Source organism: Populus alba, chromosome 3 (assembly GCF_005239225.2).
Source record: "Populus alba chromosome 3, ASM523922v2, whole genome shotgun sequence".
NCBI lineage: Eukaryota > Viridiplantae > Streptophyta > Magnoliopsida > Malpighiales > Salicaceae > Populus > Populus alba.
Window position 1 is genome coordinate 19558583 of NC_133286.1, and position 108524 is coordinate 19667106.

General features: G+C 33.4%; 14 protein-coding genes and 1 non-coding gene across 19 annotated transcripts; 7 read left to right on the forward strand and 8 right to left on the reverse strand.

Annotated features, from left to right (window-relative positions):
* Positions 1-4529: 4529 nt before the first annotated feature.
* On the reverse strand, positions 4530-6730 carry LOC118054634 (F-box protein At1g47056). The gene has a single exon (XM_035066274.2). The coding sequence runs from the start codon at positions 6528-6530 to the stop codon at positions 4797-4799; it is 1734 nt and encodes a 577-aa protein (XP_034922165.1). The 5' UTR covers positions 6531-6730; the 3' UTR covers positions 4530-4796.
* Positions 6731-16874: 10144 nt separating this feature from the next.
* LOC118054636 (probable receptor-like protein kinase At1g80640) lies at positions 16875-19654 on the forward strand. The gene is given in 10 exon segments (XM_035066276.2): positions 16875-16932; positions 16935-17063; positions 17193-17422; positions 17527-17659; positions 17765-17825; positions 17926-18022; positions 18143-18242; positions 18959-19077; positions 19155-19244; positions 19339-19654. Coding segments are annotated over 10 exon segments (1158 nt in total). The 5' UTR covers positions 16875-16889; the 3' UTR covers positions 19495-19654.
* A 1701-nt stretch (positions 19655-21355) lies between these two features.
* LOC118054638 (dicer-like protein 4) lies at positions 21356-22914 on the forward strand. Of its 2 annotated transcripts, none has more exons than XM_035066278.2 (4): positions 21356-21540; positions 21687-21915; positions 22062-22173; positions 22291-22914. In XM_035066278.2, the coding sequence occupies exons 2-4, from the start codon at positions 21711-21713 to the stop codon at positions 22463-22465; spliced, it is 492 nt and encodes a 163-aa protein (XP_034922169.1). In that variant the 5' UTR covers positions 21356-21540; positions 21687-21710; the 3' UTR covers positions 22466-22914. The 2 variants fall into 2 exon arrangements, 1 of the variants encoding a protein (XP_034922169.1); XR_012169470.1 differs by having other exon boundaries at positions 21360-21540; positions 22280-22413.
* A 111-nt stretch (positions 22915-23025) lies between these two features.
* On the forward strand, positions 23026-23097 carry TRNAM-CAU (transfer RNA methionine (anticodon CAU)). The gene has a single exon. It is a non-coding gene; the product is annotated as a tRNA-Met (tRNA).
* A 1207-nt stretch (positions 23098-24304) lies between these two features.
* On the reverse strand, positions 24305-29305 carry LOC118054635 (plasma membrane ATPase 4). The gene is made up of 13 exons (XM_035066275.2): positions 29222-29305; positions 29003-29140; positions 28559-28873; positions 27838-28164; positions 27614-27733; positions 27051-27173; positions 26857-26961; positions 26455-26764; positions 25583-26097; positions 25244-25417; positions 24961-25143; positions 24667-24848; positions 24305-24569 (listed from the first exon to the last, which is right to left on the reverse strand). Exons 1-13 carry the CDS (start codon positions 29288-29290, stop codon positions 24473-24475), a joined length of 2658 nt encoding a protein of 885 aa, XP_034922166.2. The 5' UTR covers positions 29291-29305; the 3' UTR covers positions 24305-24472.
* Positions 29306-36520: 7215 nt separating this feature from the next.
* Positions 36521-37648, reverse strand: LOC118054637 (ethylene-responsive transcription factor ERF003). The gene is made up of 2 exons (XM_035066277.2): positions 37479-37648; positions 36521-37253 (listed from the first exon to the last, which is right to left on the reverse strand). The coding sequence occupies exons 1-2, from the start codon at positions 37559-37561 to the stop codon at positions 36794-36796; spliced, it is 543 nt and encodes a 180-aa protein (XP_034922168.1). The 5' UTR covers positions 37562-37648; the 3' UTR covers positions 36521-36793.
* Positions 37649-41976: 4328 nt separating this feature from the next.
* Positions 41977-47968, reverse strand: LOC118054639 (protein RAE1). The gene is made up of 12 exons (XM_035066279.2): positions 47815-47968; positions 47629-47691; positions 47165-47251; positions 46430-46507; positions 46130-46323; positions 45449-45590; positions 44355-44435; positions 43410-43538; positions 42992-43069; positions 42791-42862; positions 42545-42625; positions 41977-42441 (listed from the first exon to the last, which is right to left on the reverse strand). Exons 2-12 carry the CDS (start codon positions 47683-47685, stop codon positions 42391-42393), a joined length of 1050 nt encoding a protein of 349 aa, XP_034922170.1. The 5' UTR covers positions 47686-47691; positions 47815-47968; the 3' UTR covers positions 41977-42390.
* A 3017-nt stretch (positions 47969-50985) lies between these two features.
* On the forward strand, positions 50986-56909 carry LOC118054640 (nuclear pore complex protein NUP96). The gene is made up of 6 exons (XM_035066282.2): positions 50986-51307; positions 51721-54320; positions 54970-55093; positions 55299-55447; positions 55814-55911; positions 56464-56909. The coding sequence occupies exons 1-6, from the start codon at positions 51277-51279 to the stop codon at positions 56663-56665; spliced, it is 3204 nt and encodes a 1067-aa protein (XP_034922173.1). The 5' UTR covers positions 50986-51276; the 3' UTR covers positions 56666-56909.
* A 3489-nt stretch (positions 56910-60398) lies between these two features.
* LOC118054641 (uncharacterized) lies at positions 60399-66156 on the forward strand. 2 transcript variants are annotated; one of them, XR_012169319.1, is made up of 11 exons: positions 60399-60558; positions 60698-60785; positions 62018-62102; positions 63108-63182; positions 63271-63307; positions 64125-64208; positions 64288-64348; positions 64450-64556; positions 65063-65128; positions 65489-65646; positions 65779-66156. XR_012169319.1 is itself a non-coding variant. In XM_073407833.1 (10 exons), exons 2-10 carry the CDS (start codon positions 60698-60700, stop codon positions 65582-65584), a joined length of 699 nt encoding a protein of 232 aa, XP_073263934.1. In that variant the 5' UTR covers positions 60399-60558; the 3' UTR covers positions 65585-65647. The 2 variants fall into 2 exon arrangements, 1 of the variants encoding a protein (XP_073263934.1); XM_073407833.1 differs by lacking the exon at positions 65779-66156 and having other exon boundaries at positions 65489-65647.
* Positions 66157-68462: 2306 nt separating this feature from the next.
* LOC118054642 (deSI-like protein At4g17486) lies at positions 68463-70733 on the reverse strand. The gene is made up of 3 exons (XM_035066285.2): positions 70340-70733; positions 69539-69826; positions 68463-69008 (listed from the first exon to the last, which is right to left on the reverse strand). Exons 1-3 carry the CDS (start codon positions 70470-70472, stop codon positions 68770-68772), a joined length of 660 nt encoding a protein of 219 aa, XP_034922176.1. The 5' UTR covers positions 70473-70733; the 3' UTR covers positions 68463-68769.
* Positions 70734-74624: 3891 nt separating this feature from the next.
* Positions 74625-77644, forward strand: LOC118054643 (uncharacterized). 3 transcript variants are annotated; one of them, XR_004688539.2, is made up of 5 exons: positions 74625-74975; positions 75401-75450; positions 75581-75633; positions 76419-76807; positions 77381-77644. XR_004688539.2 is itself a non-coding variant. In XM_035066286.2 (4 exons), the coding sequence occupies exons 1-4, from the start codon at positions 74749-74751 to the stop codon at positions 76737-76739; spliced, it is 651 nt and encodes a 216-aa protein (XP_034922177.1). In that variant the 5' UTR covers positions 74625-74748; the 3' UTR covers positions 76740-77084. The 3 variants fall into 3 exon arrangements, 2 of the variants coding, with proteins under 2 accessions (XP_034922177.1, XP_073263910.1); XM_035066286.2 differs by lacking the exon at positions 77381-77644 and having other exon boundaries at positions 76419-77084; XM_073407809.1 differs by lacking the exons at positions 75581-75633; positions 77381-77644 and having other exon boundaries at positions 75401-75416; positions 76419-77084.
* Positions 77645-81301: 3657 nt separating this feature from the next.
* LOC118054644 (zinc finger protein 1) lies at positions 81302-82654 on the reverse strand. The gene has a single exon (XM_035066287.2). It carries the CDS (start codon positions 82398-82400, stop codon positions 81540-81542), a length of 861 nt encoding a protein of 286 aa, XP_034922178.1. The 5' UTR covers positions 82401-82654; the 3' UTR covers positions 81302-81539.
* Positions 82655-91455: 8801 nt separating this feature from the next.
* Positions 91456-94767, reverse strand: LOC118054645 (large ribosomal subunit protein uL30z). Its single transcript, XM_035066289.2, has 6 exons — positions 94634-94767; positions 93998-94256; positions 92961-93058; positions 92739-92876; positions 91874-91976; positions 91456-91794 (listed from the first exon to the last, which is right to left on the reverse strand). Exons 2-6 carry the CDS (start codon positions 94184-94186, stop codon positions 91579-91581), a joined length of 744 nt encoding a protein of 247 aa, XP_034922180.1. The 5' UTR covers positions 94187-94256; positions 94634-94767; the 3' UTR covers positions 91456-91578.
* A 1188-nt stretch (positions 94768-95955) lies between these two features.
* On the forward strand, positions 95956-99156 carry LOC118054646 (Golgi SNAP receptor complex member 1-1). Its single transcript, XM_035066290.2, has 5 exons — positions 95956-96224; positions 96839-97078; positions 97704-97871; positions 98273-98386; positions 98797-99156. The coding sequence occupies exons 1-5, from the start codon at positions 96180-96182 to the stop codon at positions 98908-98910; spliced, it is 681 nt and encodes a 226-aa protein (XP_034922181.1). The 5' UTR covers positions 95956-96179; the 3' UTR covers positions 98911-99156.
* Positions 99157-100915: 1759 nt separating this feature from the next.
* LOC118054647 (aquaporin NIP6-1) lies at positions 100916-103883 on the reverse strand. The gene is made up of 5 exons (XM_035066291.2): positions 103551-103883; positions 103209-103433; positions 102926-103120; positions 102231-102292; positions 100916-101560 (listed from the first exon to the last, which is right to left on the reverse strand). Exons 1-5 carry the CDS (start codon positions 103779-103781, stop codon positions 101356-101358), a joined length of 918 nt encoding a protein of 305 aa, XP_034922182.1. The 5' UTR covers positions 103782-103883; the 3' UTR covers positions 100916-101355.
* Between the last annotated feature and the right edge of the window lie 4641 nt (positions 103884-108524).

The window sequence follows — 108524 nt, forward strand, 5'->3', positions numbered from 1 at the left end:
ATCAGCACTTTTTTTTTATTTGGTTCGTCGTTGTTTTTAAATGGTTTTCAATTTATTCTGTTTCATTTTCATATATCATGGGAAATTAAAATCAGGAAGGGAGCCGATTGACTATTGACTTCTCGTCTTCTACAACTTCGAAGTGAAAACTCATCAATCTTTTGCTACAGTTGAACCAACTCGATATGCATAGACAGAAAAGACTCCGAACTTGCTGTAACTTACAAAATGGTTGGCTCGGCTGCCACTCTTGAAATTAATGTCCTAAATCTGAAAGTGAATTTCAAGATTTTTGTCTGAAAAAAGAAGGGATAGATAAGTTGAAGAACGTCTGAAGTTGCTTTGTCTCCAAGTTTCATAGCCATATATATATGCCTTAGTTTCTCCCACATGGCAATTTTAGTAGTTTAATAATGCTGACCTGAAAAGGTTTTGCCCGCTAGGGTTTCCACAGTTTATAGAACCACAGAGATACACCATTATATATTCGTGTGAGATCATCCATGATGCTACGTGGAATGTGTGTGATCATTCGTGATGCCATGCAATCAAAACTTACATCTACTCCTCAAGTTCATGAAAAGGGTGTTAGAAATTACCCACATGCATGCAAGTGTTAACATCAACAATAAAAACGTTTGAGATATTTCCATGTGACTTTTCTTTTCAATTCATAGTCATTCTAATTAAATACATCATGACTTTAAACATGGTAGAGTCGCAAGTCACGTGAAACATGGTAGAGTCGCCATTCACCTTTTTATTAGTTGATGTTAACACTTGCATGTGGGTAATTTCCAACATCCTTTTCACATTAATTTTATAAAAACTTACAACAATGATACTTTATAAAAAAAAATTATGACAAGATTTAGTTGGATTATAAATTAAAATGTGTTCATTTTGAAATGATTCTTTTTAACTCCCAACTTAAATCATATGTGAATCAACTAGATTGAAGATTTATTTAGAGAAAAATAATTATTTAAATTTTAATTACAGTTATTTTTTAAAGTATTTTTTACTTGATATATATTAAAATAATATATTTTTATTTTTTAAATATTATTATTGACATCAACATAGCAAAATAATTTAAAAATTAATTTTTAAAAAATAGACTTTTAAAATAAATAAAATAAACCGAATATTGATAATTGTATATAAAAATATTAAAAATAAAGAGGGTGTTAAAAAAAATATAAAGACAAAAGCATCAAAATCAACATCAACTAACGGTAATGTGTGTTTCATGATGAGATGCTAATTTGACTTTTTTTCAAAGTACTTTTAAAAATTATATCCACACAATCTATAAAAGTAGGTGTTAAAAATTACCATGAAAAAAATATCCTGACGTTTTTTTCAAAGAAAATTATTATCATTGTTATCTGTCTCCATCATTGTTATATATATATATATATATATATATATAACCATTTCCCCTGCATGCACAATAGTCCGATTTTGTTTGTTTATATTCATAAAAAATGGCAGTTCTCTTTGTCCTTGGTGTAGATCAATATTTTTCCATAGATTTCGCTCTTCCCCTCTTTATGATCATGTTGAAATATATGTGTTTGGTATAGTTAATGTTGTTTTCTTAATATACATGTATATAGAAGTCTGGAGAACTCATTTAATAATTTAATTTCTTGGTTTGAGATAAATTTTTTTGGATAATATAAAAACCTAAATGATGATTATGAGTTTAAATTTTATTATTTATTATAAAAAAATTAAAAATTCCAGCATAATACCCAATAAGTTAAATGATGGAGAATGAAGAACAACAATATTCTCGATTATTTTTATTTATTTAGAAATTTTGATATTGTATAATTATTCTAGATTTTATTATCTTGGAATATTAGGATTTATTATTTAGTGGTTAAACTAGGATTTTATTTTTCTTATTGAATTAAGACTTGTTAGGTTTTTCTATTTTATTTGGTTTGGTGTGTCTATGTATATATATAGACATTAATTTGTATAAATCATTGAATTGTTGAATAAAATAAACACCATTTTTATTATATAGAAATATTACAATTTATTTTTTAGTACTTAAATTAGAATTTTATTTTTAATTGTTCTCTATCACAGTTGATGCAAGCATTGAAGAGGTTTAAGGAAAATGTTGATAATATTGACTTTGTAAATCCACACAATTACCCATCAACTAGCATGAGTGAGTGTGGTTGCAAGCCCCCCCCCCCCCTCCCCCCCCGGAAGCTGAACTTGAAAAGAAAAAATAAAATAAATTATTTAAAAAAAACAGATAAAAACAATCACAATTACCCATCAATGACTAGCATGAGTGGGTGGTTGCAAGGTCACTTTTATTGAAAATACTTGCTCCGAGCTTTTCACGATGTTGAAAATAATACTAGCGCCACCCCCCTTCTAGGTGGTCATATCAGAAAGAGAGCTTAAAACACATTTATTTCCTTATTATGAACACTATATATATATATATGAATTTTCTACGCAACCTATGGCTAAAACATCGATGCTAATGTGAGAACATAAACATACTAGCCAATCCCATTGTTAAAATCACATGCTGCAACACTATTTTAATGATTTTGATACTTGATATATTGACTCCATCTTAGGTCTCATTTGTTTTTGCGTATGAAAAATAATTTTAAATTATTTTTGTAAAATAATTATTATTTATTTTATTTAAAATAATTTATAAAATTATAATTATTGCTATTTTAATTTCATCATCTTTTATTTTTTTTATTTGTTAGATTTGATCTTTATTATTTTAATTATTATTTATTTTATATGAAATAATTAATGAAATTAGATTTTTTTTTTTCAATTTCATTATCATTTAACTTTTTTAATTTGTAAAATTTATTCCTCATTATTTTAATAAACTTGAAAAAAAAATTAAATATTAATAAGTTATTTTTCAACTTATTTTTTATAATATAACCAAATACTAGAAAGTGTTTTTCAATTTATTTTTTATGACACTATCAAACATTAGAAAATACTGTATTTTTCATAAATCTATTTTTAAAAAAAATTATTTTCCAGTAAATAAATAGACCTTAATTGAATTTTATTTTTTTTATCATAAGATCATGATTTAACGAGTTGGTTAGGCTTTTTACAACCATGTTTGGCAACTAATCTCTTCCTCCATAGTTAATTCTTCCGCCAAAGTATTGCTTGGTGTATATGAAGGAGTTCAGCCTTGCAGCTGGCCAAAACTTGCAAAACATGGTGGCGTATGAAACTATGGTTTAAATGAACGATTTTGTTTTATTTTTTTTCAATGCAATTTTTTTATCTAACACTTTTATTTAAATAAAATAATATTACTTATTAGATCAGTAATGTAATTCTGCATATTTATACCTACTAATGAAACCTAGATCCCCTTGATTGTTGATATATATGTCAATAAATTTTGTAGTGGTCATCCTATAATTACAAGAGATAGACATAAAAGGAATAATAAAAAAAAAACATGAAAGAAAAAAAATAAAAATAAAATATTGCATATAAATGAAGAATATTGTAGTTAATTTTATTTTTTAAAATAATATATTTTCAAATAAGAATAATTTAAAATATCTTACACCGTAAAACCGATCTAGCCTTTCATCTGAAATCCCAAATTGACATATTATTTGAAACTTTGAAATATTTGGCGCTCCAAAATCAACGACATCTGATGTCTCGTAGATCTTGACTTAAACATGTTTGATTGTGTGTGTGTGGTTGTAAATTTGGATTTGATATCTTTGTCCCTATCACAGCTGTGGACCGGCGGCTTCCTATCCCTTCAGCACTTCATGCATCATAAGGATCGGTGTCTCTCTTCATTTTTATCTCTAATTATTATATCAATTAATTAATCCTCAAGTTATAAATTTTAAGTTTTAAATCTATTCATACGGTCTTGAATAAATTTATAATAACAAGAGCTTCTGTTCTCTTTCTCAATGAGTTAACTAGGCTTTTGAAGTAAGAAAGGAAAATGACAGTTTTATTAAACATGCCTTCACCATTGTAAGCATTTCTTTTCTTTGTTTTAGTAAAGGATACAGGCCAGCAAGCAATAGTGTATCGATAGTTATAGATAAAGTAAAGCTGATGCATATCAACCAAAATGGGATGATGCTGATATAATATACTAACAAGCAGATGATGTTCTATGATGGTTTAAAATGCAGAGTTTACACCCAGAGGAAAGAACATAAAGAGTAACGAACATTTAGAATTACATGGAAGATGGAACAGTCCTTAAAGAAAGGAGAGCTGCATGGGCTGTTTGTTAAATAGATCCATTGTACAGGGTGATGATTCCAAGAAAAATCAGTAACAATCTCTAAACCTAACAAAAAACAACGGCATAAAAATGACCAGCAACTCCTGGTTATGCAATCAACTTGCCCAAGAATCAGAGAGATCCAACATTAGAAAAAGAAATTATCACAGTTAGAAGAAAAGTGAGCAAAACCCCGCTCAAGATCACACAAACACATATGCAAGGCTAGTTCAAGTACAGCGCTCAATTTACAACCAATAAACACCTGGCATGTAAAAAGATTTATTGCAAGCCTTACAAATATTACAAGTCTCAGTTCTATCAAGTATCGACTAAGGCTTCGAAGAAAAACGGAAAGAAAAGAAAAGAAAATGTTACTTAGCAACGTGATTGCTTACACACATATACAATCCCACTAACAAATTTCTCACGGTAGTAACTAAAATGAAAACTATAATACTCAATCAAATTGGAAGAGAGCAAAGCCAAGAACTCCAGAAAACTAGCCTTTGCAAACTAAACATCCATGACGCAGAAAAAATTTGTTCTGCTTATCAGTAGGAATAAATCTACATGGGGGGATAATTTTCCTCAGGGATGGCCTTGAAAACACCATTCTTGGTATGATATCAACTTTCACATTATCACACCACTTCAAATTTATCTCCCTCAATTTCATACAGCTTTGCACCACTCCATTTACCCCTTTTATCGTCACATTCAGGCAACCTTCCAGGTCCAACTGCAACAATCCATGGCATCTCTTTGCAATCATCATCAATGCTTCATCATCCAGTACTGGTCCTTCTGCTTGCACAACCTCCAACTTGGGAAGTTCAAAGTCTATATCCAGACACTTTATCCCTGAACAATGATTCATCTCCAAATGTCTTATTTCACCACAACTCCTTAAAACTTCTCTAATCCCTTCTTCTGTAATAGTAGGACAATGGCTGATCTTGAGCTCTTGCAAATTGGGGCAACAAAATGCAATCTTTTTTATGCATTCATCACTCAAACTCTCATTCCTGGCCAAGTTTAGAGACATGACACAGGGGTTGATTCCATAATCCACCAGAAACTCTTCCACCCCTAAATTTGTTCTCTCCATTTTGACATCTTTCAACAAGGAACAGTTACTTACAAGCATAAAGAAGGTCAAACTCGTCAGCTTAGAACATAAACTAAGGTTTATAAAGGTCAGCTTCCGAAGAAACTCACACAAATCAATCATGGACTCATCGGTCAAAAAATTTGCTCCTTCAAGATCCAAGTATTCAAGAAACTGATACTTATACAACAAATAAGAAACTCCAACAAATGTGAAATCATAGCAATGACAGATAGTCAGTTTCTTTAATGGAAGACAAGCGTCTGCAATCGAAGAAAGCAATTCGTCGGAGATAAACGAATGTGAGAGATTAACTTCAGATAAATTTTTCGCAAACACAAATGATTCTTGAAAATACAGTTCAATAGAAGGCATTCCAATTCCATCCACCGAAATATAATTCAAATTAACGCATCTACGCATAACCGAACCAATTCCATTCTGGGTTATAAAATCACACTCACGAATCACTATTTCCCTTAACAACAAACAATTCTCCGATAAAAACTGAAGTGATTTATCAGAAATGAATTGGTTACCAGAAAGATCAATCTTAAGCAAACTCTTGAGCTTCATTGACAAGTGAATGATCCCTTCATCAGTTACAATCCCTGAAAAACGCTGCAGATCCAAGGACCCAATTGGATCAAAACGTGAATTATATTGCGGAAAGCTAATATTAAGATCTTCAAGCAATGGAAAAGAATTCCCAATTTCAAAAAGATGAGTATCTTGTAAACAATTCATTTCCGAGCAACTCAATTTCCTCAATTTTCTCATTCTCATCCCCAACTCCTTCAAACCCATCAAGGGAAAGTGGTCTTGGCTAGAGAGAGTGAGGGATTCAAGGTCCAACCCTGAATTGGAGATTTGATGGAGAAGGAAATTGAGGTCTCCATCGAACTCACGGATTTCAATTCCTTTGAGATTTGGGAATCTTTGGAAAAGATTTGGAAGGAAAGGGGATGTTTGGGAGGAGATTATTACGGAACGACGGAGGTGATTGGTGATAGAGAGGAATTGGGTGGAGACTAGAGAGAGGGATTCGAAGTGACGGTGGTGGTCAAGGAAATTGAAAATCAATTCCCAGCATTCTGGTGGTAATTCAGTGGATCGATCTCTCATTTTGCTTGTGTGGATTTGAGAGTTGGAAATTGGGATGAGAGAAGAAGAAAACGAGAGACAGTGACTTGAAAGGAAAGTTGTTGGAGGAGAGAATCAGTGAATTTCCCTCTTCATAATATATAATTGAGCTTCAAGAACGATTAACCCCTTTTTTTCAAATTCGAAAAGGTCCTTCAGCCCTCCGCTTCTTTTCTCTCTCTCTCTCTCTCTCTAATTATTTTGTATTTTAACCACCTTAACACTTTCTTTTTATGTTTTTAAAAACTTTATTTTAAATTCTATTTTTATATAATTATTTTACTTTACATAATAACATAATAAGTAAGATATTTACAAACTCAATAAAAAAATAAAAATATTATAAGTTCGCTATTATAATTATCTTAACATTCAAAAAAAATTTATAAATAAAATATTATAAGTTGACACCATTATTTTATTTTCCTTAAAAAAAAAAAAAGACAAGCTATCTCTCTATATTCATTGGTTCTTTTAATCTTGTAATTTTGTTTTTTTGTTTGAGGATTTTTGAGAATATAATAGTCGTTATTTTTTAAAATATTTTTATTTAAAATTATATTAAAATAATTTTTTTATTTTTTAAAATAATTTTTAACATCAACATATTAGAATGATTTAAAAAATACGTAAATAATTTAATTTCAAGTAAAAATAATTTAAAAAATATGATTTCAATACTTTTCAAATAACTTCTTAATATATTTGGTAATTATTTGTTTTTACGGTAGGAACTGCTTTAATATGGGTTTTCAAGATATATTTAATTTGAATAAATATTAAATTGTTATTTTTTTTAATAATTTTAATGTACTAATATAAAAATTAAAAAAATATTTTAATATATTTTAAAAAAACATATATATTTTTTTTAAAAATACATTTTGTATTAATATATCACACAGATAATTGCTTAAATGCTAAAATTTGATCAGGCCACCAAGTACGCTCACTTTTGTAGAAAAGGCCATCAACGAATCAATAAGCGTATTGCAGCCAATCATGAAGATACGACCTCCGCTACTGCGGGCGCTAGAAAACCAAGCAAATATCGGAGCACAAGTAACATCATCCAAACATACTCTGCTGCTTCAGCAATTCATTGGAAATCCTTTTTTAAAAACACATATTTCCCAGTGACCACCACCCTCCGCCGCAATAACACCTTCAATTCGTAGACAAAACCGGTGAGCACCATCTCTACAATCATTTGCAACTAAAACCAACAAGAAGGGTAACTTAATTACTTAAGTTTTGGGTTTGCTTTTCAATAATTATAAGTTTGAATTCTTTTAAAGTTATTGAAAATTTATATAATTATTAACTTTAAAATTTATAAAATTAATTAAAATATATATACATATAACATAACATCTAGAGGTTTTTTTTTTTTAACGATGGAGTTAGGAAAAGAGATACCCTTTTTGTTGTTCTATTACTACACATACCAGCACTCCTTTACTCGGCATCTGTACCAAGACCAGCACCACCGCTTACCTCGTGCCAGGGATTTTGTGCTTTTAGCACATAAAATCTAAAATATTAGCGAAATAATATACTACAAATCCTTAAAGTGAAATAACATAATTGTTATTTATCATGGTTTTAAAATATAATATGGAAAAATTCACCATTTAAAAATATAATATTAAATAATTGTTGTATTTTGAAACTGCAATAATTATCAAAATACTAGCAAAAAAGATTTAATTTTGCTACATGTTGGGATTTTTATATTTGAGAACCGTGATATTCATGAATATTATGATGGAGAAATGCAACAAGTTGTAACAGTGTTATTTTATCTTTTTAAAATTATGTTATTCAGCCAGTATTTTTAATTTACCATACTGATTTTTAAAAAAAAAAAAATGCCTTATGCCATCTCCAATAAATTAAATCAAAGCCCTAGATTAAGTAGTGAAATTAATAAATTGGGCATCTTAATTTTAAATTAGGGTTCGTAGTTTAATATAAACACAAGAAGTAATCTGCTAAAATGGTATAAACACGAGGACTGCTACGAGGGTTTTTTTTTTCTATTTCATTTTAATTGGTCAATGAAGAGTATTTGTATCGTAGATCAGGTTGCCTGTTAAACAAAACTATATCTTCTATCGGTCGATTTCAAGGATGCACGTCATGTCTTGAAGATATTATTTAGATAATTTTCTAAATAAAAACTTTGAAAAATAATATACCAAACATCCTCTTAATCAAGCTGGCAAGTCAACTTCAGTCATGCGGCCTAACATGTTTAAACGGAACGGGAATAACCATACTAAGATCTTGGATAGACTTGTAATTTAGTCAACTAAATCAAATCTTGTTATTTTTTTTAAAATAAAATAACATTATTTAAGGCAATGTTTAAAAAAAACTAATTGATCAATGATCATGTCACGAGCCCTGCCATGGTCTATGGTTATAGCCGGGTCGGATTTGCATTGAGGCCACAAATTAATTGGTTTGTAGAAAATTCCGAATTCTAATATTACCTCTCCTGATAATAATAATAAATAAATAAATAAAAAATGCAATCATGGACGTGGAAGTGCAGATTCTTGAGAACATGTGATCTCATTGATTTTTTTCAAACACTCGATGACTCGAATTTAGAAGACAAACTTTCTCTAATTTTTCATCATCAGTACTAACTATTTTAACGGATCAATTCTAGTATAAAGAAAAAGAAGAAGCATTATTCAGCTCTTCAATGGAAGAGCATTTGGCGGTTGTAGATGCTAAACTGGGTGCAGATTTTATGCAGCATCTGGTGCTGGCGGCACGTAATTAGAAAACGGCAGTGGCTCCTGTGGATTATCTGGTATTTCAGGCACTAAAGGTGGTGGGAAATAAAGGTCAGGTGCATTTGGGGTGGTTGATTCTATAGGTGGAGTGAATGTAGATGGTTCTTTTGGTGGCAGTAAAGGAAATTGTGGAGGCTGATCGTGAGGTACTGGTGGAGAAAACATGGGGACTAAAGGAGTTGGTGTAAACACATCAGTTGGTGGTGATCCTATAATTGGTAGAAATGGTGGCAAATCTTCTTCTGGTGGTGGTGGAGATAGTATTGGTAGAAAAGGTGCTGGTGTAAACTCATCAGCGGGTGGTGAATCTTGCTCTGGTGGTGGATTAAATGAGGGCAATGGTGGTGGTTGTGCAAATTCATCCGGTGGAAAATTTGGTTGGTCGGTACTTGGTGGGGAAATTATTGGGATTAATGGTGGTGGTGGTGTAAACTCATCATCTGGTGATGGCATATCTGGTTCTGTTGGTGGGTCAAATATTGGAACTAATGGCGGTGCTGGTGTAAACTCATCTGGCGGGACATCTGGCTCTGTTGGTGGATCAAATATAGGAACTAGTGGTGGTGGAGGTAATAGCCATGGATTTAATGGTGATGGTGTCACTTCAGGTGGTGGTGGTGGTGAAGGGACTAGCGGAGGTGGTGGGAATACTAATGGTGGTGGAGGAGAAGGTATTGGTGGTGGTGGAGGGGATGGTGGAGGTGGAGAAGGTGGTGACGCTGGTGGCTGTGAAGAAGGTGGTGGGGATGTAGCAACAGGAGGCGGGGATGGGACTTCGAGAGGTGGTGATGGTACTACGGGAGGTTGAGGTGGTGGGGACGTAGCAACGGGTGGTGGGGATGGGACTACGAGAGGTGGTGATGGTACTATGGGAGGTTGCACTGTTGGTGGTGGAGACGGGACAAGCGGGAGTGGAGGAGTGGAAGGCACTAGAGGAGTCGATGGTGGAGCTCTCCTCCTAGGAGGGGAGGGCCTTGGTGAGGACTGAAATGGATTGTTTGGTGAGGGGGAAGTCGGGAAAGGCCATTGGCCACAGGTTCCAAATAGGTACTGAAATAATGGGTCACAGTTGGATGATCCCCTTGAACTTCTTCCACCACTTCTGCTCTGTCTACCACCTCCTCTGCCACTGCTTCCATTGCTGCTTCTCTTCTCTTCTCTATCTTTGCCTCTGGTAATTTCTTGGTGTTTGAGGCGAGGCACGGCTTCCGAGAGCGATTGGGTTATCAAGAGAAGTGCTAAAACAATCAGAATCACTCTATTTACTTTCATTTTTGCTGCTTTCACGTCATTTTGCTTCTCTCATTCCTCTCTGTTCCTCTCTGTTCGCCTGAAAATGGTTTACCGGTATATATATATATATATAAAGACTCTGAAATGTGGGTCGAGGAGGAGCTTGAATGAGGTAGCATCAATGCTCGTTGTGCCTAGAGCCATTTATTGATCTTAACCTAGTTTTTTGATCCCTTTTACTCATTACTCGCCTGATTCAACTCAGTGGACTATAAAGATGCCATGCCCTGTTGGTGATAACGCCACCAGCCTTGAATCTTGTGCAGTTTGTATCAGGAGCCTTTACAAGGCCGAAAAACGCAGGATGAAGTTGTTCGATGCTTAATTAAATGTGACGGAATCCATTAATGTGCAAGAGATGAGAGCTAGTTTTACGAACGAGTTCCAAGAGGAATGGATAAGGGGCGAGGCCTTGCAGAGTCCAGGCTCTGGACACTGGACAATTGATAGGTGGGTGAAATGGGATGCTCTTCGGTGGAAGGGATGCCTAGTTATATGTGCCCTTTTGACGAGAAGACCTTTATTGCAACTGCCAGACCATATGCCTCTGTTGAATGCTGGTGGTCCTTGAAAAGTGATTTTCAAAAGCTTTTTTAACAAAAACAATATTATACATACACATATATATATTTGACATCATTAAATTAAAATAATTATAAAAACATAAAAAATTTGACAGCTTACAGTCCAAAACAATGTAGTTGTTTCAATGTAATTAACATATTCGATTTTGCATATCCAAAAAAAAATAATCCAAATAACTGATATAAATATAATTTAACAAAAATGATGAAGACAATATTTTTTATTTTAATAATAAGACGATAATATATTAGATCTACTTGGATTCACTTGAATCAACTCATGTTAATTTATGAAATCTTCAACCTAGGTAAGAGACCTTGATAACACTGTAAAAAGCAAAATAAAAAATAATTAAATTAAATTTTCAATCAATCTAATATTAAATTATGAAAATAAAAACAAAAATACCACTCGAGACAACCTCAATTAATCGAATAAACCTGTATATTCAATTACAAAAATGAGTCGAATTAACACAGGATAATCATATATAAAGAAAATTGCAATGAATTATGAAGCTTAATTCTCAATTAATTCAATATTAAAGAATAAAATTTTTTAAAAAAAAGATACAAAAATACCACTCGAGACAACCTAAGTTAATCGAATAAACCCGTAACCCGAGTCATGAGGTTTGGACAACCTCATAGAAATCAAACTAAATATAAAATATGAAATCTAATAATAAAAGATAAAATTGAAAGAAATATAAATAAATAAAGGACAAAAAAACCCGACAAAACTAGGCTAACCTGCGACCTGGGTCATAAAACCATGATAAACCTATAGAAAAAAAAAATAAAAAAAAACATGAAACACAATTCTTAATCAATTTAATGTTGAAAGATTTAATTAAAAAACAAGAAAAACATCTCAAATCAACTTAGGTTAATTTGTCAAATCCGTATCATGAGACCAAAAATAAATTTATAAAAAAAAATAAAAATAATAATTATGAAATTAAATGATCAATCAATCCAATATTATAGGACAAGATTAGAAAAAATCAATTAGAAAAAACTCCAAAAAAACTCTAAGTCACCCTCCATATAAAATAAATTAAAACAAATAAAATTATGAATCTGAATATCTATTAAACCTAACATTAAAAAATAAAGTTATAAAAATACTTTAAAGATCAAGATATAAAATACCAAAAATATATCATTGTTAATTACTACAGTGAAATCTCAAATACCCTTTTTTGTATATGTTAATTTGTTGTTGGTTTTTTTTTTTTTTTTTTTTTGTGTAAGGTGTACTTTCATTTCTCCTATTGCTTCTTTTTTTTTATTTTTTTTCTCTTTTAAATAAGATTGGCTTCTTAAGGTTATTTCCTACTCAAATTATACAGTAGATTAATTAAAAAATCGAAAATAATATTTGACATTTGAAAAATCTTTATGACCATGATCTAACACTAATTTAATATTGTAGCTGAAAATATGTTTTTATTTAATAATATATTTAAATAGTTTTTTTATTTTAATATCTGCACATTATATATAAAAAATAATATTTATTTAATTTTTCAATGTAAAAAATATTTTAAAAACCCATCTAAAAATAAAAATAAAAATAAAAACTACTAGAGATTGCTTAACTGGTTAAACTTTAAATCTATTTTTTAATGATCATAAGTTTAAGTTCTCTTAGAATCATTACAGATTTATATAATCATTAACTATAAAATCTATAAAATTAATTAAAATATAAAAAAACTAGTTTGAACATTTATAATAATATAAAATAATACACAAGCACACACCCAAACTGATGTCTACATCATCCATTTAGATTTTGGATTCATGTTTTTTTAATTGGCTAATTCAAATTGATCCAATCACAGCCTAGCACATGGTTCTCTTAAATAAACATTAAAACCCATAACAACAAAAACGAAAACGCGCGCGCGCGCACAAGGAAGTGCCTTCAACTCAAGGAAGTTTCTTTAAGCCCACCCACCCGCACCGGGTGGTCGGCCGGTAAGGAATGGCAGGGCGAACATTGACGGCAAGGAGAGCTAGTCGGGGTCTGTTGTTTATGAGTGAAGAAGATAAATGAAAGGGAGAAGAGAACATGCAGTGGTTAAATTGAAAAATTATCACCAGCCGTCTATCTCTCATTGATAATGATCCGGTGGTAATCTCGAATTACAAGTAATTTACCCACCGCAATAGTATGAACGACAGAGAGCGGTGGCAGTCACTTTGTCTATCACCACCAACAAGTACGCCCTCGCTTGTAGATTGAAAATGTATAAGATAGGATTCGAATGAGCTGGAACGTTCACATACCCTGGAAATCTCCTTACCGGCCACCACTTGACTAGCAGTGCATATCTGGAAAACTTAAAACATAGAACAAAATGAGTACTCATCAAATCATGGTAGCCAGAATCTGTGTTTATACAACCCTCCTCTAGCTCATTACTCTGGTATTTTTCATTACTTGTTGGCGGAGGGGATATCAAGTGGTTGAGTGGGATCGGCGAATGAAAAGGCTAGCAGAGCTGGCGGTGGGGTTTTTCAGTGAAGGATTGGGATTGAAATTTGAACGTGGGGCATTGAATTAAAGAGATGTAATTGGAAGTTAATTTGGGTGGATTGCTAACACAAGGCATTGAAAGAGATGAACCTAACAGTGTGCCGTTACCGTCCTTATTCTTCCGGTCCGGACTAGCATATATACACCATAATTAATTTCCAAACTTATCAAACACCTTGCAAGCCTATAAACATCACTCAACAGACATATACAGAAAAAATAAAATCCAGATGCAGAGAAAAGAAACAAGTACTTCACCCGCTAAGCCACGACATCAATTGCATTCAAGGATATCTCCTGATTCTCCTTGAAATGGTTAGAAGGAGGCCCATATGGTGGTGAATTACGTCCCCTCTGCATTTGTAGAGCAGCATTTAAATCTTTGTTGTAACCCTCATTCACAAGAACAGAAATCGTAGATGTGCTTCGTTTTTTCGAGTTTCAACATTGATGATAGAAACAAAACTCACATGCGAGTTGTGGTTGATGTCAGAGAGCTAGGTTTTATACCTTATCTTCTTCAATATCACGAACTCGCCGACAGGTTCCTAAGATTTTTCTTCTTCTTCCTGTTGTTCAATTAACCTTGGTGGTTTTGGGGAAGTGGCAGAGAGTAGAGCTGCCTTAATGGGAGTCACACAGGCACAGGTCATCGCCAGCTATCTCTCTCTCTCTCTTAAACCTCTTGAATTGATGAGGTCATGGCCAGCTTCATAGTCAATAACTGCTACGTGTCGTTCAACTAACCACGACGGATGAATACTGCGATAGCGTGTGGTATCATAGCCATGATTGTTTAAAATATATTTAGTTTGAAAATTAATTAAAATAAAATTTATTTGTTTGTTTTTTTAAATTTAATTTTAATATTAGCATATTAAAATAATTTAAAATTTAAAAATAATGATATAAAAGCCTTGGTGCATCCGCATTGTGGTTCAAACTCAACACTACAATCGTCTCTTTACTACATATTTGGAAGTATATTCTAGTTAAAATTATAATTAATCTCAACTACAATCTTAATATTACTTACTGTTTCTTTGAAAATATTATTTTTTAAAGTATTTTTTATTCAAAATATATTAAAATAATTATATATTTTTATTTTTTAAAAATTATTTTTTATATCAACGCAAAATGATTTGAAAACATTAAAAAATATATAAATTTGAAACAAATCAAAAAAATAAAATAAATTTAATTTTTTTCAAAAAAAAATTTAAAACAAATAATTAAAACCTTAATTAATTAATATACATCACAATTTTAATCTATTTTCTAAATTGGAACTACAAAAGCAATATAAGATACCCAATACATTTATTAAAAAATGAGATTGGAGCACATATGATCCTTACCTTGTAAATGACAAAAGTAGAGAAACTTCATGTATATCTTAATACATAAAAACTTATATAAAATAATAAACTACTTTTATATTATATAAAAATATGCATTTCAATTTAACCTGTAAGTTTGCTATACAATTTTTTTTTTCAAAAACCTATTTATTTTTATATTTAAAAAAAATTAAAAAAATATATTATATCTAAAATAAATACTTTAAAAAATAATTATGAATACAAACACAGTCTAAATGTATATACCATTAAAGCCACAACTACGACTATAACTTCAATTACCGCTGCTACAAGACAAAAACATATGCATTTATAATTTGTAAGATATTCTTGCACATGTTCTTTGTATACGAAGACATAATTATTTGTGCTCCTATTTATAAATCGAAGGGCTACTGAGCCTTCAGGCGTGGATTGTAAAAAACTCCACATCCCTCTACCTCTTGTCTGTTTAGAGAACAAGACCTGTCTTTCTTGCTTGGCACCAGACCTGAGCAAGCTCTTTTCTCCACTTCTGGCTCTCTTCTTGCTAGCAAAGACAATCCCATTTCTGTTTTCTCTTCAAAAATGGAAGCCAAATCTCCAAGTACGTTAACAATGCTCGTTTTCTTTTCTTGAAGTTTGTGTTTTTATCCTCATCTTGGTTCTTTATATGTATGTCTCTGTACTTTTCAAAATTCAAACCCTTAGTGCAATAACGTGATCCTGTTATAGATTTGTTCTGCTATACGTGTTCTTTGGTCTCTTGTGAAATGTTGGGGAAAGAACCCAGAAATCGGATATGAACCTTGAAAGAAATTAATACTACTGCACCAAACTCGTTCTTATTTTGAGAAAAAGAAGCACGCAGAAAAATGTGATGTGACATATGTGATCTTTCTCGTGATTCTCTCGTTCAAATGTGATTTTTCTTTTCATAATTGATTTGCATTTTTCTCTCCAGAACTTGTTATATCAGCTCCTCCTGTTTCGTTTAATATGTTTTTGTTTTATGGATAGCAATTATGTCCGACTAGGCTTTTCTCTATACTGTAGTCGGTTCATTTGGAACCGGTGCGAACCGCGTTATTTCAGATTTTAAAAATTTTAATTTTAATTTTTTTATTATTATTTTTATTTTCATATTCTTTTAATTTATTGATTTTAAAAAATAATTTTTTAAAAATAAAAATTATTATTTTAATATATTTTTAAATAAAAAATAAAACATTCCAAAATAGATCTTTCTTAAACCATCTCCAACCGACTTTGCCAAATAAAGAATTAAATTTGAAAACATGTATTTTTAACTTTTATTTTTACAACTCTAATGCAGAAGGGAAAAAAAATAACCAAAATAACTATTTTTATAGCTTATCAATAATATTTAAAAAAAAAAAACAGAAAGGAAAAAAACTTGATTTTTTAAAATTTTATATTGTGCCCTTATCTTAAATTATATATTTTAACTTCTATATTATTTTATTAATTTTATATAATTTTTATAAATTACTCATATTAATTATATAATTAATAACATCATAATTATATTATATATAAACTATCTAAATTAATTATATAATTACATTAAAATTAATTTAACATAAAATATATTAAAATATAATTAATTTTTCTAAATATTTTTTTACTATTAAAATACACAAAATAATAAAAAATATTTATACTATTTAAAAAATCATTTTATCAATTTGGCTCTTCAATTTATCATTTTGCATCGAAGTTGCTCTTACAGTTTATCAGGGATGCCTCTGGTTCCTGTAGTTGAAGAAGCGCACCACCAAGATTTGATAAGAGAACCCTAACAGCACTAACTGTTGCTTCCACTCTCCTTGTTGGAATAGTGTGGTTTCTCTCATGTTGCTGGATCTGTAGACTGAAAAAATCAAGGACACGCAGTGCCAAAAGTAAAGGCAATGGTATCTTCTTTTCCAAGAATTGAATTTGCTTTTGCTGCTAAAATTTTTCTTTTGAGGCATGTTACACACAATTGTGCTTTTTATGCAGACTCATTATTTATGCTTTTTTTGTTTGAATTTAATATTTAGATGTTCCGATTGTGGATAAATTAAATTCCTTGAGGATGGCTGGGAAGAAGGGTTCAGTTGCTGTTGTGGAATATCATTTGTTGCAAGCTGCAACAAAAAATTTCCAGGAAGTTCATGTTCTGGGTGAAGGTGGTCGTGGATGTTTGTATAAAGCTTGTTTCAGTGAAAAACTCCTTGCAGCAGTGAGGAGATATGAAGGTGAAGAACAGGACATTGAAAGAGAATTTGAGGTAGCGTCTTACATGAAATTGATTTGATTATCAATTGTTTTGAATCATTATGGATTCTTTATTTTTTTTTTTCCTTTCCATTTAAATTTTGTTTGTGAATGCAGAACGAGTTGAACTGGTTAACGAAAACTCATCATCAAAACATAATTTCTCTTCTGGGTTACTGCATTCATGGTGAAACAAGGTTTCTCGTGTATGAAATGATGCAAAATGGGTCTTTGGAAAGTCAATTGCATGGTAAACTTCATATCTTTCCGACTTTTAAAATTCAAAAATAAGCATTAGAAGACTCCAATTTGTGCCTTTTTTCTTATACTATTTATGCTATTGATGAACATGCAGGGCCACATGGATCAGCATTAACTTGGAATCTGCGAATGAAAATTGCTGTTGATGTTGCAAGGTAACTCAAACTTCTATTTTTGTGGTTTGCGCTTTGCCTCTTTTTCTTTGTCCTTTTCTTACGCTTGCTACTTGCTCCCACCAAAACTGATATTGACCAGGGGACTAGAGCATCTTCATGAGCATTGCAATCCTCCTGTTGTCCATAGAGATCTGAAGTCATCTAATATTCTTCTGGATTCCAACTTCAATGCAAAGGTAAAAGCCATGCATGTATGGCAACCTCATGAGTACTGCACTCCTCATAGGTGCATGTTCTTAGCACCGGTCCGTGATTCTAACTAGGATGTTTCGTTTGACGAGCGTTTACTTATTCAGCTTTCGGGCTTTGGCCTTGCTGTAGCTTCTGGTATCCAAAACAAGAACATAAAGCTTTCAGGAACTTTAGGTTATGTGGCACCAGAGTACCTTTTGGATGGTATGTCAAATTACTTCCAGAGAAGTCATATGCTGCTGAGTGCTGACCATTGTTGTTTGATCTCTTATTTTTCATACTTCTGCTAATTACAAATTACATTGTTGCTTTCTTCTATGATTTCTTAGTTTATTTGTCAATCATATTTTTAGCAATTAAATATCTTGTTCTTGCATTCTTTGATGAACTTTTCATAGTTCTAACTTCTGTCACATGAAATGTGATGATTTTCCAGCAAGAATCACTGTTTCAGCTCTGTATCTGAGAAATAGAACTAAAAATGCTTACTGTTGAGGAGAGATTCTGATTGTGGATGCTCAAACAGAATATTTTATAAAAGGTTTTCATATTTTTAAAATCATGCGGTGTCTTTTAGCGCTTCATCCCTGAGTTAACAAGGCTGAACATATTCTGTGAGAAGAATGTCAGGTGTTGAATGAGGCGGGTTTTGCTATAGCCTCTTAATCCAACTCTGATGTGTGCTTGTTGATGATGAATTATGGTAACAGGAGATCCATGGAAATCTTTTCTATTTCATTTTCAAGAACTATAAAACTCTACCAGAGAGTATCTTTTTCTTTCTTCTGTGCTACATAGTGAAGGTTTTTAAACAACATTTCCTGCATTTAGTCTTTCTTTGATACAGAATGAAGCCCGATTGTTTATTCAGCCAATCTCTTGGAAAGAGAAGTATGATCGCTTCCATTTTTCCTTTCCAGGCAAACTAACTGATAAAAGCGATGTCTATGCTTTTGGAGTTCTCCTTCTGGAACTCCTGATAGGAAGAAAACCAGTGGAAAAGATGTCTCCGGATCATTTTCAGTTCATAGTCTCATGGGTAATTTTCCTTCAACTTTTTTTAGCAGCCATGCCTCGAGGAGTCAACTTAATTGTACCATCATTTTTTACATGTAGGCCATGCCTCGGCTCGCTGACAGATCAAAGCTTCCCAACGTTGTGGATCCTGTTATCAAAGACACTATGAATTTAAAACACTTATACCAGGTATATTGAATAAGAAACCAAATATTTGTGTGCTCGTTACCTTTTTGTTCTTGCTTTTAGCGTACAAATTTAATCACATATTACCCTTGAGTAGGTAGCTGCAGTGGCAGTACTATGCGTGCAACAAGAACCAAGTTACAGACCATTGATAACAGATGTCCTGCACTCTCTCATCCCTCTTGTACCTCTTGAGCTTGGAGGGGCACTGAGAATTACAGGACCTGTTCCTCTTGCCCTGCCTTCTCTCTGATGATGAGTACATCTCAGACTGACCATTTCTTTTGTATATTTAGATGTGTGAAAATCATTAGAGTTTTTTTTTTTTTTTCATTGTTTCATTTGTTAATTGAATTTTTTTTTAGATGATTTCCCCTTAAACTGCTTCAATATTTGGATCTTCAGCAACACAATTTTCCGAGGTTTTAGTAAGATGTCCTGGTATCAGATAAAAAGGAGGGTGGTAGTTGCTGAAGGACATGGAACTAACGTAGAGGTGGCGAGATTCTATTTTTTCTCAGATAAGCTTGTTTCATCCAGTCAACTTAATCGATCAAAAAACTTGATTTTAAATATGGAAATAAAGTTGGAATAAACCAGCCAGGCTCGGGCTGCCTGCTTTGCATATTTACTTCAACTAAAATTATAAGAGCTGCTGAACAAAGTTATTTCTGCTTTCTGATGAAGCAGGAGAGAGCATAGATCGGCTATGGCAATACAAAACTCTAGTAATTTTAGAGAATTTGGATGCATCATCCGGATATGGAAATGCGATATCCATATGATACAAGATAATTGTCTCATGTTGAATTTGTTCGGATTTGATCCAAACCAATTGAAAATGGAAAACACCATTCCTTTTGTCGTTACTTTCCCTAAAATTCAAAACTAAAATTAAAAGAAAAAAATTACCTATTCATTTTATAGCTTCGTGTTTTAAAAATTATAATTTACATCTTAAATTTTTTTAGTTTAATATATTTTACATCAATAGTATAAACTATAATATTAAAAATCATGAAGGGTAAATGTAAAAGAAAATTAAACTATAAAATAATCAGCTTAATTTTTTAATTAAAATCTACCAAATTGAGTTGGTTAATTTTGAATATTGATATTACCCTTAGTTTTAATTAAGACCTCGCTTAATTTGATAGGTTATCTCCATGATTCAAAGCCTAGTTTGGATCAAACCATTGAAAAAAATAATTCAATATCATTGTTTTAGATTTTTTTTAAAAATGTAAATTCTTTTATCAGCTTATTTTTGTTGTCAAAGCCTTGGAACATGTGATACTAAATATAATATTTATGTTTGTTTTTATGATTCAACTGTATTTCCGAAAAATTTATGAAATTTTTTAGCATGTTTGGATAATTTTAAAATATTAATATCAAAAATAAATTTTAAAATTTTTAAAAAATATTATTCTAATATATTTTTTTTAAAAAAACTCTTCACGACAACATCAAACCTATCTTCCCGTAAAACAAGGTCAAATGTCAATGGCCAAGGCCGCAAGAAAGATAACACTGGTTAATATTTTTACTTGTCATCTGGTCCTCTATTTAATTGTGAAATGAGGATCCCACGGCACCTAACTTATTAAAGTTAAATTAATGGTGAATTTTGGTAGCCATATTCTCAATTTTCTCTTATTTTGATCATTTTATTCTTATTTATTCTAATATCATCCTTAATCTTCTTATTTTTGTAATATTTTTCCCTTTCATCAGCCATGGTTAGAAACCATCACTACTTTCAATAACCGATCATTATATAAATACATAATAAAAATTAAGAGATGACACAAGTATATATGTTTGGAAATGTAGTTTTTTAATTAAAAATATATTAAAATAATATTTTTTTTATTTTTACCAAAAATACATAAAAATCATTTAAAAACACTTAAAAATCATTAATTTAATATCTTTTTCAAACAAAAATAATTTAAAGAAAATTTTTGTGACTTAAAGTAGAGAAAGGACAGATAGATAGTTTAACATCATTACTAATTATGGTTTAACCATGAATACTTCAAAAAAAAAAAAAAAAGGTTTAATGGATGATAATCAGGACAAAAACATATATGGACCTATCTAAAACAAATTAAGAGTAGAGTGAGCAAATACACCAATAATCCCACAAAACTGTATCCTTGCAGGAAGATGAACTTATCTAGTTTTACCCCTGCCATGGAAATGAAAAGGAATAAATGCACGCAACCAAAACAGCTCCACATCAATCTCAAACGCCTTCCTCCTGTAGATCCAGCCACCACCAACCCCTTCCCAGGTACAAACAACCAAAAACTTCCCTCGATTCTTCTATCTATGAGCAATCTCTTTGTTTATGGAATCTTTATTTATCTGCCTGGTTAAATGTAACTCCATACTTAAATCTTTTTCTTTCTTTTTTCTGCGTGTCATGTTGTTTTCTAGATTATCAAGAAAGACAAGCCAGCCATGAAGTATGTTGTAGAAGGTGCTAGGGCAGGACCCAAAGAGGGGCTGAAACAATTTGATGATGAGGCAAACACAACAGCAGATTTATTAGCAGATAATAACCCATCACAAATCATCAAGACTGGAGATGACTCCAGCACCATAAAGAACACAACCAAGGGGGGTGAAATGAGCAAGGATGATAAAAACTCTCATAACGACTCAGGTAATTTCATTGATTAGTGACTGGTAGTGAGTTCACCAGAAGTGTCTTGAATTCTTTGATAAAGTTTGCTTTAAAGCTCAAATTTGGGATTTTCAGGATTGAAATCTGCCACCAAAATGTTACCACCTAACATCTTGTTCTTTCAGGTGGGCCAAAGATATCTGCCAAATCACAATTGCTGGAGACTTTAGCTGCAAACAAGTGGAAACCCCCTTTATTTGAATGCTTCAAGGAAGAAGGACCTTGCCACAAGAAATTGTAAGCACACAATATGGAGTAAACAATCTTGGTGTTTTTTTACCTCTGGGTTCATTTCTTTCTCATTCTCTAATTTTCAAAGTTTTTAAGCTATGAGTATTTCAAGATCCATTGCAGGTTCACCTACAAGGTTGTAATTGGGATAGAAGGAGAAGCATCGACTGTATTGGAGTGTTTTGGTTATCCTAAATCAACAAAGAAAACAGCAGCTGAACATGCAGCTGAAGGGGCATTGTGGTACTTGAAGCATTTGGGTTATTTTCCAATCAAGAAGGTAAAGAGGAAAAAATAATTATTTATAGTTAGAAATTATTTACATTTAGACTAATTAGGTCACATTCTGTATATTCTAACATGAAGTAGTAGTTGTAAAATTAAGGTTTACCATCTGTACTCATGTATATTTAGAAATCGTACATTTTTCTCGGTTGTCGTGTAGAGTTAGACTAGATCCTTGAATTGAACAAGCTTTTCCTGATTTAAAAAAACTATATAAAGACGTTAGAATTGGATGAAATATTCTTACAAGAAAAAATATTGAGATGAAAAACCAATCTTCCCTGGATTACCTTGGGAACTGCCGGCAACATCCAATTTCACGAATCCCACCTGGGTCTGTACCATGAAAAAGACCCAAGTTCTGAAAATAATCACAAATCCATAGATAAAATCCAAATATTAATGGAGAAATCACGGTTTGTGGTTATGCGATCCAATGCCCTGCCTTTCCGTCTTACTGGTTTACCAAACAAACCAAAGTCTGTCTAATTCATCCACTCCAAGGTCAGCAGTATGAAGGAATTGTTCGGAAAATATATGTTAAGTAATATTAACTTGGAGACTACTTCAACAATCAGAGTGGCGCAGCGGAAGCGTGGTGGGCCCATAACCCACAGGTCCCTGGATCGAAACCAGGCTCTGATAGCCAGAGTGGCTTCCCTCTGTTCCCTTTTTGTCCCTGATCTCCTAAAGCTTCTCTGCTGTTGGAATTTGATGTCTTTTAATCATAGAAAAAGCTGCCCCTGCTCCTTCCATCTCTACTAGAATTCAATAATCTCGTGTCCTTTCACTCCAAATTTGTGCAACTCCATGCATAATTCGATTTCCACACGTTTTACCCACAACTTAGCTATTAAGATGTTATCAGCTCGTGAAATCAAATTCCTTCAGCTGTTAACACAACTGCTACCATTGCTTCGAGTGTACCAAAATCACTCTAAATTAGAGTGTGTTTATATAAAAAATGTTTTTTAATTGAAAATATATTTAAATAATAATTTTATTGTGTTTTTTCAATAGTGTTTGTTTAGAGATTGCATATGTATGTATTTTGTTTAAAATACAGATGCTGTTTGGTAATTAAAAAACTTTAAGAGTTGCTTCTTGTGTGGAAAAATGTTAAACCATGCTCCATTATTCAATAAATAGTGGAGCATGACTCCACTGTTCCAGCTAGAACAAGTCTGATTCAAAGCTTAAAATGTGTTAAACCGGGTCCGACTCAGTAAGATAAAAAAATATTTTTTATTTCTTAATTGACACTATATAAATTAGACGGAGAGCGCTTGAACACGTAGTATTTGTAGGATTTGATCGCAATCTCAAATTATAGATGGTTTAATGGAACAATAAAAAATATTTTATATAAAATATTATTTATTTCATGATGTAATAGCAATAGTTAAATCTACAATATTTAAATTAAAAACCATTAATATATATATATGTATATATGTATGTATATTTTAAATTATTTTATAATTTAATTTTAAAAGCATTATTAACTAAATACATTAAACTATTTTTTGTTCAATTTTAATTTCAACCACATGTTTTAACCAAATATATATAAAATATCAAAACAATCTTAACTAAAAATATTTTTTATAAAATATTTTTTTTAAAAAATATAATCACAAGAACTAACACAATACCGAACATTATATTAGTTTCATTAAATGACGAACGCACATAGAACCTGTTTGTTTGTTTTTTTTACGAGCTATAATTTTCTTCAAAAAAGCAAGAAGAGGAGCCCACATCATTGGATCAAAACTATGAAGTTAAGTTATTCGAGAAGCAGAAATGAAAGCTGACATGCAAGAGGCGAAAATGTTATGTGATAGTGAAATTCAATGTTGGGTTGATTATTCCCAAATCTTGCATTTCTTACAAACTAATAATCAAGATTGTCAGAAGAACAATTAAATAGATTAATACCCTAATCGCTCTAACCTAGGACTCTCTCCCCTCTCCAGAGAGAGAGAGAGAGAGACACTATAAACTCGTTGTTTCTCATTCAAACAGTGTAGTGTTGTTGAATGGTCTCAATGTCAAGTCCCTTGAGTTTCACCACTGACTCCACATGACCCTTGAGTGTGTGAAGCTCCCTCAGCCTGGAACAAAAGAGATCATGAGTGGAATTAAGATATATAGGCATAGATAGGGAAGAAATTGCTATTAGTGAAAATCAAAAGCTTCGGAGATCATTACCGAGCGACCTCAGCGCGCCTCTTGGCATGTTCAGCGATGTCTTGTAATTCTCTGTAGTTGCTCTTATCATTGAAAAGTTCTGAGCCTTCGGGAGGATGCAATCCATTAATGGTGCGTTGATCAGCAGCCCATGACGCCATCGTCTCTCGTTTTCCATAATCCTTCTTTGAGGTGAAAGCTGTCTGCATAATCGAAGGGTAACATCGGTAAATATTAAACTTAGGGGAGAAGGTTTCGAGATGAAACTTGACATATCAAAAGATTCATTAGTAAAAAACAAATGATCACACTGACCTTATTTTGGAGGAGATTATCCCAGGATTTGCTACTTAGAGCATAGCGGATTATGAATTTGAGGAAATCAAGAGGGATGTAGAAGATGATGCTGTAAAGCCAGATAACACCTGCCCATCCCCATCCAATTCCATGGATACTCGCAAATTCCCAATTGGCATACACAGCGATGATTGTCGCAATCTTAATGGTAAACCAGAAACATTGATCATTAGGTTGTCCTTTTATAATATGCACAAAAAAAAAAAAAAAAAACTGGAACCAAAAGTTCTAAACAACTCACCAGTTGTGCCAGGACAAAGGCAATCAAAAGGTAACTACCAGGGCGTTCGACAAAAGACCAGCTTCGGGACCTAGTAACGAAAATGAGTGCCTGGCTAACGATACTCACTTGAAGGTATACAGCTGATGTTAGCTCGTAATGGTTGCTCCGGATGGACCTAACACCAAATTTATCCTGCAAATATTGACAGTGTGCTATCATTATTAGTACTACAGAAGACTATATAGCAGTGACAAACTGGCAGAAGGAACAAACATTACAAGTTCTTATATGCTTTACAGAAATTTAAACAGCATGATAAAACCATGTGCTAGTTTTAAGGTTTGTAGTAATTCTTACAGAGAAGAAGTCAGAACTGTGAACAATCCAGAAGAAGACGACAGTCATTAAAGCTAAGTAGGTGCCTAGAATGACACCAGTAGCAAAGATCTCCTTCAGCTTCCAGGAATCAGGAAGTGGAGATGGTTTCACTCTGTCTTTGGAAATAGTCATGATTGTCCCATCATTAAGTATGGCAATTATCAAAACCATGAAAGGAGAAAAATCAAATTTCCAAATCAGAGCAAGGAGAAGAAAACCCAGCACAATACGGATGGTTATAGTCACTGCATAGATGGTGTAGTTCTTCATTCTCTGGAAGATGGCTCTGCTTGTTAACACAGCACTCACTATCACGCTCAATCCTGGCTCTGTCAGGACAATGTCAGATGCACCGCGGGCTGCATCAGTTGCATCGGCCACTGCAATTCCGATGTCTGCCTTCTTCAGAGCAGGCGCGTCATTTACACCATCTCCAGTCATCCCGCAAACATGCTTCCTAGCTTGCAGCCTCTTCACAATCTCATACTTATGCTCTGAATATTTGATCATTAATTAAATTAATCGATATGTTTTTTATGCATAAAATGAAAAAATTAATATTATTTTCTTCTTCATGCAGAAAAGGCAAGATGAAAAACTCCACCTCTCTCGATATATTGTCTTACAAAATCGTTTCATGTCTCACCAGCTAGTTCCAAAATGTTGAATAAATCCATGTAATGGATGCTCATAAAGGATTTAATTTCTAAGAGGATCTAGTTTTTTGTTTATTAAAAGAAAATAAACTTAGATGCTGCGATAACGAGGGAAGCATCGAACAACGTGGGAAGCATCAAGATCCATGTAAACAACATTAATCATATTGAAACAGTAGAATTTAGTCCAATTACCAGGGAAGACACCAGCAAAGCCATCAGCCTTTTCAATGAGCTCATCAACAGCAAGGGCTGCAGTTGACTCATCCGGGTGCTGCCCAAGGAGGGCAGAAGAGGGATACATGTTGGTTCCCATTCCAAGCCTCCGACCAGTCTCCTTGCCAATTGCCAGCTGATCACCAGTGATCATCTTAACATTGACACCGAGGTTGAGGGCACGAGTAATGGTCTCTGCACTGTCATGTCTAGGAGGATCAAAGAGAGGCAACAGGCCCACAAATTCCCATGGTCCTCCAGGGCTTTCCTTGGTTTTCTCTGGGACAATCTGCAAAGACAAGATGTCTAAATCAGATAGAGTTCCATGTATAAGTAATTACTTCAAAACACAATTCTGAGGAAACGAGAACATGAGCTCACTTGTCTACAAACAGCCAGAGAGCGGAGGCCTCGTTCAGCATACTTATCAATGATGGCATGAGCTTTTCTTGCTACATCTTCCCCGAGGTTGCACAGTGCAATGATCTGTCAGGAGAATTTAAATGCATTTGACGATATAGTGTAGTAAGAGGGTGGGAAGAAGAAGGAATACGAGGCAATAGATGTTCTATAACCTGCTCGGGGGCGCCTTTGCTAACTCGGTGCCAGTTGCCATCAGGGTCGATATATGTTATAGCTGTACGCTTTTCCACTGGATTAAATGGCAAGAAATGTACTTCAGTGATGCTTGCTCTGGCCTGCAGAGTGAAATAAAGTCATAGTCAGGCATTCAGTTATATTCAAAGGTCCTAATAACCCAACACTTGACATTGTCGGTGAGGTAAACAGTCAGTCGGAGAGTAATGCTTTCTTGACAAGTTACAAGCTCGGGAAAATAAGCTTCATTGCCACTAAAGTAAGACGAAAGTGCAGCAAGTTAGCTCCAGTTAAATAAAAAATACACACCGAGGATCAAAATGTGATTTAAAGTCTGATCCTACTTCTCTCTTCTCTACTATGATGCTGCTAGTCATCACCTCATCCATTTTTCTCCATTCATCGAGAATATTTAGAAGATTGTGTTGCTAATACTGTGCAGCACCTTAATAAAGTGTTCACAATACTAATCCTTTTCTTTTTTATCGGCCCAGTTTTTTAAGAAAATCAAAATATTTGCATATCTCAACTGTAACATTACCTCCTTGGGATCCGCCAACATCCCAACAATACAAGCATCGATAGCATCCTGATTCTCAATCCTGGAGGCCCTAGCGCCCAGTAAAATCACATTGTCTTGGTCAACATCGTTAGCAAATACCTGAAAAATAAACAAAAACATCAATAACCAGTGAGCCCAAAAGAACAAAATATTGGGAGGGGTGACGCCCTGGACTTTCACTTATAAATTTTTTGTGTGCTAACCTCGACCAAGCTCTTGTCTACTGTAAGTTTATTAAGAGTGAGGGTGCCGGTCTTGTCACTGCATAATACATCCATTCCAGCCATTTCTTCGATAGCTGTCATCCTCTTTGTGATAGCACCTTGCTGTGAAAGCCGGTGGGATCCAATGGCCATTGTCACTGACAACACGGTTGGCATGGCTATAGGGATTCCTCCGATAAGGAGCACCAAAATATTGTCAATACCATCCCGGTACTTGCGGCCCTGAATTGGCCACATTACGATTGCCTCTATGACTATTCCCACTACAATGGAGACTATGCAGAAGTTTCCAATGGATGTCAACACCTGATCAAACCATATCACCACCAAGCATCCATTAGAAAGAAAAGATGAAAGGTAGAAGATACTTGAAAGTGCACAAATGGAACTTTAGAACCTGCAATGGTGATGTTTGTGATTTGCTACTAGAAATTCTAATAATTCGAATTTTGTTCCTTCAAAAAACAAAACATCTGCTAACACCTTAGAATAATACATAATCTATAATAGTTAACGATTTAACACTTAGTAGATTAATTGATAATTTCTGGAGCTGATTTCAAATTATGGAACAGTTTTGACAATAATAGCATGCTCTTTCTCATCTTTTTTTATCAAGTACTAACTTCCTTCTGTTGTTTCTTTATCCCCAGAGTCGACTACAAGTTTTTTTTCCGAGTTAGCCCTCCAGACTCAGTACCTTTTGGAAATGCCCCACTTGATTGGTGCTGTCTACGAGATGAGCAGCTTTACCAAAAAAGGTGTGCACCCCAGTGGCAATCACTACAGCTTCAATCTCACCATGCTTGCAAGTAGATCCGGAGAAGATTTCATCACCTGGTTTCTTTGTAACCGGCAAAGACTCACCGGTGAGAGCAGACTGATCAATTTTAAGAGGGTCACCCTCCAGCAGACGAGCATCTGCTGGTATAATGTCCCCCAGCTTTACGCTGATTACATCTCCCGGAACCAAGACAGCAGCCTCATGCTCGATCCACCTCCCATCTCTCAAAACCTGTAAACAAAATTATTAACATTATTAAAAAAAAATGTAGAGAATAAATGTCATTAGTTTTTGTACTTGAGTGCCTACAGACTTCCGAATTAAGCGAGAGAGTCGGATGTTGGTATGCATATATTATACCTTGGTTTTCAGGGCGAGACCTGCCATAAGAGCTGCTGCAGCGTTGCCTGCACTATTTTCTTCTACGAAACTTATAGTTGAGTTGATAAGAAGCAACACCACAATACCCACAAAGTCTTGCCAGTCTGGTGGCTTGCCCTGCATTTATATTAATTCACACGGACAAATAAAAATTAAACGTTCGTGAACAAATACAGAGACAGAGAAATGCAAACTAACCTGTCCGTTTGCAAGAACAATGGCCACGACAGCAGCACCCTCCATGACCCATGAAAGCGGGTTCCACATAAAACCCAAGAATTTCAAAACCTTGCTCTCCTGTTCCAAACAATCCAGCTTATCAGTTCCATCTTAGAGCTTAAAAATTAACAGCAAAATAAATAAATAAAAGATTAAATTATCGTTTTTTTTTGTTTGCCTTTCTCTCTTCTAGCTTGTTTGGACCAAAAATTTCAAGCCTCTTCTGGCCTTCCTCTGTAGACAAACCTTCTTTCGTGCATTGCAATCGTTGAAATACTTCCTCAACTGGAATACGCTCCTGTAGTTAAATTCCAAAACCAATAAGCAACCACCGTTAATAAATAAAAATCACCTAAAACCTCAAAACAAAAACTCAAAATTTCAAAAGAAGTTTATTAACGCATAAGCAGAACTCTGATGTCTTGGAAACCAAACAACAAAACACTCCAAGTCATTAATAGCAATCAAGCGAAGTTTATCAGTATCGATCTCTGTGTGTGTGTGTGTGTGTGTGTGTGTGTGTGTCGTAAACATATCTTGAAAGCAGAGGCAGCAAGCTTACGTACGTAACAAACATAAACAACAACAACAATATAAACCTTCGAAAAAATGGCGTAGCCAAAACCAAACAAGACGATTTATATCATGAAAGCAGAGACTCGTAATCAGCACGTTATCTGCTACGATCTACAAGTAATATGCTATCATCATCAACTATACGTACATAAAGAAAATAGAATAAAAGAAAAATAGGAGGAGGAGTCTCACTAGGTCGACGTTCTCGTTTATGATTTCCTGCAAGCTGAGGCCATTGCCATTGGCGGTGATGGCGGCTGTGCCGTAGGCAGACATATCTTCGATCGCCAACCTCGCAATCCTTCAGCAAAACCTAGCGCTACGTACAGCACATTGCACGCACAGAAAAGATTTAAGATTAAGAGAAAAGAAAAGGAGAAAGTCTCTGCGTCACTCTTTGTGATTTATAAGCAGAGTTGAAAATCAGTTTAAGTTTTTGAGGAGTCTATTTGGTGACGTTTTAGAAAAGCACACTCTCACCAGTATTAGGACTTCTCTTACGTAATCTTTCTTCTTTTTGAATCCATCCCAAATTGGAAGTGAACGTGGACTCTTGTGGGTCCCTCTTATTCTCGGTCTTTTATTTATTTCTTAAATATTATATTCCTTTTCTATTCTGTATTCTCACATCTTCTTGCTAGTTAATTTCCTGATTTTATAACCCGGCCCGGTTGACCGATGAATCCAGTGATATGCCAACTCAAAGCTTGGTGAGGACTTGATTTTGTTTTTAATTAATTTTCTTTATTTAATTATATTATTTTATGAATTTTTAAATAACAATTTATTTTTTAAAATAATAATATAAATTCATCGATTCATTCATGAGTCAACTGGTATAATTCACAAACTAAACCTTGACTCAAGCTAATTTTGAGTTGAGTTGTAACTATATTTAATATTATTATGATTGTCTACTGATATCAAGATTTTCGGTCGCTTACGTGGAGAAATATTTCACATCTGTGATAAAAGTATAAACAGTTTGCTTATGTGGCATTGAGTGACTGGGTGTTCCGAGGTTTCACCATGGGGGTGTGAGTGAGATGCTAACAACGTAATTCATTGATTAATAAATTAAAATTGAAGTTGAAATTAAAAAATAAGGATAAAACTAGAATTAGAGGAACAATTGAACTGAATATTACCAAGTTAAGCTTTTTTTTTTTTTCTTGAAACTATAGAGTAAATTGATTTCATTTTTTAAAACAATTAATCTCGTTAAAAAATAAAATAATCACTTATTAATTAAGTGTTGCTAGAGGTCGTGAAATGTAACAAATTTTGAGGTATTTAACAGCGTAATAACGATTAATTTTTAAATAGTTCAAAATAATATTTTTTTTATTTTATAAAAATTATTTAACATTAATATATTAAAATAATCTCAAAACACTGAAAAAAAATATAAATTTCAAAATAAAATTTTAAAAAAATATATTTTTACAAAACAAAATTGTAATAATAGATCAAAACATGATGTTTGTATTTATTGATTATATTCTCAGCTATAAATAGTTTTCAGAATGATAGTTAGGAATTACAACGCTGAACCATGAGGCCCATCAAGAGGCACTGGCCCTTTCCTTGAAGACACAGAGAGATGTTGGTCTTCCAATCACTTCGGCCTTGTTTTTACAGGCCCAAAGAATGCACACATTGAAATGGGCTTGAGTTACAGGCTTATCCTCTCTTTTTTTTCCTTTCTTAGGATTCCGGATTCTTGGTAGATGTTAGGGATTATATTGATTTCTCATAATAATATGCTCACTTAACATACATAGGAGAAAAATAAAAAGGAGTTTTATGGTGAAATTTAAATTTTATATAGTGAATGTGTGCTGTTATATAATAATATAAATCATATTTTAGAATATCATCTAATAGTGAGTTAAAATAGTTTTTTTGACATAGTATCAGAGTTTTAAAACCAAGTGGTCACAAATTAAAATCTCACCACCCCATTTATTTGATAAAAATCAAGTACAATGTAATATGGGTATCTACAAGTTTTTACACTCAAAAAGCTTTTACTTGAGGGGGGTGTTACAGAATAATATAAATTATATCTTGAGACCTTACATAACAATTTAAACTACTGGGTTGAGATGGCTTTTTGATATAAAATATAAAATATAAAATGTGGAGAGATGAGGTGAGTGGATCAGGGAATCAAATATAAAATGGTTATAAACTTAAGAATTAAAAATCCAGCAAGGAAGAATCAATCTTCCTGTCTCTATCAAGGATTCTAAATAACTTTAAACTTGCATTGATAAGAAAATCGTTCTGCAGAAGCATTTGCTTTGCCCATTCTCAACATAAACATATAATCTAAAAATTCACACCATATTTTACATGCAAGGTTAGGCCATAACATGGCAATGAATTGAGTGCATTAATTTAGGTTAATACAGTCAATTAAAACAACAAAAATTCTCTAAAAAAAATAAAAAAAAAATGATCGGGTTGATCAATCAGGTCAATCAAGTCGAATTAAATTGATTTTTTTTCCTGATCGTTACACTCTATTTCTGGTTGCTTTTCTATTCATCAAGTTCTATTCTGAATTAGAGAATGGGGATATGGAGAGTGCTTCGGCATTTCTAGGAGTACTTGGCCACCAACCTTGAGAAAATAGCTGGCGGATCTATGTATTGCCCACTCAATTCCAAGTATCCAATTCCAATGATAAAAAAGATCCAAAGTTGAGCATGGGATTGAAATGGTTCACTGAGCTAAAGTCCCACATGATTAATTGTCTCCCCCATGATTTGGACATGCGATTCCATGCACTATGATCCCTGTCCCTGATCACAGGCAGCTTCTTCTTTCTAGCATTTTTTAGGGCAAAAAAGACCACCTTTGTATTTTATGTACGTAGTTATTTTGCCATTAATTCTATCAGAGGCATGAAGAAAAGATGAACAGGTGATGTGTATTGTTTGATAGGGAAAAATGGATCAAATACAGGCCGTGCGTAAAATTCGAGGGGAATTTGCATTATTAAACATCATGGGGAATTAGGAATGCATAATCATGCTTGGAACCTTAGTTGTGAATGTTTGTGGGGGACAAAATCAATTCCCAAATAGATGATGATTAATCATGAAGCATGAGGTTTGATTAGAGGAAATGGATCCCACCATTATTAATTTCGAGGATTAAGATGGAAAAAACTTGGTATTCCTTCGGCTATGGTAAGTTCTTTCCTGTTTCTAATCAATTACAGATTACAATAAATAAAATAAAATAAAATAAAAAAGCTCAACTTTTATTGTCCACTCATTCACATTTCACTTTAATTTGTATGGTGATAAAATTATTATTTTATCCTTTCCAATAAAAACCTTATAACATGGTGTGATTGTAAAACGATCTTTTCACAAGATTAAATTGTTATTACAAATATCACAAGGGCATCTAAGTCTTTTTACTTTTAAGATGTATAATAAAATTACTAGCATGCTCTTAAAAGTTAAATTAAATGAACTCAAAGATAAAAAGCTTTTTAGACACTTCAATTTTTTGAACGGTAAAATCTTCAAATTGCCCCTAAACTTAATTTTTCTTAATGTCACTATCAAGAGTGTTTTTGTAATCTTATATACTATTTTCTGTAATTGACAAGTTGTTTTATAGGTATCTAGGTTTTTTAATAAACTAAAATATTATTTAAAATAAAAAATTATTGATGCGTTGCTAAGAGACGTCTATGCTCTTCAAACAACACGTGAGGCACCTCATGGTAGGCAAGCAATGCCTTAAAAGGTAGAGTTCAATGCATCTCACAACCTCTTTTATGGTGGAGCTCTGATTATGTTTTTTCCCCTCCCTATTTTTTCTCTTTCCTCAACGTTGAAAAACATGTTGGCCTTAAAAATTTCAAAAATGGGTGGTCATTTATTGATTGTATAATATTTAATCATTTGTATCAAATATGATTTTTTTTTCAATTTCCTTGGCATTTAATTTTTAGATCAAATCTAATACTTATTTTTTTTTATTGTTATTTATTTTTTTCCTTATATTTTTTTTATTGAAATTATTTTTTTTTATTTCATCTCTCAACATTTGATTTTATTTACTTTTTAAATCAATTTTTGTCTTCATTCTTGTTAATTATTTTTTTTCTTTTTTGTGTCAATTTTACCTTTTATTATTTGTTTTCTCCTCTCTCATCTTTTCTCTCTCCTTATCTCGAAAAATGTATTGGCCTTGGAAAAATTAAGAAAAAGGTGGTCATTTGTTGATTTTATATTATTTGATCTTCAGTGCTTTTATTATATCAAATTTAATTTGTTTATTTTTAATTTTATTTATTAATATTTTATTTTTATATCAAATTTCATACTTATTTTTTTTTAATGTTATTTTTTTTCTTACACTTTTCTTGATTGAAATTGTTTTTTTTTTTCAATTTTATTCCTCAATATTTTTTTTTTAATTTTAGTCTTCATTCATTTCAATTATCAATCTAACTTTATATCTCGTGTCACAGGTATAAGAGATTATACCGGGTTGGATTCTGCCTTTTTTAAATTAGGTTTTTTTTCAACATTGTGTTTGTTGGAATTTATATTCATTATTTTTTTCACCTTTTTTTCTATGGGTTTATCTTAATCTCATGTCTGGGTCATGGGTTTGTTTGGCATTGTTTTTTTTTTAGAAGTTTTATTTGTTTACAAGGTGTCTCCTTTAACACTTTGTTCGTTTTATAATTAAGCTTTGTGATTTTATTCAATTTCTTCTTCGTGGAATTATCCTTGTCTCACGACTTGGTCATAGATTTGGCTTACTGACTCAAATAGACTTGGGTTAATTTTTTTTTCTTTAATTTTTTCCTTTAATATTTTATTTGCTAAACATTAATTTTTTTTTTATTTTACTTTCCATGCAATTATCTTATTCTCGTTTAAGTTTTTCTTTGTTAACAAATAAAATCATATGAACCTTTTAAAAATATTAAAAAGATATATTTTCATGATATTGATAAGCATTTTTCTTTTGCATTAAATCACTGCTAATTTTTTTCCTTTTTATTTATTGTTATTGTCTTTTTTTATAATTATATTATTAAATTAATCAAGCTAATTGAATCCAATTAAATTAATTACTCGAATCTCATATTTTCTTGGTTTTTGAAGGCAAATGTTACCTTAACAACTCTTTTAATATTAAAGAAAAATTAACTCGGCCTGCAATGTAAAAGAAGCCACCTACCTATCTATCTAATAAGAACCAGAATCATATTTAACCTAGAATATATAAAGCGACAAGAAACTATTATAAATAAATTATGCTAATTTTGATTTTTCAATATACTAATTCTATGTCCAAATGATTCATGAAAAACTCATATATAAGCTAAAAATACCTTCACACGGAAGTCATGTATTATTGTATTGTGTATTGACTAGTCTACGTGAGGACTAAGAGCACATATTAGCTTTTGTACACAAAAATTCAAGGCCAGTGGAGGGACTAAAATTGATCTATGTGAATGTGTGATTTTCACCGCAGAAGTACGATGGCTCAGTGAAGTGACTTGTAGGTCCATAGCTTTGAAAATTGCAAGACCGTGACTAAAAGCATGAATTGATATAAAAATAAAATGGAAATGGATTTTAATCGAGTTGTTTGAGTTTGATAAATTTAATTTTTAATTTTCACCTGATTTTTTTAAAATTCAAACAGGCTTTTTCATACTATGTTAAAATATTCAACACAAAAAATACAATTGATTTGTAAAAATTAATTTTAGGATTTTTAATTGTTAATTTATTAAACAATAATTTTTAAATTATTTTGAAGTGCTAACATTAAAAATAATTTTTAAAAATAATAAATTTATTTTAATATATTTATAATAAAAATACACTTTAAAAAACAACTATAAATTACATGAAAGCTACTGGCTAGACTTAATGAGAGCCTACATGTATAGTTTAGATTAGATGAAGAGGAGTCTAATTAAAGATCTCTAATTAATATTTAATAAAACAAGATGTTGATCGTTAGACAAAAGCATGTTCTTTAAGAAAAATACTGAGCAAATGAGAATGCTTGTATGGGTCAAAAAGTGATGCTTTAGCAGAAATCAAAGGATCTAAGCTAGCTAGAAGGATGGCAAAGCAGCTATTCAAGTCTCTTTTCATCTTACAAAAAGCAAGAAAAAATAAAGAATTTGTTTTTTGAGTGACAAGTCTTTTTATTCCAGCATATGTTCACACATTAATTCCTTGGACGCACAATTGAATACCATAGAAAGTACAAGAAAATGGCGTCTGAAAGGATCCTTGATTAATTTGAAATTTGTTTGTTTCTGAAAGCATCATCCTTCCCACATTAGTCTCCGTTAATTAGGTCATTTTTTAATTAGTTTGATGTGGTAGTGTTAAAAAATATTAATTTAATTTATTTTAAAATAAAAATTACTTTAAAAAACAACGTTTTCACACTAATTTATAGGTTAGATAGCATCAAAACTTACCCGTTCATCTTTTTCTACACATGGGGTCTTGCATGAAAGCAAAATGCACTTCCAGATCCCAAGGTTTCAAAAAACTACGATAATGGAGTGGTAATAAAGTGAAAGTGTTTCGAAACTTCTAATCTCTCACTTTTGGAACCTTTGAGATTTGGATTCTTTACCTGATCAGACGAAACTCATAAAAGGGAAAGGGAGAAGGAATCGATATCTTTCGTATGATCATGCCAAATATTCATGTCATCATATGTGCAGTATCTCTCTCTCTTCTTTTGCTGTGCTGTGCACATATGGCATAATTAGCTCATGCCTTGGATCATAGACAACGTGGAAGGATGATATTCGTTTCCACTCACACTACTTTAGATTATGTATATGATTAGATTGTGAAAAATAATCAAGACGGTGATTGATTAAGTAGAATTAGCAAATAGAAACTGCTGCTGCTGCTGCATTTTGATGTTTCTTTAATTTCAGCAGAACTCTCATGTTGAATCTACATAACAGAACTCCATGGATCCTCTATCTAGCAACTCCTCTATCATTTGCTCTATATGGTGATCTTCGAGTGACTTGAAATGTTCTTGATGGTCATCGTTCCCCGCTTGACTTCCCCCCCCGACCCAATTCCCCTCCTGCCATTTCGAGTCGTTCTCGACAGTTTTTCCGGCAATGCCATGGCTAGTGCCAAAACTGGTGCATTGTGCATCATGTGACTGTTTTGTTACGTTTTTCTTGGTTGCTTGTAGAGAAGTCATGTGACATTTATGTAGCTTGGCTGCCAAGGTAGCTGAGAGAAGCTTTGACGATGATGATTGGGGTTCGTTGGGGTTGTGAGGGAAATTTGTACGTGCTTTTGGCCCGCACATTAGCCTCGCTGCCTCGTCGTATGCCCGTGCCGCGTCCTCCGCCGTTTCGAATGTGCCTAACCATATTCTAGTCTTCCTGCAGCCCAAAAGAAACACGAAACGTTTCATCTTAGTACAAGAATTAAAACAGTTCGAAGCTCGCTCAAGACTGTCATTAGTGCAGAAAAACAACATAAAAGATCTGGGATTCGTGTGTGTTCCTGTAAGAAAAACGTTTCTTGAAGTTTTCTTTTGAACATGTAAAGAAACCTTTCTTTTGATGAAAGAAAGAGCTAGAAACGTCTCAAGAAAGTGGAATTACAGGAGAGGATGGCGAATTTCTGAAACCCAAGAGCCCCAGTGCCTTTGACGGACGCCACGATATCGCTGTTGTGGTCTAGTCATGGTGCTTGAGATAAGAAACGTTTCAAGTGATTTAGAAGTCTGGTAAGTGTGAAATGTTCTAAAAGAAGCTTGTAAGAGCGTGTGTGGAGAGGGATAGGGAGTGGCAGAGTCATGGAGGTTTATATAAGGGCCTTTTGCGGCCATAAATTAGCTGGTGGGCCCATGAGGGTCACTGCCACCCTTTCGGTCTTTCCTTCTCTTCTGGTTAAAATCAGGTTCCATAACATTTTCACACCTGAATCATTGAGGTTGTGGTAAGATAAGACTTCATTTACTAATTTGGTCTATTTTTTCCTCATATTATCATCTATTAAGTAAATTAAGGACTGTTATTTTACAGATAAAAATATAGAAAAAAAAACATTGAATGATGCATCATATTAGAGCAGACAATACCGGATAACTAATTGTTGTTATGTATTTGATGTGTTTTGAATTGAACTGAATAATTTATTTTATTTTGTGTTTATTAAATATTAGAAGAATGATTGATCTGACCTGACTCATTTAAATACTCGGGTCAACTTGAGACCTAATCGTCTTGAGATAAACCACGGGTAAAAAATTCATTGAATATTTTTTATGTTTTCCTAGTCAAAAGGAGGTTGCTTTAATTTTCTTTTTAATTTGGGTTAACTCAGATTGACCCTTCTAAGCCGTGACTCAGGCTTTACTCTCAATCGACTCCCGAGTAAGATTTTAAAACTATTATAATAACCATTTTTATCCTTACATTGACTATGTTTAATGGTCAACTCGGCCTATGACCTGAGTTTGGTCCCGGGTCGATCCCTGAATCAGGTTTTAAAACTATAATAACATCTATTTTTATCCTTATGTTGACTCAAGTTAATGGTCAGCCTGACCCATGACCCGATCCTAGCTCTGGTTGACTCCAAGTCGAGTTTTAAAATTATAACAATAACCAGTTTTATCCTTGTGTTGACCTATGTTAATGATCAAACTTAATCCAATAATTATTGTTATGCTTATATTGACTCAGATCAATGGTCAACCCGACCCGCGACTCGCGCCTAACCTCAATTGAACTCACAAGTCAGGTTCTAAAACTATGGTAATAACTTTTCTTATTCTTATATTGATCCTGGTCAATAGTCAACCTAGATCGTGACCAGAGTCTCACTCCGGGTCAGCTCCTAATTGAATTTTAAAACTATAATAACAATTATTTTTATCCTTGTGTTGACCTGGATCAACTAGATTAACCTTTATGCAGAGAATTTGACAAGCTTCTCTTACCCCTTTTAGCAATAACACTACTTTAATATTATTTAGAGAGACAACATTGATTTAAAAAATTTCTGTTGTTATATATGTTTGAGTTATCAAAACAACAACACTGAATGATGTATCACTTATTTTTTTCTAATTATTTTTTATTTATATAATAATCAATTTTTTCCCCTAAATGACATGTACACTACAATATTTAAGCTATCCGTCAAATTCAAGAATACACTGGAAATGTTCGAGGATACAATACACTAAATCGATAGTGCATGTCTTGTTCTTTCACAGTCTCAATAATTTAGGGGTCAAATAAATGTAATTAAACCCTTAAAAAATCATCATCCCATGGGTAAAAAGAGTTTTTGCCAGCCCTTTTTGGTAGCTTTCCAGGTGAATTTCAGAACCCACAAAATCATACAGCAAACAGGAGCCCATAATGAGCACGAGCCTGGAATTATGTTATTCTATCGTGCACATTGCTAGAACCTGTATGAATATGTGCTTTCAATGACAGATTAATTATGTGGGCACGGACCTTCACATTGAACAATAATAACAATACGGCTTGTTTTTTTTAGCTTAGTAAATTAATAGCATCTATTTTGATACTTCTAGACCTCCCAAGGCATCAATTTCACGAGCATAATTCAGGTGACTGTATCTTCCATTAAAGAGGTGAGTGGAGCTATAGTATACGTGCCCTACTCCCAGGTCTCTTAACAATTAGCATATTTTATTTTTAAATAAAATACACTTACCAGTTACCACCACGATGACTATAACTCAACCACCCAAGATCTGCCATACATTAGTTAGGTGAAGACAGAAACCATGTCTGATGTATTTTTCAAGCCCATGTCCTGTCTCCCTCTCTCTCTCTCAGGCTTGTAGGCTAGCAGCTGCTATTTTTGACCGTAATGATTTTGCTGCATTAGGCAATCCCAGTGATGCGAAAACATATAAGATCGATTTAGACGTCAATCGTTTGCCCATCTGCATGCTTCACTCACGATGTGTTGCTAGGTCACACCCACATGCAGATGCTGTTTTTGTTGTGCAACTACCACTTAAATTGCCCAGAGGAAAAGGAGCTTCTGCGTTGGAGATCAAATGCATGTTGAATGAATATGGAGCTGAGATGATACCTTACATCATATTTCTTGGAACTTTTCACAAGATGATGGACGATTTTGCATAGATTCGGGGGAAATGATTTGCTACTACGTGCGTAGTGTCTATCGATCGATTCATATATTTTGAATTTATTTATTATGTATTGAGTCGAAAAGGCCAAAAGTGGATTCCATAAGCCAATTAATTCCCACATAAATATTGTAATATAGAAGGGAGTACTATACGCTTGGTTCAAGAAGTCCCTGTGATTTTGATTTATGTCACGTTGACCGCCATGATCTTAGAAAATGTAATTGGATCCTTGAGTTTTTTAATTCAAGATTAAGCCAATCCCCCTTTCTATTCTCATATTAGAGATTTTGTTTGTCCAAGAATTGATTCAATTCAAAAGCTTAGGTTGTTAGATAAGATTTCAAGATATAATTTATATCATTTTCTAACGTACTCCTTCAAGTAAAAGCCTTTTAGACTTGAAATTTATATAAACTCACACTATCTTATGATTAATTTTTATCAAATAAATGAAAATGGTAAAATTCAAATTCATAACCGTTTAGTTATCAAAACATTGATACTATGTCAAAAAACTATATTAATTCAAAAGTTTAAATTGTTAGGTGAGATACCGGGATATAATTTATATTTTTTTTAACATTGAAGACAAAATTCTGATCATATATAATAGCATAGGCATTGATTGGTTGAAAAGTTTGATCATTGACCATTATCTGGAAGTCATGAATCATGGATGCTAGCTAGCAAGGTGTGATAGTCAAATATCCATGTATACATACAAGGCCTGGTGTGTAAAGTATTCTAAACTAAAAACCGCGCGCGTGGCTTCATTGAAGATGTTGAAGAGAAGCCCTTACTGGACACAATATATATAGAGGGTTCTCACAAAGCATAATAAAAAAACGACGTGTTAAACACATAGCTAGGCCTCCAGATCTTCATGATCTGGAATGTCTGTATGTATGCGAGCTGGTAAAGCACATATAAATCAACAACAATGGAGAAATCCCATGAAGAAAACTGTTTCCAACCACTCTCTGAAGGGCGATTGGCGTACGTGATCAAGGTGATCTCCTTTTGTTGCGAGCTTTTTGAACAAGAATTAAACATTCCAACATGCAAATCTACAAAAGAAAGAGACGGAACAAGTATGGTAAGAATTTCAACATCTATAGCAGAACATGTCCACCTAAAGACTTGGGATTTTACGAGGCAACAAGCTTGAAAAGGAGCCCCGTTCGCGACTTGGAGAAAAAGCAAAAAAGATAACGCGTGCTGTGATAATCATACACAAGTCCAAAAAACAGGAGGAAAAAAAAGAAAAAAAAAGGTGATATTTTCTATGAAGGGAACAGCTCTGTCTTTTGTATGCATGGCATTATAATTTATATGTTCCTTACTTGACATTTACTCAAGCAATGAATAATAAGACTGCTGTCATGCACTTGAATTGTAATCTTCCATGCAATTCCAAGCCTTCACAGAAAGCTTGATCGATGATCAGTGGGCCCATCCCCTCTGCAACATTACACTCCAACATTGAGCTTGTTTTGCCCACTCATGACATTGTTTTTGTTGTTATTAACTCTCCTTTAGTGTCTAAACTTTCACAAATTCAAATCTCACTGGCACGGCTTGCTTTTGTGTTTCTTCAACAACACTTGTTTTTTTTATATATATTTAAGCAAAGTCATTTGATAAGCATGGATGTTAGAATCCACCGCTTATCGCTTGTCTTGACTGCTCGCATGAAATCTTATCATAATAATTTATTTGCATGCGTATCAATTTGCATGAAATCATTGTCCCTGATGTTCATATCAATTTGTCCTATTATTCCCATGAAATTAATTGTTATATTTAATGTAAAAAGAAATTCAAGCCTCGATATAGCAACAAAATTAGCTATGCTCCTCATCTTCAAAAATCTCAGTCCAGTATCGCTGTCGGGATCCAGAGACTTTTGTAGCCTGCAATTCAGCACTTCAAATTTGACCATCGTGAAGCTCCAGTCAGTCATACAAGACTTTACTATATTTCTGTTTACTGTTTAACAGGACAGATTGCAAACTCAAAGGACCCTGTCGATACCAGATCACGAAAGATTTGATGTTGATTTTCTCCTCATGAGGAAATGTAAGAAGATTTCCATCATAAACCTTCCGTCAAAGACTATAAACTATAAAGATTTATCTATAACATTGGTTAAATACCAAAACAAAACTACCCATCAAAAAAAAAAAAAAAAGTCAACAAACATGGCATGCACTACTATATAACAGGGCCGCTAAATGGGACATAAAGCTAGGAAAATCATTCATCTACATGAACTCTTTTCACTAATCCAAACTCTATTGACAACTCGTGTCTCGGTTAATAATAATAAAAAAAAGGGCTATTTTTTCTCTGCCCGGCCTTTCTGAAACACTTCACCTTCTAGTCGTTCCTCCAGCCCTTGGCTTTCCTTTGACTTCAGATTCCTGTAGTTTAAAAAACACCATTGCATTGCATGATGCCCGTTCACTATGGGAATACTCAAGTAAAAGTAATATAAGACTCGAACTCAAATTAATTCACTTGTACCTGTGGTAAATGCAGATAGATGTAGGTCTTAGCTGTTGCTGGGTTGTGATTTTCAGCACCCTTGCTCCAATCATAACACACCTGCAGAAAGTTGAATGAAGAATCAGTGTTATTAAGCGTAATGCTTAGAGAATCTATTCAATGCAGTTGATAAGACCTCTAGTAATTATTGTCTCTCCTCAAAGAGACAGTGATCATTGGAAGGAATATAATCACAGGTTATAGAAACCAGAAAACGGTGCATACCGAGTATGCAAAAATCGAGCCGTCGTTATTGAATGCACTGCTGGGTATTGGTAGAGGGCATCTTAACATGGCCTGAAATTCAGATAAAGTGTATTATACAACCGAATGCCTAGACTTGTAAAGATAAACATGAAAGCCAATGTTATAAAACTAATCTACAGAAAAAAGAAAAATAGTTGAAATGAAAGATCTGGAGATGACCTTGAGTCTCTGCTTGCTATCTTTGTCCCAAAAATTAAAAGAACCATCAGATCCAGCAGTTGCAAAAGTGTGATGCACCTAAAAAAAGAAAGATGCATACATGTTATGAAGCGGGCATGACCTAAAAAGCTTATATTTTAAGGGTCACTAAACCAGTTTAAAAATATTAGGTATGCAAGAAAGAGATTATATGTTCAAAAGTAATACATGCACTGATCAGAGATATCTCCTAACATCCAGCAATTGGATGAGTATAGCTTTAGTTCAAATGATCACTTTTCGCGTTACAGATTTCTCTGACAATAAAACTATAGTTCTATAAAACTAATGCTGCTGATATCAAGATTTTCTCTAAAAATAACATGCTACCACGTACATCCAGTGACAGCAAAGTGATATTAGTAATAATAAAACTTACAGGGTGAAAGTTCAAGGAGTTGACTGAGTATATCTCATTGTTATCTCTGTGGCATTTGAAGGTGAAGTTTTTGCTTTGTTGAGCTTCATCCAGATGATGTACACCAACCCTTCCCTCAATTGAACCGACCTATACATAAACACAGAACACAATCTAGATAACTAACTACTATCATCAAAGAAATAATATTTTCAATATGAAACAAGAAACAAACTAGTTCCTGCCAAGAAGTATTAAGAGTCCGTAGATGACTAAGGATTGTTAGAACAGGATAACATATTTGAAGAGGAAAATGAGATGAGAAGGAAATACTAATTCTAACCCTACATACCGATAGCATGGAATACCAATCAAAATGCTCTTAAAAGGTACCACAAGTCCAACAAGGAAAACCAAATTTCAAACTACAAATTGAACTTGGAAACTAAGAGAACTATAAGCACAAAGAACAAAAGAAAAATGACAAGAATTCTAAGTCAGAAGCAGCTCCATTTAACAGTTCACAAAACAAACACGTAGTCTACTATTTTTGTCTATCCTTGCTGCAATTTATTATTTCACTGATCACTTGAGTCGTGAGAATTGAAGAAACTTTTAGACTTAAACAGCCAATAATTTATTTATTTGTGCACATATACTAGTGCCCTTGTGTGTAAATCGCAGAAGTTTGGTTGCCTTGGGGGAAATACAAAAGCCAATATAAGTGAGCACATGCCAAGAAGCCTACGTCTACTGTTTCTCTATCCTTGCAGAAATTTATTATTCTCTTGATCACATGATTCATGATAGATAGCAAAAGTTGGGACTAAAAACAACAAAAGAACAGATTGAGAATTTTCAGTTTCCGCAAATATGAGTGTGCTCTTGTGTGTACATTGCACAACGATTAATTCTAGTCACTTGAAACAGAAGAGGATAAAAAAGTCATTATAAGTGAGCACGTACCAAGAAGCCTTGTTGATCAGGAAAGGCTGCAACACATCTTGTCTGATATTTCAAGGGTGAAGCGATTTTCTTGAACTCAGTCTGTAAGCATTTAAACATTTATCAGAACAGAACTCTCTCAAACTATAAAAAAAAACAATTACTGTAGAACAATAAAAAGCAGAGGGTTGGAACCTGAACCAGCAATTACTAAAACTAAAAAATTGTTCCTTGTAATGATTTTCTCCAACTTTTCTGGATAGGATATACAATAATATGGGAAACATCATCTCATCCTAAATGGGTGGAGAACCCAAACATCCTTGAATTCTTTAATCCCCAAAAGTCTAATTTCTGTTGTGCCAGTAAAATGTAAAAAAAGAGAAGTTATAGATAAGACAGGAATTTGAAAAGAAAAAACAAAACAAAAAAACAACCCAAATCCCAGCCTAAAAGGCATCAGGTGTCAGACATAATTTATCAAGTTTTTCTGCATGATCTCATCTCAACCAAAAAGGGAAATGACAAGTAAAAGGACACTTTCAAATACAATTATAGAAACAGGACACAGCCTCACATTAAAAAATGATACTCACACAAACAAACAGTTTACTTGGAAAATAATAGAAATGAAAAATGAAGAACAACTAATAATCTAATTTTTTGAAATGCATCTTAGGGCCACCATGGTATTTGATACCAAGGTCAGTGTGGTAACATAATTTCTTAATCATGGAACAAACAGAAATTAATAAATTTGTTGAACCCACTGTTCTACTCCACTTTATGCGCTATTATATAAAACCAACTTTGTACTCAGGTGTCTGCTACTCTGGAGCTATTCTAAAGCAGCACCATCTTAGATCTAAGGCATTTTGAGAAAGAACTGGAAAATACCTTGACAAGCATCTGATAAGTTCAAGCTCACATGCTAAATCATGTCATTTCAATGCTTGTAACTTAATCTACTGTTGTTATAATCACTATTCTAAAATGCTAATGTTGAATATATTTTTTTTTTTGGCAGAAAATTAAAAGCAATATAAAATTATGGGGCGGTGAAACAGCACTTCAGTAAAACCAATTAGAAACTCAGGAGCATGAGAAACCATTACCTGAGGACTTTGCAGGTTATAAACTATCATGTTTCTGTCTGCGGTGCCAACAACCATCAAAGGATACCGCACCGTCATTGCATAACAGCGCTCACCAAGTTGCTGAGTGTGCACTGGATTTGCCTGCCTTAAATCCCAGTACCTAAACTCAGCCAAAAAAATATGAAAAAGTAGCCAGTGTAATTTTGTTTCAAGAGGTGCATGTAAAAGATAAAGAGCACAAGCTGAACTGAATATAGCAGTATAAATATTACAAGAAAGTCCAAAATTTTGGATCATCTCCTAAACCAGTCCTCAAACCCTATGGCCAGTCATGATCACACATGCAATTAGGAACACCTTCAAACTAAGCAAACAAATAATATGAACCCAATGAGAAAAGAAGAGATCATTAAATATTGCATGTTTATGGTTATTTTTTCTTTTTTCCATGAAGTAACATAACTAACAAAATACTTGGATGCATAATAATGGATTTTCAAAAAACAGAGTATGAAAAAAATGCTAATTTTGAATTCAGCTAATCTAAAAGCCAAAAAAAAAAAAAAAAGGAGCCAAACAATTGCTAAGAGAGCAGAATTAGCAGTTTACCACTGATCAGAACACCTACTGAGGTATTTAGCTATCATGCAGAGAAACTGTTAAATTAAATGGGCAGTGACATGAAGGAAGGAATCTTACTTCAAGGTTTTGTCCCAACTTCCTGTGGCTAAGCAGTTCATCTCTGGAATCCATGCAATCTCTTTGATAGGGGCGTCATGCATCGCAACAGTTACTGGTTGACCACCAGAGAGCAAAGGCCACATCTTAACTTGCTTGTCACACCCTCCAGAAAAGACAGTCGTTCCATCATCCTTCCAAGTTGAGCACAACACCTTCAATATCAATATAAAAAAGGTATAAACAGAGTTAGAATCACAGGGATTTAAGAATATCAGTATAAATAAAAGACATTGTAAACAAAAAAAACTTGATAATTACTGGTTGGTCATGGGATATTGAAGCCTTGGCAACACTGCCTACATTGGTCCCATTCCTTGTAATTTCCCAACATCGTACCTACAAAATTTTTCAAACAGCTCATGTATGAATTCTAAATTTTGAGAACAATTGAAATAAATAGCAAACAAACTAACAGAAGGAAAGTAATGAAAAGTTGGAAAAGAAGGGTTGTGTTTACTTGTTTTCAGTTTTCCAAAAAAAAATGTTTGCTAACTGAATATGAAATTTGTTTTTTGTTTAGAAAACACGTTTTCTAATTCTCCAATTTTATAGAAAATCAGAAAACACCAAATAATTGTTTTCCATATTCTCCACTATAAAAATAAGAACTTTGTTTGGTTCATTTAATGTTTTAAGGTCATTCCATGAATAATTTGTCATTTAAGCCAATCAAGTCTCTTGTTTTTTTATTTTGAAAAATTTGTATTTAAAACATTTTTCCTAAGCTTTCCATGAAAATATCTTTTTAGAATAAACAAGAAAAAAACAACAAAACTAGAGATGGACATAAAAAAATTAAAAAAACTATTTTCTATAAATAAAAACAACCAGATGTCTACGAAAACTAAAACTAACATCAAAAATTAAAATATCAAAATAATTATGTTAACTGAATCGCTCGCTTTTAACAAATATCAATTCATCAATCAACTCTCTTAGCAAATTTTAAAGAACATAAAAACGAGATAGTGAAACCTAATACATTATACAAACCTGATTGTCCCAAGAAGTTGCAACTAAAAAATTGGCTTTGGGACTGAAAGAGAGACTCGAAACTGAGTCACTGGGAGGATGCGAAACCTGTAATCAAATTAGGCATGAGAGAGAGAGAGAGAATAGTAGCTAAATTCCAAAACCAATTACACATAAGATACCAACATTTCAATGAAATAGTACTTGGACTTGATCACTAAACATAAATAAATAAGACTGAATAAAAAATAAATCAAAGCGTCAAAACAGCTAAATTATGTGTGAAATCCAATTTTTGCTACTATATTTACATTATTACCACAGATCTTCGATTGAACTAAATACATAATCAAGCTAGGCGAAAAAAGAAAAAACGCTTAAAAATTCATCCTAAAAAATCATTATAAGCAAGCAAAACACACAGATTAGGACGTGAATTAAGTACTAAAAACAATAATGGAAAACATTTGGTGAAAAGGAACTACCTCGATGGATTTATTAGGGTTTGTATTAGCAGTCGCGGCAGCACCAAAAGCAGACATTGCTACCTGCAATAAATAAATAAATATAAAAAAGAATTCTCTCAGAAGCTGAAAGAAAAGGTGAAAAGTAGAGATTCAAATAATCTGTAATGAGCAGAGGAGGAGGAGATGCAGGTAGTGTAGAATTACAAGAGAGTGTGGAATACAGGAGGAGATGCAGGCAGGAGGAGGTTTAAAAGTAGAGGGGGGAAGAAAGGTGATGCAATTGTAGGGTGACTTGTCGCTCTGTGTGCCTGCTAATATATGAGCTTGAAAGGGAGAAGGACGAGCTGCGTTGTACGGACGCTGGGCGGTGACCACTGACCCCTGGACGGTTAGTCCACAGCTAGGATTGGGCCTATGGGCCTTGGTTTAAGCCTTGTGGAAGTGATAGAGAAGGCTTGGAGCCCCCCAATTGGGGGGTGTCGTACTTTATTAGTTTTAGAATCACACACTTGGATCCCATCCAGATGAGTATCAATAATACGTCCTCCTTTTTTTCTTTTAGGGGCGAAATTGATATTGTATACAAAGTTTAAGGACCTCGAATTTACTTTATCTCGTATGTTCATGTGGAAAAACTACTTTGAGAAGACAGACTCATTAACACAACACAGATACTGAATTTCTTAGTGGCCGAAATGCGGCCATTCAAGGATTTTTCCTTTTTGTGAAAAAAATAAAGTTTTATCTGAGTCATTAAAATAATAGAAACCAGATTATAGGATGTTACTAAAATTTTGAATATGTAGCCGTAATGGAGCGTGGGAAATGAAACAAACATATATTATAAATAAACACTGTGCTTGGTTCATATTTGATGTATCTTTGGGCTGCCTACATGTTTAGCATCAATCTATTTTCACATGTTCTTTTGCTTCACCAGCATTACTGAGAAAGCCAATCCAATAGATTAATTTAAAATATTGCATTGACATACAAATCCGAGGTATTTATATAATTTTTAGGTTAAGATGGTCGTCCGGTATGGTATTAGAATTTTAATAGGCAAACGGTCACAAATTTAAATTTTATTATTTTTATTTATTTGATAAAAATTAAATACAAAATAATATAGGCATGTAAAAGTTTTGAGTTCAAATAACTTTCATTTAAAAAATATTTTATAAAATAATATAGGTCATGTTTTAAAATTTTACCTAATAATTTAATCTTGAAGAATTAATACCAACCCATAAATAACGAAGTTAAGGAAATAAGATTGATTTTTATTCATTTTGTGCTTTTTAAAAAAAAAAAATAATTATCTAGACATGTATTAGAGCTCCCGAAGGAGCGGAGCTCATTATTCATTTACTTATTGAGCAACATTTGCTAATTATTCATTTGCTTATTCATTATACTAAATTAATATATTTTTAGTATTTTTTACAGTTTTAATAAGCTAATATTAAAAATAAAAAAATTAATATATTTTCAAATAAAAATCTATTTTAAAAAACATCAATTTCAAATACACAGAAACCATGAAGATATTCTTTCGGAGGATTGGTGTCTTTGTTTTGGGGTTTCAACTGCAAACGGATGGCCTTTATATTGATTTCTATTTCTACTCTTGGTGGAAATATTACCGGGAAGCAAACTTACTAGTTAAACTATGAATAAAATTGATTATATACTTATAAAAATCATATGAAATATTTAGAGATGAATTACCTCTGGAAATTCTCCTACATCATTTATGGTAAATTCAATGATCTTCACTTTAAGATCACATAGGCTTTTTCTTGAGCAAATCTTTGTCTCTCGAGTAATATACAACTCCTTATAAGATAAAATAGCTGCACAAAATCCCCTTGAAAATGTTGATGGAAGCCCTTCAAAGATCAAGTTAGTATTATAAATATTTGTATAAAAAACAACATTAATGGAGATATTAAAAAGCTTTTATGAAGGTATATAAAAGTTGGAGAAGAGGGTCTAAGGTTGAGGATAAGAGAACTAAGTTCTTTTCTTTCTCCTTTTCCATTATTTTATATCATCTGATTTTTCTTGCTTCATGTAATATATGAGGGGTAGAAAAGTAATTTTGTATGATTAAAATAATATTATCTTATTATTTATATTATCACATCTAATTAATGTAAATATAGACAATTTATTCGTATTTAACGTAATTATGATAGGCATTATAATTGTTAATCTAGGCTTAATGTAGAATGACACTTTAATTATGCACCAAAACAGGTCTAGCTCATGTGTGTATTCAAGAATGATTAGGAACTGTCGCATCCCGTCCAACGTGAGGTTGGGTGTGGTTACATTCAAATCCAACATAGAGTTGAACGCTGTTGCGCATAGATGTGATGCTGGATCCCTTCATGGTTGTCCTAATTAAATTTCTTGCTTATTCAGTTCATTATCAATCAACCCCTGTCATAATGTTAGAATAATATGTAAGGTCATTCTTTCAATCAAATTTGACTCGAAAATTGGGCTTACAATTTCTTCTTCCTTTTCTTACAAGATTTCAATTTCATTTGGGGTTTACAAAATACTCTCATAGTTTCTTTGATGAGTTTTCAATGGGAGAAAAAAAAAATAAATTCAAATTATATATATATAAAATTAATTAGAAGAGTGATAGTATTTCAAGAAAAAAATTATGTTGCACAGATGGTAACTTATCTATTTTTCTAAATTCATTATTTTAAAAAAATAAATATAATTAGAAGAGAAAAATTTTAGGTGAAGATATTTTTATTACTTTTTAAAAATATAAATTTCATCTTCTTTTTCTTTTTTGTGTTTATTTTTTTTAAGGATGAATACAAATAATAATTAATAAAAATATCACTGATTACTTATTGAGCATCATAAAATTTTCCGCCTCACTGTCCTATATGAATATAAAGAACAATAATCTAATTATTTGTAAATAGTTTCATAAAAGAATTCTTTGTACATGGTGTTCAAACTTCAAATAACATAAATGACTATTTTATTATTTAATTTAACGTGAAGCAGCATATAAAAATAATTTATTTTATACTATAATGTTTAGTTTTTATTTTTTTCATAAATAAAATTATTTTTTTATTAAAATATTTGTTTTATTTAATTGAGCATAATATGCAATTTTTTTGTGTGTGGTTAACTTCTCTATTGGACAAATGCATTCCAATGAGTGTTTAACATTGAGATTTAACCCTTTTTTTGTTGTTAACATTTATTTATTTATTTTTATTTTAAATTAATAATTTTTAATGTTTTTATATCTGATATTATATGTTAAAAATAAATTTTAAAAATTATTTTAATATATTTTAAAATAAAAAATATTTTAAAAGCAACTCATTCCGCAATCTCAAATATACGAAGAAGCAGAACACATGAAGAAGCAAGGACCTGCAATCTCGTTTTTTACTGAATGAAAACAGTGTCGTTTCTGTTGGCTACCTCTCTAGTTCCTCGCAGTTTCTTTTCCCTCCCTTTGTTTCCTTTTACTCTGCATCCACTGTGCAGCTTCCATTAGCCCGAGTAGATCCCTTCTTTTAAGCCACCCTAGACCGGAACTTCCGGTTAACCTCCGCTCCCATACCAAAAAACCGAAAGCCTTTACTCTGCTAATTTACTCTCTCTGCTCCTATCATGGCGTCTCCTTCTCTCCTTCCGGTTTCCGGTAACTCTCTAATCCCTCATGAAAATCTCTCTTGCTTTGAATCTATCGCTCTCAGTATCCGGTACTCTGTTTTGATTATATGTGCTGCTCTTTGAGAGTAGCAAAGTAGCTAAATATTGGGAAAAGATGAACTCGTTTTGCTTGTGTAAGGTGTTAATTGGTGTTTTGCGGGTGATAAAAGTGAAAAGTAGAGTATTTGGTTTCATTTTATCCATTTTATTTCAATTTGAATCTACTGGGATTTGTTTGACATTGCATATAACATGTTCGATCATATGCCTCCATGGGTTTTGTATTTTTTTCCTTTTAATCTAAGAATGTGTTTTATTATTTAGCTTCCCTATTTTGTGGAAATTGACTAATATTTGGCACCTTCTTCAATAATGAAAATGTGTTTTGTATTATTTTATCAGGGAGTTCAAATGAGATTCCAAGTATAAGAAGCAATCTTTCTTTTGGCACTTCATGTGAACTGGATTATGAAGTAGAAACTTTAAATTCAGAGGGTCAATACAAGAAAAGAAGAACGTGTCTAAAAAGTGAGCCACGGTGCGAGGATTTCAGAATGGTCGAAGCTTTGTTGCCCACATTGCGTTCAGTAGATTATTATATGGAACCTTGTTTGATGGACCTGGCTGCTCGGGAAGTTATGGATCCTGGATATTGCAGTCGGGTCCTGGATTTCACTGTTGGAAGGTTTGGTTATGGACGTGTTAAGTTTCTCGGGAAGACTGATGTTAGGAGGTTAAATTTAGATCACATTGTGAAGTTTAATAGGCATGAAGTAATTGTATATGAAGATGAAAATGCTAAGCCTATGGTTGGTCAGGGCCTTAATAAGCCCGCTGAAGTTTCTTTGACTTTAAAACTAAAATTGTTGGATTTTAACAAGGGACGAATCAATGATGTTGTAGAGAAATTGAGGGAGAGTATGGAGAGACAGGGAGCTGAATTTATTTCATTTGATCCTGTAATTGGGGAATGGAAGTTCTTGGTTTGCCATTTTAGCAGATTTGGATTAAGTGGCGATGATGAAGAAGATATCACAATGGATGATGCGGCAGAAGTTCAAGATCCTGCTGAGATGAAAGGTGGTGAGATTGTTGATATGGATGAAGAAACCCCAGAAGAAGCAGAAGCTAATGAACCAGTTCTTTATCATTCTCTTCCTGCTCATCTTGGTCTTGACCCAGTAAGAATGAACGAAATGAGGACATGGATGTTTCCTGACGACGAAGAAGAAGTTGTTGAGGATTTGATTGGTCTACGTCAGAAATTTCCTTACAATAAAGAAAACATTGGGTCTCCTCTACAGAATTCCACTCAGAGGATGAGCCATAGAGCTAGTTCGCCTGCCATGAGGAAAACACCTTTAGCACTGCTTGAGTACAAACCTGGCAGTTTTGATTCCAGCTCCCCCGGAACCATTCTGTTGGCCCAACAACATAAGGGCCTGACTTCAAAGATGATGAAGGGAGTAGGCTTTACGCTGAACCTGGAGCATGAAACACCAATAAATGGAAGCCATTCTTGCAACATTGTTGATGCAGGTTTATTCATGGGCCGTTCCTTTCGTGTTGGTTGGGGCCCAAATGGAGTCCTTGTTCATTCTGGTGCTCCAGTTGGAGGTAATAATTCTCAGAGGTTTCTATCTTCTATTATCCATGTAGAGAAGGTCGCGCTTGACAAAGTGGTCAGAGATGAAAATAATAAATCCAGAAAGGAACTAGTTGACTTTTCTTTTGACTCACCTTTGAATCTCCACAAGGCAATAAACCGTGAAACAAAAGAAGTTGAGATGGGTTCATTTAAACTGAAGCTTCAAAAAGTTGTTTCTAATCGCTTAATGCTTTCAGAAATTTGTCGAAGTTATATAGACATTGTTGAAAGGCAGCTGGAGGTTCCATGGCTTTCATCCTCTGCACGATTGGTTTTGATGCACCAAGTAATGATCTGGGAGTTGATAAAAGTACTTTTTTCTGAAAGGGAAAATAGTGGACAGTCAAAATCTGTGGGTGCTGACAATGAGGAAGATATGATGCAGGATTTGAAAGAAAGTTCTCTGGAAGTTGACCAAGAAGCACTTCCTCTAATACGGAGAGCAGAGTTCAGTTGTTGGCTGCAAGAAAGTGTTTGCCATCGTGTCCAAGATGAAGTGAGCTCCTTGAATGAATCCAGTTATCTAGAACACATTTTCTTACTTCTGACCGGAAGACAACTGGATGCAGCTGTGGAAATGGCTGCTTCTAGAGGGGATGTAAGACTGGCATGTTTGTTGAGTCAGGCTGGTGGATTGAATCATGCTGACATTTCACAGCAGCTTGATCTTTGGAGGTCAAATGGCCTGGACTTCAATTTCATTGAGAAGGAGAGAGTAAGACTTTATGAGTTGCTTTCTGGCAATATTCTTGGTGCTTTGCATGATTTTAAAATTGATTGGAAGAGGTTCTTAGGGTTACTGATGTGGTATCAAATGCCACCTGACATGCCTTTACCCATCATTTTTCAAACCTACCAGCACCTTTTTGTCAATGGTAAGGCTCCATATCCTCTCCCAATTTATATTGATGAAGGGCCAGTAGATGCAGATGTGCATTTTTCAGAGAAACACTTTGATCTCTCATACTATCTCATGCTTCTTCATGCTAATGGCGAGGGTGAATTTAGCTCTTTGAAGACCATGCTTAGTGCCTTCTCATCAACACATGATCCACTTGATTATCATATGATCTGGCATCAGCGAGCGGTGTTAGAAGCAGTTGGCATTTTCACTTCTAAGGATCTACAAGTTCTAGACATGGGACTTGTTTCTCAGCTTCTGTGTATTGGGCAGTGCCATTGGGCCATATATGTGGTCCTTCACATGCCTCAGTGTGATGATTATCCATATCTCCATGCTACTGTTATCCGAGAAATTTTGTTTCAATACTGTGAAACATGGTGTTCTGATGAATCACAACAGCGATTTATTGAGAACCTTGACATTCCATTATCATGGTTGCACGAAGCTATGGTATGCTTTTGATTTTTTGACAGTTCTATTACTGTTTTCATTGCATATCTCAAACCTTTCAGTTTGCTCTTTATATTGCACTCTTGGGTTACTGCATTTGATGTTACAACTGGTTTCATATATGGACACACTTACTGCACTGGTAACAATTCATTAAAAACCTCACAAGGAGGTTGCCCTTTATGAAGTCAGTTCTGATTTCCATATTTCATTCCCACAAAAGTACTTGTATTTCTCTCTCTGTCTCTTTCCACACACCATGTCAAACATCAACCAGTATCTCTAATAGCAGCAAAATTTGTCCTCTACGGCTCCACCCACTGACTTAATAAGCATCAAAATTCATATGGGTTCAGCTGAATTAAATTTTTTGTTATGTCGCGATATGATACAAATTTTCTGCTGTTTTTCTGTTTTAGCATGTATGACATTGACGGATATAAACTTTCTGCATTACCCGTGCTGAGGATTAGTATAGGTTGACTAATTTTCAACTTGAATTTTTTTTTTTGGAACTATTAGCAAATTTGATATCTGCCAACTGATTTTCTGATTCCATTTCAGTGAGGAATAGCAAAGTGAATTTCTTATCCCTTATAAAACATCTCTTTATTGTCCTGGTTGACACATTACATCACATGCAATGCAGGCGGTTTATTTCAGTTACCATGGGGATCTGTCAAAGGCCCTTGAGCACTATCTTGAATGTGCAAATTGGCAAAAGGCTCATTCTGTTTTTGTAACTTCAGTTGCTCATAAATTATTTTTGTCAGGTATAAGCCTTTCTTTATAATACTAATTAGCACATGCTGTATTTATCAATCATTTGGAAGCCCCTTGTAGAAGGGTTAAAAAACTTCTGTTTTTTTTTGGGCTATATGTAATATGTTCATGATTCAGATTTCTATGGTCTAAAACGAAGAAATTACATAATATTTGGGCTACATGTAATTTCTTCTCACATTCAATTTGATGCAGCTGACCACTCAGAGATTTGGAGGCTTGCAATTGCAATGGAGGATCATAAATCTGAAATTGCAAATTGGGACTTGGGAGCTGGAATTTACATATCATTCTATTCGATAAAAAATTCATTTCAGGATGACACCAATACCATGAGTGAACTGGTAAGGAAACTTGGCTCATACATAAATTCTGTGGATCTTAGCATGCATTCTGTACTTCATTATCAGCATGCAAAGTGGTCATTGCTTAATGAATTGTACTCACCACAACATTTTATTCCTTAAGCTGTGCTGATGCCATCAGTTGTAAATGAGAACTGCCTTTATTGTTGTGTCAAAGCAAACCCTCCCCCACCCATCCACCCAACAAAACTGGTGTTGATCTGAGTTTTTTGGTTAATGGAAACTAATGGCTTGTTCACTTTGAGTTGGTATTCTATTGCCCGTTTTTTGGCTTGCTGTCCCAAATCAAGACGCCTTGTTTTCCTCTATAATTGAGCACTATTGAATGCTTGCTATCTTGCGCAGGATTCTATTGAGAGCAAAAATTCTGCCTGCAGAGACTTCCTTGATCATCTTAAGTGCTCTTTAGATGTTTTGCGGGACCAATTACCAATGGATGCAAGGTATCTTTTATTTTTAGTTTAATTTCTTGGAAACAAATGTGTTTTGACTAATAATTGTCAGCCTCATTTTAGTCATCTTTCACAGAGATCATCCATGTTACCTTGTAGAAAACAAATTATCTTTACCGTTGTTTATGGTAAAAAGCGTTTTTACCCTTTGCTATTTTGGTAGCATGTGTTTTACTTGGATTTTTTTGAATCGTTTCAATCAGCACTTGTTTCATCTAGATTTTTGCATGTACTTCAAAAATTCCTTCTCCCTTAAAAAATGTCTTGTTGATACATGTAAGCTATGATGTTTTGAAATGCGGTCTCCTTGGGAATCTCGTAGTTCTAGAAGCATTATGCATTATTTGTATGCAACAGTTATGTGCTTTCTCCTCTCAAAAGTGAAGGCTAGAGGTTCAAATAGTTGCAGATCAACAAAAATCGGGATTATCTGTTGCTAGTGGGGAGGGTCAAAAAGACCATAAATTTGGGGATGATAGCTTCCAAGTGTTCTTGGCTCTCTCCTATTTTCCCTACCAACATGGCTTAATGTTTTTTGCGCAGGGTAGCGTATTCAAAGATGGCAGAGGAGATCTCAGAATTGCTTCTATCTGATCCTGATATAAGAGAGGGGTCAACACGAGATGCTCAGTTAAGCTGCTTCGACACTGTTTTGAGAGCGCCAATTCCCGAAGACCTCCGCTCAAATCATTTGCAGGATGCCGTCTCTCTCTTTACATGTTATCTTTCAGAGATGGCTGCCTAGTCTTGATGCTTCCATGTTCAGCTTGCTAGTTTACGATTCGAGCATGTAGAAGTAGTGTTTCACTGTAAGCTTGCACTCACTTCCAGTCTTCTCATAATTATAATAGACACACATCAAGTTGCACATGAAGTTCCATGCAAGATATTCTGTCAACCAGCGCTTCCTCGTTGGATGTAAGCTACAACGGCAGTAATGTGAGACACAGGTCAGTGGTCTATGGAAGGTTTTATATGGAGTTTATTTATATGGCTTTAACCAAATGTTGCAGTTTGAGATTATCTTCCGTTTTTCTTGGTCCAAGGCACTTGGGCGATTTTTATGAAGTAGTGCCTGGGCCAAATTCAAAAACCATATAAATTAAAGGAAAATGCAATTCATTTTAGGATTTTACTACCCGTCCCTTCGTGGGTTTGCACTGTTTTTCTAGTAAATTATTTAAGCGTTGCAAGCGCATTTGAAAACAAAAAAAATCTAATAATTCAGGTTGTAATTCTAATCCTAATCAAATAAATAAACTGGTTTAATTTAAATAGGCTGGTTTAATTTGAATCCGATAGTAGAGAAAAAAGGGTTTATATATATACTGAAATAGCCTAAATTCACAACTCTTTTAATTTAGGCTGGTTTAATCAACTAAATAGACTGGTTTAAACTTTAAATGGCCAAAACATTTTTTATTTTTTAAAATAGAGGTGAGAACAAACCAAACCCATAAAACAAGAACCGAACTTTCACAAACAACACTGATTTCTCAATGGATTCAATATCTATCTGTCTGCAACAAATTCAAGAAACACAAATGAAGAACAAAAGAAAAATGGATCTGATAAAAACACCTTATATAAAAACACAACTGAGGGATCGTTGATCTTGTGGAGGTTGATTTGTGGGTTATAAGCGTTTCTTCGAATGCCAGGTGGAATTAGACTATATTTTAGTCAGCCACTCCAGTTCACGTACTTCTGGGTTTTTTTTTTCTTTCTTTTCTTTTGTTACCTTGTGCAAAAATCTTTTGTTAATTATTATACATTATATCATACAGTAAACCTGAAAGGAAGAATATTGTTTTTTTTTTTTTTTTTGTACTGCGCTTTGCCTCTGTGGATCTATTCAGGTAACTCAACTTTTTAATTTTATCATTCTATGTAATGTTTGTGATATTTTATTTGTTGGTATTTTATTCTCTTTATATGTTCTTGAAAATTTAAAGTTTTTATAAAATTTTATAATTTAATTAAAGGTCACTTTGATTAAATAAGATTTAAATTTGTACTATTAAAAATAATTCGAAAAAGAATGACCAAAATAAAAATGAAAAACATTATAGAGCTTTGTTTTATTTTCACGCGAAAAGCATAATTTTCATCCTAAAAGTCTTAATTGATGTATCTTTGGTTCTTTTAATTTTAGACTTCTATTTTTTAATTCTAAATTTTATTTTTATTTTAGTTCCTAAGCTTTAAGAGGAGAGAAAATCATTAAAAAATAAGGGAAAAAAATTAAAAATTATTTGACTACATTCTGACAATAAATCTTAATGATAATATATATATATATAATGAGTTCTATTGAAGTGTTTTTTGAATTTTTTCAAGGCTTAAAAAAATTATTTGATTTGGTTTATTTTGGAATCTCTAAAGATATAAGGGTTTTTCAAGGTTGAAAATGAGTATATTTAGGAGTTTAGGGTATTTTTATGGGTTTTTGAAAAGAAATATTAGAAAAATGAATTTTTAAGTTTAAAAACTTGAACTCAGGTTTTTTGTGACCCGATGCATGGTTTTTTGTTCTTTAATTTCTTTGAAAAATGTCCCCCCCCCCCCCTAATATCAACGAGAGGGAAGCACCTTATAAATTACATACGAATAAACCGAGAAGTTGTCACCCACGAGTGTCAGATAATCACAAGACCATCTGGAAAATTATGAACACCCAGCTCAAGAGGATGTGCAATTGTGCATAATTAGCTAACCAATCCGCACTTCTGAGAAAACGAACCCGCCAAGGCCAGTGCAAGAGAAAGATAATGGAATGAATTAACTGACCAGTTGGCTCCTTGTCGGCGCCATTGATCATGTCCACTGCAATCTTAGAGTCCCTCACACCAGCATCATCTCGGATAAGCTCACCAACACCGTAGCCAAACCAGTAGCATAAATTAATAACACCTCTAGCCGGAAAACACCACGATATCAACAGCACCTGTTTCTTGGGCAACTGGAGCTAGCTAGCTCCAAGTTAATCAAAGAAGACGTGCACCTCACAATATTAGCAGCCATATATAGAGTTGAGAACCACCAAAGGATTAGATGCAGGAGGCGGAAAGGAGGGATCAAACACAGCTGCATTTCGCCAATTCCAGAGTTGCCGACGTGTGCTAACAATTCAAATACCCAAGAAACTTCCCCAGAGATCACAGCCCGGGGCAACAGGTTGTAGACAATCCGGCCGCCTGTAAACCGAGAGAGAAGAAAAGCTGGTAAAACATGAAGAGGTTGAAAGCTACTGCAAAACCTGCTGAGCGAGAAAAATCATCACGCAAAACATGAAGGATGGATTCACACTCCCCTGATCTCCTGACGTTCAACAGAAAGTAGGGCCTCATCACAAGAGAAGTGGGAAAGATCTTTTCTTCTTCTTCTTTTGAGCATGAAACAGTTCTCTAATGAAGGGAAATGTTTTGATTAATTTACATGCAACAAAGCAACAGCCCTCCGAGGAAGATACTTATTAACTCAATCTGCCTCGGCGAGAATAAGTAGAATTTCGACGACAGAATCGATCACGCTTCTCCCATTCCGTCGACAGCCAAATGGATGGGACTCGGGATTCAAATAAAGGCCAAGCATTATATTTTTTAAAACTATTGATGTTTTTATTTACAATTTTTGTTATTGATATTTACTCCGAGGGATATTTTTGTTCTTTTTATATATAATTTTATGAATAATTGAATTAGTCTATTATTCTTGCCAATTAGTCTATTATTCTTGCCATTCAATTTTTTTTAATCTTGGTAGTTGTAATTTTATAAGAGAATTTTTTTATCATTATTGCTTAGTCATTGGATCATTTTCAGTTTTCTGCGCATAAAAAAGATTTGTCTTCAAGTGCACGATATATATGTGGTTTATAGTATTACAGTGATTGAAATCAAGCTTTCGACTTTGTAATTTTTCAGATATGTTAAAAATTAATTTGAAATTATATATATTTTTATAATAAATATGATATTTTATTATATATAAACTTTGATTTTATAATTCACAATTATATTTTTTACATGATGTAAAAAAAATAAATTAATAATACTTATATATTAATTATTTTGTGTTAGAAAAAATAATTATTCAATCTACAGCTAAATAGGTTGAATTGACGTATTAACACTTTAATTTTTATATTTATTAACGCAAATATTTCTCATAAAAATTTTTGATTTATAATTAAATTTATTTTAAAAAATAAATTTGAAAAACTTACAAATTTATTTATTTGCTAAATTGTTTTATTGAAACCGCGGTGACGTGCGGGTGACATGACTAGTATAAATCTTACAAATGTAAGAAAGTAATTCACGTAAGTGTCACACGTGAAAAACATCCATTCATCGATTCAGTCAGGTGGGGTAAGTAAAGCAGAGCACTCACAGTCTGTCCTACTCATGCTGTCATCCTGTGATACCTTAAAACACCAAAACTGAAATAACCAATCAAATTTAATTAGCCTTAAAAAAACATTTTTTTTTTATATATAATTACATATAATTAATTCTCCCTCTCTATCTCTCTCATTGTAAACTCTCTTCCTTTGTCTGGAAAGTGGAGCTTGGCATCAGCAGCTTTTAGAGAGAAAAAGCCACTGAAGAAGCTTCCTTTCACTGCCTCCCTCAGGTTTCTCCCTCTCCTTTTTATTATTCTTATTCTTGTAGGAGAGAAGAGTAGATCTTTCTACCCCCCCTCTCTCTCTAGAATTATCCTTTTCTCTCTCTAAAAAATAATATTTAATATTTTTGGTTTAAATTAATTGAAGATGCGTCGGTCTGCATCGAAGAAGACGGGTCAATCCAATTCTACCACTGCTTCAATTACCTCTTCGGCTACGGATCTTTTTCGCTCCTGTATCTCCTCTCTGTTTTTCTTTTAATTTTCATTTTTTACTCAGTTTTGATTTCTTATTTATTTTTCTAATATTTTTCAATTGATTTTTTATGTGTTGAATTGGTTTAATTCTGATTTTTTTGGTGCGGAAACAAACTCTTTTTTCTGGAAAATTTATTGGCTTTTTTTGAATGGGTTTGTTTGGATTAGATTGGAAAAAAATATAATGGAGAGCTTATTAGTGTGTGCAGTTAATTAATTAATTATGATTTTATTGTTGCAATTAAGTAAATAAAGTTGATCAAGAGGTGAAATTTAAATAAATAAGTAAGACATATTGGTTGGTTAGCCCAAAGATTAGCTGTAATGGACTGGTGTTTGTATGAAGTAAAAACCTTTAATCGTAAGACTTAACTACTACTACACGATCAAGCTAATTATTGCTTCCTTCGTAGGGAAAGATATATTGGATTGGATGCTTGTCAATCAATGTTCAGACCGTAAATGTTTGGTTATTGCAATAAACTGAATTCTGTTTGTTCTTGTTTGGTTTTGCCATTCTCAATGGGAAAAATAGTTGCCGTCTCTATTTCACACATTCATAGTAAATTGTCTGAAATCAAGTGTCTTAGTGGCTTCTTCTGATCATGGATTCATTATAAATAAATAAGGGAACTGTTGGAAAGGTGAGAGATGTTGTATGTTGATGAAAGTTCGTAAACAAAAATTTGGGACATCCTAAAATCAACGGAGGGTAAAAGTTTTGAGACAAAAAGGGCAATATTATGCTGAAGGTTCAAAATCTTCGGCTTCCACATGAAGAAAATCTCAATATTGTTCTGCTTATAGCATCTTGTGAAAAAAAAAAATCGAGCATTTATAGGTAGAATGAACATTTACTATTTGTAGATGCTTGGAAAAATAAGAGCATTTATATTACAACTTTTTAAAAGGGTTCTACTACTGAGATTATTTTGAAATTCTGTGTACATTAAAGACCATATGAGTAGCAATGAAATGTGAACAGGAACGAGGAACAACTATTTGTAAGAGTATGACACTGAAAAGAAGTTGTGCACTTTTTAGCTATGGAATTCTTGGACTAAATGAAAACTAGGAATACAATGTAATAACATGTTTGTGGTTGCTTTTACAGAATGTTAGCATTATTCTTTTTCTGAGTTTATCTCAGTGCTATTTTAGGGTTAACATTTCATTAAGGTTGTAACTGGATAAACTTTTGTCCTTTTAGCCTCAGGTAAAGCATCTTCAAAAGAAATGGAGCGAATTGATAACCTATTTTACTCATATGCAAACAGGTCTTCTGGTATGATTGAGTAAGTTTTCTCCATTGAAATACAGCATTCGATTGTTGAAGTGTTTATTAGCTTTTCATCATTGAAATAATTGAAAATGTCAGTTGTGTTAATTTAAATTGCTGCTGACTGGTGATTTTCAAGTTAAGGAGATGATATGTTTGTAAGCTACTTAATTACCTATTAATGAACTTCCTGTGATGATGATTTTTGCATGCAACACTTCGCCTTCATATTTCAAACTTCGATTTTCTGTGTCTCTGAGCTTCAATGTCATTTGGTAGGAAAAATTCCATATTTCTTAGAAATCTTTTCAAAAAATTCTTAGGGAACGTTTTTTGATTAGGTAATGCATTGTTGATATTGGAAATGTAGTCAACATGTCTTTCCCGAAAACTTAGCTTCTTCCTGACAGGGGTTTGGTGAACCTTGATTCCAACATTAAAAGTGAGAATCCAATGAGAAAAATGGAAAAGTGTGGAAAAAATCTGTTAAAAAATATTGCAGGCATAAATCAGAATCAAACTCAAGATATGGAAGGAAGTCCTGTGTGGAACTTCTGCAGAATGAATGGAAAGCCAAGGGAAACTAAATGTGGACGATCCATATGTATTCAAAGTAGTCTTGATGAACTCTTGTAATTTTGTTATCCTACAGGAGGCTAGATTTTTAGTTAATACCATCTCGAGATGGTAGGTTAAAAAGTACTAGGGGTAGATTCTGTCCACTAGTGAATTCAAGTGATAAATGATAATAAGTTGGACTGCCATCACAACATTGAGGGAAGCTTCTTTCCTTAGCAAGAACATGAGGGTTTACCAATAATTGGAAGTTTATAAGAACTTGCATGCAAAAGATGAATTGTAACAGGAATGCTAAATTATGATAATTCAGTGTGTATTCTCGCTTTCATAAAGTAGAGTACATGTTTCTGCTTAAGTTGCTATATCAAAGAATGATTTAAGGTGTATCATTTTAAGATTTGTCACTGCATTTCTAATGTTAAAAATTATGTCATTTGAACAGCCCAGAAGGAATTGAAACTCTATGTTCAGATATGGAGGTGGATCATACTGATGTTAGAATCTTGATGCTAGCTTGGTAAGTTAGACCGGAAGGTATTAGAGACCGTGCTTGACTTTTGACCTTAAGATTATGTGTTGAAACTGATGGACTATATACATACCAGGAAAATGAGAGCTGAAAAACAGGGATACTTTACCCTGGTAAGGAACAGCTGTCTTCTAAACCCATCAATTTCTACTAAATCAGTCACTTTGATTCTTGTTTCTATTTTGATGTTATTTGACAAATATGTTATCTACTTTTTATCTTTGATTTTTAATTTTGACTTGCCATTTTTTTCCACCATCCAATAATAAAATGTATTAGTTGTTATTAGCAGCCTTTTAATTGATTTTAGCTTTCAAGGAGATGCTTGGATAGTTTTCTGACTTGTTTTTCTATGAAGCGAGAGTTTCTTCAGAATTTGATTTTGTTTGCAACAGTGTTTACTCAAAACGTATAAAGATTTCATGGTGCTAATATTCAATACTTACTATACATGCTTTTATACACGCACAGACATAAATAGATACCAACGCTGTTCACTCATTAAAATTACCTGGTCCTGTTGTATTCTCTATCTCCGTGGATGCTTATCTGTGCTTTGTGGCTTGTCGTTTTCCATTTGTGCATGCATGATTTTTGTTGTACGATCTAGAAGTTATACATACAAATATGCTTTGGGATATATCTTAAGCTCTTAAGTATTTGTTTTCGTCTCGTTGTTCCTTCTTCATGTTGATCACCATATACCCAAAACTGTCATCACTCTCTTATACATACAAATACGTGCTGGGATATATCTTAAGCTCTTGAGTATTTGTATCCATCTCCTTGTTCCTTCTTCATGTTGATCACCATATACCCAAAACAGCCATCACTCTCTCTCTCTCTCCCTCTCTTAATATTACATAATTAGTAATATCACTCGCTTTTCCCATTCTTCTCGCTCTCACTAGAATGTCTTGTTATTCATAGGAGGAGTGGCGACAGGGCCTCAAATCACTGAGGGCTGATACTCTAAATAAATTAAAAAAGGCCCTCCCGGATCTAGAGAAAGAGGTATGACCTTTACTTGATGAAAGGAACTGATCTAAAGAAGGTTGGGAATCTACTGATCTTTTATTCTCATATCTAAAAGGTTAAGAGGCCATCAAACTTTGTGGATTTCTATAACTATGCATTCCGGTATTGCCTAACAGGTATTATGAGTTCACAGTGGAGTGTTCTCTCATGCGGAAACATTATCTTTCTCAGTTTCTCTCCTTATTTATGCTGCTCTCACCCTTTTTTTCTGGTTCAGAGGAGAAACAAAAGAGTATAGACATAGAGAGCATCTGCCAATTGTTGGATCTTGTTTTAGGATCCCATTTCCAAGCCCAGGTTGATTACTTCATTGAGTATCTAAAGGTCAGTGGCCGCATTTTTCATTTGTGTTTTCTGAAATTTGCCAATGTTTGTATTCTAGTTCTTGATTGACAATGTCAAGGGTCATTTTTTATTCTGGTGCTGCTAGATTCACTAACAATTTTGTTATTCCAGCTAATTGATTTTCAAAATAACTAATGTACCCTCCTCTTTAATTTATCATGTTCCAACTTACCTTCACTAATGTTGATATGAAGAGGTTGCAAGTTACAACGGTCATTTTAAAAAGTAAGTATTGGGAATAACAAATCTTGTAGTGAATTTGGCAGCACCCTTTTCATTTATGTTGTGTTTGATCTACAAATTTATGCTTCTCTCTGGTCTATTGGCTTGCTTCTTCTTTTTTTGAAGTTTGATGTGCTAGGTGATCTAGGCAACTTCATTAGCTGACTTTGAGAGGAAATGCCCTCTTGTTTTATGTTCATGTATTTTTTTTCTTTGGTAGTTGTTGCTGCCCCTGATGAACTGTGCTTTCACTGTGAGTGCAGATTCAGAGTGATTATAAGGTCATAAACATGGATCAGTGGATGGGCTTTTACCGTTTTTGCAACGAGGTACTTCCTGTTCTTCACCAGATAACTCAAAATCTCTCGATTTCCTTATATTTATTTGACTAGTTATAGACCTAGTGGTGTGCTCCATGCACCTTCCATCCTTTTCATGGTATTTTGTATTTTGGTAGTGCATATCCATGCATGTTTAGGCACCTTAACAGTACAGTTCCCTTCACAAGGTAAAGCAGAAGAAAAACTGAAGAGAGAGTAAAATTTATTTCGGCATTGGCTTAAACTATCTGGTGATCCTTCATTATACGATACCGATGTCTCCGCGCTTGCTTAGTTGCCATTGTCCTGTAGATGTTTCGGCTTGTTATCATGTTCCCACTCCATTGACAGTTTCAAATCTTTTAACAGATAAGTTTTCCAGACTTCAGTAATTATGATCCGGAGCTTGCATGGCCCCTGATCCTGGACAATTTTGTAGAATGGATGCGAGCCAAAAGGACCTAAAACCCAATGCTTTTGGTTACTTGGTTCTCAGCTGTAAACCATTGTTGTTGTTATTTGAGCAGGTAGTGGTGAAATCCATTTTCTTTTCCCCGCCATTTGGGAAATGTATTATTTTTCTTCCCATGCCTGTTCTCTATTTTCTCCCTCTCTTTCTCTTTGCTGTTTAATAAGATGTGTGATTGATTTGTTTGCAGGATTATTGAAACTACACCAATTGAACTCCCCTGTATTTGTAACTTCCCTTGTTACTTGGTTTATTTTAATCCTGCTCTCCACCAAACCTCTATTTTACGCTCAAATTTCTCAGGGTGTGTTTAGGATAGAGGTGTGGTTAGGTTTTTTTTTTTTTTTTTGGAGGGATCCATAAAAAAGCAATAAAAAGCATGTAGTTTTTGCTTTTAGTGAGATGTGATTTGTGCTTTTAAAAAGGTTGTACCTCCAAAAATCTTATCTCATCACATCTCTACCCCAAACACACTAAGAAAGTGATGTTTACTTGTCGTTGTCCATGCAAGTTCTGCTTGTTGCTGGGATAGATACCGTTCAAGAAAATTCTCCATTGAGTTTGAGTAGATTTTCTGTGGTTGAGTTGGCTACATATGTATTTAGTATTGTGATGTATGATATTTTTTAAAAGTAATTTTTATTTGAAAGTATATTAAAATAATTTTTTTTAGATTTTTTAGATTAACACATCAAAACCATAAAAAAAAAAAAAAAACATAAAAAAATATATTAATTTACCATTTTTTCATGATAAATATATTTTTAAAACATATTCAAATTAAGATGAAAATGCCATCTCATTCGGGCATTACATGTGATGTTGAATAGCATTCAAAGTCGGCTGCTTTCTTAGTTTTATTATGTTGATTCGTTGCAATAGCTCAGCACATGAATCAATTATGAGTGCCAACAGCCAGGCAACCATCCCAATGTATATAGCTTGTAAATGGTTTTTTTTTTTTTTAAGAAAAAAAAAAATCATAGTAATTAAAGAATTTTGGTAGAATAAAAAATTTGAAAAAAAAATTAGTATATTTCTAGGAAAACATAGCTTTTATTAAATATTATTATTTTTAAATACAACAAAATAATTATAATGTGATTGTGTCCAAGAACTCTTCCAAATCCTTCTCGCTAACACCTTCATAGACTATTCTGTGGCCATCACTATGGTAATTGCCCACTTTCACAGCTCCAGCTGCAATGAAAATTCGCAAAGCCTCCCTCAAGCCCATCTTAAGATTCTCCTTGTCTATCTCGTCTAGATGATGCCTGGACTGAACCTCCCCCTTCACTTCTCCTGAACCTCGATCTCTGACCATTGCAAAGATGCGGGCATTTCTTGAATACCTTACCGTCCTCCCTCGTATACCTTTCTTTTCAGACAAGATATCTCCTCTGGAAAGTATCCCCAGACCATTAAGATTGGGTGGAGATTTCTATGAAGGGACATGGACGAAGAATTTTCAAGAAGGGCGAGGGAGGTATGTGTGGAAAAATAGGAATGAGCATGGTGGCGAGTGGAAACTTGAATAACAATAATACCAAGGATAAAAAGGGATAACAATTACAGTTTAATTGATATTGTCTTCCTAACCATGATATCAATAATTAATTATCATGTCTTAGAAGTATAATATTTAATAAATATCGTGTTTCTGAAAAAAGGTGTTGTTTTGCTAAATGTGAAGGTTAACAGTGTTGTATTCTTCAACACGATTGAATACAGTGCTCAAGGAAACAGGCCGGTGCTTTTATCTTCCTCCTTTTCTTTCCCCCTTTTCTTTCGGAAAACGGGAACCCTGCCGTGAACTTTGAAGTTAGTACGAAACTAAAGTTAGGTCATTCAAGTTGTGGTTAATGCAAGAGTTGGATATATTTGTCATTCCATCAGTCAGATTGAAGAAGACTACTAAGTTGATCTAACACTTTCGTATTGTTTTAAAAAATGAAAAATTGGAGATGACTGTTAAGACCTTGCCACCCCGCAGAAGTGTGGAGTTTGAGATTCGAAGTATTTAGTTGCGAAGCTGACCAAACAATTTCCTCAAGTTCGTCTGTGATAAAGAAATCTGCAATCCTGGCTCTTGAGTTTCCATATGAATGGACACAAGCAAAAATGTTCAGACAGAACGGTTTTTTTTCATGTTGCGAAAAAGGATTGAGCAGCCTTTGCAGGAAGAAGGAACACTTCGAGCTACACAGTTGATAGCCATAGCCCTCGATTGAGCTACACAGTTGATAGCCATTCTGTCTAAACAATTTCCTCAAGTTCGTCTGTGATAAAGAAATCTGGAACTGCAAGATTTTTTTATGTCAGAAGAAGGAACATTTTGAGCTACACAGTTGATAGCCATAGCCCTCGATTGGAAAACGACATCGGATACCCTTCTTTATGTCATGGAATCAGAAGAGGTCTCACCAAACTGAATAGTGCAGGATGGCATCCCGCATTGTATTCCATGGGAAGCAAGAGCAAGGAATAAAGCAAATGGACGATGCATTCAACTTTTCTTAATTTTCAACGCTCGAAAGTCCAAGATTCACTGTCCTGCATGTTGAATTTCACTTTGACAAAGCAAGTATTCGTGCCTCTCATTTCAAGGCCCTTTACCAATCAAGAACTGCAAGGTTTCACGAGATGCTTTAACATTGGCACAAGATATGACTTTTGCTTTCTCACTCTGGACATCTTTCAGTCTTTTCACCGAATGGAATCATATCTTTGTCCACATGCTTTCCAAAGATGACCAGTTGCTCAGTTATGTTTTCAGCTAAAAGAAGCCCTAGCCACAGTGTTTTCTCAGAAACTTGCATGTTCAATATAGTTCACTAGTTATATGAAAAAATGAGTCCAGGTGAGACACAAGAATTACCAAAATGAACATGTGCACCAAGCAAAATCTTTTCATTAATTTCATATCTCAGGCGACACTACAGGTTGATTTGGGCAATAGTGCAGAGACATAACATCACTTGCCAAAAAAGTTGAAAGCATACACATTTACATTTATGCGCTGCATGCCTGCATAATCCCTTCAACAATATGTTAGCACCACAAAAAAAATCAAGAAAAGAATGATGAAAAAGAGAAAATAAAACTATAATTTAAGGATTTTGCTTCCCCTCGTTTTCTTTGAACAATTTCAAGATATCAAAAATTCAGTTCTTTAAGATCATCAAGGAGATGAAGAACGGAGAATCAAGGGTGAAGATGGTGGAAGAGCACGCCTGCTTCTACTTCTACCGCGAACTACGGGCGATGATGACGAAGATGATGAAGAATTAGAAGGTGTGAATCTGTTGGACTCACTTGTCAATTTTTTCTTCTCTCCTTCACAAGCCTTATCTTCAATTTTGTGATGCTGAACTCTAGTTGAATTTAGATTTGCAGGAAGAACACAATTGCATAGAAAGCCTGCAAAAGATCAGGAATAAGAACCATTGCAAGTTAAATACTAGACAACAGCACTAGCCAGGCATAGCACGACTTGACAAATATCTAATGCTTTATTGCTACAGCAAATGCAGAATTTCACTCCACATAGAGAACTGCTTAAAAACTGACTGCTTTTTTCATCCTGGATTGGATTTTGACTAGTTTTTACCTGTGTACAATTCAATAGGGTTTGAATTAGAGGAGATTATCGGATTTGTTATGAAAAAGGAACCAAATATTATCACGAACTTTAATGCATTTTTGAGAATTCATTCACAATTCTTCATTATTTTGAAGAAACTGAGTTTTGTGGTGGGCTCACATTTATCTACTTTTCACCTACTAAAATGGCCATTATAGCCTCGTATCAACATAATCACTTCATCTGTTCATTCAAGAACCAAATCATCCATGTAAATTGTTGAAAGTCAGCACTCTACTTCACAGTTTATAACTCTAATACTCAATTGAACAACTCATAAACAGAATTGATGAGGTTTAATTCTTACCAATTCGAGCAAGCCGATTAACCCAGCTCGGGATGGGATTGCCAGTAAGTCTTAGACAAGCATCGTTGCAGAAATGGTTGCAGTTCTTGGTTATCAAATTATAAGCATTCCCTCTATATACCTCTGCTAGCTCCTCCATCATTGCTCTCACTTCTTCAGGACCCAAATCTGTTTTTCCAATCAAAATTGTCTTTCTAAACGTAAACCCATCACACTGTTTTGGTTCTGCTTCAAAAATTCCAGTTGTCGGATACTCATGAGCCCCAAAAGCATACTCAATACCATGAACTGCAGCATAATATATTCCCCGTTTTAATCTTACTAATATTGTTCTTTTCATATAAACAGATTGAAAACATTAAAGGGAAAAAAATTAAGAACAGTGAAAAAAGTATTCGCTATTCAGCCTTTGATAAGAGCCGTGGAGATGAAAGAAGGAATCTTTAAACATTTCCTAAAGAAAAGAACCTCACTGTGCCTAAACTTTACCAAGTGTCTTGTTTCCATGAATCTCAGAAAAGAAAACCCAAATTTCTAAATTCAAAAATTCTTGCAGATTCTCATTAACCAAACAACCTGTTCTAAAGCTAAAAATTAACACTCAAAGGTTGAACTTCAAAGAACACCGCTTTTCCTTGAAGATTCAACGCACCAACACTGTAAACGATCTAAATTAAAACATAACAACAGATCCAACTAGCAATGTGTCATATTCAATAATAGAAAAGCTTGAAAGGTATGCAACTTGACAAAGATTCAAAAGAAGATGCCAACACTAGTACTCTTCCGTATAGCACTAACCTTGAACCCCAGAATGATAAACTCCGAGTCCAAGCCAATAAGCATATCCATTAATTGGTGTCAGATCATAAACATTAAGGTACACAGGCACAGATCCTGTATCCTTGCAACTCAAATTTTTTCTACACAACATTTTCTCGTTCCTTTCCCTCTCTTCTCATTAGCCACTACTCTTACCACCAAATGAACCCATGACAACATTAAATGGGTGGGACGTGATATATAGCCATGTCTTTTTCAACATCTACTATCTGTTTCAATATAATTGAACTCACTCACTCACTATCCAACAAAATCTTGAGAGAGATTGGTGGAAGTTTAAAAATATGTTATTTTTTTTCCTTTTTGTGTTTTGAAAGCTGGTAAAGAGAAGAATGAGAATCTTCTATTTTATGGTCACCTACAGTGCGGCACTAATGTAGTGCCGCACTGTGTTCTATTTAATTTTTTTTTTCTTTTTTCTTACAAAAGAATTTTTATGTGCAGATGATTAGGCTTACTTTGTGTTTTAAATACGCACAAACTGTTTCTTGCTGTCATGAAATATAAAAAACGAGCATAATTGAACAAAGGACATGCCTTTTATATATTATTTAAAAAAAAAAAAAATTCATTTCAAAAGTGTTTTTTATCTCGTTTTGTATTAAAAAAATTTCATTTCGTCGAAGACACTAACCAAATACAGATACAATTTTAATGTCTGTGGGGGCATGGGTGGTTATATTTTTATGTCATTGTTTTAGGTTTGAATTCAAGAAGAAATGTTGAAAAAAAGGCATTTATATATGAATGTATAGATTCAAAAATAAATGATTTATTTGAAGTTTGAAAATCAATTCAGAAAAACCTCAACTTTAATACCTAAAAACATAATAAATGTCAAGGAAATAAATAAAAAAAGAAATGTGTCTTGGTGGTTGCAAAATTGTGAGCTGTGTTGAGGGATTTGAGATTGTTTTGGGAGAAAGTAACGTTTGCTCATTATGGTACTTAGTGGGGGGGATCATGTCATATTATATTAAATTATGATATGGGAATAGTATAGTCATGATTAATGACTAGATGACCGCATGGATAGAGGTAGTTAATTTATACAATATGCTTCCAATTTACATGGTTTCCTTCAAGTCAACACACTCTAGTTAGGATGTAAGAGAAGTTCAAAGATCATCATGCACTAGGAAGCAATGTTGTCTATGAGTCTATAACCTAGTTTGATGATCCACATACTCAATCATGAATAGGTCAAGAAGAAAAAAATAAAATTCAATGGCATGTTTAATTTAATCACTTGGAATAAAATATCAATAATCTAGTAGCTTTTAGTTCATCCAAGTAACACTTACTCTCAAAAACCAGTCATGGAAATTTTTCTTTAATTAATTTATTGATTTTTTTTTTTAATTAACACAAGAAATATTCAATAAAATAGCACAACATAACATAAAAGACATTCTAAAAAATAACATAGTTTTTAGATTGAACGGTTAAAAATAGCATAACATCAAAAATTAGTAACTTTTGTAATTTTGTTTTTGAATTACATTAATAACAAAATAATTTATATAAATTGTGTTATTTTATTAATGCAATCCAATAACTATAATATTTTTTGAGTTAGGCTAACTTTTGAAAAAAAAATTGACTTGTTATTTTTTAATAAAAATAAACTCTTAACTTATTATGCATCATATAAGACAAGCTTTTTAAAAGGAAGTTTGAGAATATGATAAAGATTGTTTTTCAAAATATTTTTCACTTGAAAATAGATTAAAATAATATATTTTATATTTTTTTAAAATTATTTTTTATATTAATACTTCAAAATAATCTGAAAAATATAAAAAATATTAATTTTAAAAAAAATATTTTTGAAACGAAAAACCAGATACTCGGGCAACAATTAAGGCTTGACTAGGTTATCTGTGATGAGGAAGAGGATCAATTTTCTATAGCTACAGCATTGCTATGGCATTCCAGCCATGGAAAAGTAGCTTGGACTTCCAAAATTTTGATGGAACAAGAATGGTAATTTGATTTTCTTGTTTTCCAAAAGAGAAATGTTTGGAGATTCACTAGCTGGATGGTACTGTTCATGATGGAACTTTACATGATTAAGGAAACTCTACCTCTCCTGCGCTGGTCCTCGAGAAAGGAAAAATGGCTTTAGATCGATGAGTTTGCCCTTTGGAAGGGCAAGGATGCCATGGATGGCAAGAACACAGTTTCAGAGGTTGTCCAATTTTATCCCAAAAGGGGCATCAGAATTGAAATAGCTCAGGCTAGCCACCACCACACTTGCAATAAAGCCTCCCATCTGGGTTGGTGAACTAACTTTGGGACCCCAACTTCTCAGATGCTTGACCTGTTTCAGGTTATATATATATATATATAGGTGTTCCTTGATTCGCCGTGAGATGATCTGATTTTATTTTATTTTTTAATGTAGGAGAATAATGTTGAAGTGCTATTAGTGTGTGTTTTTTTTATAAAAAAAAAAATTCAAGACGCAGATACTAGATCTTAATGGGTCCATTACGATGATTGTATTTAATTATATAATAAAAAATTAATGACAATAAATGAACGGAGGTTTTTTTTTAAAAAGTGATCACAATGATACGTAAAAAGAATACTAGATAAAAAAAATAATAACAAAACTCAATTCAAAACAATCCACTTCTAAAAGATAGAGTTGAAAAAATAATAAAAAAATAATCTAATTTAGCATAACAAACCCATTAACCGAGTCATGAGGCTTAAATAATCTCATAAAAAATAAATTAAAAAAAAAACGATGTCTAGTTCCTAACATTTTAAATGTAAAAGGAAAAAAATAAAAAAATAATCAACAAAAAGAACCCCAAAAATTAGAGCACCTACAAACTTGGATAAGACCATTAAACCTCGTGAGTCAAATCATGCGAACAAGATAACCTTATAGAAAAAAAATAAAAAAAAAAATCATGATATTCAATTCTCAAATAAATCAAATGTTGAAGTACGAAATTAAAAAAATATTCAATTAAAAAATATATATATATAAAAAAAAAATTCAAGTTAACTTGGGCTAACTTGCTATACCTGTGACATAAGTCATAGGATTGAGAAAATTTAATAAAAAGAAAAGCAAAGAAAATTATGAAGCTCGATTTTCAACAAAGTCAATGAAAAATGAAATTGGAAATAATATTGATGTTCAAAAAAGATCTAAAAGAAAAAGCGATATTAATCCGAGTTAACATTTTAAACCCATGATTTTGATCATAAAACTGAGATCACTGCATAAAAAAAAATTATGAAGCAAATTCTCAACAAATTTAATGCTGAAGGATAAAATTAAAAAAATAATAATCAATTTTAAAAGGGTAAATTACTATAAGCATCATATGATTATTGTTTTTTTTTTTTCACTTTGCAACCAAGTTTTTGAATATTACATTTTGTAACCTTGGTAAAAAAAAAAAAACATAAAAAACAATGAAAAAAGTAATAATACTCTCATGTACAATAAAATATGAAAGGTAATCATTACCACACAACTCATTATCTCTTTTCATGTTAATCTTCTCTCGTATCTCATGTTCTTCATATAGAAAAAAAAATCCAAACACAAATCTACTAGATGAGACCATAAGAATTGTTTAAAGCTAGATGAGTTATGGGTTTAAGGTCTTGAGAAAAATAAGAATTGAATAATTACATCATGCAATTATTGTTAAAATATTTAATATTTAGGTACTAAAATCACATTTCTCTATGCCTTTCTCTTAAGAAAAAAAACAAAGTCACGGATCCGAACTCTACATTTTCCACCATGGTTAGGAAAAAAAAAATTCTAATATTATGTCAAATTCTTGGCTAATGCATCAATTTGATTGTAGATTATTTATTTAATTTACTCTAAAAAAGAACCTATATAAAAAACCTAATATGAAAAACCTAAAATTACTTTTTATATAGTTAATAGATCAGTCCAAAATTAGAGTTAATTCTAAAATGATTATATTTTATTTTTTAAAATAAAATAATATTAATTAATTTTTTTAAAAAGGAAATCTTTAAAATTATCCTAGTCAAACTTTATTGAATGGATTAACCCAAATTTAAACGACACAAATTTCAAACTAGTTTCAAAATCGAGATTAATAACCACGTGTTTTTTAGAATTAAAAAAAACCCTTTTATTAACTTCCTCTTTCTTTCTTTCTTTCTTTCTTTCTTTTTTCCCCGGCCCATACTCCGTTTACATATCTCAGGCCCAAAAGAAAGTTCCCTTTGCATTCACTAAAGAGTAAAAACCCAAGCTCTGTGATCGCTCGACAAATCTTTGGCTGGGATGAAAGTGAAAGCGAAAACTTGTGCCACCCAACATCGCAGAATCCCATGATGTTTTAGACAAGAAAACAATGTTTCGCGCCAGACAAACTTTGGCCCGAATCAAACTCACTCTGCAGAGCAAGCAATTTTGCAGCAGCACTACCAAACCCAACAACAACAATAACAAAAGCATCAGTGAAAAAACAGATTCAAAAGTGAGCAAATACGAGGAGGCGAGCAGGCAACTAGATAATCTTGACTTCATGAAAGCTGCTAAGATCCTCTTCAGTGACCCTCCAAAGAAAAAGAAATTTGGGTATTGCAAATTTTCTTTCCTTTTGTGCTGTTTTATTTTATTCGGGTCATTGGTATGTGAATTGGATCGTGGGGTTTGATTGCTGTTACTTATTGAGTTTCTTATAGGCATTTTGTCGAACATGTGCTAAGCATTGGTTCCTCCTATGGGGTGCTAATCTTGAGACTTTAGTGTTATGCACGAGAGGAAATCAGACTGATATCAGTCTCTGGTCCTGGGACACCCATCAGGGAGAATTGCATTTCAAAGGGCTTTTGTTTTTCTTTCTTTGAAATGCCTTTTGATGGGTTGATTATGATAATTTGAGTTGGAGTGTTTGAAATTATTTCTGTAATGTAATGCATAGACTGATCAGCAATATTTCTCACGTCGTATCTCCTGACATCTTCAATATGTTTACTTACATTCGTGTCTTTTATGTTCAGGATTGATTTCCATCTGGTACAACTCTTCTTCACCTGCTTGCCTTCACTGGGTATCTCAGTTCACATTTTTGGCATATTGTCATATTCATATTAAGATGTGTCCTTCTCCTGGTTATGTTGTTGCTATCTAAAAGAATGCATATTCATTTTGTTTCCTCCTTTTTTTTTCCTCTTTAACAGCTGTATATTTGGTGGCTCAATACGCTCGACATGAAATGAAAAAAATGGATGCGGTAACGTTATTGTCTTGTCAGTGGTGATAAATTGCGCTTTCAGTCCTATATCATTCTGCGTTTTTATTCCCTGACTATTTTCCCTTTTCCTCTCTTCTAGTTGTCTCAGAATCATATGTTTGCATGCCAATCATTGTGTAGTTGGATCCTCACAAGGAACTCTTTAGATGAAAAACTTCAGATGCCGAAGCATTAAATTGGTGTCTCCTACAAATCATAGTTTCTAGTTGTTGATCAGAAAATTATACATCCGTTTCACTATTGCTTATAGGTCGGCATGCTAAACATTTGAAGGTCAACGTGCATTCAACGTTATCAATATCTGCTCTTGGCTGACAAATTTTAATACCTTTTCTGCATATGGACAAATTTAATTGATATTGTTGAACAGTTAATGATGTAGTTAAGTAGTATAGTGATGTAAAAATCGCCAATAAAGTTTGAAGCTTCATCTCAATTCAGTTTTATTCTGTTGTTTTGTTTAAAATGTGTTCTTTGAAGTTCTTAAAATGTTTCTTTATTATGTGGTTTTTCACCAAACTTGCTGCTCTATTATGACACCAACTTTTGTAATGGCTCTTGTTAGTGGTTTCATTAGCCTCTCCGAGGGAAAATTGATGCCTTAAATGCAACAGAAATTGCTTTTAAACAGTTCATTTCTGTGTATACAATCACTCTAGTTATCTATTAGCATCGCTAAAGTTATCCACATTTTCTCTTGCATCGGTCTGAAGTCATTGTTTTGTATTCGGGCTCGTAGTTTGATGATTCTCTGACCATCCCAGGAACTAGAGAAGAAAAAGAAAGAAGAAGAGGAGAAAGCAAAAGAGGAGGAACTAAAAGCTATTGAAGAAAAAGCTCAGTCTGAGTCTGAGCTTCTAGAAGTGAAGGAGAGACTAGGTAAACTAGAGGAGGTCGTTAAGGAAATTGCGGTTGAATCTAAGAAACAATCAGGTGGCAGTGTAACAAAAACCCAGGTCCAGGAAGACAGTAGCGAGACAGTAAAACAGAAGTCTCTGGGACCAGCATCAATTCCTGATTCTTCCCCGCAGGATCAGAAGGGCGAGACCCAAAATGAAGGAACTTCTCCAGATGCTAAGAGATAGAAACCTTGTTGCTAAGTTCTGTGGAAGGTGGAAGAGCTCATTTTTTGACAAAGCATGCGCCTGACACAGTAAGCCCACTTTTGCCTGACAATCGATCGGTGTTTGACCTTTCCAGGCTACTTTAGGTTAGATAGTTGTGCTATCTAACAGTTTGAAATCCCTTCTAGTTAGAAGTATTCATTCAAATGTTTGCAAAGGAACATGTGTATTCACAACAGAATCATTTCTTTTCTTGTTGGTTTTCAATTTTTGCTTGCCACATGTATACAGTTTTGTAGCAGAAAAACTGGATGGTTTAAAATCATCACAGCGGATCAATTGAAGATTTTACGTTTCATACCTTCACTTCCAAGTGATTTCTTGCTTTCCCATTTTCTTCTAACAATACACTTTGTACATGGTTCGTCATAAAAGAAAAAAAGATTATTCAGATCTCGTCGGAGTCCAAACGAAGTTAATGATTTTCTTGGAAGTGGCAAGCTTTCGGTCATCATTTTCTAGCTTCATAGATTAAAATTAGGCCCAGGGGACTGGTTTAGGTAGCAAGGAGAACATTAGGTCGAGTCTTGCTGCTGCTACTTGGATGTTGTATCTACGTTCAAGTGAAGTTAGCTTTAAGCTTTGATCCCATTTTGGTGCAGCTGGTCCTAATGATCCTGATGATGACAGTTCATCTCCCTCGTCGGCTATTCGGTACCATGTGAAATGCTCAATCTGGGGGAGGATGAAATCCGCCCGGACTTGACTAGGGTCAGATGCGGAGGAGAGCAAGGAGTTCACCTAGCCCAGGTCTCATTCATTTCTTCAACCTTCTTGTATTTTATTTTTGTGGAGTTGGAATTTTATTTTTCAACATGATGTATGATTTTTTATCATATTATTTATGATGGATTTTTTTGGTTTTATGTATGGATTTATAGTTTGTTTTTTTAATTTAGATTAAAAAAAAACATTTAAGAAATTGATAAAAAAGAGTCGAATCTGGTAATCAATGGATATCTATTAAATGGACATGCAAACAATTTATCTATACATCTGTTTTAGAACCAAAAATAAATTGAAATTAGCGTAACTATGTTAATTAAGTTTGAATTGGACTCCATTTTCACTTCAAATCCGAACTCAAACTCAAATTATTTTCGGCCTATTTTCTTTTCACCAAACAAAACAAGATTAAACCCAAATCCCATTCCACTATAAATATTTTTTTATTTTTTATTTTTTCATTTATAGTGGATTTGGAACCAGATTTTTAATTAAATTTATTTTCGAAAATAAATTCAACAAAAAACTGAATCAGTTCCTTTTTCTTGCTTTTATTTTTCTTAATGTCTCTTATTAACTGTTGTGATTTAAATTAATTTGAAGAAGATAAATTTTCTTTTTTAAGAACAATAATATCACCCATGGATGAAAGAGTTCTGGATCGTTGACAATGCAAACTGTGTTTTTTTTTAAAATTTAATTTTTTTTTTTTAAAATTTAATTTTTTATGTTTTGAATCGTTTTGATGTGCTGATTTTAAAAATAATTTTTAAAAAATAAAAAAAATATTATTTTAATGTATTTCAGTATAAAAAATATTTTAAAAAACAATTACAACTATACTTTCAAATAAAATGGCAAAGAAATGGAGATTTTTACGGAAAGTAATTTAAATTTTATTACGGTATAAAATCTGACTTGTTTTATTACATAAAGTCATCGTTTTTATTCATGATTAATTATGAAACCACTATGACATGCTTTATTCATTAAAAAAAAAATAGTTAAAAGATCCAAATCCCTCCTCTCATGTCCAATCATGTCTATTTAATCTATGTTATTAAATTTAAAATGAATAAACATGATTTTAGCATATGTTTAAATATCTATTTCTTTCCTTCACCAATCCTAGATTAATTATCGAATTCAGAATTAATGGTAAGAGATTAGGTATATAACTAGTCATGTTTCTTTCTAAACATGAGATGATCCCAGTTATTGTTGGATCGAAAAACATAGTTGTATTCTGTTCGTTTTTCTTCTTTTTTCTCCAAGTGATAAGAATATCAAGCTTATTAACTACTACATCAAAGAGTTGGGATGTCAACTTTGCTGATTCACTTTTCATATAAATAATAAATCATGTAACCCCCACTCTTTTTTTTTCTTTTTTTTTTAATTTTTTTTTCTTTTCAATTGGATTTTTCTATGATCTAATTAGCTGAGATTAGTTTTGAAATTATAATAAAATTACTAAATTACTTTTATGCCAAAAGAAGTGAGAATCAGTAAGGAGCTTCCACTGTTCAATATTCATATATAAATAATGAAGCTGCTCTTTTTTTTTTCTCCAACTAAACCTCCTATTTTTTATTTTATTTTCTCTCTTTTATTTTTTTTTTAATTTCATCTTTTATCAAGTTTTTTTTTTCTTTTTTAACTATGGGTATCTCCAAGCCTATTGGTTCTAAGACTATTTTTCTTTGAGGCTAGAAATGAAAACTTATTAGACTTGAAACTATTTTTCTATTAGGCCGGCAGTGGAAAGGTAAAGCCCTTCTAACAAGTACACTTTCAGGGGCTATTTTAGGGCAACTAAGATAAATGGATTACATCAAGATAATTATTATATAATTTAATGTTAGACATGAATTACCCGAGTTAAGCAAGAAGTCAAGTTGAGAGTTTTTTTATATCAATTTCATCATTTTTTTCCTCAGTTTTATCATTATATTCCTTTAACTGATTGACTAGATTGTTTTTGGACTAATCAAATTGATTGAATCATATTAAAATAATTTTTATATAATTTAATTTTAAACTCGATTTAGATCAAAAATTGGACTAAAAGATTTATATATTGAATATGTCAAGTTGACTAATTCATATCAAACAACTCTTATATAATTTAATTTTAAATTTAGACTAGATCAAAAATTAGATCAAAAATTTCAAGTTTACCTAGTTGAATCACATAATAAAATCATCAAATAGATGCTTATGAACTGAATATTTTTTGTTATGTTTTAAAAAACCCTGATATGATCTGTCCGTGCAGCTCGAATCTGTTTTTTTTTAAAATGTACCGAATTCCCTTCTCGCGAGGGCTCCTGATTGAAAGGTTATTGATAAAGCAAGCCAGCTCCTGCAGGAGCTTTGATCAGTGTAAGATCTTATAAATATAGAAACTAGTTCTTGCATTATTTTTTTCACCAACCGTGAGGAGCAGCAGCACATGTATAGAATGGTAGCTCAACATTTTTATGTGTGTGTATTATATCATTACAATGCACTAAGAAATAGAAACGACAGGTAGTGGATTTGACTGTGTGCATGAAGAAAAGACAATGGTTTAAGATCACAAAAGATCCAGCCTTAATTTTTAAACATAAATGTGGACAAAACAAGCTTACTTTATATATAATTATAAGATCTCAAGAGAGAGGACCAGTTCTTGCTTCATTTTTGCACCTAAACTGAGCTCATAAAAAATGATGGCAACCCATTTTGTCCTGCATCCGTTCCCAGCCATGTTTTGAAGTGTTTCTTAAATGAGAGGCAAAATCATAGGTGGGAATTCTTTTAATTGGAAAAACGGGAGGGGGATAATAGCAGCCTAACACAGGAAATAGACAGCCGAACTGAACTGATACACGTGTTGAAACCCTACCAAATTTCATGGTCCGTAGCCTAAGGACTTTGTGTGATACAAACTGTCATCCTATGATCCTATCTATCTCACTAATCCGAGATTTCTGTGGTAATTAACTATCATAGCAGTGAGGTTTCCGTCACTTTACCTTTTGATTCTAGGAAGATTAAGTTGGGGATATGATTAGCATGGTGTTAATCGCATACATCAAGTTGATTTGGACCCACTAATCCGTAGACCCCATTTGTGAGATCTCTTAGGTAAGAAATCAAGGTTATCAAAGATTAAAAACAATATAATATAGGACAATGATGAAGATAGCATAGCTGAGGGTCATTATTATGTGACTTTATCTTCACATGCTAGCTATACCAACCAACCTTCTCTCTCTTTTTTTTTCTTTCTTTTTTTCTTTTTTATCTAACATTTGTACTAGTAGAGATGGTCCATTTCTTCAACCGCTGGTGGGTCAAATACGAATTCCCTTACACAGTCACAGCCATCCAGTTTGTGTAAGAAAAAAAAAAGTTGTGTAAATATGATGTAGACCACACTGTATCCATTGCCAAGTGTTATGGAATCTGATAATAGCTTGCTGCCATGATTTAAATTTGAGATTTGAATTGGTTTATAAGAGAATTAATGAAGGATTTGTATGGGATTTAATGTTGAGGCATTCAAACCCTTAGTTGAACCGATTCCATCTACGCGGAAGCAATAGTTCCAATGGTTAAAATTTAACTTTAATTGAGAAATTCCCACCAAAGCCATGGAAGATGACCACAAGCTTCCTTTTTAAATTGTAAAAGAGTAGTAACTTGTTAGCTAAGAACTATCTTATTTGAACAAAATGACTTGGTAGAACAAATTAAGCAACTTCCAGGTTCAATAACATCGATCTTCTTTTTTTCTTTTTGACATAAAGACTATGTATAGAATTTAGCAAACTTCGAATTCAATAATTGGGAAAGAACACAAACTCTCTAACGTTCTTCTATGGGAAAAAAAAGAAAAAAAGGAATTTACAAGAGATCCAACTAAAAATACTAGAATAGATGAAAAATATCTTTAGTAAGCAAGCAGGTAAAAAAATAGAAAGAAATAGTAAGGAAGAACATAAGAGATTGAACTAAGAACACAAAAAGAAATCAAGAAAGAGCTGCTTAGAGCTTCAGTGACAAGTCAAGCTTTTGCAGATCATCTTGTTTTGCCTTCAAATGGTTAACACCAACCTCCCACCAAAACCCACCAATTCCTTCAGTAATCACCGGAGAAAATCTTCGAGCACTTTCAAATCTTGCAACCCCATTAATAGATGATGATCCACTGATGTTTTTTCCCGTCAGAAACTTCTCTGATTCAAGCCTCCCGATTTCAGGTTGTCGATCAATAGGTTTTCTAGACCATCCATTTTTCCCGTAAATATTTGAAGAAGGACTAGTGCTGGATGGCTTATTGATCATAGAGTGCACCTGAATTCCAAGTGATCTGTTGAAGGAGCCATGCAAAGGAAGAGAAGCCAAGCTAGTGTATCGATTTTGGTGTGAATAATTAGGTCGAAGAAGAGAAAAAGAAGCTTCACTAATTCTCTGTCCACGTTTGGCAAGTGTTCTTTCTCTCTTATGTGCATTTTGGTGACCCCCAAGTGCTTGAGAGCTATAGAATTTTCTTTGGCAATAGTTGCATGAAAACACTCGAGGCTCGGTTTCATTACCTTGAGGAGCATCGGAGGACTTACTTGATGGATTCGTATCAAAAGAATCAATGAGATTGAGTTCTGGCTTTGATGACTCCTGGTTGGAATCCTTGTTGGAGAGGCTTAGATCCAAAACCAGATCATGATTGGTGCCTCCCCCTTCTCGGTGCTCTTGTTCTTCTGCTTCTCGATCTTCTTCAAGTTGCTTTCTTCCCTCCTTCTGGCTCTCCATTATTAATGAGGGTTTTAGACACGAGGGAGCATTTGAAACTGAAATCAAGCTTGAAGTTTCAGAGAGGCATGCCTCTGATCTAGCAGGAGGCTCCATGTGGAAAACAAGAAGAGAGAATTTCCTTTTTTTGAAGGGAGGCAGAGTGGGTTTAATAGCAAGCAAGGTGAAATGTTAATTGATATAGTCATAAATGCACTGCCCTCTGTATGGAAGGATGTTCTACTATTATTTTACAGTTACAAGGTCTTAATATAGTAAGACTAGGAGAATAATACTTTTTGTGTAGAGAGATTCATGTGTCATCAACGTTTTCATTGGAACTCATGAGAGTACCTCTTGTTTCCTTGCACATACCCATTGGATGTTTCTCTCTACCTTTCTCTTGTCTTTTTATATTTCTTGTCTTCTGTGGGTCTATGCTCCTGTTCTTGGCTATATATATGATCTGGGCGTGTGCGTGTGGACATCTGACATATAAAATCCAACATAAAATAAATATCATTGTTCTTTTTGGATTCTTGAATTGGGTAGATACATGTAGAATGGACCTATCCTAGAAAAGTCGTGGTTTTGTAAAGTTTTAAAACACAAATGGAGGATTTGCAGAATCTTCACAGAAAGACTTCTGTCCTTGTCTTAATTTGCACTACACTTGGGCCATCAGAGGAAGCGTTCATAGCCTGTCAGGACTCAAAATCACCCCCTAAATCCACATGATACTCTTAATTATTCTGTGTCATTTTCCTTTTTGTTCTTGGGGTATTTGGCAATCTCACCAACTTGTGTATCACAGCAAGAACCTGCTAGGTCTTCCATTGGATGTCAAGATTATGTGCATGCATAATGAGGACGTACAGTAATGAATCAGAAGGTTAAGATGTTGATTGAAAGATTATGAACACTTAACAGGATGGTCGTCTAATTCAGAATGTTGACAAACTTATTTGGCATTAATCATTAATTTTATTGACTTAGGGGTTGCATCCTTAGTCAAGTTAATCAGCAAAATATATTCTTGTGCACGCAATCATGCACTAAGGGCCATTTGAGTGACATGCAAAGGTCATTTTCATCATTACAATTCATTAAACAAAGTCTAATCGTACATTGCAGAATCAATTTGGCCACATGAATTATGGCTTATAACTTACAAATTAGTGCTATGATGATGAAAATAGCGAAATAATATTTTCCGTGAATAATTGCTGATGGAATGGTTTAAAAAAAAATTAATAAAAATTTTATTGATAATTTTATCAGTAATTTAACACATCAATAATGGTGAAAATTATATCAATAAATTTAAATAAATTCAAAACATGTGAGTTATCCCTGCCACCCTTTTTTTTTTCTTTTTTCTCTCTCTGTCAAAACACAACCCATATCTCCTAATTAATTAGCAAATTCAGCCACGCTCTTTGCAAATTCAGTCACCAAACCCGCTGGCGTTGACCTCTATTTATCTATTTTGTAATATCAACTTCCCTCTTTTAATTCTATTTCTTGTTAACCTTCATTACAACAAGAAGCAAGTCTATTTTTTTTAACTCATTTATATTTTGTAGTATTTTTTAGATAATTTAATTGTGTTAATACATAATTTGTATGTTACAGTTTGTTTTAGGATTCGGAGGAAATTGATTTTATTTATTAGTTGATGAAATTAAGTTTGATTTTGTAATTTATATGTGTTATAATTAAAGAAATAATTGATAATTTAATTATAATTTGAAGAAATGATGTGTAACAATTATATTTTGTTAATTTTATTATTAAGTTGGAGATTTGAAGAAAATTGATTTTTGTAGAGTTGATCATTATTAAAATATATTAATTTATGTTGAATAAGTTTGAATTTAGGTATTAATAGTTTTAGTGTTGAACATTAAGTAATTTATCAAAAAAGATTGTTTATGTCTAATCGGTTTTAGTTACAAACATTGTTTTGTTTTTTATTAGGGAATTATCATACCATTAGCCATTAGAATCGTGACTTGTAAGGTTCAATAACCATTTACTACATTAACATGTTTTTTTGTCATATATTTTTCAATAATTAATAAATTTTGACTAGATGAAATAATCCACCTTTTTCCTTGTAGATGCCACAAGAGCCAATTTCTTGGGCACTTCAAGAGCGAACACTTTTTTTTAGTGACCTTAGATGTTTGAGCTAGCTTACACATATCTTAACTAATCCCTCAAGACTTTAAAATTAATAATCAAGAAGTGAATTTTTGTTTGAATGACAAGGAAACTAGTATGTGCAACATCAAAAGGTTAGACTTTCATGATGTTTTTGGTTGGCTAATGGTTGTAATTGCAAATATATCATTTTTAGGTCAATTTATCTTTTGAAATCGCTTGTTAGTATAAATTTTGTTTTGTATTAATCGCTTATCTCTTCTTTTTTATTTATTTTACTTTTCATAGTTTTTCTTGGCCAATATATATCCCAGGATTTAGGTCAAGTCAGAACTACTAGAAAGAATGTAGAAAAAAAAATTCAACCCTTAAGGTTGAAATTATTGTTCTTTATTTGTGGTGAGAGTTAACATGTTGAATTTGTTTTTCTTCCATTAGTTATCTCTAATTTTTTGCTATTGTGTCCACTAGATTTTCAATAGGAGTTAAAGTTATTCGTATTTACATTAATCAACTACATGATATCTTGTAACCTTTACTATTGGCTATGAGAAGTTAAAAATATCAATGTTTACATTGACTTGATTTAGATGTGATGTTTAATTGTATAATAAAACTGAAATTATATAAAATATTTGTTAGTGTTTTATAATGTATTATATTTGTATTTGTTGGATAATATTTATGTTGTTTTAGAGATGAGTTCATTATTTCGTGTGGTGTGGTGTGCTGTGTTGTTATTGTTATTGTATATTTAATTAGGTTGGTTACAAGATTATTACAATTAAACAAAAAAGAAATTGAAAACGCTATGGAAAGGCCTATTCAGACAGGAATTTCACATCCATTTCATCGGGAAATTACAGAAGGTTTGAGAATTTTTAATGGAATTAAGGATTGAAAATTTCATAAAAAATTAATTTCTAGCGGTTTCGCTAATGAAAATTAAGTGATAAAATCTGAATTTTTTGCGTGAAAAATCCATTAACAGCTCCATCGGCATTTGAATTGTCAACAAAAATGTTGACTGAGGAACCTGCCAATGACAGGTTTTCATTCAAAATTCCGTTGGCTATTAAAATACCAAAGAAATTAATTTTTTCCAAAACATTGACATAATATTCTGTCATTATTTTTAAATTTTCTAATAGTGATACCAACGAGGGTGTGATTCATCTAGCTAGTGCAATCACCTCTATAAATTAGACAAGATTTAGGATTAGATGTCATGATTACTACGTTCATGTCTTAATTATGCCCTTACCAATATCACCGAAATAATTTATTTTTTCAAATCCGTAATTTTCATTATTTAGCATTGGTCACAACTAGAGAAAAGAAAAGGGCTTCTAGACTCCATTTCAAATTAATTCTACAAACAATCGTAATTTAAATATATAGTATAGTTATTTCTCAGATACACATAACAGAAGTTTATTTAAATTTAATGTGCATTAATCTTGATACAATTTGCATTTCAAACTCGCTTGATCTCAGCATCACTTTGACTTTTGAATTTCGAAATTAACATAATATAGTCATTAATTAAAGGATTCTTCTTCTTTTTTTGAGATAATATATATTGATTGCAGATATCCTTTAAGAGCTTGACAGGTCTCAACTATCAATTTTATGCGTTATACTGTGATGTTAACTGGCCATGACCCAGCTGTAGATTCTGGAAGGACCTCACGAAGCATTCTATGTGGGGATTTGGCTGCTCATCATTTGATTAAACAGGATTAAATATAAAAGATTTAATCTAATTCCATTGCTCCTGGCTAACTCAACATTGATATTAACATGACTTCCTGCTAGCTTTTTTGCTATGATCACCGAACGGCTTAACGAAATCTACCAACATATATGCCTTTCATTTTTATTTTTATTTTATTTATGTGAAGTGTTCGAGCTAGTTTGTACGCATCTCGACTAATTCACATGAACTCTTCAATTAACGACCAGATAAGTCTTTAATAGCCATTAATATTGACAATCACAGGGCTCGGACCTGAGACTATAAAAGGAGCAAACCCCTTGATCTCAAGCTCTTATCACTAGAACACCTACATGGATTATAAATTTTAAAATGTTCAAAATGGGAGAGGTGCTTAATTTCTACTTCAAAGAGGGCCAACTGAAATTGATGTAATAACCAAGGGAAGATCAGTTTTGAAGGATTTTTTATAGCATAACGTAAATAGGGTTCCGATTTCTTATCCCAAAATAAAAAGTTCTAAAGTAAAGTGGAGTATGTAACCAGAATATATTAGACACATAATGGGATGTATATAATATAGTAATATATAGCATAAAAGAATAGCGATGACCATTATTATAAACCTTTAATCATTCACATTATTATCTCATTGGTCTGGTGACTTTTAGGGTCGTTGTTTTTTTCTTATTATTCTTTTCAAAGAAAAATTCAAATGCATTGTTGTTTACATATGTTGATCAGCATGTCGATTCATAATAATTTAATCAGTCTTTAGCTATTTATGAAATCCAGTCATACTTTCTAATCGCTGTCAATTTTATGTTGTAAATTGGTAATTAATTAAGAGTAATATACAATTGTTCACTAAGCTTTATTTAATAATTTAAATTTTAAATTAAAATTATTTTTTATAAAATAATATCATAGTTTTAATAACCAAACAATCAAAAATTTAAGTTTCACTACTCTAATTTTTTTAATTAAATTTATCATCAATCCTTATAAGTTTTAAATTTGAAATTCTTTTACAATAGGTATTAATTAAAAAGTAATATATAATCATTTATTAGGATTCAATTTATATAATTTTGTTAATTTAAGACTACAATTACCAAGGAAGATCGCTAGCTAGCTCCCAAGATCGCCATTGGGGATAGGCTTGGTTGATTTAGTTCACGCATAATTGAAGTCATTGTAGATGTTAGGTAAGCTTCCACCTTTAAAATAAATAGCCAATGAAGCCTCCGATCATGCAATCAAATCTTTATACGCCTCGGAATCTAATCCTATATTAGACTATATATATATATATAGTCTAATCTCCAATCATCAATATAATATTAATTAGCACAAATCATTGTTCTTTTTAATTAATTAGGGATTATATATTAATCCCATGATCCCCTTTTCATCTCACATTTCCTTAGGAAATAATTCTTTGACATTTGATGGACAACAGAGTCCTATCTCTTAAAGATTCTACCAATCCCTTTCGCTTGTTTCTTCTGGCTGGCTTCTTTTCCCTGGCATCATGGGATTGGAGAGGGACGAGTAAACCCTAACCTGTGTCGGCAGTACTGTAGGGTTTGGAAATTAAATATATTTCATGAATTAATGATCATTTATTTATTTTCCCATGGTGTTTAAATTGTGTTGAATCCCTCGGAAAATCCCGTTGTTCTCTTCACAGGGTAATTATAACCCAGGCAAAGTCTTGAAATGTGTAACAATGAAAATTGAAAAACAAAAAATTGCAATGTACTCTTGAAATGAATAGAAGTGATCAATTTAATTCAAAGTTTATAAATATATTAGAATAATGAGTAAAAATATTTAGTTTATTATAATAATATATAGCATAAAAAAAGATTATTTTAAAAAAGCCTAGAATACATACATGTCTAAATCTATAAACATGTAAAAATAAAATTTAAGACAAGTATACTTAATTTCAACATAAATATAATAAAAATAATACTAGTATGTATACCAAACATATATCCAAGCTTACAATTCATATAAAATCAAATTCAAGTATGCATACTAATAATAATAAAAAAAATAACTATACTTGAATAAAACAAATAAGGATATTTATGGTTAAAATTAATGTTTTTTGTTTTCAATTGTGTTCATGGTGCTTTTGTTTAGTTCTTTGTCTTTAATCTATATTGAATTTTAGTTTTCATGTCGAGCTAACTTTATTTCCAAAATTCTTGAAAAATAGATTAATTATGTGCGTGAGTTATTCCGAGTTCAAAACTACCTGGATTGCATGGATGTTAAGTATATTTTTCTTTATGTAAAAATTAGTCAATCCTAAATTTTCTAATGTCACAGCTTTGATTTAAAACATAAAAACTAGGGTTCATACAAGGTTTCGATTTCTGTTTTCATATTTGAATAAGTAAAATATTATTTTATTGAAAACATAATTTTCAAACTTTCTATTTGATTATTTTAATTTTTTAATTTTCAAACTTTCTATCTGCTGGTCATATTTTGCTTGCATTTTTCTTCACTTTTTTTTGTCATTTTCATGTGCTTTGTTATTTATAATACTTTTACCAGATATTCTTAAGAGAATATATATAAAGTTATACATGTGTTTCTATCATGCGCACCTCTTGCTTGAATTGCATGCATATATACAATATGATTAAATAAAAATTCATAAAGAATGGTGGTCGATGATGATATTTTATATGAGTTTGTTTCATGATTTTATTTAAAAATTATGGTTTTTTTAAACCTATCTTAAAAATCACTTCCTTTTTCACCAAAAAAAAAATTCACCTCCTAGTTGAGCATGGGTGGTCGATCTTAGCAAGCATGAACAAGCGAAATAAAAGTTAAGCTAGAGCTATTTTTTATATTTTTTTATTGTTTTAATATATTAATTTAAAAATTAATTTTTAAAAAATAAAAAAAATATATATTATTTTAATATACTTTTAAATAAAAAATATTTTAAAAACAGTGAAACAACTCCTTTAAATTAAATCAAACAGTCTTAGGATCAACAAAATAAGGTTTTATCTTGAGGCAGCTAGCTTCAGGCTATGTTGGGTGAGATGGAAAGAACTGTAGATTGCGGAAGCTTTTTTGTTCGAAAACAATCATACACAGTTTCATTTTTATTTTTTTTTTCAAATTGGTCCGGTGGAATCGATCAAAACGAGATGCAAGCCACGTAGCTGATTAACGAACCTCATCAATCAATCAATTTCCAGGTATTTGACTCTTTTAACAGATTCAGGTTAGGATTTCTGTGTTCTCATATTAACACAAGCCAAAGCTAGGAAGGCAACCTAACTTCGAGAAGTGAATATCCTTATTAGCATGCAAAAGGGTTTTGCTCAAAAAAAGAAAAAAAGAAAGCAAGGAAGGAAGGAGGACGAATATTACTCGTTAACCTCATGTGTTGGTTTATTTTGCTGTATTGATGCTTCATATCTATTTAAACATTATATATATATTATATATACTCATATACCACCGAATTGATGATGATGATGATGACTAATTAAGAGACTAAGAGATAGCATAATAATGGCACTCATGGTTAGATATTTGATGTGAGAATTACGCTACAATGTCTGGTTGTCTCACATGCCAGCCATGAACAATTGCAGCACTGCGCTCTGTTATCTTCCTTATGGCATTATTGAGACCACTCGGGCTTGGTTAGATGTTGGTTCAAAGAGGAGTATCCATCAAAAGTACATTTCCTTGTCTTGTTCTACTTTATTACAAGTCTTCAGCTAAAGTCATTTTGGATAACGAGCTGGTCGAGTTTGACGAGGCTTGATCACACAGGATGCGGTGAGATATTATGCATGCCATGGATGTATCTTCATATATTCCTTCCACTCAATTATCTTCTTCTTTTTCCATTTTCATGGCATGTTAAAGCTTCACTGTAAATATAATAACAGCCAGCTAAAACATCTTTTCGAGCAATGTTTCGATTACTACTATTCACTTGTTAATTAAAACCTAATTATAAAAAAGAGTCTTGCAAGCTCAACAACCTTGTCTGGATTTGACCCCACAAACTAGCTCTTGATTGTGGATAAAAACCCTAAGCACATATTTCTTCCTTGTAGCTGGGGAAGTGAAGGGGGAGCCCTGAAGTACGTTATCTATCACTCAAAAAGACCTTTGTTCATGCTGTGGGACACTAGAAATGGAGGCGAGTCCAAATAAGAAGTCCCATTTGCGCACTCGGACTCAACATGAAACCCAATGGGACAGCCCCGCATGTCAACAGAAGATGCAGTTTGTCGTCATCTGGTGGCGAAATGGGTGGTGAAAACGACAAGTGGCCGACAATTAGATTGAGAAGTTGATGTGGAGAGCCCCTAGTGTGGTTTCCTATGCTAAATAACTTTATGAATTATTATCAGGTATGCCATGTCACATCTCTAAAGGAAGCCCCTTCAGATAAGTTTCAAAGGTGACATTAGTTAACGAAACAGAGAGAGAGAGAGGAGGGAGAGAAAGAAAGATAACAAGGCATTTGATGGATGGAGAAGAAAAGGGATGGACTTTGTTATGAGTGCAATTAGCTTTTGAATTCACTTGCTTGTCTATGGCAAATGGGAAAGCAATTATGATTCTTGTGTTGGGTTTCGCTTGCTTGGTCTTAATCAAAATTGGGACCCCAAAATCTTTCTTGTAGATTTTTCTGTCTCTCTTTTTATTAAGTTAGTGTTTTGTAAGTAGTTTGAAGAGAAAGTTATGGGACATATAGCCATCCCCTTAGAAATACATATCAAAGGATATGAATTTCCTGCTTGAAGATTACCTCTCCACTTCAAAAAGCCATACTTAATTCCATCTCATCTCCCTTTCTCCACCAGTAGAATTATAACTCGAGAGGAAAAAAACAAACAAAACAGAATCGGTCTCCTCGTGGATTTATCTATATAATTTGGCAAACATCAAATCCAATCAAGATTCCTTTGATCAGTGAAACTCCTCCAAATCTAATACTAATCACTACCTTTAAAGTATTTTTCTAGGTTTTTTTTACAGCAAGTCAAACATTGACTATTGGGAGGCATTTGCTTTACATGAAGTATTTTTCTAGTTTTTTTGTATAAAATATTTTATACACTGAAAGAAAAATATTTTTCATGCCCTTTAATTCACGTCTTTCCTGCAGATATCGTCAATACCAAGAGTACAGAACAGAAAAGGATACAAACACATATTCCACCCCTCGTTAACAGACTTTAATGTTGCAAGAAGAGATATTGCTTCCAAATAGATTAAAGAAAATAGAAAAATCAGAAGAGCTGAAATGATTTTTGAACGTTTCAAAATCCATAAGAACTGTGATACACGGCTCAGAAGGGCAAACGTTAGGTGAATTACACTTCATCATGGGACCTGTTTTATATGTTAATTCATCTTATCAATTAAATCATTAATCTGATTCTCACGATTCCCGGTGTCTCCCCCATCTTTGAATAATGCCCTTTTCCCTTGCAATCCTTCTTTTGGCTTGTTAAGTGAAAATGACCCCAAAAAATTAAGGATCTCCCTGAAGTGTGGACCAGCATTGGCAACTTCATGTACAATGTCTTCTAGACATAGAATGCCATACTTCCCTAATGCCTGCCAAAACGAAGAAATGTGAGGAAATCCCAGAGGGCACTACAAAACTTGACACAACCGTGAAAGATTTATCCAATACCTGTTCGATAATGTTATTATCAATTAGTGGAACTCTTTTGTTGTCAATCTTTCCATAACCCTTCTTGTAAATCAGATCACTCACATTCTTAACATTTGGATATCTTCAATTAAAAAAAAAAAAGAAGAGCTTGTTAGGATAAATTAATATGAAATAGTTAGAATCATACAGCAACCAACTGTCCCAGCATCATTAGGATAATCATCTCTAAACTAGCATTTCAATCGGTTGAACCCTATCCCTAAAACCATGTCTGCATGAGTTCAACTGGTCTCTTTAAATTTATTAAGAAATTGCTCGAGAGGGCCATATGTGCATTCAGGTGTTCATTTAAGGCAGAAATCAAAGCCCATATGTGTTCATGGACAATCTTCAACTTGACCTGACGTATGTCAATATTGTAATTTAGGCTCCAAGCACAATATAGAGACGATGTCTTAAAGAGCTTAGCTCTATATCCAGCAGATATACTCAAAATAACGATCAGGTAGAATTCATGATGTCTATTGAAACTAAAAAAGAATGCTGCTAGATATTTATTATACAGATATCTAAAATCTTATCTAGTCACTGGTTCACATAGCAGATAATTCAGAGAAACAGCGAGAAGGTTGGTTTGTAAGCTAAGAATTCACAGAAACAGGGAGCAGGTTGGTTTGAAAGCTAGGGGAAGCCAAGCTGGAACTTACTTGGCATTAGATCTAACATGCTGGACTAATCTATTTGGCATACTCACGGTAACTTTACTGGATCTCACAATAAATCACTCAACAGAGCTATAATTAATTAACATGAAACCATTTTTCTGCCTATATTTAAGATTACACTCTGCCAAAATAAATTAATGTGAGTTTCAGAATCCTACCCATATGTAACATATGGCTCCACCTTTTGTAGCAATTCTAATACCCCTGGGCTGGCCTTCAAGAAGACACCATGAAAGATTCTTGTCAATCTCAGGTTGTACAAGATCTTCCTGGTTTTTGGATGCATGTCATTTTTGCTGAAAACAAATCAACGTGTCAGAACTGGAAGAATAGATTGCAGAGATATTGAATGGAACCATTGCAAAGCACTAGTAACCTACCCATGTAGACGAATGACAAATAGAAGCTTTGAATTTGGTGTGGACAATGCTGATTTTGCCCCCTTAGTTCTCTGTTTCATTCGGATGAGGTCCAATTCCTAGATGGAAAGCATCAGGTTTATAATTATTACAGAATCATGCAATCAGGTTTCGTGTAAACTAGTGTATATTCTGTGAAATGCACAGAAGAGAAGGGGTCGCCTTATAGTATTTTCAGCAACATTAGCTAAAGAAGATTTACAATTTAATAATCAAGGATTCTTACAAGATTGACAAGCCAGAATACTCACTGAATTCACATGCTAGTTTTCAAAGACTTTACATGAAATCTTTAGATGGCAAACTATGATATACAGTTATATGTATGCCCCAAAACATAAAATAGTTCTGCCAACACACAGGATAGTAATTTCACAAAACATACACATACCACAATAAGCATGCCACTCAGTCCTCTGGTCAAATGGATAAGGGTAAGGTAGTTGCAACAAGTCTTGGTCCTAACTTCTGAGTTACCAGAAAATTACGCATACACGATAAAAGATCTAGACAAAGACAGCACTTAACAAGCTGTCAAAACACATTTGCTTATGATAATCCAAGAATCACTGACATCAGATTTCAGTCTCTAGTGCAAAACAAGAAAATCATCATCCAGAGCATGAGAATGAACTTTCGTCATCTGATAGTTTCCCTAGCAATCTTACTAATTTCAAGATGGCAATGCTTGAATATAAGAAATAAAAAAAAAAAAATGGAATCAACAGGCATATTTGCACGTACAGTAAGTAAATGGAAACCAGCAGAAAGCAAAAGTTTCATATGAAAATAACTAGAGCATAAACCAATTGACCTAAAGTTAAACCATTTCATGCTGGGATAAAATAATAGAATCAAATTCATCAAAATGTTTCAGCATTTCAAATTTTACTTATATTACCATGCATTACACGGAAAGGTACAGAAAAATGCAACAAACATTAAAGAAAAAGAAAATTTTGAAAGAGCACCAATTCACAGCAAGTAGAATATTTTACCCTGTCCCTAAACTCCCTGACAAACTGTTCAGGCCTTTTAATATCCTCCACTTTCCTCTTCTTCCCACCATGTTGCCCCAACTCCAACTGGGTTTTCCTCGTAAGTGCAATCGATTCTTCCTTGTGCTTCCTTTTCTTCAATATCACCTCTGATATATATGCCATCTCCAGTGGTTCCGCTTCTGCCATTACTACTATTTCTATCCTCTACCCACCTTATCCAATAGAAAAAAGAAAGAAAATGAAACCTCCGCTCCACCTAAAATCACATAAAACAATAAAGTTAGCATCCCCTCCCTTTCTGAGGTGAAGCAAGCACGAAACGGAATTTCAAACAACAGAAACTGCAACTCCGACTACTGATACATATGCAGATAACTGTATTTCTTAGCGAACAAACAGAAACCCAGATAGCAAATCAATACTTTAATGTTTCAAGATGGAAATACTTGATAGTAACGGTGATACACCAATCTTAACTATCACCATTACTTAGCCTCTCTTTGGTTCCAGAGGGAGAAGAAAGAGTAAGGAAAAGAAAAAGAAAAGCCGGAGATATGTAACGGTGTAGTGGCAAAGAAACAAACGGGTAAACTGAAGATGAAAAGGGATTCGTAGAGACTGCTGGATTATTACCTGAGAACTGAAAGAGAGGTGAGTTGGGGAAGAAACTGAGTTGAGACGGCTGACTTTTAGGGCTTATTAGGATGTTGGCTTCACAGCAGAAAACCTCTCGCGACCATGTAGACAAGTAAAAGCCTTTCTATCTCTTTCGGTCCCTTTTTAAGAAAATTTCAGATTAGTCCTTTTATTACAGCGGTGGTATTGATTGTGTTGTTAAGGAAGATTAATTTACAATTAAGTCCTAATAGTTTCTTGAAGGTTTCAGTTGAGAGTGTATTTACTCCTGCTGTATTCTAGAATTGAAGTGGCTTTCAGCTTAGTTTTTTTGAAGTAAATATAGTCAAATATTTTTTTAAAAATAGAAAATATTTTTTTTAGAGAAGATAGATGTATTTTTTTTAAGTCCTAATTGCCCTCCAATTTTCTCTCTTATAGAGCTCTATAAAAGCTTCATAACATCAATACTCACCTACATTGCATAAAAGAAAGTTTTGATTTTAATGTACAATAGTTTTAAAATCCGGGTAATTAACTAGGTTCAAGTCTCATATTCTAGATTTTAATTAGATTTTTTGAATCATTTTAGGTTAATTTTATTTTTTATTAAAAAAATAATCAATGACTTACGACTACGTTTTATCAAGTCAACTTCATATATTGATTAAATCACTCAGGTTTTTTCCATCGTTATTTTTTAAAAAAACTTGATTTTATTTTGATTCTAGATTGTTCGAACCCCGGATTGACCCCGTAATCTAATTTTATAATTATGCTCTATTCACATCTTTTATCATTGGATAAATCTTATTGGAGGTTCACATAATTAAATGACACATGTTAATTAAATAAATATTTTATATTTTAAACAAAAATCATCAAAGTAACTCTAGAAAAAGAAACACTCACAAAATTATCCTAGATGTGTAATAAAATTATAATATATAAAATAATTTATTTAGGTAAAAATATTTTATATTCATCTCTACATTTTAACAAGTTGCTATCTTTATGTATCTTCATCTTCATTTATATAAACACAAAATTAAATTTTATCAATTAATTTATGGAATATTATCAATTAGTTTAGACATTAATTAAGATTAAATCTTTTCGATTATCTATGAACATTATCTAACCATCAGGAAAAAATTAAGAGTTTTGAAAGAAAAAAACACAAAGAAAGAAAGTTTCATCCTTTATTTTTGTTTTAATAGAAAAACTAAATGGGTAAAAAACACTGGTCAAAACAAATAAAAAAAAGTGCTAAAATGAGAACACACGCAGAGTAACATGGACACCAAAATGAATTGGGGATTAAAGCAAATAGGAGCACCGTCTCCCCCTCATAATTCGCCGTCGAGAGCGAAGGAGCGAGCGGTAGACGGCCAGTCTCTGCCTCCGTCTCCATCTCCAACTCCGAACAAACCCACCCCAGTTTCATTTTTTTCTCGTCGATCAATCTCTAATTCAACAAATTTCTTTCTCAAAATTCAATTTTGTGATCATCATTAATTAACAGAGAAGAGAATTGAAACGAATTTTGATAGAGAGATCTGCAATGGAAGTGACTACTTCTTCTTCATGGGACGCTTTACGCAAACAGGTTCCTTCATCATTTCTTTCTCTTTCAAAATTCTCGATTTTTTATTTCAGGGATTTGATTAAAAAATTTCCGAATTTCGTTAATTTCTGGATGATTGTGTGAATGGTTATGGAAAACTTGACATTGATTTATTTCCGCGAGGCTTCCTTGGTTTCAAATTATATTTTATAGGATTAATGTAGTAGCGAAAATGCATCTTCTCTTTTAAACGGAGGGAAATACTTGTAGGGTAACTACTTCACCTTGAGGCCTGCTCCATGGATAGCTTGAAGTTGTGATGCTCTGATTATGCCATGGCTCTTGGATAATTGAGTTTCTTTTTGCTTGGACTGGATGGTTGAGAAAATCATCAAGAGATCTATGAAAGTATCTATCGATTCGATGGTTTTTTATTCAAATGATTTGTTTGTGTCAATCAGGAATGAAAATAGTTTGTTTGTTTGTTATATTTCATAATGTCCTTTTAAGTCTTCATATATGGAGTTATCATAATTGGTTTACGAGTTCTTTTGTTATTAATCCGTGTTCTTTTCTTATACTTTTAGCTTGATATTAAACTCCTGCTAGCTTGAGTTTTAGATATCTTTGTAAATGATTTTGTGACATTATTGCAGGCAAGGAAACTTGAAGCTCAGTTGGATGAGCAGATGAGCTCATTTCGTAAACTAGCATCCTCGAAGGTTTCTACAAAAGTTGATTCTCCAGAGAATGATCTTGAATCTGGGATAGATAGGCTATTAAAACAGCTCCAACAAGTAAATTCACAGATGCAAGCTTGGGTATCATCTGGAGGATCAGAAATGGTTTCTCACACCTTGACTCGGCATCAGGAAATTCTTCAAGATCTTACTCAGGTAGGTCTTCCATTCAATCTGTGAGCTTTTGCTTATGCCCCTCAAAGATCTTTGAGTTGCTTCATTGAAGTTGACCATGTATGAGGCAAACATCTCTTGAAGCTGTATAATCATACCTTTTCCTTTTCCTTTATGATCGGTTTTCTTGTTATTGTTTAATTTCACTACAAATGAAGCTCATTCTCCTTTGAAAACGAAGAACACTCACAAAGGAGGTGTATACTGGTTGGTTACTATTGGAGATTGCTTCAGTTTTTTGTTTCACATGACAATTGTTAATAAGGCTGATATGTTTGACAAAGGGGTTTTGCATCTGGGCACTTGTGATGGATTTGTTGTCTCTGCTGTCGCTCTTATGCTTGCATTCACAAAACCTGTTTAGAGAAGTACATTAAAAATTCACACTGATAAATAATTTGGTTTACAAATTTTGTTGGAGTTGAAATTGTTGAAAAATGTATATGATGATGACAATCTTCCTTTCTAGGCCCCATCTCATTAAACTAAACACCCCCCTTCTCTTTCCTTGAAAAAAAAGAGGACAATATGGAATTGTGTAATCTCTGGCAATGCAGTGGATTATATTCAGTCTAATTAACTTCGAATAACACATGATTAAGTGCAGGAGTTTCATCGTCTCTGTTCTGGCATGAGAGCTAAGCAAGAACATGCTCTTCTTCTGGAAGACTTTAGGGAGTTTGATCGAACAAGATTAGATTTGGAAGATGGAGATGGTTCTGCAGACCAAGCCCTTCTTAGAGAGCACGCATCTATTAGCCGAAATACCGGGCAGGTACAGACCAAAGGGCTCTTCTTTTTGCAGTATAGGTGTGTTTTAGTATAAATTTATATGTGTGTGGACTTCCGCATCCTCAATCTATTAGATTTCTCCTTTTCTTTTGTAATGGAACATTGACATAATATATCTGAAATCATATAAACCGTGAAACACTCAAGATATGTTGGGAACTGTTGTGTAATTACCCTCTTATCCATTACGAAGCCTTAAGTGCTCATTGGTTATACTGTGTCTCTGATTTGCATTCTTCATGTCATCATGCATATGCAATCTGTACTGTAATTTATGCAGAATAAAAGAAAAAAATCTGAAACAGTAATTTTCAAGCATGACTGCTAATGTGAAACTTATGCTTCTAATTAAAGTTCCTTGTTCATTGTGTTCTGGTGCTTCAGATGGATAATGTGATTTCACAAGCCCAATCTACTCTTGGCACACTAGTTCTTCAACGTTCAACTTTTGGAGGAATCAATTCAAAGCTGAGTAATGTTAGCAGCCGCCTCCCTACGGTATGAAAACCTTTGCTCGGGTGGTTAATTATGTTTTAAATGTTTCTGGAATGCTGAATGAAGCAATGTCTTGAATCTTGTTTAGGAAGCATCAATCAGAATTATTATTTTTTCTTTTCATTCTACAGCACATGACATGAATGGGGTAAAACAAGTGGAGACGCTTGATAATAAGTTGGTTGCTGAATATTAAAGCTGCCTTTCAAACAGCAGTTATAAATTGTCTAGATGGAATCTTTGGTAATTGAAAGGGATCTCCGTGAGCATGCTAGAATAAACTATATGGCATCACTTTTAGGCGATTGCTTAACCCCAAGAAATTATTTTTTTCCCGTGGACTTCGGGTTTCATGTATTCTTCCATGTATATACTTGTAATGATTGGCATACTTCTTTGATGTATTGATGCAGGTAAATCAAATTCTATCAGCAATAAAGAGGAAAAAATCCATGGATACCATCATAGTTTCCCTGGTTGCATCCGTATGCACTTTTCTTATTTTTATTTACTGGTTGACCAAGTAAGAATTTCATTGTGCACGTGCTTGGAGGTTGCTTGTGGTGAGACAACCCTATCTTTTATTTTATTTTTGTGCTCTAAATTGAATGGAGGGTTGTATTTTCTGTCCAAGTTTATAGTGACATCCCTAGTGGCTAATGCTTTGTATTGCCACGCCTGTAGCATTTATGATATGCCATGTAAAGGTCGATACAGAGTTCGTATAGATGAATTTATGAGTGTGATCTGAAACCAAGAAATTGTGCAGCCAATTACTTCTACAGACCTTGGATCAACCAGGGTCACCGAGTAAGCTGTGGTTCATTTTGTCTGTCATTCATGAAGATGATAGTTTGATTCTGCGTTTGGGGATCCAAATCAGAAAAGAAAAGGAACTGATGGTTTGATATTGTCCCGAGCAAAGCAGAAATGGTGTGTGCGTGCAATGTATTTGTTGTGCATTGTGTTTGTGGATGGATCAATTTTCGGTTCAAATCTAACCTTGCTTTAGTGTTGGGAGATTGGAGACCTAAGATTCAACAACACACCACTAGGAACAATCCAATTTGATGCAAAATAAAATAATAAAAATGAATAAATAATGGACTCGTGAGATCTAACGGTTAGGAAAAATCTTGTCTATTCCATGAATTCGAGAGCAATATTTATTTACTACAAGAGAAAATCATTATAAGAATATAATCATGATTTCTATATCTAAAATTCAATAAATCACCTTGTGAACAATGAAGGAACAAGCTTGAGGAAAATATTTTCCTCAAAAAAGAGTTATTTGAATTATCCAAAAAATAAAACTTTTATTTCTAATAATATTATATGTCTATTATCACAATTTTAATGAAGTTTAATATTAGACATGTTCGGATTTAATTAAAATTTTTTTTATCTAGGAGCTAAATTACGTTTAATCTACAAACGAGGCTCTACAAAACTACAATTAAGAATTTATTTTTTTTTAAAAATTAAATATAGGGATTACAGTATTTTCTTAGAAAATAATTTAAGAATTAAAATGCATGTTGGTGAAATATTAAGCAGCTAACACGTGTTATTATTTAACGGCATTAGTGGTAGTGACAGAAAGAATTAACTATAACAATAATGTAATGTATAACTAACAATATAATTGGTTTTGAACTATGTTAGTCGCTACAGAGGAGATGTCACTGTTGCGAAATGGCCAGTAAATTCTGCATGGGTTTCCACTGTGTTACTTAGCCATGGCTTCAAGGGGCATTGCTTTGTTGTTGATAAATATTTTTAGAGGTGTTGGATCAGTTTTTTAGCCAATTTTGTATGTTGTGTTGTTTTGAGGAACTAAATAATCATTTTATGAGAGCTCACAAGTGTTTATGGTCTGGGATAGGAGACTCCAGGGACTCTTTTGTCGGATGAATTGATTGCTATTAGGCAGAGGAATGCTCTTCATTACGCATTGGTTGTGGATCATAGCATATGATGCTTTATCTGTTCGACAGAATCAGGGAAATGTTGGACAGCCTATATAGACCCGCTGGAAATCAGTGTGCTGTGACTCTTGATTATGAATCAATTGATGAATCTTCCCAACATGCGAGGATCTTTATCTGGTCCAGTTTTATGAACCCTGTTTTTTCAAGGATTGGTCGTTTCTTCATGTTGATGGAGTAAGGAGAGAATCTACCAAAGGCGACCTTAAGATTTACTATCTAGCCCAATCTAGGATCTCCATCCTTCTCTGCTGGAGATGAGAGGTCTCTCTGAGAGTCTCGCTCCCTTTGCAGTTCAAGATTGTTCATGTTGCCCAGTGCCCAGGTTAGAAGGTTTTGAGGATCTTTCGAAAGGTTGGAGCTGTTGGTGGGCACATCAGCTCTGTGGTATATAAGAAAAGCTCTAAAAAATGTCGAGAATGGGGTATAAAATGTCGCTTGGGATATGATGATTGAAAACCAATATTTTCTTGCAAGAAACTATCTCATTAGAAGCTGAGGAGGCAGAAGGTGGTCTTGGAAGGGAGGAGAGGAAAACGAGTAGTTCTAGAAAGCACCATTTCTAACGTTTTCTGTTGGAAGACATTATTTGGAGGCCTGAGGAGGGGAGAAATATATAAGATCAGGAAGGAGAGGAAATGGAATGTCATGTTTCTTCGACCATTTTGTTACAGAATTTGTTGTCATACTTGTAGGCAAGGGACACCTCCTTTTCTGTCTAGGTTAAATAACGGGAATGGCTGGATGACCCTTCCTCTCCCTTCACCTCTCCAGTTCAAGTTTGCACACAATTTAGTCTCAGGTATTTTGAGATAACATCATCCACTTCCAACTGAGATAGCTAGCACCGCAAGAAATTTTGTGTATAATTAGCCCGCCAGAATGCAACGTGCAGTAGCTTCATCTTGTTTTCCTCATCTGCACTTTCATCTAACAGCATTCTGGGATTATCTGTGTTGGTTTGTTTATGGTGTTCAATAATCACCTCCTAAAGCTCCTTGCTGCTGATGTTTTCTCGTTAGAATCACCATCTTCTTCCGGCAGCTTGACAGCAGAGTAAGTTCCTGCTCCACACAGCGCTCCTAGGATCGGGGCAGTGAGGTAAATCCATATGGCTTTATAGTTATTTACAGCAATGGCTGGCCCTAATGTTCTGACTGGGTTCATTGACGCCCCTGTTGTTTCCCTGCACATGAAAATGAAGACACTCCAATATGCTAATGATGTTTAGATGTTTTAATCTCTGTAATAAAATGCTCTATTCACTACAGACTACTTTATGCACAGGAAAACAAAGAATCTCTCTCTCTCTCTCTGCTATCTTTTTATTTTAATATTTGATTTGACACAGACCATCATAAACATGGAAAAGAATGGCCTTAATCATAGATCATTTTCGATTGACGAATGGGAACAATCTTTGTAGGTTCTGAACCACAAAAAATATGCTGTTGTCATGTCTCTCACATCAACCTAGATGGAAGGGTGCTATACAAGAACTGAAATAGGTTTTGACTCAGTAGCTTTTCTTGGATTCGCCCCTTTTCACGAGTCTTCAAGTTGTTGCTAACAATAGTGCTTAAATATTCATGTTCTTTACTATGTTTTGAGTCTTTTGACCGCACTGCATTTTGCTCACTGTTATTTTTGAACTCTCCTTAATCAAATCAATACTGCAAGAATAATTTTTTTTATTAACAAAACTGTTCGGACAGTTTGTATATATTTTAATTAATCTTATAAATTCTGAAATTAATAATCATATAAATTTTTAATAATTCTAAAAATATTCAAACTCATAACCATTAAAAAATAAATGTAAGTAAAAATAATAGAAAAGTTTAGTAGAGATATACCCAGCAATGAATATGTTGAGCATGACAGTAGCCCCTACCGCGATTCCCGCCAGCTCACCCACCTGTGCAAGGCCACAAATTTTTGTTACACTTGCCAAGCTTGACAGCTTAATTTATGCATCTATTTCAATGTATTGTGTACATGTGATTACCTAAAACATGGTTGAAGGGAGACAGTAATAAATTTGGCCAGTGCATATATATATATATATATATATATATATATATATATATATAGTCCGGTTAATTTATGCGCACCTCGATTAATTTTATAAGCTCTAAAATTAACGATCATGTAAATTTTTAATAATTTTAAAAAAATTATTATTAATAAACAAACTCAAAATATACCCAGTTAACTTAGCCTTTGTACATTGGTAGTGCATATATTATTTCTAATGGTAGATGTGAAATTGATCTTGATCCATTCTATGGCTATTGATTCTATTAAGGGGTGCCAACCATCTTGATCGACTCTTGTCGTTTTCTCTTCCCTTTAGGAGAATTTGGGGAAAAAGAAGACTTGAAAAGGAGAAAGGATATGTAAATGTAATGCTTTCTTTTATATATAAACAATTTAAACAGGGGTATTAGAAATCAAGTTTCAACCCAGCTTTTGCCATTTATTAAGAACCCAAAAGGCATTCTTAATGCTGAGTTGAGAAGGTTTGAAGCAGGGAAAGGAAAGTACTTACAGCTCTTGTGTCGGTGGCTACAGCAGTGACAACGAACATGAGAATAAAGCTGGTGATGAACTCTAAAGCAAAAGCTTGACCGTATCCCCCAGAAGGAACTGTGACCCCCCCTCCCATTACAGGGTGAAATATCCCCTTCAATGCAAATGCAGCACATAATGATGCCAATACCTGTGCCCCAATGTACACTGGCACCTGTTCAAAGGAGAGTGATGTTAACGTCCAAAAACTGCTAAAATAAGAACACAACATTAATTGAATAGTACTGTGTGTTTTCTTGTACATGTTTCCATGGAAAGTGTTTCAGGGCAGCAAAGGCAATGGTGATAGATGGGTTGAGATGAGCTCCAGAGATGTGGCCTGTTGCTAATATAATGATCATTACAGCTAGTCCGGAAGAGGCAGCAAGGCCAATGAGAGTTTCTGAGCCTTGTGTTTTTTGGTTAACAATGGCCGTGGCTGTCCCAGCAAAGATCAGTATAAGAGTGCCAATGAATTCAGCTCCCACCTGCAGTTTTGGAATTAATATAATTTATTACATGAACACAAAACACGAAATGGAAAACGTTACTTCGTTTTGGTTATTGTTATGTCATAGAAAGTTGTCTGCACACAACATGCATACCTTTCTTGCTAGTGAGACAGGAGGAGGGGGCAGTGAGCAAGAGACAGGAGGCAATCTTCCTTCTTCCATCGCCCATTCTTCCACACTGAAACACTTGCAACTTCGCAATAGGGATTTTCTACCATGAACACCAGTACCTCTCTCCCCCTTAAGCCCACCAAAGAGAGGAGCACCCTGAGTACCTGGTGTTACTGGGGTTGAAGGAACTGATGGAACCTCTGCATTGTCCATGACTCTAGCTAGATTACCAAAAACAGTCAAAGGCTAAATAAATATAGTATATAGTAAGTGCAAACTATTTAATTAGAGAAGCTTAATGCTCTGAGTTTGCACTTGCTTGTTTTTATGTTTTGAAGGAAGGGAGATGACTGATATTTATAGTACAAAAAGAGAGGGCATTAAGAAGTTGACTTAGAGAATCCCTAGAGATGGAGAGAATGAGAGAAGTAGTGGTTGGAACTGCTGGAGATGGGAGGCTGGTAGCCTTTGGAAGTGGACGGGGGGGCAATATTGCAAGAAGTCCTGTATTAGAAAAAAAAAAACTTTGAAAAAGAGGCTTTAACATGAGACATGAATCATTGATTTCCTGTCTTTCCCACTTGGGGTTCTTATACTCAATGCATTCACTCAATTATAGAGGAGACCACACCACCCTGTCACCTTCTCATTAGACCCTGTTCCTGCCTTGAATTTGCTCGAGTTCGGGTCTGTATAGATTACACAGACCAACCATGATAACATTCATCAATACACGGCCATCAAAGCATCATCTTAATCTAATAACTTAAACTAAAAAATGAGATTTTAAGATATAATTTATATATATTATTCTCTAACACATTCTTTTAAGTGAAAGCTTTTTAGACTTAAAACTTATACAAACTCATACTATTTTGTGTTATTACAGGACAAAAAAGATAGAGATAATTAGAACATTAAGGGCGAGAAAGAAAAAAAAACAGAGACCGAAACTGCTTTTGGTAATGATATTGAAAACAGAGTAACTGTTTGTGCAATTTATCCTTGATGTATATTATCTGCTTTAAAAGGAACTATGCTAGGCCGAATTTGTTCTTCATGATAACAGTAGTAGACTTCGGTTCTTTTGAAAAAACCTTTTTTTTTTCCAATGTGAATGAAGCTGATGAAAGGCGTATCCTACAGCTTCTGCAATGCATTGAGGCGCACTATATACAGCAATGGTTCCGCACACAGTATCATGCCAGTGACTAACACTGAAAGAGGGATCAGGCTCGAGCAATTATGGTAAGGATGCTGTAAACCTGCGGTAGGGGTGTGGTTTTACAAAAGCTAGGCAAGGATAAATGGTGATTTCATGCATGGTATGGCTTGGATACTAATGAAGACAAGTACCTGTACCTGGAATAATGTTCGCCCTACTGTTTTTGATAGAGTGGAACATTTCAAGATCATAGGAGGAACCATGAAAAGAAAACCTTAAGAAGAAGACATTAAGAATATAAATAGGGTGGAATAAATTCGCTTTTTTTATGTGAGAACTTATGGCTTCCTCTCTTTTTGAATCTTTTTTCATATGAAACTTTCTATTTGCCCTGTTCCTTCGGTTATCAATTCGATAATCACAGCTCCAAATCCATATACATGCATGCATGCATGGATGTATTATTATATAATAATAAAACTGTCTATGTCAACCTTTATTCTAAGTTGACAGATGACAGACAAGGTTTCATTTCCAAGGGTGTACACAGGATGGGTTCCCGAAGGCAATGATCTTAAATTTCCCTTTTCATTTCCAGTGGCTGTACTCCAGTATTGCTTTACGCGATGTTTTTTCGTCGGAAACGTAGTGTTTTTCCGACATCAGGTAGAAAAAAGTTGTTTTTATTGACGGATTTTTGTCATGAATAATTGATTTAACGATGAGCTTTCATGACGCAGCATTAAACAGTGAAGGAATACGACCAACGTCAATATTCCATAAAATTGTATAAACGAGAGAAGCTCTCAGGAAACTCAAAGGTTTTATTCAATAAAATATTAGCTGCCGCCTCCAGAGGCTTTACAATGATATTTAAAGCAAAATTCTACCATAAACCATGACGGATAAGGAAACGACACAAAAACATTAAATTTACCAAAAATGGCAAATTTGAGATAAATGCAGAATGTGAAAGGCCTATAAATCCTGAGCAAACAGGAATTGACGGAAGTCAATTCGGACTCGGGAATCAAAAGTTATGGCCGAAACGAAACTTTCCTAAAATGGCAAAAATAACGATTTCGGGGACGAAACGGTGGAATTTGGCCAAAAACCGGTGGACATCAGGGGCAAAGCCCTGACTTCATCCGCAAATGACGAAAAACTTTGACCCGGTGAGTTTCGCGGCATTCCGACGTCAACGCCCCGGCTGCCGAAATTCAGTTGCCTTTGAATTTCGAGTGATCCCTTTTGAGCATATATTTTTCCGCTATTTGTTCTACATCATTTCATCGGAATTCCTTGGGAATATATGTTTTACTTACGGATTTTTTACTTACGTTTAAAGCTCTTGTAGATCAATAGGCTCGGTTGGTGCTAAAATTTCTCTGCGTGCATAGCTTCATCGACCAGAAATGGTGTCAAAAGAGTCCTCCATCTGTCCTTGTGAACAAAAGCACTTGTGGGGTCAAACGTAAGGTCAGATCTGTGTATCATTTTGTCCTAAACTACACATGTGCGTGTGGTATGTGCACCACAAATAAATCATCAAGTCAACTTATCTGTGCAATGTCGCTGTTCTGCACAAGATGTCGTGTGCTCTTCTCTTCCAAGTTAATTGATCTTTGTATTGAAGGATCGGACGAGAGGGGGGCGCTACAGAGCTAGCTACATACAAACCCCTAGCTCCGGTGGTGGGATACAGGGCATAAAGTCACGAGTCCGGTGAGACAGGATGTCCTAGTGGTGGCAATGAGGCACATGCACATAATTATGATCGATAAGCGCATGAGGATCGATGACCTTCTGAATTTCCTACAGGCACATGCACATAATTACCAATAATTTCCGTACTCATTTTCGGGATTGACTTGGAAAAGAATTTTAATCATTGCATTAACCCGTGAGTCGCCCATCAATCCGAGTTAAATTTTTATTTTATTAAAACAATTTGTTTCATATTTTTTTTTTCACCCATGCAAACTCTGCCGAGTTTGAACTAGGATTAGTCTGGTTAATTGAGTTTTATCATATTAATATTTTGCCCAGTTTAATTAAGAATCATACTCAAGCTAGGTTATGAATTCCAAGTTTTCTTAGAGTGTAGTGATCTTTCACTTATTTTAAAAAAGCAGCATCTTTGAGCTGATGTGTTCTTAAAGTGCAGTAATCTTTAACTGATTTTAATCTAAAAATAATGTTTGATTAATGTAAAGTTTAGAAATTTTAAAAGAAAAAACATCTTATTTCTCAGTAAAAAAAATAACCCATGTTTTCAATCAAAATCAAAACTAATTTTCATGGAATCTGTGCTTTTACATCAAAGCTTATAAAGCATAATCAAAGTAGAACATGGCACATCAATCTCAAACAGATCTTTTGCCAAATAAGAAAATTGCTACCAGAAATGTGCTCCTTCAGTGCTTTAGATGTACCTGTGCTTGCAATAAAAAAGGCCCCCCACTCAAGGGGTATAAAGGAGCATCCATCATTAGGAGGAAAAAAATAAAAATAAAATAAAAAAATAAAAAGGAAAGAAAAGTTTTGAACAAACCAAGCCAGCCATAGATAATTAATTATGGACTTAGATTTCTTTAATTAAATGTTATGCAGAGTATATTTCAAGCCATAAACTTCCGGGTCACCTTTTCCTTACAATATGATTGTCAAATCAACCAAATAGATAGGTCCAGCAAATGGGACTTCGGCTTCTTGGTGATCTTAAAATTGTATTCACCTCCCACAACATATGAACATGGCCCGTGTTTTAAAGTAAATTATTTATCATCATCAGTATGAGTGTGTGAGTATGCATGGAGCCAGCCCTCTATCCACTACAGTTTTGCAGGAAGATTGTTGAAATTTTTGCTTCGTTTTAGAGATCTAACACCTTTCTATACAGCAGAGGGAGAGGAGATGATAAAAAATTCATTTTAAAATTTAATTTCAGTGATGGAGGAAGTTCAGAATCTTTCCCAATGTGGCCATGTCCTGTTTATTCCCTTTAATTCTCTGCAGAATTTGAAGAACACTAAATTTACTACACCAGCTGATAAAAATTGTTTTGGTCCCCAGTAATGGACCAAAATCATACAAGATTTGCATCATTGATATATGAGATGAATGATTAGCTTATTATTTTCTGTCGGAGGAGATCGTTAATTATAAAAGTAGTTGTTCTTCCATGATTACAGAGGTTAGTGGAGATTTGCAGGTTGATATAAGACAAAAGACTCGTGCACATATGTAATCTTAGTGGATCAGGTGGGGCTTTGTTGTCGAGTCAATATTGACGAAAGTTCCTGGTGTTTTTCTTCCTTTTTCTTTCTTTTCCTTGGTAATAAATATTTCATGGAGAAAAGATAGCCAAGGCATGCTAGCCTGGGCTAGCAAACCCACACAACCGGCCCAATTTCTTTTTTTCTCTTTTATTTTGATTTTTTTTTATCAATTTTATTATTTAATTTTTGATTAATTCTTAACTGGACTTTATAATCCATTTTGATTTGTGTTTGGTAGATTTATCATAGTCCCAGCATAAATGTCTTAGTATTTAATTAGTGTTCAATATTACAAATATTTATTTTTGTTGTCGTATAATTAAATAAAAAATAGTTTTGAAAAATATAAGGTTATTAAACTAAGTTAAGTCCATGATCTAAATAATGAATTTAGTAAGTTAACTTGATTGATTAATAATTAAGCTTCATAATTTATTTTGAATTTTTTTATGATGTTAACATGTTCTCAAATAAATGTTCCAATATAAAATTAATACTTAATTTTACGAG

Bases quoted from the DNA above. Each gene is read 5' to 3' on its own strand.
- LOC118054634 (XM_035066274.2), bottom strand. From the start codon at position 6,530: ATGAGAGATCGATCCACTGAATTACCACCAGAATGCTGGGAATTGATT.
- LOC118054638 (XM_035066278.2), top strand. From the start codon at position 21,711: ATGAAGTATGTTGTAGAAGGTGCTAGGGCAGGACCCAAAGAGGGGCTG. The intron at 21,916-22,061 runs GTAATTTCATTG...TTGTTCTTTCAG, and splicing joins AAACTCTCATAACGACTCAG to GTGGGCCAAAGATATCTGCC. The intron at 22,174-22,290 runs GTAAGCACACAA...GATCCATTGCAG, and splicing joins GGACCTTGCCACAAGAAATT to GTTCACCTACAAGGTTGTAA.
- LOC118054635 (XM_035066275.2), bottom strand. From the start codon at position 29,290: ATGTGGAACCCGCTTTCATGGGTCATGGAGGGTGCTGCTGTCGTGGCC. The intron at 24,849-24,960 runs GTCAGTGTGATC...TCGATTATGCAG, and splicing joins ATAATCTCCTCCAAAATAAG to ACAGCTTTCACCTCAAAGAA. The intron at 24,570-24,666 runs GTAATGATCTCC...CTTTTGTTCCAG, and splicing joins AGGCGCGCTGAGGTCGCTCG to GCTGAGGGAGCTTCACACAC.
- LOC118054637 (XM_035066277.2), bottom strand. From the start codon at position 37,561: ATGACTAGACCACAACAGCGATATCGTGGCGTCCGTCAAAGGCACTGG. The intron at 37,254-37,478 runs GTAATTCCACTT...TTTGGGCTGCAG, and splicing joins GAAATTCGCCATCCTCTCCT to GAAGACTAGAATATGGTTAG.
- LOC118054639 (XM_035066279.2), bottom strand. From the start codon at position 47,685: ATGTCTGCTTTTGGTGCTGCCGCGACTGCTAATACAAACCCTAATAAA. The intron at 44,436-45,448 runs GTAATGGTTTCT...AAATGCTTACAG, and splicing joins ATAACCTGCAAAGTCCTCAG to ACTGAGTTCAAGAAAATCGC. The intron at 42,863-42,991 runs GTCATCTCCAGA...TCTGAATTTCAG, and splicing joins ATAGCAAGCAGAGACTCAAG to GCCATGTTAAGATGCCCTCT.
- LOC118054640 (XM_035066282.2), top strand. From the start codon at position 51,277: ATGGCGTCTCCTTCTCTCCTTCCGGTTTCCG. The intron at 54,321-54,969 runs GTATGCTTTTGA...CATGCAATGCAG, and splicing joins CATGGTTGCACGAAGCTATG to GCGGTTTATTTCAGTTACCA. The intron at 55,448-55,813 runs GTAAGGAAACTT...TATCTTGCGCAG, and splicing joins CCAATACCATGAGTGAACTG to GATTCTATTGAGAGCAAAAA.
- LOC118054641 (XM_073407833.1), top strand. From the start codon at position 60,698: ATGCGTCGGTCTGCATCGAAGAAGACGGGTCAATCCAATTCTACCACT. The intron at 63,308-64,124 runs GTAAGGAACAGC...TGTTATTCATAG, and splicing joins AACAGGGATACTTTACCCTG to GAGGAGTGGCGACAGGGCCT. The intron at 64,209-64,287 runs GTATGACCTTTA...CATATCTAAAAG, and splicing joins TCCCGGATCTAGAGAAAGAG to GTTAAGAGGCCATCAAACTT.
- LOC118054642 (XM_035066285.2), bottom strand. From the start codon at position 70,472: ATGTTGTGTAGAAAAAATTTGAGTTGCAAGGATACAGGATCTGTGCCT. The intron at 69,827-70,339 runs GTTAGTGCTATA...ATTATGCTGCAG, and splicing joins TTATCATTCTGGGGTTCAAG to TTCATGGTATTGAGTATGCT. The intron at 69,009-69,538 runs GTAAGAATTAAA...GATCTTTTGCAG, and splicing joins TAATCGGCTTGCTCGAATTG to GCTTTCTATGCAATTGTGTT.
- LOC118054643 (XM_035066286.2), top strand. From the start codon at position 74,749: ATGTTTCGCGCCAGACAAACTTTGGCCCGAATCAAACTCACTCTGCAG. The intron at 74,976-75,400 runs GTATTGCAAATT...TTTTATGTTCAG, and splicing joins CCAAAGAAAAAGAAATTTGG to GATTGATTTCCATCTGGTAC. The intron at 75,634-76,418 runs GTAACGTTATTG...TGACCATCCCAG, and splicing joins AAATGAAAAAAATGGATGCG to GAACTAGAGAAGAAAAAGAA.
- LOC118054644 (XM_035066287.2), bottom strand. From the start codon at position 82,400: ATGGAGCCTCCTGCTAGATCAGAGGCATGCCTCTCTGAAACTTCAAGC.
- LOC118054645 (XM_035066289.2), bottom strand. From the start codon at position 94,186: ATGGCAGAAGCGGAACCACTGGAGATGGCATATATATCAGAGGTGATA. The intron at 92,877-92,960 runs GTAGGTTACTAG...ATTTGTTTTCAG, and splicing joins TTTGTCATTCGTCTACATGG to CAAAAATGACATGCATCCAA. The intron at 91,795-91,873 runs GTATTGGATAAA...TCGTTTTGGCAG, and splicing joins ATAATAACATTATCGAACAG to GCATTAGGGAAGTATGGCAT.
- LOC118054646 (XM_035066290.2), top strand. From the start codon at position 96,180: ATGGAAGTGACTACTTCTTCTTCATGGGACGCTTTACGCAAACAG. The intron at 96,225-96,838 runs GTTCCTTCATCA...ACATTATTGCAG, and splicing joins GGGACGCTTTACGCAAACAG to GCAAGGAAACTTGAAGCTCA. The intron at 97,872-98,272 runs GTACAGACCAAA...CTGGTGCTTCAG, and splicing joins TTAGCCGAAATACCGGGCAG to ATGGATAATGTGATTTCACA.
- LOC118054647 (XM_035066291.2), bottom strand. From the start codon at position 103,781: ATGGACAATGCAGAGGTTCCATCAGTTCCTTCAACCCCAGTAACACCA. The intron at 103,121-103,208 runs GTACAAGAAAAC...TCCTTTGAACAG, and splicing joins AACACTTTCCATGGAAACAT to GTGCCAGTGTACATTGGGGC. The intron at 102,293-102,925 runs GTAAGTACTTTC...GGCCTTGCACAG, and splicing joins TAGCCACCGACACAAGAGCT to GTGGGTGAGCTGGCGGGAAT.